Consider the following 138,332-nt stretch of genomic DNA (forward strand, 5'->3'; position numbering starts at 1 on the left):
AAATGGTTGTGCAACTGTAGAGGAGTTTGCAGGCGATGAGCAAGGTGCGGGGCAGCAGATGGCCGGCTGAGCCAGGGAGGGTTGTGCAAGGCAAGATCTCTTGGGCAATGCACCAGAAGGGATGGGGAATGGGGAACTGAGGAATGGAGAATGGGGCTCTTCCCTTGCCCTCTCTGTCCGTGCCGCTGGCTGCCGTCCTGGCCCACGGTGGGGGTACGGCTGGCAGCCCCGGCCTCTGCTCCACCCCACAATTAGCCTGTATTTGCTTATTAGGGAAGCTACAAGCCTGTGCAAACACTTCCATTTGCTTTCGATAAAGTGAAGGCAGGAAAAAATCATGCCCATGAGGTGTGGCCTGTCCCAGCAGGCTGCTCCTGTGGGTCTGGGTCGTGCTGGGTCCGGGCTCCCGAGGGCCATCTGCCAAGGACTGAGAGTCCCTCCCTGCCCCGAGCACCCAGCCCATTCCGTGTCACCCGGCCGTGCCTGTAGCTGTCCCCAGCCCAGCTGCTCTCCAGACAACCATGGCGTTTGTCCCAAACTTGGCCCGGTGTCGCTAACGGCAACTGCTAATTGTTCTCTCGTTCTGTACTATATTTAATTCCCCACTATTATTTTTTCCCCTTTTAATCATAAAAAGCCTAAATTTCCCTCGGGGAAGGTTATTGGCTCAAGTGTGGAAATATACCTGCAACTTGCACGGAGCTGAGCCACCGGGGCATTGGCTGTATTTTTAAATCCAAGTACAAAGTGTCTTCGATGCGAGCATCGCTTAACCCTTCTCGGGGAGGGAGGGGGGGGGGGGGTGGGAGCAGGAGGGTCCTTCCCCTCTTCTCAGCTCCTGCTGCTCACCCTGCCCATCCTTGGCGTGGGATGCACCCACCCGCGGGCTGGCACATGTGGACAGGAGGGTGGGCAAGGAGCAGGACTGGAAGTATCGCTGTATTTTGCCCTATTTTCCTATGGCATCCTGCTCTCTGTCTCGCCGGGGTGAGACCAGTGTGTGGGCACCCTCTTGTGCACCGTGTGGGTCAGTCCAAGCAGGACCACATATGCGTCGGCATCTCCTCCTTCCCAGGCCGTCTCCTGCCACCCTTGCAGGGATGGAGGTTCGGGTTCTCCGAGGTAACCCGGAGCCTCAACACCTTTGAGGATGTGGGCCAAAGTCATCCAGTCTGCGAGCTATTTTGGGGGAGCGTGGCTGTTCCCGCGAGACCCTTCGCACAGCCACAGTCGGAGACAGCCGGGCGCCAGCGGAGGCACAGATGGGACAGGCGGGAGGGAACAGGCCCTCGTCTCCGCCAGTTAATGAAGTCACCCGAGGGGGTTTCAGCCCTGTCCTGGCAGACCTTGGGTCACCTTTCAAATGGCTGCTGGTGCTGGGGGGGTTTGGGGTTTGCAGCTCGAGCAAAGCAGATTTGGGGTCTAAGCCTCATCGCTGCAGATGCCCGTAGCATCTTCTGCACCAAAGGAGTGATTTTTTTTCAGTGGTAGTTTCTCTGGGCTCTGAAATCCTCATCCTGAAGGAGAAAACAAGGTTGAAACAACCCCTTTTTTTTGATAGCTGTAGCCTGGAGTCGATTCTGGCCCAACTCTGCCACTCTCTGCAGAGTGGCTGGGTGGGAGGGTGGTGCAGCAGCATGAAAGGCACCATACAGAGCCCGGCTGGTCTTTGCATTGCATCCGTGGGCAGCAGCGGGGTCAGGGCACACCCGGAGCCAGTGAGCTGAGGGGCCAAACTCGCCTCCTGGCCAAAGAATCCCCCTCTTATGCGTGTCCGTTGGCAGAGCCTTCCTGCTCTCTGCTCTGCTTGCGCACAAGGGACCGAGTGTCTCCCTTTCTCCTCCTCGAACAAAGGAGGCTACAGTTATTTTTCACTTTCTTCTTCCGAGTGGCTTCACCCTTGAGTTCCCAGCCTTGATTTGGGATGCCTGAGGAGACCCATGCAAAAGCCAGACAGGGACCCGGCAGGGTACTGGGATGCTGCTTGGGTACCACTGACCCATCTGCCTCCCCAGCCAGCATCTCTGCTTGCCATCCTCTCCATCAACAATATATTTGCTCCCAAAGCATCTGGACAAACTTAAGTTGGGCTCCTGTCCAGCCCTGGGGGGCTACGGACCTGGCTGACCTTTCGGAGGGTTGTGGCATGGTTGGGAAGCCAACACCATCCCACGTCGGGGAGCGTTCGCTGCCGAGGGCCATTGTGGGAAGGGAATGTAGGTGGAGGGGACCCTTTGCCAAAGGAGCGTCCTGTGGAAGAGCTGGGGGACCTGGAGAGAGGGGTGGCCCTGCAGTTTGAGCACTTGCTTGCAAAGGAGCAATTTCAGCACGTGAGAGGAATGTGGCTTCCATCCTGCTAGAGATGGAGGCTATGCCGTAGGGATGGGGATGACTGCTGCCAGACTGACTCACCGGCTGCCTCTCCACAGCCGCTTCCTCTCCGGGAGGCAGAAACTCCCAGTTTTTATTTATCATGTGGCTTAAAGTAGGGGGTAAGGAAGGAAACGCTCATATTTTTAACTCCTCTATCTCCCCGGGGCCTGGGGGAGTGAGCGCTGGTGGCCATCCCGCTGCCCATGAGCATCCCCACGGCCAGGGTTGCTCACTCACCTGCAGCCTGTTTGCAGCTCCCTGCAGCATTTTGGGGTCTGAGCCTGTGCACCAAATATCCCCGAGGGCTGGGAGCAGCCCAGAGACCCTGTGCAGAGTGGGGACATGCAGGGTGGGCAGCGTGATGGCTCAGTGTGGTCATAGCTACGTTGAGGGCAGCTGAGAGTGACTGAGCCACAGGAGAAATACACATTTTTTTCCTCCTAGAAGCCACCTGTCTGTGCTGCTGACTGTGTGCTGGCAAACCCTGGGTGGCAGGTGATGGGGGTCCCTGTTTGTGCCCACCACAGGGACAGAGCTGTGGTGGCCAGGGAGCTGAAGCCGCATGATGCCCTGCCAGGGCTGGAGGATGAGGAGGGTTTCATCCATCTCAGCTCCGTTCAGGGAGGATTTGGAGACCTGGGAACAGAGTGCCACTATACCCAGGGTGCAGAGTGGGCAGGGGTGCACCCCTGAAACATTTTGGGTTCCCCATCCTCGACTGAGCTCAGCTGGGACATTTAGCCCTGAGCATGGGCTGGCTGCAGTGTCCACCACCCTGGCGTGGGGAGCGGGCTGCCTCCTGCCGTGGGATGGGAAGGAGACTTCAAGAAGCTTTGTCTTGCTGCTCCCCGTTCTCCTGGGTGGGAGGAACCAGGCCAGGCGCCTGCTTGTTTAGTGCGACGGGCTTTTTTGCACTTCCAAATGATTTTTACAGCTCGGTGCTCTGCAAACATGAGCAGTCCCTGGGGCGGAGGGAGGACGGGTGCAAGGGGAGCGGTTTGGGCCACGCTGGGAGAGGTGGTGTCTGGCCTGGCCATGCCCAGCGAGGCTGGTGGGACTGGCGTGGGCACCACCATGGTCACACCATGGTACCGCTCTGCTGAGATGCTGCTTGTGCGTTAGATCAAAGCAGCTGATTTGTGCACAAAGTTTTGGTCTTTGATTCCTCGGGGGCTTTTTTTGAGCTCCTGTTGTGAAACCTTCATTTGCTTTTAACAGCAGCAACTTTTTTTTCTTATGATCTTCTCTTTCCCCCTCTGTTGCCCTGAGATAAAGGCTTCTAAATTTGTCCTGTACTGAAAACGCAGCTAATCCTGATGGACCTGAATTCACATCTCCCCCAGAGGAATTGCACTAATTTTTTTCCCTTTGTTCTGCCAGGGGACCTGTCCGTTTCCTAGTGGAAAAAAAAAATTCACTATTTAGGGCAAGTTTTATATTCCTAAAACCTGTGTGTTTGTTTGTGAGAAAAGAGGACAGGAGGGAAATAAATGAGAAAAGCATCACACTTTTTTTTTTCCTCCCTTCTGATATTGTTTTTACAGCAGGCAAGTTTTAATTAAAGTGAGGAACTAGGGCACTTGTGCTGTCCAGAAGATGCTCTGAGGATGCAGTCCTTTTCCACTAGTGTTATATTTTTGGGAGCCCGGAGCTGCTTGCCCAGTCCCACGCTGTTGGCTTGCCTGTGGAAAGGCTCCTTGTGGGCTGCAGGGACTGGGTGGGCTTCAGCAGGTGGGGAGGATTCCCTCCTGTTCACAGCTCTGGGTGGTGATGGATGGGTTGGGTGCAGCTGGGTGAACCCTGTGGTATCATCAGGTTGGACAGGGCTGGGGAGTCTCCCTGATTTGGGGGTGCAGGGGGAAAGCTCGTGCATTGAACAGAGGGATGGTTTGGGTGATGGTGTGGGGACAGAGGTGAAGTGGGTGTGAACCGGACCAGTTTGGGAGCAGCATGTTGGCAGGAGGCAGCTGGGATTCAGGAAGCCGCAAGTGCTTGCCTGGGGCAGAAAAATCCAGCGAGAGCTGCCTTGTCCTCACCTGGGGCTTTCCCTGCTCTGGGTGGCGCAGGATCCCTGTGCCTGCCGCGGGCTGGGGGAAGCACCGGCCGCAGGGCAGCTCTTGGGGTGTCGGAGTGGGGCAGGGATGGGGAGCTGCTGCTCCTGGTGTCTGGTCCTGCCGCAAAGTGGGGAGGGGGCTGAAGCCAATGGTGAGAGCAGGACCTGGGCTGTGGGGGTCCTGGGTTGGCAGGAGCGCGGCTGGGTGGGACAGGGGCTGGTTGCAGGAGCTGGGGGTCTCAGTTTCCCTTTGGCACGTGCAGAAGGTGCAGGGTGTTGGGGGAACGGGCACATCCCAGCTGCACCGGCCACTTGTTTTCGCCGACGGCGGCCGAGCACGGCTGTGCGGCCCCCGGCTGCCGGCTCGGTGTGCGGGAAAACACCCCTGCGACCCCCATCGCCCCGGTGCCTGTCCGGGCGAGGAGGGCGAGAGACCCCAGCCCCCCCGGCTGTGTGCTGGGGCGCGGGGTGGCCGTGGGGGGGTGACACAGGGGGACCGCGCAGACGGCTCCGGCGTCCAGGGCAGTGGGGTGCGCGCCCCCCTCCGCTCCCCCAAGGCAGGGGGCGGGGAGCGGAGGGTGGGGCCTCTTTTGGGGCATCCCCCCCCCCCTCCCCTCCCCTCCCCTCCCCAGGCGGCTCCGGTTCTCCTCCCAGGCCAAAAATATTTGCATGCTTCTTGGAGCAGGACTTCCTGCTCGCCCTCCATTGGCTGCAGGTAGAGCGCTGGGCACAGACGGAGGCACGGGCAGCCGGACAGATCTCATGCAAACCTCGACTTGAGCTTCATCCCCCCCCTCCTCCTTCACCCTCCTCGCCGCTGCCTCGGCTCCCTTCCTGCACGCCACATGTAGAAGTTGTGCGTGGGGCTCTCGCTGCCGTCTCGCTCCCCTTTGCTGCTCGCAGGGAGCCAGCGAGAGCCGGGCTGGGATAACCGCCCCCCCGCCCCAACCTTCCCGGGAACAGGGGTTCCCCCCGGCCCCGTAAAGCTCCGCTCGCCCCATGGTGGATTTCGGCACGGGAAGGTGATTTCGGGAAGAAACGGCTGCGCCGGGGCGAGGGCAACCATGAATGAGATGTCAAGTTTCCTGCACATCGGGGACATCGTGTCCCTGTACGCCGAGGGCTCCGTCAATGGCTTCATCAGCACTTTGGGGTGAGTAGGACCCTCCCGTGGCTGCCGGCCGGTGAGCCCGGTCCCGGGGGGCGGGCGGCCAGGGACGGGACGGGAAGGGAAAGTGGTGCCGAGCTCGGGGCTGGTGGGAAGAGAGGCTGGAAAAGTGCGGGTGCTGCAGCAAGGATGGGTGCAGGTGCTGGGAGGGCAGGAGCTGAACCTCCGGGCTCTCCTCCAGCTCCGGTCGCTGCTGGGGGGAGGATGTGGCCCTGGAGGGTCCCTGCAGCCCACCCACCCTCTCCGGCAGCCGTGGCCAGAAACTGTTTACCCCCCATTAGGGACTGGGGGAGACAAAATGGACTTGGGCAGCAACAGCGGTTGATGGGATTGGGAAGGGGTTGTGTGCGTGTGGTTGAGCGGGATGGCCCGGGCGGCTGGGATTCCTCCTGGGGTACGGATTGATTAAGTGTTTCCAGCCCTGTCTGGTGTGGCTGGAGGCTGCTGTCCCCTGGGACAGGCAGCCATGGCTCTTGCTGTCCCCCCTCGGGGTCCCACACACTCGGTGGTCAGTGGGAATCACCACAGGGTCACCAAAATATGGATGCCCATGGCCACCAAGTGCTGCTCAGGGCTGGGAGGACCAGGGGACTGCCAGGTCCAGGCTGAGCCGTCTCTTTGCAGCCCCCTGGCCATGGCGGGGGGAACTGGGCAGCCCGACCTCAGGGGACAAACGGAGAGCTCGGGGCCTGTCCCTTGTCTCCACTGTTTCCATGCAAGCCAATGGCCACCTGGGCAGAGCCAGGCCAAGGCCTTTAGAGATGCCATTCTCCATCCGCTGGCTGCTCGATCCCACTGGGAGTATTTGCCCCGCGATGTGTCCTGTGTCCCCGCTGTGGTGAGGGCTCTCCTGAGGCTGTTGGATGCCCCTGGGCATGGGTGGTTTTTTTTTCCTTATCCCAAAGCTGGGACCCAAACCTTGCCTGCAGCCCCAAGCGGGTGGACGTGGGTCTGTGCCAGCGCTCCTGCCCCACGCTGCGTGTAGGAGAGGCTGAGCTCAGCCAGGAATGCTGACTTGGATGGGATTCCTGGGGCAGGAGCTGCCCGGCTCTATAATCTGTGATGAATGCACTTGCTCCCACATGCCTGTGTATAACCGGAGACGTACATACCTTCGCCTACACGTGTTCGTGCACCCACCGCTGGGCACGCGCAGCCGCTGGGTTAATGCCCACCGAAGCCTTGCTCCAACAGGCTGTGGGATGCTGCCCAGAAATGGGCTGCTGGATGCAGACCTGGGCACAAAATCCCTGTGCGTGCAACCATACGGCGTTGGGCAGAAGGTCCTGCACGTGCAGGATGCAGCACGTCTGTACCCAGCCCTCCCTGGCTGGGTGAGAGGACATCCCAATGGTCAGTTTTGGAGACATCTCCTTGTAGGGGTCCCCTCTCCCAGTGCCAGAGCTGTGCCAAGGCAGGGGCTGCAGCCTCGGCAGCTCAGCGCTGAGCCCTGCTCCAGCCTGTCTGTGAAACGGGGTCTGGAGGAGGCTCTGCTGGGACCCAACACTGCTTCTTAGCCCACGCAGCACATCCCAGTAGCCCATTGGGAGCTGAATTATGAGGTACTCAGACTCTTTGGAGCTCTGACGCCTTTGCAGCTCTGGCCTCCAGGTCTCCTTTTTTGCCAGGTGCTTCTCTAGACTTACAAGCATCCAAAAAGCGAGGCTTGCTTGGAGATCCTCTTGTCTCAGGCCCCAGCGTGGCTTTTGCTGGGTGGCCCCACTTTCCCGGGGTTTGGCTTTCTCCGAGTTGTTTCCCGCCTTCTGAAATTGTTTTCCCTTGTGTCCCAAGACGGAGACACGAGACCGAGACACTGGGAGACCCAACCACACCTTAAATCACTCCTTCGATAAGGGACTGGTGACTCACCCAGAATGCTTCTCCCTAGCTGTCCCGCCACAGCTTGGGACCTTATTTAGCTCATTTGCAAGGTAAATAGCTCTGCCAGCCTCACCCTGGGTGCCCGCTGCCCCGGCGGAGCACCCTGCCGGAAGCGCTCCCTCCATCCATCCATCCATCCATCCATCCTTGTGGAAGGCAGGTTTTGGCTGTGGGATCGCTGAGGGTCTGCAGTGGGATCCTCTGTTTATATGGGATGATACGGAGTGTCTCCAGGTGCTGGTCACAAGTGTCGTGTTAAGGGATGTACTCCAATGTCCCGGTGCTGTGACATCCCTGTACCAGCGTCCTGGCAGGGCAGTGAGCTCCTCCCGGGAGCGCTGCTGGGGTCTCTGGGGTGTCCTGGCTGATGCGGGTGGGAAAGTGACCCAAATACTGATCGGGTGGTGCTTCCAGGTGGTGCTGAGGGATGCACGGAGCTCTGTCTGTGCTGGGGATGCACCGCTGGCCCGGGGCACAGAGTTTGGCGCTGCTTGCACCGAGCTCCTTCAGCAACCGCGTTTGCAAAATGCGTTTGCAGGAGCTCGCCAGGCTCCTGGCAGCTCTGCCATGGAAGCAGCAGCGTTCCCTTGAGCCCATGGGGGTACCTGGGGGCTGGACCGGCCACTTGCACAGCACCGGACTTCCCTCATCAGACAGGTGTCTGACGGTCGGTGGGATGCCTTGAAAAGAGTCAAGGAAGCAGAATCATGCCCCTTATTAACACTAAGTTATTTTATTTTATTTTATTTATTTTATTTTATTTTATTTTATTTTATTTTATTTTATTTTATTTTTTAAAGTGCTTTCCTCCTTTTGCACAGAGAACTTGCTGAGGATGACGGAGCGGGTTGGTGGCGGAGGTGGGGGGAGCCCTGCAGCCCCCAGCTGAGCCTTCTCCACACCCAGTCCCCCAAAGGCCCCCAAAGCCTTCCTCCCCTGGGCACAAACTCTTCCTCCTGCACACCCTCTCTGCAGTGGGTGTTTGCTCTTAAGAAGGAAAAACATCCCGCCGAAGGGTGGGGAGCGCTCCTGTGCGCTCCAGTGCTGGGCTCACTGGGGGAACACTGAGCCAAAAATCCCCAAACTAGCTAAAATGCTGAAGACAGCCCAAAAGGAAGAGGTTCCCTAAGAAGCCCCCTGGGAAGACAGGGCGAGAGCTGATGGCTGCGGAGCCCCGGGGGGGAAGCAGGCTGGGGGCAGCCGCGCTGCTCAGCGCCCTGGGATCAGCGTGGTTCCTGGGGGGGACGGGATGGGTGTATTGGAGTTGTTGGAAGTGGTTTTGGGGACATGGGAAGGTGCCCAGGAGGAGTTTGTGAGTTGCAGAGACCCAAGGGTGGGCTGGTCGTCACTCTTGGCTCGACTCGAGGCTATTCCCGGCCGGGAGGTGGGGAAGGGCTCTGCGGGGCTCCCCGATTTTGCTGCTGTAGCTTCACTGCTGCAAATTAGAGATGTCCGAGGAAATAGCAGCTTGAAATAGTTTGGGACAAAAGCAGCCGCGTGGGTCAGGGGTTGGAGTTGGTGCTGAGCAGCAGCTTCACTGGGGCATGGCACCGTGTTGCGGGGAGCTTGTACGTGCAGCTGCTTTGGGACTGTCGCTGGTAACTGCTGGGAGATCTGTGCTTGGGAGAGGGAACTTTTGGGAATGGGATGGAGGAACAGCTGGCGACGCGGGGTGCCCGGTGGGGATCGTGCAGGCAAAGCAAACTAGTGGCCAAGCAGGGAAGGGAGACCTTGATTTGGTTCCTGCTCCAGCGTGATGGACGGGGCGATGGTGAGCCCTGGGAGATGCTGCTGGTATGAGCGTCCCCATCTTGTCTTGTGTCCCTGATGAGCCAGAGATGAGAAGAAATGCAGTGCAGGTGCCTGTGCTTGCCGGGGGGATGTGCTGCCCCATCCTTGGGGGGGTCCCAGGACCTGCCGGGGGCTCGGGGACCACCGCTGCGGGCTAGCAGAGAGGAAGGGCCAGTGGCAAACCCCCCTGAAGGGCAGTTGGCTGTTTAAGGTGAAACAGCAGCCTGGATAGCTGTAATTGTGATCGCAGGTGGATTTGCAGGGTGGAGCAGCTCGGGGAAACGCAGCTGGTTAAAGGGTAACTCCGGCTCCGCCGGGTCAGGACGAACTCGTCTCTGCGGGGAGAGAAGCACACGAGGCCAAGAGCGGCTTCCTCCTCCCGGCGCTGGGGCAGCGGGGGGAAAAGCTGCGTTTTTTTGGCTGCCCTGCGTTTGCTCGCTTTATTTTTACTCCTCCCTGTGGGCTCTGTGCCCATCCTGCACCCCGAGCCAGAGGGGCTCACCTGGTCCCATGCCCAACAGCCAGCTCTCCTCTTCCTCCTCTTCCTCACCGCCGGGGGTTGATGGGCTTTGTAGTGGGGTGCTCCATCCTGCCTTGAGGCTCTCCTTCTCCCAGAGCACCCCTTTCCCGTGCACCCCCGGACCACGGTGTACCAGAGCTCCCCCCGACACTGGGTGCACCATGTCTGGGGAAGACTCTCTGCTCTTCCCCAGCCCAGGTTTGTGGGGCAGGAGCAGCACCTCCACGTCAGCCCCAGCTGGCTGCCGTCCCTGGGGAGGCTCGGGGTGTCCGACCGCTGCGGATTGCAGCGCTGGACGAGCTGCTTTTCCCCTGACCTCCGGCAAAGGCTCTGCCTCGCGCGAGGCCAAGCGCGCTGGCCCCGGGCCAGGGAATCACTTTGCGCTCAAATATTTTAAAATATGCAGAAAGCCCCACTGGAACCACTGCGATGACTTGCAGGGCTTAAAGCTAACCAGCTGCTCGCCCGCGCTTTGCTGGGCTGCGGGCAGGATGCGGCCCCTCGTGCTCCCTGGGGGTAATTTGAAAAGGCAAAGCGTGAAGTTTTCATTCAGTGCATCCAGCCTGCGGCTTCCCCTGGGGTCTTCCTCCAGGTGCTCGGACACCAACGGCCCATTTTCTCATTAACACCTGAGGAATAACGCAAGCTGCCCTCCGCGTGCCCAGCGAGTGCCCGCGTGTCCCTGCTGCTCTAATAGCAGAGGGAGCTCCGCTCGCCCCGTCCCGCTGTGCTAATGCGGGTTATTAGTGGAAGCTCATCCTGGCCCCAGCAGTCGCCCAGGTGACTCATGTCCATCCTGTCAGAATCCTTTTATTTTCAGCAATTTTTAACCGAAGAATGTCAGTCTGGAGTATCAGTTTAATACAAATAACACTTTGCATTCCTGCAGAGCGTGTAATCCTGGGATTAAAGATGCTGAAACTGCCTTGAGATCATTAACTAATTAAGACTTCCAGCCTGGCAGGTCACTATCTCTAATCCTGCGTGGTGGAGCGGTGATGCTGGGCACGGGGAAGCGGCAGGCGAGTTGCTGTAGGCAGAGCTGCTGCGGGTGGGAGGCTCCTGCGCTGTTTACTTGGGCACTGAAAATGGGCCACGCGGGTCAGGCGCTTCCTCGGAGACCCCTCGCCATGATGATGGAGGGTTTGTAATTTTGCAAGTGCCCAGATGAATTAGGCCCTCTGCTTTTGTAGGTGCTGGTGGGAGCTGGGCACGTGCCGACGGTTGGTGCTTTGCTCCGTGAGCCTGGCCAGTGGCAGCCCTCGGTGATCTTCACTCCCAGACACATCAAAAGTGCTTGTTCTTCCCTGTGCCCCATCAAAATTATAGTAATAGAGACCAAAACCACCTACAAGTGCCATCAGGGCTGGGCTGAGGCTTTGCACATGCCCTCAGCCACTCCTGCTCTGCTCTGGTTTTTCTCCTCTTTACCTCTTTCCCTGCCCTCCCGAGGCTCCGTGTCCCACAGGAGTTTGGGAACATGACCAACTCCTTCCCTGCTGTCATGGCCCGTGGAAAAAGCCTTATTTTTGGGCACCCCCTGGTCAGGAGCCCCGAACCCCCTGTGCTGCTGACCGTGAGTGTTTGCAGAGCCGAGGCAGCCCTGTCCAGCAAACAACTCACCGTGCACTTGGGTTTGTTTTTTTACAGTCTTCTAGATCTTGCTAATTGTTTTTAAGCTTCTGCTGCCACTAAAAGTGTTAGAGAAATTGCTTTTCTCTCTTTATTTGAAATCTAATGAGGAGCTTTAAAGAGAGCAAAGCTGGGTGCTCAGAGCACCCTGCCAGCCCACGCCTCCCGGCCAAGGACACAGCAGCGCCGGGGTCCCCGGGGTCCCAATCCATCAGCGTGGAGGCCAAATTCCTCTCTGCCGAGATATTGAAAGGAATTTTCCCCTCCTCTGGAGAGTGTTCGGGCTGAGGGAAGGAGGCTGGATCTGCAAACGGGATATCTGGCTCTTTGGCCAACCCTTTGCAGCGCAGCGTGTCCATCTCCAGCCACGTTTTGGCTGTTTGGGTCATTGAGGGGGTCGAGGGACCCTCGGGGAGTGGAGGGGGCAGCACGGGCCCCGCTGTGCCCCTCGCTGCCGTGCCACCTACGTGTGCCCTGTTTCTCCAGGCTTCTTCCCTCCTGTCCCAGGGACAGAGCTGTCCCCGCCACGGATGCTCCCGCCCTGGGATGGCGGCGTGGGTGCATTCCTGCATCCGCTGGCACGCTCAGCGGCTGCCTGAATCCAGCCTCCACAGGTGGGGACACGCTTCTCACTTCCTCGCCCGAGGCAGGAGCGTGATTTCTCTGGCTGCATCGCTTCCCAGGGACTGGGAGAAAGCAGGCGAGCGGGTGCAGCCTGTCTCGCTGGAGCACCCGGTTGCCTTGAAAGCCTCGCGGGGCCGGTGCAGACGCGCTCCGGGTGGCTGCGGCGCCGTGAGCCCCTCGGGCCATGCTCGTCCTGCCGCGCTTTGGGGGCTGAGCAGAATCTCATGCTGGGTTATACGTCACTGTTCTCGATAACTTTGAAAAGTAACAGCCTGTCTATCCCAAAATCCCCGTCTATCCCAAAATCCATCCTCGGCACCCGAGGCTAAGCCCGCAGGGCTTTCCCAATGTTGGGAAAACAAGGAGGTGGGTAGGGAGGAGACACAAAGCCCTTTGCATCTGATGGGCAGAGCCAGCACCTCTGATCAGATAATAATTAATAACTGGTTTTGGGGGGCCCCTGCCACCTCCGACCATGGCAGCTACACCCTCCATGTCCTGGCAGGGTGAGCTCCCAGCTGGAGAAGGGAAACCATTGAATGAAAGTTGAACTCATTACGGTTTTTTGCTGGATTAATAGTGAAATAACACCACAGGCAGTGCACCGTGCTGGGGAATGGATCCGGCTCAGGTGGGAGCTGGGCAAGGCAGGATTTGCTCCAGCAGGACACGGGCGTCAGAGCCTCCCACACGGGTCACGGAGCAAAGGCCCCGGGAGCGCGGCTGGCACGAAGCATCGAAGCATCATGTTTTGCTGCTGATTTCTATCTGATGCTGTTTGCCCTGAGGAACTGGGATGAAAAACACACGGGAAAGAAATGGCGAGCGGTGGTGAACGCGGGGCGACGAGTTTGGAGCAAGCGCCCGAGAGCAGCTGCTCGCTCCGGGAGCCAAATGTTGTCGTGCTAATTATTTGTAGAGCGCAAACGGGTGGGAAACAGGAGTCGCAGCTTCCGATGTTGTCGCTTTGGGGCAGGTGACGGTGGTGCAGCGCTGTGGTTTGTGGCGAAGCTGCTCCGCTCGCTCGGGCCCCGCTGTCGTCTCGTTGTTGCTGACACCCTCCTCCTGCTTTTTGTCCCCGCGCAGGCTGGTGGATGATCGGTGCGTGGTGGAACCGGCCGCCGGTGACCTGGACAACCCACCCAAGAAATTTCGAGGTGAGACTGGGGCCGGGCTGAGCAGCTCCAGCATTGCCATGAGCAGCCTCGGGGACGATGCTGGAATCAGGGTGCCAGGCATCCCAGCTCGCCTGGGCTCGGATGTGCTGCTTGTCCTTTGCAGAGGAGCCAGGAGGGTTCTTGGGACAGCCTCCGTAGCCTTGTTGCTGTGGCTTGGCCAGACCACCTGCCCTCCTCTGTTTGCCTCCAAGGGCGTTTATGCATTTATTGGAATTGCCTCCATGGTGAGATGGCCCTTGGGACCCCTTAGCCCAGCCCTAAGGAGCAGGGGTGGCTGGGAACCATCCTCTGCAAAAGGCTGACCATCCCAAAACGCATCCCTAGGGATGCTGGCAGCCGGGTGTCTACCCACCAGGAGCCAGGGCCAGGAGGGGACAGACAGAGGGGCAGTTGCAAACTATTTCCAGGTGAACCCATTAGCACTTGGCACTAATTACATCTGCTGTGCTTGGCTGCACCTCAGAGCAAACTGGGGGATTAAGCCGCCCATTTACGAGGCAGGCAGGGCTGAGAGGGAGATGGTAAGTCCTGATCTGTCCTTGGCTGTCGTGTTTTGGACCATATTGTCTCCTCTGTTACTCGGGGCCACCCTCGTTATTTCCCATTTGGGAGAGGGGCAGCCCTGGGCAGGAGCAGGCAACCACTGCCAGGTGCAGGTGGAAAAGGGGCTGAGTCAGTGGAAGCCGAGGCAGCTACTGGCCTGGGGAAATGGTCTGGAGAAGCCAAGACAGCACGCTGGGAAAGGCAGCTCGTGCCTCCTACCCTGGGGCTGCCCAGTGAGGTGCCCTCAACCTTTGGGCTCTCTGGGGAGCAAACGGGGCATCATGTCTCTGCCCCACGCTGCACATTCCTGGGAAACGCTGGTGGTGTGCCTGGCTGCCCCGTGTGCTCGGCACGCTGCAGGGGAAGGGCTGTATCCCAAAGAGCATCCCGGTTGGGTTTGAGTGCCCGGAGCACGGAGCATATAGCTGGGGAGTGTACACAGAGCTGTGGAATTCCCCAAAACCAGTGCTTGTGGTGTTGGATTTGGGGATTGGTTTAGGGCAGCTGTTCCTTTCATCGCAGCTACTGTCATTTCAGGCCTCCTCTTAAAAAAAATCTTTTCCAGTATTGGTTCCCCCACTTCGCTTTGTGCCTCCACCTCTTTCTCAGGGTGGCTGTAACATCCCCCAGCAGAGCACCATGCGCGCACCCTTCCCCATTTGGTTCCCACTGGAGCAGTGACCTGTGTCTCCACAGCAGTCATTGCCACTAATTTGTACCTGGGACTAATTAACGAGCCATCCAACATCTCCCCAGGGTCCCGCAGCCCTGGGAGCCATCCCGCTCCCAGACATCGGTGAACTTTCACCTGGGGCTGGATGAGAAGAGCTGGAAGCAGCTGTGGGGCAGCTGGTGTGAGCCTTGTCCCAGCAGCCACACCATCTCCCTGCCCGGACACGGGCGGGCGTTGAATCTCTTTTCCAGGCGAAGGTCTGGGCTGGACTCAACCCTGCTCCATGCAAACCCTATCAGGATATCCAGGAGCTTGTTTTAATGGCCGGAAAAGTTGTGCTCTGCCTTCTCGATAGCTATCACCGCGAGGGAGGTACAAACAACGGGCTGCTGCTGTTTCCCTGCTGCTGTTTCCCTGCTTAAGAGGATTTTCATGTGCTGAAATCCCGTATCCTGTGGCCGGACCCGGCCCCATCCTGCGCTGCGGTGAGGCTCGCGCCGAGACCCGGCTCCGTTTCCCGGTGGGGAAACAAGACCCTTCTCCCGGAGTCAGGTCGAAATGGTTTTTTGGAGATGCCAAACCCTAGCCAGGAGCCTGTCCCTGCGGCGAGGGATGCCCGGCTCGGCCGCCTGCGTCGCACCGGGGCTCGGCGCTGCGGGAGACGCCTGGCACCGCACGGTTATTTGCTTTTTTTGGTGGTTTCTTCCCCCCTCGAGGCTTTTCCCAGCCCTGTGTTCAGGCACGTCAGGAAAAAAGCAGCAGAAGTGCTTCAATCCTGCGCTGAGCAGGCGCCACGGTGGCTGCCAGGCGAGTGGGCAGCCAGACCCCAGCCGTGCCGCTGCCCAAAACGCTGCGTGTCCCCCGCTGTGGGTTTGCTGGAGGTTTTTGCCTCCGTGGCCGTGCTGGGTCGTGGCAGCTCGGCTGAGCATCGCTCTGCTGGGTTGTTCTCGCCGGGCAGTGCTGACCTGGGAACTTTCCTCGACTTCTCTCTTTTCCACCCACCATCCGTCTTGCAAAGGATTATCGGTGCTTAGTCCTGGGTGCCAAAATCTCCCTCTTCCAACCCAAGCCTTTCTGTGCACAAACGACTCCGTGCCTCAGTTTCCCTCCTTGCAAAACAAGGCTTAGTATTGAGATGGGGATGTTGGGCAGCCCCTCCGGGCAGGGCGTGCTTGGAGCCAGGGGTTTGATTTGCACCTCTCTCTTAATAGCTACCTTGGGTTTTTTAACTCCCCCTCCCCAGTTTCTACTTTCTCCCAGGTCCTTTTGCAGCCCAATTAGCAATTTAATGAAAACGAGTCGAGGTGCTGCAGGTGGCCCAGGTGTTTCTGTAGCCCTGCTCAGAGGCAGTGGGAGAAGGCAGCCAGGCATTGCAGCAGCTACGCTCCGGCCGGGATGAAAAGCCCGGCGTCACGGCCTCCTTGGCATGGGATGTGCCATTGGCAAACAGACCTGTAAAACGAAATGTGAAACTTGGCCTCTCCCCAGCAGCCCGAGCCGGTGAGAACTGTGCTCTGCGCTTGTTTGTTCGTCACTCCCAGGTAAATAAATACGTGCTTGCCAGCGACTCGGGACTGGGGCCAGAGATGGAAGTGATTTTTTTTTTTTTTTTTCCTTTTTGTGTCTGAAATTCCTGGGCTGCTATTTCAGGGGTAATTAGGGTGATCTGGGCTGCAGAGCCCTTCCTGCCCTCGCCCCGTGTGGCTTCCAGCCCTGAGCGAGGCTCTGGGAGATGTAAGTGCCTCCTCATCGGCAGACATCTGCTCTGTGCTTCGCTTCCCAAAGCCTGGACCTGGGTGTCTGCACTTTCCACCTCCCCATCCCGGAAACCAGGCAAATTGGGGCAATCTGCAGAGGACAGATACGCTGCACATGTTTGGAGGAGCTGGGATGCAAACCTGTGCCCTTCAGGTCCCCAAAATGTTGCTTTTAGGACTTGAAGTGCAGCTGTTGACATATTTTAGGAGCGGTGGCTCGTAGGTTCCAGCACTGGTGATTGAGGTTCCCTGCGTGCCGTGACGGGAGAACAGCAGTGTCTGTGCAGAACTGGGGTGCCGCGATGGCGCGGCAGCACCCGGCGGTGCCGCTGGCTCCGGCCGTCCCATGGGCAGAGTAACACGGGAGATGGGGAGATGTCCGCTCGTGTCCTGCCAGCCTCCCTCCCTCCCGGCAGGATCCTCTCCTCCTTTGGTACAGCTGGCCTCCGTCAGTACATTTTCTCCCCCTGAAGTTTTCCTTCCCGAATCGCACGGCCGTTTCCAACAGGAACACTTCGATCGTGATCCAAGAAGTGGAGTCACTCCCGGACTCCATTTTTATTTTTTCACCCTGATTTGAAACTAATCCACCAGCTAATACAAGGTGACGTGACCCTCCGCCAGTCCCAGCTACGTCTCCCTTGGACCCCCAGCAGCGGATGGGGTTGTTGTGGGTTAGGAGGACCTTCTCCCAGTGACATCGGCCCCACTGAGGACACTGGTGGCCACGTGGCGGCTGCAGCCTCATGCTCACCTTCCTCTCCTCCCAGATTGCCTCTTCAAAGTGTGTCCCATGAACCGCTACTCTGCCCAGAAGCAGTACTGGAAGGCCAAGCAAACCAAGCAGGACAAGGAGAAGATCGCGGACGTGGTGCTGCTGCAGAAACTCCAGGTGAGTGGGGTTCCCTGGGGCAGGGAGGGGACACAAGGGACCGTCCTCCCAATTGGACAGTCCCTGTGGGTTGGTTGAGTGATGACACCCAAACCTCTCACCATGCAAATCCTGTTACATTTTGCTTCCCGGAAAACAGCCTGCATGGGAGGCCAGGACGTGCCCTGGGTTTTGCTGTCCTCAGGGTGTCCCTCTGCTCAGCTCTGTTGTCTCCTGTCCCACCGCCCTCCCTTCACCAGGGACCATTAGCCACAAGCCATCTTCTCTAGAGGAGCGGCTCCTGTAGCTGTCAGCTCTTAATTAATCACAGCATACGGTGTCTAATAAAGGGGTTCAGGCAGGAGCTCTGTAGGGTCCTTTATGTGGGCACCTGCAGGACAAGGTGGCAGTTCCTGGAGGGACTGGCCCCAGGGATGTGTGCTACGCCCTGGTTTCCCCAGTTTCTTACGAGACGCTCTTACCTGGCCTCGGATGTGAGAGGCAATTGAACCTTGGATCCTGCCCCAGGCTCCTGACGGCGCCTTCGTGGCTGCACGTGTGGCTTCGGCACAGCGGGGAGCCCCGGGCAACGCAGCGCGGCCAGGCACGGTCCCTGCTGTGACAGTGCAGGGTAAATACTGCAGCGACCAAGGAGCCACGAGTGATCTCCCAGCGCAAGGGAGATGTCCCAGGGAGCACCTGCAGAGAAGGATCCAGGGGACTCAGGTGGTGGGGAGGGGAGGCACTGCCCTGGGGATGAGAGGTGATGTCCGATTGCCCTTCCACCCTCACCACCATGCCCAGCCTTTGCTGTCTCAGCCCTTCTGATGCTCCTTGTGCAGAGGAGCACAGAGCAGAGCAGGGAGAGGTGCTCTGCGAGCACAGCCCCGTACCCCACACAGCACCCAGGGGTGCCTGGCATGGAGGAGGGAGCCGCCATGGCCCAGACCTGCTCCAAAGGGCTGTGGAAGAGAAAGGCTCCTGTTGACTTCCACGAGGTTTGGAAAAGGCCCATGTCAAACATTGCATAATCGGCTCAGACAGTTGGCAGGGCCCCGAGGATGATTCATAAAACCGAAGCTCAGGAGAGATTCATTAAATCATCTCATCAGGCTTCAAGCCCAGCCCCAGCCCCAGCCCCACAGGTCCCCCCGGTTTTGCCTTTGGGGAGTGAGGTCCGATGCAGTGTCCAGACGGGGAGTCCTGGCTTGATTGGGAGATGCTGGGACAAGGTCGGTGCCTCCTGCTGTGTCCAGTCGTACCCGGTCACTGTGTAAAGAAACACTATTTTCCAGCTCCAGTTAGACGATAACTTAGGATGTCGACAGCTGTACTGGCCACGGCTGGACAGAGGGGCTCATTTCTGAGCCTGATTGATTGCACCTTGGTTAAGATTTGTCTTAAAGAGATTCTGTCATTTCCTTGCTCCTTTCCGCTGCTCCCGGTGTTGCCCTTTTGGCAAACGCTCCGGCGCATCCGGAGCTGAGCGCTGGGGACGGCCAGGGAGGGAGGGAGGGAGCTCCGCACGGCGCTGCCCGTGCTGCCGCAAAGCCCCTGGCCGTCCCAGCGGGGTGCTGGACTCCAGGCTGGGATTTGTCGGCATCTCCCACAGTGAAGACATGCTGTGGAGGTTTTCCTCCCACTCTGTTCTGCTGCTGTTTCTCCATCCTCCCTGCACCCTCGGGGGCTGCTCACCCCAGTGCGCATCCCTGATACCCCATCCCACCGTGGTTTGGGGACAGACCCCGTCCCATCCAAGGGACAGACTGGGAACACTGGCCTCTGTGGATTTGCATGCTCGGGGCAGATGGTTCCTCCTCCCAGCTCTGCTGGCTTTTGGCAAGGGAGGAGCTCAGATCTGGACACAGATTTAGGACACGCCGCGGTGCTGGATCTCTCGCCGGCGCCGTGTTGCTCCATGGGGTTGTTGTTAAACTCCCAGCTCTGCATCAGCGCAGGATTTTTTGGCAGCAGGCTTGTTTTCCCCATGGCAGCAGCCACCACCACGGGGCTCACGGCCCCCAGTGGCACCTGGGGCTGCGTGGGGACGGAGGGCTTGCTGAAGTGGTGGCAACTTCCAAAAGAGCGAAGGGTTTGGCGCAGTCAAAGCCCCGGTGTCGCCTGCTCAGGCACTCTAGAACCACCTGCCCCCGTCCTGGTGCGGAGCTGCGATTCCAGCTGTGTTTCCCAACTCTTTCTGCCCTTAAGTGAAAGGGGGCGAAAGCAGGATCAGGAAGGGAGGATGCTCTCCTGGCTCCATCCCTTGCTGCCATTTCCCAGTTGCGGGGGAGCGCTGGGCTGGCACTGCCCAGGCTGTGCCCGTGCTGGCACCGGGGCCGGTGACGCACCCTCACCATTCCCAGACGGATCCACTGTGGGAACAAGTTCCTGCCTTGCTCCGCATACGTTGACATCACTCCAACTGCCAGAGCCACTGCACGGAAAATGTCTGTGGTTTTGGAGCGAGGGGCTGTGAGCGGTGCTGAGCAATCTGCTCTTGGGGCATCTTGGCCGGCGGGAGCCTATCCTGCCACATCCGCTGCGGCGGGTCCGGACCTGCAGCCGTGTCCGGGCACGGCACCGCTGGCACAGTGCCTTTTGCTCTTCAGCCTCAGTGCTCTGGGAGCCCCCGACCCTGCAGCTCTGCTGCAGCGGAGCTGAGCTGGGTGCACTGCCCCAGCCCCCGGCCCGTGTGCAGTCCCCTTTTGGTGCTGCCCCGCACGACCTGCTGCGTTTTGGGGGAATTTCAGTGCCGTTTTGTCCCTGTCCTAATTTCGAAGTCCTTGGTTTAAAGCTCCTGTGGACTCCATATGGCTGCTCAGGGCTGCTCTGTGGTCTTGGGCTGAGCTCTTGGGTGCTGAGGACCATGTTGGAGGTCTCTCCCCTCTGGGGTCAGAAGGATGCTGCTGCTGCATCCCAGTCTGTCCTGTCCTCCCCATAGCGGAGGGTGCAGGTGGCCTGAGGGGGTGAGGGGGGGTTGCTACCACACTCAGCTCTTCTTCTTTTGGTGTTCAGCATGCGGCCCAGATGGAGCAGAAGCAGAACGAGACGGAGAACAAGAAAGTTCATGGAGATGTGGTGAAATACGGTAGCGTCATACAGGTACGGGCGCTCGGCCGATGGGTTTGGGGGCAGATGTGCAGATGCAGCACAAGGGGGTCAGGCAGCCACTGGGAAGGGGCTCATGAAATCACGCCTGGGTACCACCAGCCTGAGGACCTCGGTGGACTGGACCCAGCTCACCCCACCATCTGCTTTTCCAGCTTCTCCACATGAAGAGCAACAAGTACTTGACGGTGAACAAGCGGCTGCCGGCCCTGCTTGAGAAGAACGCCATGCGGGTGACGCTGGATGCCACCGGCAACGAGGGGTCCTGGCTCTTCATCCAGCCCTTCTGGAAGCTGAGGAGCAATGGCGATAATGTGAGCATGGGGCCAAGAAGTCCCCAGATGAAGATGTGCAGAAAGCGCCGTGCATGCCCCTAGCCAGGGCTCCCATCCCTGCTGGGCCCCCGTGCTCATCCTCGCTCCCCCGTTTCCCATTTTGCTCCCCAGGTAGTCGTGGGAGACAAAGTCATCCTGAACCCCGTCAACGCCGGGCAGCCGCTGCACGCCAGCAACTACGAGCTTGCCGACAACGCTGGCTGCAAGGAGGTACGGGGAGGTGGGCTGGGGCCAGGCTGCCCCTCGGGGGTCTGACTTTTGGGGCTTGTCTGGTTTTCTTTTTTTTTTTTTCCTTTTTTCTTCCTTTTTTTTTTTTCCCCTTTTTCTTTTTCTTTTTTTTTTTTCCCCTTTGTCCCAGGGATCATGACCTTGCTTTCTTGCTCCTTAGGTGAACTCGGTCAATTGTAACACCAGCTGGAAAATCAACCTTTTCATGCAGTTCTGTGACCACATGGAGGAAGTGCTGAAAGGGGTAAGGAAGGAGGTTTGGCTGCCGCCAGCCACCCGGGACACAGTGGGCTCTGAGGACCTGGCCCTGGTCCCCTGCGAGGGCAGGACGTGTGAGCAGCCGTTTGGCTGTGTGACAAGGGCAGCGGAAGGAGATCCTGCCTTGAGGACCTTAATTTCTGGAATTCATCACTTGGAGAATTTAACAGCGAGCTAGAGTTGGATATTTTAGTATCGCCTGGCAGCAGGTACCCAGGGGTGCCACGAAATTACCCTCTGCCTTATTGTATTGAATTGGCTCTCGAGGACAATACGAGGCACACGTGGTGCCAGCAGTGGCTTCTGGCTGCGAGCACAATTTTCAGCTGTTTAGCCATGCAGCAGGGCTGGCTGTTGCCTGGGAAAGGAACTTTCCCTGCAGAGCTATTGTTCGGGGCCGAGGTCCTCCAGGAAGCAGCTGGCTGGATATTGATCGTTAGGATCTTACAGACCCCCGTCCCCAGGCACCGTGCCTGTGCCCGGCTTCCCGCATCCCCTGCATCCTCCTCCCCAGGGCCTTAATGCCTTAAACATGTTGGTGAGCAGAGCCTCTGCCCACTCCGGGAGCGGGTTTGCACCCGTTTTACAGCCTGGGGAGTGGAAGCAGGGAGAGGTGGCTTGCATGAGCAAACAGAGCGATGGCATTGTGGAGTGCAGGGTGCCCAGTGCCCATGCAACGTGCCCTGCCCTGGCTTCAGAGGAGCATTTGTGCTGCTAGAAGCAGGTTTTAGCACAGCTCAGGTAGGTTGGACTGGAAGAGCTGGTGGTGCCCTGTGATGCCCGGGCTCCCACGGTCCTGCCATGCCGTGGCTGGGAGCTGTGCTCCACTCTGGACCATGTAGGAGAGGAATCCCATCGCCGTTGCAGGGTGGGGGGGGTCACAGGAGGAGCTATGTTGGCTGTAGGAAAGCCACATCCCTGGGTCACACCACCATGTCCTGATCCAGGGGGATGTGGTGAGGCTCTTCCACGCTGAGCAGGAGAAATTCCTCACCTGCGATGAGTACAAAGGCAAACTGCACGTCTTCCTCCGCACCACCCTGAGGCAGTCAGCCACCTCGGCCACCAGTTCCAACGCCCTGTGGGAGGTGGAGGTGAGTGGGGAGGGGACGGGACGCATGTCTGGGGGCTTTTGGGGTACCTCCGGGGGTTGCTGTGTGATTGCTGGCAGGGAGGTTTGCTAGAAGCAATGGTTATTTCTAGACATTTCCACCTCTGGCAGCCTGAATTGAGCTTGAGCTCCATGAGAGCGCTGGGAACCATGGCTGCTGATGGATGGGTGCTGGTGCTGGTGTCCGTCCAAGCTCTGCACCCCGACTCTGTTGTCTCATGGCCACTTTTGAGATCAGACAGGGCTCTCGCCACTGGCGTGTTTGCCCGGGGTCAGCAGAAGCTGGGTGGCAGGAATGGTGTCCCTGTTCCCCGCAGCCCCATGTGCCACCAGCTGAGCTCTCCTCTGCTTCTCCCAGGTGGTCCACCACGACCCATGCCGAGGGGGAGCCGGGCACTGGAATGGCTTGTACCGCTTCAAGCACCTTGCCACCGGCAACTACCTGGCAGCGGAGGTAAGGGGGCGAGCAGAGGGGTGCAGAGACCTGCTCTGCCCTTGACAGGTACCATCCCTTGCAAAGGCAGCACCCACCTGCCCTTGGACAGAGTGGCGATGCCCAGGTTGCCCCTGGCCCCACTCCAGTTTGCTTCTGGAGCGATCCTGCCCTGAGCCTCCGTGCTCGCAGGAGCCGTTGGCACCGGGGCTCTGAGCAGCGTTGTCGTTTGCCTGGTTGCAGGGCTAGGTTTTCCTCCTGAAATCCCCCACCCCGTGGTGCAGGGGTTTACTTGCCAAAATTGCTGTTCCTGGCTCCCTCCTCTTCTGGCCTGGGGGGCAGGAGGGGGTGGCCGGGGTTTTCCTCTAGTTACTCGCTCCGTGCCAAGTGACTGTACCAGCCAAGTGTCTGTACAGCACAACCTCCTGGTGCGATGGAAGTGGGAGATAAATGCAGCAGGATGAATTAACTCCTCTCGATCAAGTTTTGCCCCTCCTCATCCTCTGGTCCACAGCAGTGTCCAGGGCTGGCCTTGCCTGGGGAGGGTGTGGGCAAAATCTGAGCCTGGAAACACTATCTGCCAAATATTTTTGCTCCCATTGAAGGACAGCTCAAGGCCTCCTGATAGAGGCACAAAGAGGTTTCTGCACTTGGCTAATGCAGTTTATGTGACACTAATGAGCTGCCAGGACCAAGGGAAAAACAGTGTTAACCCTACTGCTGGGGAGCAGGGAGGTACCGAGGGGAGAGGGGTGTTTTGGTGCATCTGTGTGCCAAAGCTGCTCCCTAGCTGGAGAAGACAACCAAAAGCAACCCCCAGGTCCTTTTCCACCACTGCACGGTGGAAACCAGCAAATACTGGGGCTCTGAAATGGCTGCTTTAAACCCGAAGACACTCAGGTGACATCTTCTGCAGAGGAAAGAAGATCAGAGATCAATCCCCATCCCGGGCTGCTGCTGCCCAGCTTGTGTTGAGACCTCAGCCTGGGGCCTCGAGGGGTTTACAGCAACTTGCAGCTGTAAATTACAACATACAACCCCTCGAGGGGTTTACAGCGCGGAGCCCCGGGGCCGCTTGCCGGGGCTCGTCCCATCCTGCTCCTTGGGACCGGAGCGCTGTGCACTGGGTATGGGTCCCCTCCTCCAGCCCCATCTGGGCAGGTTCCCTCTCTTCTGCCGGGTGATCGAGGAAGGCAGGAATATAGAGATCCCACCCCGTGCTCAGGGTTTCGGAGGGACCGAGTGGGAGGACTGATAGCTGTCTTTCATCTCCCTCTTTAACTTTTCAGGAAAACCCAAGTTATAAAGGAGACGTGGCTGAGCCCAAAGCAGCGCCCACGGTGAGCTGTGTGCAGCCTCGCTAGCAGAAACGCTGCCGCCGCTGCCCCGAATCACGCCGTCTCTTACCCTCTGCCTGAAAGCAGGGAAACGCCCTGAGACAGAGCCCACCACTGGGACGGTGCCCACGCTGTGCCGCTGGGTCCCGCTTGGTGCCAAAGCCGCCCGCTGCCCAGCCGAGCATCCCCGCGCCATAGCGTAGCATCCCGCTTGCGAGCGGACCCCGCTGAAATCTGTTGGAGGGGTCCCAGTGCATGTTGGATCCCCAGGCCATGGGGAAGTGCTGGCAGATGATGGATTTGGACTTCCAGGGGGTTTTTCTTTTTGCCGTTGGTGAGGTTCGGAGAAGGGGTGGCCTCGTAGCTCAGGGGCATCACGCCACGCTTGTGCTCTCGCAGCCCCTCGTGCGTCTCGGCGCTGAGAGGCTCAGCCCGGCGTCCGAGCGAAAGCTTCTGCTCCGAGCAAAGCCGCTGCGGGTCTCCTCCGATGCCGTGGGCGCCGGGAGGCTGGGCTCGGCGGGGGGCCGCTCCGCGCCGGCCTCAAAGCCGCTTTTCCCGGTGCAGGGGGGCAGCGGCCGCGCCAGCCGCAGGAACACGGGGGAGAAGATCAAGTACCGGCTGGTGGCCGTGCCCCACGGCAACGACATCGCCTCCCTCTTTGAGCTGGACCCTACCACGCTGCAGAAGACGGACTCCTTCGTCCCGCGGTACGCGAGCGCGTTGCCATGGAGGGATTGGGATGGAGAAGGGAGGCTGAGTTGCGCGGTGGCTGTTCTTGGGGGGGCTTTGCCGAGTGTCGGGGGAAGCGGTGGGTGCTGGTGGGTCCGTGCAGGGGTCACTCACCAGGACACTGTGCCGTTTGCAGGAACTCCTATGTGAGGCTGCGCCACCTCTGCACCAACACCTGGATCCAGAGCACCAACGTGCCCATTGACATCGATGAGGAGAGGCCCATTCGCCTCATGGTATGGCCCCACTACCTCCTCCCATACATGGATGTGTCCCCTGTGCCCTGATAGCTCTTAGCATGCTCCTTCCCACCCAGCGCCCGGGCTTTACCCAGGGGCTAAAAGACCCTGATGAACCAAGAGGATGGCTGGACGCCAGCCTAGAGCCCACCCCGCTGACCTAGAGCCCACCCTGCTGACCTAGAGCCCACCCCTCTGACCTAGAGCCCACCCTGGCCCTTCTGATGGGGATGAACTGGGTCACAGACTTCACCTGGACTGGTGGGGACATGCTTGGCGTTGCCCTGTCTGTGTGATGCTGCTCCCCTGTTGCTTCCCAGCTGGGCACATGCCCCACCAAAGAAGACAAAGAAGCCTTCGCCATTGTCTCTGTGCCCGTGTCTGAGATCCGGGACCTGGACTTCGCTAACGATGCCAGCTCAATGCTGGCCAACGTGGTGGAGAAGATGAACGAAGGTTTCCTCAGCCAGAATGACCGGAGGTAAAAAGTCATTTCCCCTGGGAGATGGGGCTGTGCTGGGCTCCTCCAAGGGCTCTCCAGCATCGCTGCAGGATGGGGCCCCTGCCTGGGTCTTGGTGCCAGCTCTGTCTTGCTTTCCTGCCCACAACCCAAATCCACGCCTGCTTCTCCCAGGAGTCTGGCAAGGAAACCAGATAACACCGCAGCCCCACTCCGGCCCCTCCTTTGCCGCTAGAAAAATATCCGAGGGGCTGAGAGATGGCCCCACGATAGGGGTGGCCGAGTTAGTCACGGTATTATTTTTAGGTGGGTGGGTTCTTGGTGCTTCCTGAGCAAACACAGATGCCCCGTGGGACAGAGCGAGCTGCTTCCGCCCTGCCAGCCCGCAAAGGTGACTAAGGGGGCAGAGAATTAAATGCAAAATCCCTGGCGTGAATCGTAAGCAAAGGCCCCTGGCATTTGCCCTGGCACATACAGGAACCATAGGGGCTGTAAAACTCCTTGCTTCAGGGCAGCCATTAAGCTCTGGCAGGGAGAGGAGGATGGGCCAGCAGCTTCCCTGGCAGCCTTTTGAGCCCTGAACATGGGCTCTTTGGTCCTCCCAAAACGCGCCGGCGTGTTTGCAGGGATCCGAGTCTGGGTGGGCTGTGTGGGGTGGGTGAGCAGTCCCCCCCCAGCCCACTTGTACCATGCCCCTTTGCAGGTTCGTGATCCAGCTGCTGGAGGACTTGGTGTTTTTCGTCAGCGATGTCCCCAACAATGGCCAGAATGTGCTGGACATCGTGGTGACCAAGCCCAACCGGGAGCGGCAGAAGCTGATGCGGGAGCAGAACATCCTGAAGCAGGTGAGTGGCCCCGGAGCCCTGCATCCGAGCAAGGCTGAGGTCCTGCGGAGATGTCAGGGCCATGCTGGAGTCCAGGGATCTGGAAACCCCCACACAGGAGGTGTAGCTGGTCTCCAGCTCATGCCCCAGCGGTTCATCAGGCCCTCCTGGCAAACATGGCCGGTGTCCAGCCATGCATGGGGGTGATGATGTGGAAGGGCACACAGCACTTATCATCTCTGCTTTTGGGCAGATCTTTGGGATCCTGAAAGCCCCCTTCAAGGACAAGGGTGGGGAAGGGCCCTTGGTGCGGCTGGAAGAGCTGTCGGACCAGAAGAACGCTCCCTACCAGTACATGTTTCGGCTGTGCTACCGTGTGCTCCGACACTCCCAGGAGGACTATCGCAAGAACCAGGTGCATGGAGGGTGACGGGTGGACCCCCCATCCCACCACATGTCCACATGTTGCAAAGCCCTGGCGGGCATTGCCAGACTCCAACCCCCAGCCCCACATGCTCAGCACCTCTCTACCCGCTCCAGGAGCACATTGCCAAGCAGTTTGGCATGATGCAGTCCCAGATTGGCTACGACATCCTGGCCGAGGACACCATCACGGCCCTGCTGCACAACAACCGCAAGTTGCTGGAGAAGCACATCACGAAGACGGAGGTGGAGACCTTCGTCAGCCTGGTGCGCAAGAACCGCGAGCCACGGTGCGTGTCCGGAAAGGCCCCATCCCAAAGGGCTTTGTGCTGCCTGGTGGGTGGGATGTGCCTTGACCAGAGGTGGAGAGACCCCCTGTGGACCCTCCTTTCACAGCGAGCTGTCTCTGCTCTGTAGGTTTTTGGACTACCTCTCAGACCTGTGCGTGTCCAACCACATTGCCATCCCCGTCACGCAGGAGCTGATCTGCAAGTGCGTGCTGGACCCAAAGAACAGCGACATCCTCATCAAAACGGAGTGAGTGGGCAAGGGGAGAGGTTTCCCATGAGCAGGGTTTGGTGCCTGGCCCTGCCTGCCACCAACTCCTGTGGTGGCCTGGTAAAACCCCTGTCACCCCTCGAGGTGCAGCTGCTCCTTGTCCACGGGAGCATCTCCAGTTTTACCCCTTTTCTGTCCTAGGCTGAGGCCGGTGAAGGAGATGTCCCAGACCCATGAGTACCTGAGCATTGAGTACTCAGAGGAGGAGGTCTGGCTCACCTGGACGGACAAGAACAATGACCACCATGAGAAAAGCATCCGGCAGTTGGCGCAGGAGGCTCGGGCTGGCAATGCCCACGATGAGAACGTCCTCAGCTACTACAGGTGATGATCCCACGGCATCTTCTCCCCCTGTGAGGACATAAGAGTTGCACGTACTCACTCCCTCTCCCCCTTGTCCCTGGGCAGGTACCAGCTGAAGCTCTTTGCCCGCATGTGCCTGGATCGCCAGTACTTGGCCATCAAGGAGATCTCCCAACAGCTGGGTGTGGACCTGATCTTCCTCTGCATGGCAGATGAAATGCTGCCCTTCGATCTCCGGGCATCCTTCTGCCACCTCATGTTGCACGTGCACGTGGACAGGGACCCCCAGGAGCTGGTGATGCCTGTGAAGTTTGCACGGCTCTGGACCGAGATCCCCACGGCCATCACGATCAAAGAGTGAGACACGCTGGGGCTCGCAGCGGCTTTGAGGGACAGGCAGGAGGTGGATGGCAGATGCTGTCCTGTGTAGGGACTGGCCTGGCTCTAGCAAGGACTGGGAGGGGGGCATTTGTGGAATGAATTTGACAGGTCCCAGCCTTTAAATGGAAGTGGGCTCCATGATAGTCCTGAGCATCCCTTCTGACCATGATGGCCCAGACAGCTGCCTGGACAGTGCTCCTTCCAGGCTAGGTGCGAGGAGACTCGCTGCCACTCAGCTCACCCCACCACCTCCCCTCACAGCTATGACTCCAACCTCAACGCCTCGCGCGACGACAAGAAGAACAAGTTTGCCAGCACCATGGAGTTCGTGGAGGACTATCTCAACAACGTGGTGAGCGAGGCGGTGCCCTTCGCCAACGAGGAGAAGAACAAGCTCACCTTCGAGGTGCGAGTCCTGCCGGTGTCACTCCCACGTGGCAGGACGCAACACGGTTTGGCTGCAACTGCCTCTGCAACTGGGATGACCGCGCTGGCATCCCTCTCCCCCATGTTTGTTTCTCCTGCTCAGCCCCGAGCATGGCGAGGTCTGGAGTTGCCTTGTCCTTCCCCAGGTCGTCAGCCTTGCCCACAACCTCATCTACTTCGGCTTCTACAGCTTCAGCGAGCTGCTGCGCCTGACGCGGACGCTGCTGGGCATCATCGACTGTGTCCAAAACCCCCAGCTGATGATGCAGGCAGTCTATAATGACGAGGTGACGGGTGAGTCCCTGCTCCGTAACCAGGCATGGTCCTGCAGGAGGGTGTTTTCTATGGTCTGCACAGTGCTTTCCAGTTTTGACTTCAAGAGAATGAGCCACTAGTTTGCTGACATGGAAGCTTTGGCTAGGTCTGCACTGGGACACAGGAGGTGTTGAGCCCTTGGCCATGCCAGAGAAATGGCCAGTTCCTCCTACTTGTTCTCTGATTAGTATCTACAGCATTTTCCAGTCTAAGTGGGTCCTTCCATTGGTCCTGTGCCACCTCCCTTTCCGTCTGCATTAACTCTGCCCACTGTGGCTGCTTCTGTAGGGAAGAACGTGCGGAGGTCAATCCAGGGCGTTGGGCAGATGATGTCCACCATGGTGCTGAGCAGGAAACAGTCCATCTTCAGCCCCCCGACCCTCAGTGCTGGGTCTGCCCCGGAACAAGTGGACAGAGGGAGGAGCGTTGAGAATGAGAACATTGTGGTGATGGAGACCAAGCTGAAGATCCTGGAGATCCTGCAGGTTGGAGCGGCTGGGGAGGGAGAAGCATTGTGGAGCTGCGGGAGGGACCTATGGGATGGGGTGATGTGGGGAAGACATGGTTTTCTGATGCAGAGAGGCAGCTGGCATGAAGAGGGCACTCAGTTTTGCTTTCTTCTTTGCTGCTGCCAGTTCATCCTGAACGTGCGGCTGGACTACAGGATTTCCTACCTGCTTTCTGTCTTCAAGAAGGAGTTTGTGGAAGTCTACCCCATGCAGGACAGTGCAGCCGACGGGACGGCTCCAGCCTTTGACTCCACAAGTAACTCTTCCACTTTGCTCCTGGTAGACCTTCAGCTCAGCAAACCCCACAGGCTGGGGACACGCAGGCAGTGGAGGTGACAGCTCCAGCAGCTCTGCACCCACTGCTGCTGCTGGTGGGGAGCGTGGGGGTGGACTGGAGTTTGTACAAATGGGATGAGGTGCCCTGTGTCCGTCGTGGATGCTCGGAGCAGGGGCCAGGGAGCTGGGTTGGTTTCTGCCAATGCACAGGGATCATGTTGGCCTCTTCCATCATCTCCCTTTCCTCTCCCTTCAGCCGCAGCCATGAACCTGGACCGGATCGGCGAGCACGCAGAAGCCATGTTCGGTGTGGGGTGAGTCCCTGCCCCCTCCGCTGCATAGTTAGCCTGACCGTAGGGCTCTTCCTCTCCTGTCCATACTGCCGAGGCTGAAAGCTGCAGGTGATGAGGAAGATGAGGCTCTAAAGGCTAACGCGGCTGTCCCCGGCACCCTGAGGGGTGGCCGAGTGCGCCCACGTTCCCACGTGCTGCTGACACCGAGCGCTTTGGTCTCGGCTTCAGGAAGACGAGCAGCATGTTAGAGGTGGATGACGAGGGAGGGAGGATGTTTCTGCGGGTGCTGATCCACTTGACGATGCACGACTACCCACCGCTCATCTCCGGCTCCCTGCAGCTCCTCTTCAAGCACTTCAGCCAGAGGCAGGAGGTCTTGCACACCTTCAAACAGGTAATCCTGGTGGGACGCTGCTCTGGAGCACCTCCGAGCCCACACTGGGCTGTGATTGCAGGACATGGGATGGGTCCCAACCCCTTTCCTTGGGAGAGAGGTCTGGGAGAGGAGAGGACTGGGGTTTGTGCCCCAAACTGGAAACCCCTGGGAACTGCCGTTGCAGGTTCAGCTCCTGATCTCAGCCCAGGATGTCGAGAACTACAAGGTGATCAAGTCAGAGCTGGACAAACTCCGCACCATGGTGGAGAAATCGGAGCTCTGGGTGGACAAGAAGGGCAGCAGCAAAGGGGAGAGCACGGTGGAGGGGAACAAGAAGGAGAAGAAAGAGGTGAGGGCCCTCAGCAAGCCCCTGGGAACTGGGGTGGGAGAGGAGCGGGAGGCAGAGGTGCAGCTCGCTTCGATCCAACACCAGCACCTCTTGATGGGCCGTGCACCCCTCTCCCTGGAATTAGGGGGGTCAGGAGGGATCCTGAGGGGTCTAGTTATGCCCCAGGCTTCAGATAGGTTCAGTGGGAACGTTTCTGTCCCCTTGCAGCATGCTGCCGACGAAGAGGTCATTGCTCCGGGAGAGAAGAGCAGCGAGAACTATCAGATAGTCAAGGGGGTAAGTGAGAGCGAACCCTGTCCCCAGGGTTCTTGCACCAGCAAGAAGGGAAAGGGTGAAATCATGGGGGGGAGTTCCAAGCTCTCCTGGGGTTCAGTAGAAATGAATCCAAGCCAAGGGCTCGTTCCTGCCAGCTCAGTGCAAGGAGGAGCCCTGCTACCTCCCCAGGGCTGGCTCGGAGGGGACAGGGTTGGTGATGGGTATGAAGGTTGCCTGGATGGCACTGCCAGGTGCCAAAATTTGCGAGCGATGCAGGGAGCACCTGGGTTTCTGGAGGACACATCTGGATTGCAAGCAAGCCCCCAGTGCTAATGGCCATCCCGATGGGCTCCCAGGCTTAATTCCCCTCTGCCGTGGTCCTTCTCTCACCAGATCCTGGAGCGGCTGAATAAGATGTGCGGGGTCGGAGAGCAAGTGCGCAAGAAGCAGCAGCGCCTTCTGAAGAACATGGATGCGCACAAAGTGATGCTGGATCTCCTGCAGATCCCTTATGAGAAGGTGGGTGGGCAGAAGCTGCCTGGTCCTGAAGTGTCCACAGCAAGGGGTGGGGGATGCTGGGCAGGAGGGGCAGCATCCTGCTGCTCTTCTCCACCCCTCCCCAGCTCTGAGTATTTCTCTTCCCTGTCCTTCCTCAGGGTGATGCCAAGATGATGGAGATCCTGAAGTTCACCCACCAGTTCCTGCAGAAGTTTTGTGCTGGCAATCAGGAAAACCAGGCGCTGCTGCACAAACACCTCAACCTGTTCCTGACCCCGGGGGTAAGGAGAAGGGACAGAGGGGTGGTCGCAGGTGACAGCACAGGGGAAGACTTCGGTACCGCTCCTGGGGCTGAGGGCAAGAGATACAGAATCCAGGAGGAGACCCTGGGAGAGGAGGGGGCAGGGCTGGAGGGGAGGCTGTTCCTCGCAGCCCCCCGGCCTCACTCTGCTCCCCCGGTCCTGCAGCTCCTGGAAGCTGAGACGATGCAGCACATCTTCCTCAACAACTACCAGCTCTGCTCGGAGATCAACGAGACGGTGCCACAGCACTTCATCCACTGCGTGGCCACCCACGGCCGCCACGTGCAGTACCTCGACTTCCTGCACACCATCATCAAGGCTGAGGGCAAGTACGTCAAGAAGTGCCAGGACATGATCATGACGGAGGTGAGCACCTCTTCTTCCCCCAGCCTGCGGGATGTGAGCGTGGGGTGTAGCAGGACATGGCTCCTGGGAGGTGCACGGTTGGCTTCTTCCTTGAGGAAGAGCCTTCCCGGCCATACTGGCTTCTCCCTGGAGTAGGAAATATCTCCGGGAGCTTAATGCAAGGTCCAAGAGTCAATAACGATTTTGGAGTCCCACAAGCTGTGATTTTTTTGATTGCACTGCAATTGCCTGCTTTTCCCTAGAAATGCACCGGCCCTTTCACCCTTCACCGGGTGCTCCCTCTTGTCGCCCCGGAGCAGAGGCCACCGTTTTCTGCCTTGCAAGGTTTCTGATCCTCCTTCTCCAGAGTGGTGACCACTGACCCTTCCCTGCAGCTCACCAATGCTGGCGATGACGTGGTGGTTTTCTACAACGACAAGGCTTCACTGTCCACCCTCCTGGAGATGATGACAGCGGCCAGGGATGGGGTGGAGGAGAACAGCCCGCTGATGTACCACATCTCACTGGTGGACCTGCTGGCTGCCTGTGCCGAGGGCAAGAACGTCTACACGGAGATCAAGTGCACATCCCTGCTGCCCTTGGAGGACGTGGTGCGGGTGGTGACACACGAGGATTGCATCACGGAGGTACGGGGTGCCCACAAGAAGGGTGCTGGTGGCTTTGCTCTGATTGCCTTCTCCTGATGGTGCCTGTACTTCCCTCATTCCCCGGCAGGTGAAGATGGCCTATGTGAACTTTGTCAACCACTGCTACGTGGACACGGAGGTGGAGATGAAGGAGATCTACACCAGCAACCACATCTGGACACTCTTTGAGAACTTCACCCTGGACATGGCCCGGGTGCGTGGAGAAGGCTGGGTGGGAGGGACACAACAGCAATGGCTGCTGTATCAGATGAGGACAGATTGGTGTCATTGAGAGTCTCTTGAAGCCTGGGGAACCAGACAGGGGCATGGGCACTGTGGGCACTTGTGCAGCTGCCACACTAGAGGCTGAAGAGCTGCCAGGGCTCTCTGGTGTAGACCCAGGAGCTGTGTCACTGGCCACATCCCTCACCTCAGCAAGGTCCCAGCAGCAGTGCATGCCAGCAGCACTCAGCCAGGATGCGTGCTTACCTCACTCTGGTGCCATCAGCATCCTCCCTTCTCCTCCCAGATGTGCAAGAAGCGAGAGAAGCGCCTGCCGGATCCCACTCTGGAGAAGTACGTGCTGACGGTAGTGCTGGACACCATCAACGCATTCTTCAGCTCGCCTTTCTCGGAGAACAGCACCTCGCTGCAGGTAACGAGGTGCTGCATGGCCAAGCTGTAGCTGGAGTAGGAAAAAGGTTCATTGAGCCCCTCAAAACAAGGTCTGGACGCACCTCGCACTGATACATACCTGCCTGCTCTCTCTTGCAGACCCACCAGACCATTGTGGTGCAGCTTCTCCAGTCCACCATGAGGCTGCTGGAGTGTCCCTGGCTGCAGCAGCAGCACAAGAGCTCGGTGGAAGCCTGCATCCGCACGCTGGCCATGGTCGGTAAGGAGCCGTGCTGGAGCGATGCTCTGTCCCCCTCCGACCACTCCAGCAGCAAGCAAGAGCCATCTTCTCTACTGCGGGTCATAGAATCATAGAACAGTTTGGGTTGGAAGGAACCTTCAAGATCATCTAGTTCCAACCCCCTGCCCTGGGCAGGGACACCTTCCACTACACCAGGTTGCTCAACCAGGTTGCTCAACCTCATCCAACCTGGCCTTGAACACTTCCAGGGATGGGGGTCTTGGCAGGACACCCCGGCGAGAGGCTGCCGGCCGGGAATGAGGACGTTTGGCTCCGGGATGTGCTTTTTTTGAGCTACATCTCCAGGCATTACCAGGGTGACGTGGGGATAACCGAAGCCTGGGCTTGGTTGGGAGATCCCTGGTGTGTCCCAGCTGGTGAAGGGCCTGAAAGCAAAGCCAGCATTTATGGTGGTTTTCCCTCGCCAGGACTTTGCCCTCAGCATGCCTGTGGCTGCCTGGCAGGGGACAAGGGTTGTTAGCACTGAGTCACCGTGGAAAGGATTGCTCGGTGCCTAGACACTGGGTGGGGATTTCCCCTTGTAATTTGAGGCAGGGCTTACAACATCTCCGTGCTGGGCTTTCCCAACTGAAAACTGGCGCTGGTGCCTCCTTCCATCCTACCTTGGGCTGGGGAGGCTGTAGTCCATGTTGTGCTGCAGTGGGGAGGGATAGATGGAAATACTCCACCCCTCACTAGACTGGAGGACTCTATTCTTGTATTTAACCCAGATCTTCTCTGCTGCAAGTGAAGGACCCAGCTGATGGCGTGGTCTGGGTCATGACTGTCACCAACTCTGGCTCCTTCTCCTGCAGCCAAGAGCCGCTCCATCGCGCTGCCCATGGACCTGGACGCCCACGTCAGCTCCCTGCTCAACAGCAGCTCCACCAGCACTGTGCAGAGGAACACGTCCAGCTACAAGACGGCCACGCGGACCTTCCCCCGCGTCTCCACCACCCCCAACCAGTGGGACTACAAGAACATCATAGAGAAGCTGCAGGTACGGGGCAGGGAGGTGGCAGTGGCATGGATCGGTGCTTGACAGCGAGAAGGTGCTGGCATTGCAGGGGTCCCTCTCCCGTGCTCGTGTCTCCTAGGCACGCATTGGCCCTAAAGGTGTGTGCTGTGACTTGTAGGACATCATCAACGCACTGGAGGATCGCTTGAAACCACTGGTGGAGGCTGAGCTGTCTGTCCTGGTGGACGTCCTCCACCGGCCAGAGCTGCTTTTCATGGAAGGGACGGAGGCATTTCAGCGATGCGAGAGTGGAGGTTTCCTGTCCAAGTGAGGATGCTTTGAGATTGCTCGGGGCATGCTGGGGTTGCTGGGAAGGGCTGGTGACATCCATCCTTTGTGTGTTGTGCGTCCTGGTGTGTGCCTGCAGCCTGGAGGGATGGTGGGGACGGTTCCCTCAGGGACCCCATTGTCCCTCTCGGCTGTGTGACGGTGGCTTTGCTGTGCCAGGCTGGTGCAGCACACCAAGGACCTCATGGAGACAGAGGAGAAGCTGTGCATCAAGGTGCTGAGGACACTGCAGCAGATGCTGGTGAAGAGGAACAAGTATGGCGAGAGGGTGAGCATGGTGGTCTCGTGGCGTGTCCTCAGCCCCGCTCCACTTCCCAGGCTGGCAGCGCCCTCCCTGCTGCAGTCCACGGGTGCTCCACCTCGTTCCGCTCTAGCGCTGTCCCTGGCCTTGGGAGACTCATGACGTTTATTTGTCTTGGCAGGGCAACCTGCTGCGGAAAATGCTCCTGAACAATTACCTGCAGAACAAGAAGTCCAGTTCCAAAGGAGAAATCGTGGATGCTGCTGGGGCAGGTGAGTGCCCATCTGCTGCGCCTTCCCTGTCTCTCTGCATGGCTCAGGCAGACCTCGAATGCCCAGCTCCTGAGCCGTGATGGGATCAGGTCTGTAGCTGCTCTCCATGCTCCACCTCGGTGGGAGTAAAGGATTTGGGGAGATGAAGGGATGGGCCTGAGATGCCCTTAGGCTCGTTCTCCTGCACCACTGCAGCGTCACGTACGTCCGTGTCCTCTCATGCAGGCCAAGACCAGGACTGGTCTGCTATCGCTGCCGTCCAGTGCCGCCTGGACCGAGAAGGGGCCACCAAGTTGGTAGCTGACCTCATCATGAACACTAAGAACGAGAAGATCTTCCAAGAGAGCATCCTGCTTGCCATCCGGCTGCTGGACGGAGGCAACACCGAGATCCAGGTGCTGAACCCCGGCTGTGCGGCGGGTGCTGGCCCCAGGTGGGATCGGACCACCATGGTGTGCGGTGTAAAATGGTCCCAGCACTTGGAAGACATGGGCGCAGGGCAGTCCTCAGGCCTGGGTTGGCCCCAGGGCAGCAGGCTTGGCCAAAACACCGTTAGGTTGCATGTGTTTGCTGGAGGAACCGCAGAAATCTGTCTGGTTTGGAGTTTTCCAGCTCAGTGGCTGGGTTGAGCGCGAGGGCTGGATGCTGCGAACGGGGCAGGTTGTTTCTGGAGTCATGCTGGTGCTCTCTGTATTGCTAAAATGGCTCAGGGCTGCAGCTCTTGGGGGATGACTCGTGGCTTATCTGGAACCCTTTATCACAGGGAAGCTGAAAAATTGTACGTGTGCAAAACTGTAGGGTTCCAGGCGTGGAGCTGCTGGAATCGCAGCTTGTCCCTAACCCTGCTTAGGGTAAAGGAGAGCACAGCGGCAGGGGACAATCCAGCCCTGTAAATCCAAGAGGGCTGTGATGTCCGGGGTGTTGCATGGGAATAAACCTGCTCGTCAGGTCATCTCAGACAAGGTCTTGAATGCTGGAGGCTACCAAATCTGAGGGACAGGCAGGGAGAGTTTGGACCTCAGGGTGGAGACTTGAACGACTGTCCTCCTTCCTCCCAGAAATCCTTTTACAACCTCATGACGAGTGACAAGAAATCTGAGAAGTTCTTCAAAGTTTTGCACGACCGGATGAAGAAGGCGCAGCAGGAGACCAAGTCTACGGTGTCCGTGAACATGAGTGACATCGGGAACAAGCCTCGTGAGGACAAAGATGAGCCTGACCCCGGCACCAAAGGTATGGGTCAGGCTGTGTCCCCGTGGTAGAGCCAGTGTGTCCCCATGGTAGAGCCAACGTCTGTCTCATTGGATTGCCCGGTGCTAACGAGGTTGGATTGCTCTCTAGGACGAGGAGACACCTTCCTGATGCCCGGCACCCCCTCCCGATACCCGATGGCCGTAGGGTTTCGGAAGGGCCATGACACTGGGGAGCAGGGCCAGAACAACGAAATGGGGGTGACAGTCCTGATCATGGAGCCCATCCTGCGATTCCTGCAACTGCTCTGTGAGAACCACAACCGGGACCTGCAGGTTGGTCACGGGGGCTGTTAGGGGTCGGGGCAGAGGCCACAGGATGGGGGTGTGGGAAGGTTGGGATCTGCTTCAGTTTGGTCCAAAATGCCATTGCACCGGCCACTCCGTGCCTCAGTTTCCCCATCTGCAATTGCACCATATGGATAACTTTTGGTGTTGTGGAAGGAGCTGTTCATGGCATGACTGTGTCCATGGGACTGGGTGCTGCTCTCAGAGGTCTGCACATTGCAGGGGTGGCCCCAGCCCAATTCTGCACCAAACCGCAGCTGGAGGGGGTGTCGGGAGGGGGATCAGGACTTTTTCCTCTATCAGAGTGGTGCTGCTCAGCCCCGTAACCGCAGGCTTTGCTCGGCAGAACTTCCTCCGGTGCCAGAACAACAAGACCAACTACAACCTGGTGTGCGAGACGCTGCAGTTCCTCGACATCATGTGCGGCAGCACCACGGGGGGGCTGGGGCTGCTTGGCCTCTACATCAATGAGTACAACGTGGCCCTCATCACCCAGACCCTGGAGACCCTGACTGAGTACTGCCAGGGGCCCTGCCACGAGAACCAGGTCCGTGGGTATCGCCGCAGGTCTGGGTCCTTTCTGGTGTGTTCGGAACGTTTCACCGCTTATCGGGGACCCCCAGGGGAAGATTTGGGGGGGACGCGTGGGAAGGCAGCAGGGACGGGGCCAGCTCTTGGTTTCAGGGTGTGAAGGGGAGCAGAACGTGGGTGGCAGGGGATGCCAGGGTGCACAGGGATGCTGCGCAGGCACGAGCTACTGCTTGGCTAGAGAATACGGTGATGCAAACGGGGGTTAAATAATATAGGGGTGTAAACAGTGCCTTTTCAAGGGGGACGAGGGGTTTGGGGCTCCAGGGATGATCAGGCAGGGTTGGCACTGAAGGCTGGGCACCGTTTCGGACCTGGGCTGTGTTGGAGGGTGAAGCTGGGCACATGGGCAGCATCGGTGGGATAACACATTGCGTTGCTCCCCTAGAGCTGCATCGTGACCCATGAGTCCAATGGGATTGACATCATCACAGCCCTCATCCTCAACGACATCAGCCCTCTCTGCAAGTATCGGATGGACCTGGTCCTGCAGCTGAAGGTGGGCAGAGCCTTGGGCTAGGGTGGTGGGCACACATGTGGGCTTGCTGGCACAGCCGTGGGGTGAGGTGGATGCTGTAGTGTGGACCATGAGTGTGTCAGGTCTTCAAGTGTGGGAGCATGTGGGCTTGGTGGGACAGGGCTGGTGCATCTCCACTGTATGAGGCTCAGATTCCTCCAGCACAGGGGAGTGCAGCTGACTGGGATGCAGGGGGATTTGTGCCCACCCTGGGCAAAGGCAGGGCACAACTCTCTTCAGCAAGGGCTTCTCCTCACCAGGACAATGCCTCCAAGCTCCTCTTGGCCCTCATGGAGAGCAGACATGACAGCGAAAATGCAGAGCGGATCCTCATCAGCCTCCGCCCGCAGGAGCTGGTAAGGGCTGACGGTGCAGCACCCCCAGCCTTGCCCTGCTGAGCCCCCAGCCTCCTCCCAGCCCATTCCTGGACCTCTTAAACCCAAGGGTCCTGGTGCCATTTCTGGTTTGACAACCCAAGAACCATCTCATCTGCCGTACCGCTGGTCACCGCCTTTGGCACAAGTGTCCCTGCCCGATGGCTTTCCCAGAGCTGTTCGTGGCCAGAGGGGGGAAATGAGGCAAGGAGGTGGGGAGAAGCTCACTGTGCCTCTGCTGCCTTCCAGGTCGACGTGATTAAGAAGGCCTATCTGCAGGAGGAGGAGTGTGAAAACGCCGAGGTTTCCCCCCGGGAAGTCGGTCACAACATTTATATACTGGCGCTGCAGGTACGGAGCTGTGAGAGCAGGATCCGTGCCGGGCTGGGCTCCCCGTGCCGGGCTGGGCTCCCACTCACTAATTTGCTTGTTTTTCCCTATATTTATTTGCATTTCCTCCAGCCAGGCTGGCTTCCGTGGGGAGGCATGGCTTTTGGCTCCCGTGAGCAGCCAGCCCCCGGGCTTGCCGGCCGTCCCGCGCCCCTCTGCCCACGGGTCCCGTCCCGTGGTCACCAGTGGCTGCTCGCCAGCCTGTGCTCACCTGCTATCGCTGTCCCTCTTCCAGCTGTCCCGACACAACAAGTCTCTGCAGCAGCTCCTGAAGCCGGTGAAGCGAATCCAGGAGGAGGAGGAGGAGGGCATCTCATCCATGGTACGGAGAGGCCTCGGGAACGGAAGCAGAGCCCCCCACAAGCCCCCCCGACCCTGACCAGAGACTGGAAAGAGCTGCTCCCCCACCCTTGCTGAGCCACCCTGGGTTTTGTTGTTTGAGATTTGATGGGTTTTGGTATTCCCCAGGGGAACTAAAGAAAGAAAGGCTTAGCAGTGCCCTCGGAGCCAAAGCTACAAGTCCAAAAGCATGAGACTGAGCTGTGGAGAGCCGTGTTTGTGGGGGTCTGCCGGGCTCCCCAGGGAAGGCTCAGCTGGAGGGTGACATCCAGCTCATCACAGGGACAGGCTGGTGGCCCTGATGGCGTCCTGCTGGTACCCACTTTCTCCCCTTCCCTTCAGGAAAGGAAGGGCTGAATCCTTTGCCGTCATTTCTTGCCTACGTACCTCAGATCCCGAACGAGATGCAGCAGTGATGTGATTTCCCTGGGGTTTTACGGGCATTGATTTGTAATTTGTGGATTAGCAGAGTTTGGATGTAATTATTGCAGGGAATCGAATGTCTGTCACCTCAGGGAGGACTCATACTCCTTTAGGAAGCTTTAATTCATTTGCTTATCCCTGAAACCTCATTAACTTTGGTAGACTTTGAGGAACACAGTTGTCAGTGCAGAGTCAGACCTGGCTCCCCCGGCTGAGACCACTCTCATCCTCTCCCCCTCTCCCCCCATCCCAGCTCAGCCTAAACAACAAGCAGCTGACACAGATGCTGAAGTCGACGGCTCCGGTCCAGGAGGAAGAGGAGGATCCACTGGCGTATTACGAGAAACACACCTCCCAGATTGAGGCAAGACCTGTTAGCTCTTGGGTTGCTCGTATGCACATGGTCGGTGAACCCCACGTGTGCTCCAGCTGCCTTGCACCCGGTGATTTTGCACCAGGAGCCTTCCCAGCCCTGTGCCAGCAAAAAGCAGACAGGTTCTTGGCTCTGCAGAGAGCTGGAGGTGTTAGCAGAGTCCACGGGGGGGAATGAGCTGCCCCCCCACCCTGGACCCTTCCTTCCCCTCCCCACAGCAGCTGGGATGCAGCCGACTTGGCAGCCCTGTCCCTGCTTGCCAGCGTGGATCTGCTTGTGATGGGCCAGCAAAGGTTGACGTGTTTTCCTCCAGTGCTGCCTTTGCTGGGTCGGTTCGCAGCGTTAGACAAGTGGCCAGTGATGTTTGGGCCCCGGCGGGGTGGAAGGGAGGAGGGGAAGGCACGGCTGGGTCTAGGACAGAGGACACCGATGCCTGGCAGGGGCAGGATTTGATGGCACCTTCTCCATCCTCCTGCAGATTGTGCGCCTGGACCGAAGCATGGAGCAAATAATCTTCCCGGTGCCTGGCATCTGCGAGTTCCTCACCAAGGAGACCAAGTACCGGCTCTTCACCACCACGGAGCAGGACGAGCAAGGCAGCAAAGTCAGTGATTTCTTCGACCAGTCATCCTTCCTCCACAACGAGATGGAATGGCAGAAGAAACTGCGCAGTAAGAGCAAGCCAGACCTTCCTGTTGGCTCCCCCAGCCAGCACGGGCACTTCCAACAGCCCCAGCTGCGAAGCTGGGACACAGCCCTGCTTTCAAAGGGTTGTGGACCCTGGCAGCAGCCTGGAGATGCCATCTCCGAGCTCCTTGTGCCCCTTGTGCTCTGTAGGACGCAGCACTCGGCGGTTTGCAGGGAGTGGAGGTTAATCCATACCCCAGAAATGTGTTTATTTCCTCCGTGCCTGTTAGTCCAGTTCCTCCGTAGCCTGAACCGCATCTTGCAGTGCATTCCCTGGGATTACACCTGCAGGTGTTTTCCCCTGGAAAACCCTCTCTCCATTTATTTTTGGTTGCCTTCTCCTAAGCCAGGATCTAACAGCTACATGTGGGAAATAAAACTTGTTTCTCTGCACCCTGCAGACCTGCTTAGGTGCCTTCAGGGCTGCATCAGGACGGAAATCCTGGCTTAAAATAACAGGAGCTCAGTAGAGTCACACTACAGATACGGCGATGCAGCTAAGGGGTAGTGTAGCAGCTCTGAAAACACTTGCAGATCCAGTCAAAACTATCTCAGGAATTCAGCAGGAAACAAGTTTCCAGTATGGATAGGAAGCTGCTGGCTGGGTCTCCTCTGGGAGCAGACCGAGCGCTGCAAACACAAAGACGCTGTTGTTTTGAAGGACATGAGAGGCTGTAGAAGGTGGGAGATGGGGAGGAGGAGGAGGATGGAGCTGATCTGATTCCAAGGTGCCAGAGCAGGTCCAAGGGCCGAGAAGCCCAGCAACGTGAGCAGTAAGGTTTTGAACTTGCACTCCTATTTCTGCAGATGAGGAGGGAGCTGTTATTAATGTTTTGAAGGAAGTGAGAGGCAAAGGTCCCTCCAGCCCCACTAGCCCGAGCTCTTCGGATGTCTGGGAGGACAAAACCTTCCATGGTTGGCACAAGGTTGGCTGAGATGTGTGTGTCTGCCTCCTCTCCCTCCAGGCATGCCGCTGATGTACTGGTTCTCCCGCAGAATGACTCTCTGGGGGAGCATTTCCTTCAACCTGGCTGTCTTCATCAACATAATCATTGCTTTCTTCTACCCCTACGTTGAAGCCACTTCCATGGGTAAGTGCCCCAGCATCTGCTGCTCCTTGAGGTGGAAGAAAATGGGGACCCTCATATGCAGGAAAACTGGTCCCCTTACCATTACTCCTCCCCACTCAGTCTCCATTTGACTCCTCAAGCCCCAAGTCCTTTTTCTCTGGGCAAAGCAAGGGGCTAAGTCAAGATTTCAGTTGCCAGCCCTGCCACTGCTTCGTTCTTGGGGAAGAAGTCTCTTCTCCCTGGGCTGCGCTTTCCCTGTTTGTAAACTGGGGAAGCAATGACGAATACGGACCTGCTGGCAGGCAAAGCTGCCATCATTTACAGCAGTTTTGAGATCTTGGATAAAAGATGTTGGAAAAACGTATCGGTAAGAGCCATCTTAGTAAATACTAGTCTTTGCAGTCAAGCATGATGTCTCTCTTTCTTCGCTCTGATAATCAGCACATTTTTCTGGACAGCAGCACAGTGTCCGATTGGCAGCACGGGTTTAGTCTCGTGCCGTTTAATTGCTGTGGGTCTTCCCTTCCCAGGAGTGCTGGATTCCCCACTGATCTCGCTGCTCTTCTGGATTCTGATCTGCTTCTCCATCATGGCCTTGTTCACTAAGCGCTACGGTGTCAGGCCGCTCCTCGTGGCACTGATCTTGCGTTCGATTTATTACCTGGGGATTGGACTCACTCTGAACATCCTGGGAGCTCTCAATGTAAGTCCTCCACGTGCTGGAAAAATAGCGTGGCAGCCCATGACACAGGAGGCTGCTCTGCATTCATAAGGCGCAGCAAACCCCACTCCCTCCTGTTTCTGGTTGTTCCCCAGCTGACCAACAAGATTGTGTTTGTGGTGAGCTTCGTGGGCAATCGTGGGACCTTCATCCGAGGCTACAAGGCCATGATCATGGATGTGGAGTTTCTCTACCACGTTGGCTACATCGTGACGAGCGTCCTGGGACTCTTCGTGCATGAACTCTTCTACAGCATCCTGGTACAATACCTGCAGGTGTTTGAGGCACAGAGGTAGCCAGTCTGCCCCGTTAGAAGCTAAAAGGTTCCTGTGACACCTTCCAGGGGCTGATTGATAACAGCAGTGAGAACAATTCACTGTGCTCTAATCTTTGCGTAGGCTGATCTTTCTGCCTTCCGACAGCATCTATTACTGTCTCTCTCCTGGTCTTTTGCTATCTCTCTCTTTCTAATCTCTGCTGTGTGCTTTATCTGGGTCAGCTGGGAGACAACGTGAGCCGGTGAGGGCAGAGGCAGGGTGCATGTGTCCTATTCTTGGCTCTCCTGCTGTGCATAAGTCACTTCATTCTTCTCTGCCTCCCTGCAGTAAGCTGGGAAACTTCGATGCTTTATGAGAAAGTTAGCCAAGGTCTGCTAAGTGATCCAAGATCTCAGGATAAAAGGGGATGTAGGTAGGCCAGGCGTTATCAAGAAAAGCATCCCACGTCATTTCTTTGCTCCTGGGTCCTTTCAGCTGTTTGACTTGATCTACCGTGAGGAGACCTTGTTCAATGTCATCAAAAGCGTGACTCGGAACGGGCGCTCCATCCTGCTGACAGCCCTCCTGGCGCTCATCCTCGTCTACCTCTTCTCCATCGTGGGCTTCCTCTTCCTGAAGGATGACTTCATCCTGGAGGTGGACCGGCTGCCGGACAGCAAAGCCAAAGGTTGTTCAGCCTGTGCCCTTGTTGGCTGCGGCGCTTGGGCTAGAGAGGGGCTGGGCAGAGCAGGGGTCCCCTTCTGCAGCTGGACCATTGCACAAGACCCTGCTCCCTCCCCGCTGCAAAACCACACACGTGTCTGTGTGTCTGCGTGGCCATGGGGTTTGTAGCCTTGGCACAAACTCCTGGTGGCACTGGTTTTGGGGTTGGTGGAGAAGACAGCTGCCTGTGCCGACTTGGGGACCTCGTGCTGCAGAGCACATGGTTTTGGGGCCAGGAGCGAGTGCAGAGAAGGGGGTGGACAGCTACAGCTGAACTTTTAGCTCTGTAGGGGTCTTACTGAAACTCGAGCAAAAGATTCGAAGCCTAGAGAAGGCTAGGAGGATGAAAAGCAACTTTTTTTTTCAAGAAGCTTGAAAGCTACAAGAAGAGGCAGTTGAAAAGCACCCGTGACAGCAGGGAAGAGCTTTACTAAGGCGAGCTGGTGCTCTGACAAGGCTGCGGGCTCTTTTCCTTGCAGATGACCCCTTGGGGATGCAAAGGAACATGGAGACCTTCATGGAGTCGTGCAGCGGTGACAAAATTAGCTGCTCTGCTGTGCCCACTGCCTTGGAAGGTAAGTGAAGCTCATTAGAGAGGTTGGCTCTGTTAGTGGCAGAGTAGGTTGGCTGCCTGGTTTGTCAGGGAGCTCAGAAAAATACCAGCTTTTCAAAGAGGGAAACAAACAACCCATTTTCTGGCACGTACTAGGCAAGAGGCCTGCAAATTTTGCACTGACCTTGGCATAAAAAATGTCGAAGTAGATTCAGTTTAGTCATAAAGAAAGTGGGAGCTTTGGGAGTGCTCAGCCAGACACCTCCCCAGCACGGAACAAGCTGGAGGAGCTGCTGGGAAGATGCTGGTTGGAAGATCCACAACGAGCACCTGCTCCCAGGAGATTTGCCACTGCAGCAAGTCATCCTCAGAGCTCTGGGTTCTTTGGAATGATCTGGTACTCCTGCCCTGTCTATGCTCTGGGTTTTTGCTTTCATTTCCCCCTCTGGTACTCCAGAAGCAGAGGCTGAGCAGTGGGAACGCGCCTGCGACACGCTGCTCATGTGCATCGTCACCGTCCTGAACCACGGCCTGAGGAACGGAGGGGGCGTGGGCGACATTCTGCGGAAGCCGTCGAAGGACGTGAGTTTGGGCAACACGCGGGACCCCTTTCTTCTGCCACGTCCTGCTGCGTTTCCCGCTGTGCAGCTGCCCTCCCTCCCAGGGAGCTGTGACACTTCCAGCTCTATCCCCCACACTGCCCTCCTGTGTTCTCCTCCTCTCTTCCACTATCACACCTTTTATTCCTCCTACCTGGCACCCCAGCCCATGGCCCGTGTGACGAGGCAGCTCGGTTGCAGAGGCGAGAGAAGGGGTGCAGGAGACACACGTTTATCCCTTTCATCCATTACAGGAGTCCCTGTTTCCTGCTCGGTTGTCTACGACCTCCTCTTCTTCTTCATTGTCATTATCATCGTCCTTAACCTCATCTTTGGGGTCATTATTGACACTTTTGCTGATCTGAGGAGCGAGAAGCAAAAGAAGGAAGAAATACTGAAGACCACCTGTTTCATATGCGGTGAGCGCTGGGACCTCGGTGTCCAGGAATTGCCCCGAAGCTCTTCCTCTCTTCTAAGGTTGAGGGGAAGGAAGGAGTTTCAGCTGGTTTCTGGTTTTCATTTGGTTCACAGCAAAACTTAAATCTGTTCAGGGATGAGTCACTGCAGTGTGAGGAGGCTTAAACAAGGACACAAAGGGAGAGGGGAAATGATCTCTGTTGTTCCTCACCTTCTGTTAATGAGGTGCTAAAGCAAACCGCTGCGCGCTGCGTGGTGGAGCTCGCGTGGCTGTGCCTCTCACTCCTGAGACCATCACTTAGCCAGTGAAAAAAGCACGATATTACTAAGGAAATAAAATACACGAAAATGTTCTGGAATGCTTTCAGTCATAGGAAGGCATCAAAAAAAAAAAAAGGGAAAAACCCAATGTCTAGCTCTTTTTTCCTTAAGATATCTGCTGGGTGCATTTTATGCTTTTAGACACACAGGCAGGAAGCACAACTTAGTAGTATTTGAGATAGATGCCTTCCTAATAGACAACTGGGGTATTTTGCCCGTTTTGGATGCTTGGTGTGTGCTAAATGCCAACTATTTATTAAAAGCACATCTTGAAAGTCACAGCTGGCAGAGGATGCACTCATCTGTACTTCTTTTCGCATTTCTTTGCTTGCTCCCATCTTACCTTCTCCTCCCCTCTCTCCACCTTCTCCGTTCTTGACTGCCTTCCCCAGGACTCGAAAGGGACAAGTTTGACAACAAGACGGTGTCCTTCGAGGAGCACATTAAATACGAGCACAACATGTGGAACTACTTGTACTTCATCGTGCTGGTGCGAGTGAAGAACAAGACAGACTACACAGGGCCGGAGAGTTACGTGGCGCAGATGATAAAGGTACGTGTCCTCGCAGGGCAGCTCTCGCTATCGCAGCCTGCCTGCCCCGAGGAAATGGTTGAGAACAATGGGCTTGCCAAAGAAAAACAGTTTTGAGAAGGAGCTTTTGGAAAATATTTAATAACGTTGTTGCGCCTTAGTTCGTTCTTGGCTGGTTATTTGCGCTTTGCAATCTCAGCCAACAGCACGTTGTCTGTTTGATGTTTTGTACTGTGTGTTTAAGGGTTGAACCAAGGGCAGAACCAAGCAGTAGAGAGTGTGACTTCAAGGTGATTTCAAGGCAAGAAGAGAGGGAAAGGAAATTTAGAAAATAAAAAACTTCTGAACTTGAGCCCAGAAAGCGCTAAGAAAAAAGCTAGAAATGAAAATTGATGGAAAATTTGCAAAGATACAGACAAGACGAGCCTTTTGAGAATCTCTTCAATCCCTAAGCAGAGGCAGGCTTCCTGTTAAATCCTACTAGGTCTCTTCCCTCCTCCTCACCCCTTCTCCCACTCCCATTCTCTACGGTCACCTTTCCAGAACAAGAACCTTGACTGGTTCCCCCGGATGCGAGCCATGTCGCTGGTCAGCAATGAAGGGGAAGGGGAACAGAATGAGATCCGAAATCTTCAAGACAAACTCAACACCACGATGAAGCTGGTGTCCCATCTCACCTCCCAGCTGAACGAGCTAAAGGAACAGGTACTAAACGCTTTTAAATTAAAACAGGAACACTTGAGGAACACCTGAGTGTAGAAACCCGCTGCCCTTACCAAAATAGACACTGATTGCGAGGAACAGGAGCCAGAACCAGTCCAAGCCAGTACAACTTCAGATAAAAGGCAAAGGGCTCCTGCAGCTCTTTTTTGGGGGGGGGTCAGGGATGCTCAGGACATGTACTGTTTGATACTTGACATCCTCATCAGCTGGAGTCCAACTCACAGGGTTTTCTGGCAGATGCTTAAAGCAGCCTTGTCCGTCACCCGCTGGAGGAGCACGTTACGGATGGAAAGGCAGCCTGGTTTCCTACCTCACTTGTGTCCCTGTTTGAACTCTAGATGACGGAGCAACGGAAGCGCAGGCAAAGGATGGGCTTTGTGGACGTCCAGAATACCATGAACCACTAAGACACAGAAGAAGCATCAGCCTCACCCACCGAAGGTCGACACAGACCTACCAGCTAGCGAGGCTGCTTGTTCCTGGGTTCCACGCGTGGACGTCGCTGTTGGAGAAAGATGGACCATGCGGAAGGGCTTCCCAGTCCATGTTCTCTTTAGATGCTTGTAAGCAATTCCAGAACCGGGGACTGGCCAGGATTCCTCACCATACCTGGACCCACACGTTACTCTAATGCCCTTGTAGGAAGATAAATTAGACCGGACTTGTATTCCTCATTGCAATAACTCTTTATTTTGCAAATGTGGAGGGTTGTATCTTTATCTCCATGTGCTACATCCTGATGGCCTCCACCTCAGGTGTAGTGTAACTAGCTGTAGGGCTGCAATATTTAACTTATTCCAAGAGTGGCACTAGTACACGTGGATCTTTGCAAACCAGCCCTCGTATTTGCTGTACCTGCTCCATGCTGATCCCTCTCCATTTAAAGAATTCTGTTCATCACTGTGGTGCAGTAAAGAGGAGCTCAACTCCAGGAGATGGATTTGTTAAATTAACTCGCCAGATGAGGATGAGTAGCCAAGCTTGTACTAGTGTGAACTAGTCTTTTGCCTTCTGTGGACCACGAATATCTGGGCAGTAGTAGTAGGAGACTGCAGGTTTACAGGAGTTCACTGTGAAGGGGTGTCCTGTGTTTTAGTTTCATCTCTGGTGTAATGTTTTACTTTGTTTTGTTTTGTTATTGTTGTTACTTAAAAACTGAAGTGTAAATTGCCTTAACTAAATTAAATACAAAATCCTGTTATAATAAAAACTTAAACAGGGTAAAGAAAGCGCCCTTCCTGTGCACTCTGGTACGTAATGAGGCTGTTATAAATAGAAATACAGAACAATCCAAGGACCTGAAGCCAAACCAGGCCTGTATTACCCAACGTGCTCCACAACCCCATGCTCTCAGCTCCAGATGTTAAACTTTAAAATGTAGTATGATGTTCCAGTCAGAAGATGAAGAACACCACTACCACGAAGAACTACCTTGAACACCAGCCTTGTTTTCTGAAGCTTTGGATTAGAGCCTGCTGCAAAGTTTCAAATTCTTTCACTACTTGCCAGGAAAACACTATTCAAATACATAAAAAGGAGCAGCTGTTGGTGCTGCCTCGAGCCAAGCTGAGTCCTGGCATAGCTGTGTTCTAGACACTTATCTTCCCCAAGCCAAGCAGTGCTGTAGCCACCCCAACTCCAGTCCTGTGCCTCTGCCTCCCAAGAATAGACACTGATGCAAGCACTAAAGCTTTAAAAAGGAATTAAAAATAGGCCACAGCAATGGACTAATCACACTTGAAATTTGTTTATGGCCCTATATACCAACATGTCATTAAAACCTATCTTTATCCCTCAGATCTGCAGTGACACATACAGAGCCTTCTCCCTTCTCACCGAGGGAAATCTGCACAGATCTAGCTCGACCAGCAACACACCACTGCACCATTTGCCTGAAATCTCAAACTCTTACACTGCTCCACCGTGGTAAACGGTCACCCTCAGTCCTCTCCTGTGTCTTCTCAAAAGGAAAACAAATGCCACGAGTGAAGTTATCCCTCCCTCAATTTCACTGTTACCAGAAACACAAGCACAGCTGCATTTTCATCACTAATGTTATCTTCACAACCAAATTTAAAGCTAACATTGTTGCACCTACTTGCTCTGTGCATCTCCTGCTCCGTTTTTCATAATACAAAGGATCTGGTCTAACACCACAAAGTCTTTTCCCCTACAGTACATTGCTCCAATACAGTTTCAGCACAGATGTGTTAAGGCATGTCCTAATTTCCAGGAAAAAAAAAAGAGGGGGCACTATATATGAAGAGTGTAAGGTGCAGGTCTGAACAAAAATGCTGTTGCTAAGAGGAATAAATGGTTTTATTCATCATGGCAACACAGAGTGCTTTAGGAATATATACAGTAGAGAATTTGGGAGTTAGCCTATCACTTCGAGTCCTCTTCAGGTTTCTTGGCATAAAACTTTTCTCGCAATTTTTTCCATGTCCCTTTTTTCATGTCTTCCATCTGTTTCAGAATGTCTGCAAAAGGAGAAGAGAGAGAGATGAGGAAAGGGGAAGAAAAGCAAAGGAATGAAAGCCATCTTGTAACAGCTTTGCCTTACATATATTTTCCTTTTTTTTGACTTTTCATCTTAATGAATTTCTATTTCAGGGCCTGAGGCAAGTTTGTTTTCCCTTCCAATCAATTGTGAAGGGAGTCCCTTATCTCTTAACAACTAATATTCAGTTTCCACGCACTGCAATCAAAGTTAGGAACTGGAGCAGAACAAAACTGTGCTAGCTTCCTACATTGCACTTAATAAACGATCTGGCTGAGAGTATTTCTGCATCGAGGTACCCTGTTTTCTCTCAAAGTCTAATACAAAAGAAGAAATACTGCAGGGAATTTGAGCATTGTGAAACAGCTACATTTTGGAATGACGTAGCAAACGTGCCTTTCTTTCACATAGTTCCTGCTATCCGATCATAGAATCGTTAGGGCTGGAAGGGACCTTCAAAGGTCATCTAGTCCAACCCCCCTGCAAGGAACAGGGATATCTCCACCTAGATCAGGTTGCTCAGGGCCTCATCCAACCTGGCCTTGAACGTCTCCAGGGATGGAGCATCCACCACCTCTCTGGGCAACCTGTTCCAGTGTTCTACAACTCTCATGGTAAAAAATTTTTTCCTAATATCCAACCTGAATCTACCTCCCTCTATTTTAAAACCATTACCCCTTGTCCTATCACAACTGGCCCTCCTGAACAGCCTCTCCCCATCTTTCTTGTAGGCCCCCTTGAGGTACTGGAAGACCGCTATAAGATCCAAAAGGGCCCTTGCAAACCCTTGGCTGTTCCTGCCCGCTGCAAAATACAATCAACTTTTTGCCCTGATAGATTACTGAAGATGTCCTCAATTATTCCTGAACTTACTCCTAGTCAAATATCCTATTATACTTGCACAGCAGTCCCGTTCTGTCCTTTAGTCACAGGTGTTTAGTCAAAGCGATGCAGTGAACACCACAAAGACTAGAATGTACTTTATCTCCTGCACTGGCTTATTCTCAAATCAAGCACAGTATTAGTACCTGTTGCTAGAATCATCTTGCAGTCTTCTACTGTCACTCCAGTGAAGCTTGTGTCTTTCAGGCGCGGATACTTCACAAGCGAGCAAGTAGGTGAGAGAAGGAGAGAGAGAAACAGATGTTACTTGTAGTGCATTAAAAAAGGTAAAAAATGTCACCATACAGTAGAGTTCAAGCTCATTTTCAGTCAAGCTCTAAGAACTCTATTCATCCATACCAAGAACTATCGTCTGCACTGCTCACACATGTCACAGAGGCCAAGGTCCAGCCTTCCCGGAGCGACCAAAGGCACCAGATAGTGCTGCATCCACCTGGATGCAGACACTGGATGCAGACAGACCACTCATTTGTCTGTTAGACATTCCCAGAAACCCTGCTGGGACGAGGCAGCCCACTGCAGTACGAAGTGACTCACCTCCCAAAAGAGGGATGATGGCTAATGCCAAAGCTCACCTTGTTTTTGTAGTAGTTGGTGTGGATTCTGACTAAGCTCTCGTACATTTGGTCACAGGCCTCCGGGTCAGCAATCTGGAAAGGGATAAAAGTATCACAGAGATCCTAATTTAAACCTCCACAGCAAAAGCCACCTTGTTTCAAGGCTTGTGAAAAGGCAAGTCAAGGAGCAACTGAGCTGACTTAGTGCAATGTAGGATGCTGGTGACCCCTATTACGCTGCTCAAGAACGCAGGTAATTTTCTCTCCCTTCCACTTCTCACCAGCTTGGCCTACAAGAATGAGGCTTGTGATTTCCGGAACGGACCTTAAACTGCTCAAAAAGATCTGACAGATCAACTGTGAACACACAGTTAACAAGAGCACTGCTGGACAATTCTCAAGTTTATTGGCAGCTGTTGCGAAATCTTGAGACTCCCTGCTCAAAGGCCAGTTTTGCTGCCTGATTTATTCTGAAGCATCAAACAGGATAACGTACTAGGATGCAAGTTGGAAAACCCTGATGCAGATTAAAAATAGTTTGTAACTGATTAGGGAAAAGCAGCATGAAAGACACTGAAGAGCTTGTGAAGGGTAAATGGATTTCTGTTTTGGTCTAGTAAGTTGGAAAGATTTTGCTAACACCTAAACCTCTGCTAGGTGCCTCGGACGGGTGCACCTGCCTTGCAGAGCCGTCTATTTAGCAGCGAGGACAGCACTTCATCTTGGTTTTCTGTTTGACAATGGGAGCCAACCCAACCAGAACGCTGCATCGCTGCCCAGTGACATCAAACATAAAAGATTCAAATGGATACATGATACATTTCAGCTCTGCAGTCCCCAACACAAGAAGGACAAGGAGCTGCTGGAGCGGGTCCAGAGGAGGCCACGAAGATGATCCGAGGGCTGGAGCACCTCTGCTATGGAGACAGGCTGAGAGTTGGGGCTGTTCGGCCTGGAGAAGAGAAGGCTCTGGGGTGATCTTATTGCACCTTCCAGTACTTAAAGGGGGCCTACAGGAAAGCTGGAGAGGGGCTTTGGACAAGGGCGTGTAGTGATAGGACAAGGGGCAATGGATTTAAACTGAAAGAGGGGAGATTTAGATCAGATATAAGGAAGAAATTGTTCCTTCTGAGGGTGGTGAGGCACTGGAACAGGTTGCCCAGAGAAGCTGTGGCTGCCCCATCCCTGGAAGTGTTCAAGGCCAGGTTAGATGTGGCTTTGGGCAACCTGGTGTAGTGGAAGATGTCCCAGCCCATGGCAGGGGGGTTGGAACTGGATGATCTTTGAGGTCCCTTCCAACCCAAACCATTCTATGATTCTATTCTATGAATAAGAACAGTGCCCACAGAAACATGTCAGGATAAAACGACAGGGCTCATCTGCCCTGGGGACACTGGCACGGGCTCAGCACAGGGCAGGTAATGCCTCCTCTGTGCAAACGAGGAAAACGAAGGAAAGGTTCTCCTTATGCAGCAGGTAATGGCTGCTGCAGGAGAGAGGAAATAGGGACAGACAGACTTCAAAACCACCACCACACTGCAGGTGATCTTCAGCTTAATTTATCTTGCATTCACATTTCAAATGACCCTGCTGATGGCAGAAATAGCTATTAAATGGGTAGCAGAGACAGTCAAACCAGCAAACCTTATTCCAGGTGAATAAAAACAGACACTAGACTGACCAAGTGTTCTTTATGGCTCCAGTTCTTTTCTCCTGCATTCCTCCTGCTGTCTGCCAGTACATTTCCCTTTGCTGTACTAAGCCTTTCCACATATAAACGGACATCAGTGCTGCAGGCATCCATTTCCAAGATGAGTGGCAGCTTTGGGATCGTGCAGCCAATCGGAGCAGCACGTCCAGCTGTCCTGAGCGTTTGAAAAAGCAATAAGCAGTTTCCGAAATGCCTGCTGCAGCCTGTTCCGGTGACCAGTACAGTATTAGGTGCCCGTAATGGCCCCTTGAAGCAGAAAACACATATCTGGAACAATGTTTTTATGCTAAGAAAGGGCACATTTACATTCCACAGCCACACCTCCACGCCTGTAAAAGTCTGCAGCCCAAGAGGAGCGTCAGCTTCTCTAATTTATTTCAGCACCAAAGCCTGAACTGCAACACAATTACAGCCATAGAATCCCGTTTTACAACCGCTGCAGCCTGACACCGTCAGGCAACACTGCGTTGCACTATCACCACCTGAAGCAAAACACACTAATTAACTCGATTCCAGCACGGTGCTGACATTCACAATGCTTTGTATCCCACTGCCACAACCACGGGAACAGGCTTCTCCGAAGCACGTAGTGTGAATGGTGGAAGAATCTGGCACACGCCGCAGCTTGTCCTACGTGAGGAGCACCCTACGTGGCTGCTGGGGCCCGTGTTTTGAAGGCCTGACGTGGGCCCTGAGGTGACCAGAGGGGAGCTCTGAGGGGCTCTGCGGACACCCAGGGAGGCTCGTTTGGAGCAGAGCCCCACAGGCACAATGTGCTCCTCAACTGTAACCCTGAGAGCTCCGCAGCGGGGGCACTGGGGGAAGAAACGCCCGTGTCAGCACCAAACTCACAGAATGGTTTGGGTTGGGAGGGACCTCAAAGATCATCTAGTTCCAACCCCCCTGCCATGGGCAGGGACACCCTCCACTACACCAGGTTGCCCAAAGCCTCATCCAGCCTGGCCTTGAACACTTCCAGGGATGGGGCAGCCACAACTTCTCTGGGCAACCTCGTTCAGCACCTCACCACCCTCAGAAGGAACAATTTTGTCCTTATATCTGATCTAAATCTCCCCTCTTTCAGTTTAAATCCATTGCCCCGTGTCCTATCACTACATGCCCTTGTAAAAAGCCCCTCTCCAGCTTTCCTGTAGGCTCCTTTAAGTACTGGAAGGGAGTACTCCTGAGGTTTGTGCCCCAAAACCACCACAGCCGCCTCAGACCGTTAAACCGACCCCCCGGTCCCCCCCCGGAGGCCGAACGGGCAGAGGCGCCTGCGCGGCCCAGCCCCGCGCAGCGGGGTGCCGCCTCCGCCCGCCCTCACCTGCGTGTTCTCCCCCTCGCGGAAGGCCTGAGCCACCCGCTGCCGCAGGAAGACGCCCAAGTCCCGCTGCCGTTTCGTCTCCTCCACCGGCCACTCCTCGCAGAGCTTCAGGAACCGCCGGTACCTGGTGGCCGCCATCGCTGCCGGCGGCGCCGGCCATGGAGGGAACCACGTGACCTACGGCAGGCGAGAGGGGTCGCGCTGCGCATGCGCAGTACGCGCCGGGCGCTGCCGGGCGGGAGGGCGGGCAGTGGCGGGGGGTGGAGCTGCGCTGCCTGTCAGCGCAGCCCCCGGCGGGCAGCACCGAGCAGGAGCTGCGCCCCCGGGCCCCTGCTGTGCCCCCAGGGCCCCTGCTGTGCCCTCAGGGCCCCGGAGGGGGCGGGGGTCGCGGCCCGGTGGGCAGCGCCGCCGCTCTTGGGCAGCGCTCCGAGGAGCACCCCCGGGGGGCTGCCCGGTGCTTTCGCGAGGCGGCTGATGAGCAGCCTGGCTTCGCCCGTCAGTTTGCTCAACTGCCGCCAAGCTCCCGCTTTGTGCGGCTGGCAGAAGGGTCTCGCTCCTGCCGCGCTGCACAGACGCGGGCCAGGCATGCAATGGCTGCTGGCCGCTTGAAAACCGGGAAATCCTGCCTGTTCTTCCTCTTCTCCACGTGCAGCACGTCGGGCACGCTGGCTCAGAGCTCCTCGTGGCTGGCGAGTGGTTAAATGCTCGGTAATTACGTGCTCGTATGTAAGAGGTGAGAAGGGAGGGAGCGCGATGCCCTGCATCGCCGTTCGAGCACGCTGCTGTTTTCTCTCCGGGAGCAGTGGCAGGTGAGGCGTGCGGCCCAGGCGGGTGTTCTGCTCTGCTGACGAGGGGGTCTGGCAGCTTGTGTCACCTTTAGACCCTTCTTCACCCTTTCGCGGTCCAGCAAGAAGCTCAGCAGTGATGCAGGTGCTGAGGTGGGTCTGTATAAAGCCCATCAGCAAAGCTGTTAGGAGCCACAGTCATAGAATCACAGAATGGTTTGGGTTGGGAGGGACCTCAAAGATCACCTAGTTCCAAGCCCCCTGCCATGGGCAGGGACACCCTCCACTACACCAGGTTGCCCAAAGCCTCATCCAACCTGGCTTTGAACACTTCCAGGGATGGGGGAGCCACAGCTTCTCTGGGCAACCTGTGCCAGTGCCTTAACACCCTTAGAGTAAAAATTTTCTTTCTTATATCTGATCTAAATCTCCCCTTTTTCACTTTAAAGCCATTGCCCCTTGTCCTATCACTACACGTCCTTGGGAAAAAGCCCCTCTCCAGCTTTCCTGTAGCCCCTTTAGGTACCAGAAGGCTGCAATAAGATCACTCTGGAGCCTTCTCTTCTCCAGGCTGAACAGCCCCAACTCTCTCAGCCTGGCTCCAGAGCAGAGGTGCTCCAGCCCTCGCATCATCTCCGTGGCCTCCTCTGGCCCTGCTCCAGCAGCTCTATGTCCTTGTGCTGGGGACTCCAGAGCTGAACGCAGTATTCCAGGTGGGGTCTCACAGAGCAGAGCAGAGGGGCAGAATCCCTTCCCTCGACCTGCTGCCCACGCTGCTCTGGATGCAGCCCAGGATATGGTTGGCTCTCTGGGCTGCCCATAGCACTGGTCACAGGACCACATCCACCACAATGGATGACTCGGTCCTTTCACTACTTGAAGCAGTTTGTGGCTTTTTTTTTATAGTCAGATACCTGAGTTTGTGGGCAAGAAATATGCAACACTGCAAACAATACCCAGTAAATACCGAGGTTTTCCCAGATGGACTTCAGGCCAAGTAAAATAATGCAACTGGGCCAGATGACTTAAATTTTCCAGCTATAAATTGTAGCAATTCACCAGCTGTATGCAGTAAATTACAAATGAAGGGGTCTCCCTTGAGATCTGGTGTTTAAACCTGTGAAAGTAACGGCTCTCTTCAAAACATACAGCCCTAAACAAAAGATAATGTTAACTTAAGGATGCTGTGGAAGTGAAAAGGAGATGGACAACAGGTCAGAGTTACTTAGACAATTTTATTTATATCCCCACTCCCCAGTAATGGGGTTCTGTAGCTCTGTTCCTTGTGTAAGGACTTCTCTTTCAGGTTTCCCACATGCAGGAAGGAATTATGTTTGTTCCATAATAATAAATCTGTCCGCAAAAGCTGTAAACATTATTTGAGTATTTTGTTATTGTCTCTTCCAAACACACACATGATAATTTGTATCAAAGAATTTCTAGGTGACCTTCAATGTCTAGTCCCTGACTCAATCTCACACCTTTTTTTTAAGCAAAAATACCTTGATGTGAATGTTTTTTGTGTCTGATACCTGACAGAATCATCGCATTCCCATACTTCCAGCCCCTGCGGAGCCCCTTGCTTAGAAAATTTCTGAAACATGCCCTGTTACAATCCCGCAGGGATATTAAACCTCTGCGAGGTCCAGTTCTTGGTCTGAGGTTCCCCTGCTTTTACTCTTTAAGCAGCGCAGAACCTCTGCAGCATCTCACACGTCTGTGTTTCGACACCCGCAGAGAACACCCCAGCGTCTCGCAGCGCTGGGCGTGCGGAGCGTGAATGTCAGGGCGCACGTTTTTCTCTCCCCTCTGTGGCTTCGCCTTCAGCCCGTGGAGTTGAGCATGAGTTGAAAGCAATGCTGCAATCTGTTCAGCTCTGCCAGCTCGTTTTAATAGTCTCACTCAAATGCACAATATCTCCTTAGCCCGCTTGGCTTCGTGAGTGTAGAGGTGAGCAGGTCCTATTTTATCATTAAGACTCTTTCAAGTAATGCTTTCTTTTGGCTCACAAATAAATCAAGGACAGCAGTAAAACAAGAAGGGAAAATAAATCTTCTGATTGATTGCAGACAGGACGGATTCTTTCAGCTCTTTGCTTTTTACGCTTGAGTTCAGTAATGGCACGTAGCGTGTTTTGCGCTTTCCTAGCAAGCTGTCCGTGCTCTCATTCCAAACCGTGCACGTCACATCCAGCAGCTGGGAGGGCCCCATACAGCTGACCCAAGGCGGTACTTTTCAGGGCTATCGGTCACTAGTAAATCCAGGTTATTTCACAGAATTGTCATTTTCCTTCTGAGATATTCTGAAGGATTTTGATGAGATTCTCCAGGCCGAAAATATAGCCGTGGTCTGGCCCGTCGTAAGTGGTGTGATTGCATTTAGAGCCTTTAAAAGTGGTGTGGGCAAAGTCTATCATCCGGACGTCCACTCTGGAGTGATTAGTGCCGGGTGACGTGGTGCAGTTTGTTTTTTGGAAGTGAAGGTGATTATCCAAGGGTGCCGTGTTCTCCTTGTGCTCCTGCCCATCATAAATGATGAGGAGTGAGCTGGAGTAGAACCTGTACGAGCTTTGCTTCCTAATGACAGAAAGCAGAGCTTTCAGCCGCAGGATGATGGGCTCCAGGAGATCCGTTCGGAGGTGGTTACCGTTGCACAGGAACTGGCGCAAGGTTTGCCTGAATCCCTCCGGTGAGAGTTTCCTGCCGTAATACTTATCTTTGCAGAGAAAATGGCCAGTGTCTGCTTGGTAAACCTTGAGGAAAGAGAGCAACAATCCAGATTCAGTTGTTCCGTTTTCCCAAAGCTCTGGATTTCACCCTTATCTACAAAGTTCAGACCCAAGCTGAGGAATGGGACGCACATCCTCTGCAGTCTAGCAAGATCTAGCAATGCTGGCAATGTACTGCAGGCTGCTCGCTGAATCCCACCTCCTGTCTTTTCTGGAGATTTAAACTGTTCAATTTAAACCACTAGTGCTGATTTTGTTGTACTGCTATAAATTACCCCTTTGTGAAACCCAAATAGCTGTAAGTCATAGCTGTGTCACCAGTGATTTACAGCATTTTCCCTCTGGCTCTGCTAGGAGTTTGCAGAAGTGCAGGAACACCCCAGCTTTGTACCTTCGCGCAGCGCGTGCTGCACGACAATCCTGCCTTCTTAAACACAGAGAGAGCAGATACAGACAGAAATTTGTATGTGAGGCACTGGTAACACTGAGTAAGAAATGAGAGAGTGAATTCAGAATTAGCTCACATGCCACTTGTCATTTAAAGAGGAATCTGCTCAACGGAAGGATGTCAGAGACCAGAAAGGGACACAGGTTTTGGCACCGAGTGTTTACACTGCTATAGATGTGCTTTATAATCATCATTCTCGTAATTATCCTTCAGGCACAGCAGAACAACATTTTGAAAGCTGCTGGAGAAATGAGGGCAACAAACGCGTGGTTTCAGTTTCTAGGGAGAAGGGGCAGCGATTCTGAGCAAGAGGAACCATAATATTTAGCACAAAATAAACCCCTGACCCCTGAGGCAACAGGATGAGCCAGCTCTGCGAAGGCAGGAGCGGGGCAAGGGATGCTTTTTTGTTTCTCTTGGTTTTTTGTGCAGCAGCCAAGAGCTGAGCGTGAGAGAGGAATCTGTGCTTGTGTACAGGCAGATTCTCAGCTGGGGTGAACCTGATTCCAGCTGCTCATACTGGTGGCAGTGGTGCAGAGTGGTGTTTAGGCAGCCACCGCTTGTGAAAAGCAGCCAAATCTCAGAAGTCAAAGAGGTTATGGGGAAAGGGTTACCCTATAGGTGCCATGTTCTATACTCTTCCTAAGCATCCTCTCCTGTTTGAGGACAAGACAGGCAGTCAAGAGGCCAGTTCTTACAGTGTTTGGTGGGAGACGAGAATGAAAGTGCTTTGATTTACACCACCAAGATTTCCAGCTTGGTTTCAAGCTGTGTGTTGGGCAAACACCAAAAGGACCCAGGCTGCGTCTTACCTGCATCCCACAGATGCGAACGCCCAGAGACGCAGAGGTGCTTTGTTCACACTTCTTGATGTGCCGGGCTTTCTTCTCCTCCGAGGCATCATCGCCGTGCTGCCGCGTTCCCATCTTTAAGTCCAGGATACAGGGATAGTTGTATTTCGATACCACGTTTTCAAGCAATAGAAACTCTGAACACGAGTTAAGGGAAACCCAATACTTTCAAATTCTAACTGAAAGAGCTCTTAAATCACAGCGACTGCTGACGCTCTCCATAATAGCTCACAACTGCAATGAGACTTTCTGAGCCAATTTTACCAACATGTCATTGCTACAGGCCCCTTGCTGCCAATTTCAGTTAATTTACTGTAGTACAGTCCTACCAATTAAAGCACCAACAGCTCCGTTCTCTAGTGACACGATAGCCCTGGGCTGTCGATCCGACGCTTCGCCTCGGTGCTGCCCTCGCTGCAGTGGGTGTGGGGGAAGTTGTTAAACTGTATTACTCACATGACTGGTGGGTAATGAAGTGTAATAGGAAAATAAAAGGCGAGGCAGCTGCTAATTCCTATATAGTTGTGGTTTTAAATGTATGCCAAGGGGATCCTTGACTTATGCGGAATACCCTGTATGGGAAGTGGGTGAGGGTTTTTCGTTTTATTTTTTTAAGAACAGAACAAAATGGAATGGAATGGAATGGAATGGAATGGAATAGAAAATAGAATAGAAAATGGAATAGAATAGAATAGAATAGAAAACAGAATAGAAAACAAAATAGAATAGGGAAGGGAAGGGAAGGGAAGGGAAGGGAAGGGAAGGGAAGGGAAGGGAAGGGAAGGGAAGGGAAGGGAAGGGAAGGGAAGGGAAGGGAAGGGAAGGGAAGGGAAGGGAAGGGAAGGGAAGGGAAGGGAAGGGAAGGGAAGGGAAGGGAAGGGAAGGGAAGGGAAGGGAAGGGAAGGGAAGGGAAGGGAAGGGAAGGGAAGGGAAGGGAAGGGAAGGGAAGGGAAGGGAAGGGAAGGGAAGGGAAGGGAAGGGAAGGGAAGGGAAGGGAAGGGAAGGGAAGGGAAGGGAAGGGAAGGGAAGGGAAGGGAAGGGAAGGGAAGGGAAGGGAAGGGAAGGGAAGGGAAGGGACCTACAATGATCATCTCCCAACTGAACAGTGGGAGAAGGTGACAGAGCAACTATATTCTGTCTATTCTGTCTTTTCCCAGGGACTGGCAGAGGAGGGATGCATACCCCCTGCGATAAAACATACATGATTATGAGCTGTTATTTGTAGCCAAGACTATGCTGGAGGGGAGAGAGGAAAAAGGATACGATGAAGTTTGTTCTCATTATGCTTGGAGGACATGCGGTTCAGGTGCTGCCTGTGACAGTGCAGTCCCCAGGGGTTGTAGCTGTTTCTTTCTGGCTGGTTTCCGTTTGCATCTTCCAAAAGTGAATCTGTGCGGTACTGAAGGTCTGTCCTCAGCAGCATCTTCCCCGGGCAGCTACACAAACCACACAAAAGAACACGTTTGATTTATAAGCTCCAGAAGAGACTATTCCCTCCTCTCTTCTTTTGTTGAGCCTCACACTTGATGAGGTAAATTTTCAGGGACTCTCAAAGGAAACATAGTCATCATGTCCAACCTGTGGAAATCTTTTGTTACTTCGTAAAAGTAATTTCCAGAAAGCCAGCTATTGCTGGGTGCCAATATTTTCTTTATTACAATTTCAAAGTGTGCTTGGCTCCTGTGAAAAGTGCTGTTCATAGCACCAGTGACCAGGGATCTCTATTTATCTCCCTAACAGGCACAACACAGGCAAATTGTCCGGCAGGACTGATTCCACGTATAGAGGTGCTGGCTTCGAGGAGGGGAGGGAGGGAGCAAAGAGGAGATTTGTTCTCCTTGGGAGGGTCATTCCTTGGTCTCACTCATCCAAAACCCGTAACTCCCTTCGCGCCGAGGGCAGCGGTTTCAGGGTAGCGATGTTGCACCCTTCAGTCACAGCTGACCTCGGTCTTTTCTGAACCAGTTTGAGATGAAAGATGTCTCACAGAAAGCCTCTGCAAGCCCTAAGGTCGCGCTGTGCTCGCAAGCACCGCAATGCCTTTCCAAGACAGCTGTCCTCTGGGACGAGGACAGGATCAACCCACCCTCGAGGCTGCTACTTCTGGCTGGTTACCAGCAGAAAGGTGTTGGGTGCTGGGTGCTAGGTGGCTGTTCTGGGGCCTCTCCTCCTTTTGGAGCGTGCTGTGCTGCGAGGAAACAGGTTTAAAGCAGAGTCTGAGGCACAAATTTGAGCACCAGCATCTCAGCGATAGCCAGATCTGCCCGCTCCATCCACAAGCCGGGGAGGAGACGAACCACGAAGCCACCAAGCTGGGCTTTGCTTTTCTTCACTTTGGCTGGGCATTGCTTTTGCTCACTTTGCCTTAAACCAGGAGTTGTTCCACCCAAACCAGCCCAGTACCAGTACTGTTAGGCACTGGAACAGGTTGCCCAGAGAAGCTGTGGCTGCCCCATCCCTGGCAGTGTTCAAGGCCAGGTTGGATGAGGCTTTGGGCAACCTGGTGTAGTGGGGGGTGTCCCTGCCCATGGCAGGGGGGTTGGAACTGGATGATCTTTGAGGTCCTTTCCAACCCAAACCATTCCATGATTCTATGATTCTATACCCAAGGTGAGGACAAGGAGGAGGTTTGCAGGAGCAGCAGACCCTTACCTGTCTTTGAAGGTCTTGGTGAGCTGGGTGTGACTCCACTTGACGAGCGTGTGCTCGCTGCCGGTGCCGGTGCTGGTAGCCCACTTGCACTTGTGCCATATGGTCACCGAGGAGTCGCCGATGGCGTTGTCCAGCCGGCCGCAGCTCTCCGGCTGCAGGCTGGGGCCGGCGATCAGCGTCAGGTTGCCGAGGTTGTCTTTTTTGAGGTGCACGGAAACGATGCCTGGGCAAAAAAGGGGAAAAATCAAACCACAATGAAATTAACCCATGTGTTACCATACGGGCTTGGCCACCATCTGCACCAGCCCGAGGTGGTCCAGCCTTCCTGAGAGGGCTGGTGCTCAGCAGGGCAGCTGCCGCCCCATGTTTTAGTGGCCTCTCACGCTGGTCCCAGTCTGATTTGAAGCCCAGTAAACACCATCAGTCTGAGACCCTGGGAAACAGCCACAGGCTTTTCTAGTGACCCCTCCTCTCAAGGCTCAGCTTGAAACCTGCTGCCTCTGAGCATCACGTTCCTTCATCCTCCATCCCTCCAGGCTCTGTTATGCTGCAAGTGACCCGGCAAAGACCCCCACGTTGGATCCGGACCTCCAGGCTTATTTATGACAAGGGGTTTAGGTCTCACTTTTTAGGACAACGGTGAGGTTGGAAATGCTTTTTGTTGGCAGGAAGTGAAGAGAGAGTTGGGGACCAGGAATTTTCCAAAGACAAGCAGCGTGCCAACTCCTTCCTTTAATAGGAGCGAGGGCAGAGGCATGCACGCGGGCTGGCAGCACTGCCTGCGTACGTGACACCTCTACATTGTCATGGTCATGTCCTTCCCCAGGCACCGAGGACCAGCCCCCCAATGGCCAACGGGGCAGACCCTCACGTGCCCGGTGTTCGCACGCGAGGAGGAGCATGACCTCGAACAGGGGTTATTACTTTCCACCCTAAGTGCTTAAAACACCATTGTGTATTTTAGCATTGCACTTTCCCAACTCTAACAGGAAGGGCAGCGCTCAAATGCCATCCAGCCCATCGCATATTTAGCCCAGTCTCAGCCCATCCCTGGCATGGGGACGGCCGCCTCCGCATCTCAAATGACAGAGCAGGAATGGCCATGGCTCGCATACAAGATGGCTCTGACCTTTCTGGGAAAGGCTGATAATGGTGGTCCTGCACCCACAGCCCTCGGCCAGGGCTGTCTCAGCCTCTGGAGGCAGCAGAAGCGTTTTTGGAGCATTACCCTTCGGTGCTCCGAGGGGATGCCGGCCGTGTGAGCAGTGCCCTGCTGCTGGCACGGCGAGCTGCAGGAAGGCAGATCCAAAAAACGGCCAGTCAAGGCTGTTGGACCAGCAAAACTCATCACTGGAAAGACCCCCCCCGCCCCGTTAGCAACACGTGGAGCTGGGTTTTATCCAACTGTCCCCAGTGTCCGCACTGTGGGGAGATGCGTTTCGGCAGCTCAGCAAACAAGGGAGCTCTGTTCTCCCAAGGGAATTTGCCAGAGCAAATAACCATGCAAACTCCCTCCTCTCCGTTTCAAGTGAGGTTAGAGCGAGAAAACGCAGACGCAAGGATGTGCGGGCTCAGCGTGTGCTGCGTCCTGCCTGCTGCGCGCCGCTGACCGAGGGAGGATTTTGGAGGAGCCCCCAGTGTCTGCACCCACCAGCCACCTCCGTCAGACTCGGGGTGCCCACCCCACCCCTCTGGCACCCCATAACCCTGCAGCTTCAGCTGTATTCGGATGCACTTCCCTCCTGCCCCCCTACACCCCTTCTGCTCCGAGACCACAACCATTCCTGTTCCCTGTAAAATCAACGTTAATCCAACCAGCTCGGTTAAATCAGCTAATTTTGCACTGAAATGGGGGAGGAATATGCACAGGCTGCTCTGCCAAGGGAGCTGGGGGGCTGGAAACCTTCATTAGGGGGTAAGTAGCAGTTTTAGCTCTCAGTCCTTTGCTGATGGTGATGGTGAGCACAGGGAGCTCTGCCTTCCTCCACCTGATCTTTCGCTGAGTCCCATTCGGAAAAAATTCCGTATTACAGATAACTGAGAGCAAGCAAAATTCCTGTTGGTTTGCATGCCTGCTTTGAATTTTCAGGGGAGGTGGGCAGGAAAAAAAGCCAGCTTGCCTTTTGCCTATATCAAAGTCTTTTTTTTTAAATAAAAAAAGTCACTGCAAGGCGAACAGAGTCCTCGATTCCAAATCTAGCGCTCTGCCTCAGTTACAGCACTACGGCAGCCTGTAACCTTAAAAACTGCCCCAATTACAGATCTGCAAGTCAATGGAGCTGTGCTGATTTGCATAGTGCTGACAATCTGGCCCTAAAAACATTATATATAGCGTGAAACTAAGAGTTCTTAAGTATCTTACATTAATATGAAAATTAATGGGGAGATTTTCAAAGGCAAGAATGAGCAGTCAAATTGCCAGGGAACGTGATCCTCTCAACTCCTTCCAGCTGAAAATTCTGCCTTCAAAAACCTACGTCTCAGCCTGAAAAATACTTTTGTTTCCTGGTATCCTTCTTTACGGGTTTTGCATACGTCCTGCAAGTGACCTACCTGGGCGAAACAAATCTGTAACAGATGGCTACCGACCTTCTCTTTTATTGCAACAAGAAAACATCTATCTAGGAGCAAACATGAATTTAGGTACTTGTCTTTGCTGGCCTTTCAGTGTCCCCAAAACCACAATCCCCCTCCCGTCCCGAGCCGGCGAGGCAGCCAGCGGGTATTTATGGGTGCTGTCACCATGCTAGTGGCATCCCGGTGACCCTCAGGAGTGCTCTGCTATGTAGCTCTACCCTCATGGATTTATTTTTAAATTTACAAGTGCATTTATTTGCTGTTGCCTGCAATAGGAATCTGAGCAGAGCTGGGCTGGAAAATAAGTCTGGTGTCCCCTTGGAAGCTCAGCTCGGGGCAGGCAGAGGTTTGCAAGGGGATGGTGGGGGGCAAAGCTGGTCCCAAGGTCACCAACCTGCCTGCAATGGTTAAGCGAGCGGTGGGAATTTTTTTAAGCATCCGACTCGGTGTTAGATTTGAATGATGACATTCGATCAACGTTGCACATAATGTCACCATTACATAATGGTCCCCGAGCTGTCGTCCGTCCGTCCCCCCCCCAGCCTAAAAATAGCGATGAGGAACACAGACACGTATGAACGGGCGATGAAGACCTCAGGATTATTCCCCCTGATGCTCACCCTCCTCCCATCACCCTCATGGGAAAATGTTCCACCTCTTTAACTCGCCTGGCATTCAGGGCTGGGACAGTTACAAGCAGGAAAAAAAAAAAAAATGTGCTCCCAGTGCCAAATTGGAGAAAAATTGCTATTTAATTACCCCTCGTCGCAAAACTCACTGGGACTTGCAATAAAAGAGAAAAAGAAGACAAAAAAAGTATTAATAACTGGGCCACCCCTGAACTGATAAGCTTCGACTGCTTAATATCTTTATTAGAGAGACAGAGCAGGGCCCAGATCTCCAGCACCGAACCCTGGCCCTGGCTAAAGAAAATTGCTGAGAGGAAGACTTGTTTTCTTTCTTAAGCATCTTTTTAATATTGTCCCGTAAATCTGTGAAGGCCCCTGACTTTCTGGGAAAGGGAGAGATTGGATTGGAAGCGCATCGAAACCATGGCTGACACTTTGAGTTCTCTTCTGTAACGCTGAAGGACCAAAAGATATTTTTAAGTTTTTATGCGACAGCTGAGATTCTCTCCTCTCGCAAAACTCCAGGGTCAGGAGCTTTATGAGCAGCACAAGTCTGGCAGTAAAAGCAGAAATATTGAGGGAACAAGAGAAGGAGGAAGGATGGCTTTAAAAAAAATGCTGGGACCCCCCGCCAGACACCAAGTGCTGATTTTTGAGAGCTGAGCTGAGAAATTCAGCTGGGAAGGTGGTTCAGGGCACGGAGAGTTAGGGACAGGGAGACTGAAAGGGGGGACTGGGCAGTGATGGGGTCCCCACAGGGAGGGGCAGGTGGGAGGCTCTGCCCCAGCCTGGGAAGGTCTGGCTTGCGGTGCAACGGCTGCCTGGATGGGATTTTTAAGAAGTCCAGGGGTCTGTGCCTCTGCTTTTCCAGGGACCAGAGCGCAGGGGGGAGCAGGGCTTGGCGAAGGCGAAGCACCCAGCAAAGGTGATGCTCGATCCATCCCTGGGCTGTTTTTTCAGGCTCAGTATTTCACACTGGCCCCAAGGACCATGTCTCCCCCAGCTTGTGCTAGTGCCAACCCTGACCCTTTCCTTGCCTTCGCTGACCCCTCTGCCTCCAACACAAACCTTCTCCTCCTCTAAAACCAAGGCCTGGAGCACTGGGGCCGTGCACGTGGGGGCAAAGGCACCCTGAGCTCTGCTCCTGGTACAGAAAACCTTTCTTAGCAGGGGCTGCTAGTGCAAAGCTCGCCTGAACAGAGCACATAATGCATCAGAGCTTGGGAATCCTGTTTTGAACAAGACCCTCCTAGTCCCTGCTTTCCTGCACCTATTCAGTGCCACCATTCACACACCATCAGACCAACATCTCTGGGGCCATGACCCTCAAAATCCTCAAAGCAAACCTTGTTGGGAAGCCCCATCCTATACCTGCCCCTTCTTCTGTGTTTTTTTCTGTGTTTACCCTCTCTGTCCCACTCTGACACTGCCCACGCTCCCGGCTCCCCCGGAGGACACTGTGTTCACACTCCCAGCCTCCATCTCCTCATGCCTGTCCCCCCAAGAACAGACCAATTTCAGCTCTGTTTGACACAACGAGAGTCCCTGTGTCACCGACCACGGCAGCAAGGGGATGGGCAGAGGGGAGGATCTCCTGGTGCCATCAGCCAGCACTCAACCCTTATTAGCCACCACAGATTCCCCCCAGGGAACCCTCCCAGTCCCCCAGACCTGCTCCTGTGGACACCCTCACCCGGGAAGCATCCTCGTTCAGCAAAACCTGCCCAAGTGATGGAGCTCCACAGCTCAGAGCCAGCCCAGACCGAGCCAGCTGGTACCTCCCACTGCCGCCCCACCAGCACTTATCCCAACCTCAGGACCAATCCCAGTGACAACGCTGTCCCTCAGCTCCTTCCCCAGCCTCTCTCCTTACCTTTGTACTGGGGCGTGAACTGCCTCATGGCCAAGGGCAGCGACTCGTAGAAGCTCAGCTCCTGCGAGACCAGGGGCTTGCAGACCGTGTGCTCGTCGTACTTCATCATGCTCATGTGGCCGCCCACCTGATGGACGAAGGGCTCCAGGAGGACGGCGGTCCTGCTCTCACCAGGGTCCAGCGGGCTCTGCCCCACCATGGTGCTGGGCGAAGGGGTCTGGCTCCCCGTTAGTAGCGGCGAAGGGGGATTTGATGCGGGGTTTGAGACATGCTGTGCTGGACCGGGTAACCCTCACTCTGTGTTTTCACCGACGGAGTCTGCAAAATAGAGGGTGTTGGGGAGCGTGAGAAAGGGGGACGGACAAGCCACCGCAAAGCCACCATCTGTGCCAGCATCCTGTGCCACAGCCGGGGCCGGGCATCGGGGGCACAGCCGGGTGGGCGAGATCTTTAGGTGCTCAGGGGCTGGCAGGGAGCCCCAGCCTGAAATGCAGAGTCCAGAAAAGACGCAATTTAGACTTGGGGGCGAAAGAAACAGAGGGGAATGATCGAGAAGGGCTATCAAGTTAACGTGGCAGCCTCGTCAAACCAACTGGATCAGGGCATTCCTTGGCCAGGTTATTAATACACTGTATTAATGACACCCCTCGCTGTGAAACAGCCCCAGTTTGCCTGACGAGACAGTGTTAACGATGGTCTTAGTCCTTCCCAAGCTAGGACATTCCTCGCAAAGGAGGTTTATTAATAAAGCCTCTGCAAGCTCACCGCGCCGGGCAGCCTCTTCACCCTGCTGATGGGGTTAGCGAGGTTTTCTGCACCTTTCTAAAGAAACCTCAGTTTGGGACATTCCCTGTCGTTTAACACCGGAGCATTAATAGGGGCGTTTCCTCCACCGCGCTAACGCGTGGCACGAGGACGTGCCAAACCACCACCGAGACGGTTCGCACCCAGGCGCCGGCTCCCCCGAGCTCTCCAGCCCTGTCCTCTGCCACTTCCCAATGGAGCATCCAGCAACAGATCCATCCCTGGTTCTAGCCCCCAAGAGAAATTCCTCCTTAATTTTGACAGCAACAAGTCGTGGCTCTAGAACAGTCAGGTAGGAAAAGCACAGATACAAAGGCCATCTGTGCCATACTGCCTCGGTTCCTCTTGCACGCACCCGGCAACATCCACCCCTTCACTTCATTCTTCACCAGAAGCCCGAGGATGGCTCTGCTCTGGTGGACATGGGGCAGGGGAATCCCAAAGCCATTGAGAAGACGAAAAGGCAGCAGAGCTAATGAAAACTGGAGACACAGTCTGGCTTCACACCATCAGGGCAGCAAAATTAGAGGAAGGCACTCCAGATCTCAAACTAAAAGGGATGGGGGATAAAAATAACAAAATCATCCTTTTCAGGACTGGTCCATGTTCCTGCAGCTGCCAAAAAGGGGTGTGCAGAGCCCTGGTTTGCCTGCCCCTGTTACATGAGTGACTTTCTCCTTGTTCCTCCAGCTTCAGCCTAGCTTGGGCAGTCTGCCATCCTATTTTTACTGGAAGAAACCCAGCGCCGTTGACAATAACGTCTTTGGAAGAGCCGCTTCTCTCTAGCAAGGCCTCCAGGATGTGTTGCTCTGCCAACCCCAAACCTTGCTGGGGCTGGGGCAGCACCGTCACCCCCTCCTTGACCAGGAGACACCAAGTCCCCGAGGGACGGTGCTGCCTCCCTGCTCGCACCAGGAATAAACCCGGCGATTCCTGTCGCGGGCAGCCGCTGCCAGGCTGCCTCCGGGTCTCTGCGAGGAGGGCAGGCTCAGCCTTTCCTCCGGTGCCAGCCTTGCCAGCCCGACCTGGGAGCTTTAACCACTAAAACGCAGCGTATTCCTCATTCTCCAACAAAGAGCCAAAGTTCTGCTGCTTGAATTTCCCCTTTGCCCTCCTCCTGCTGCAATTAACCCACCCAGCAAACAAGGACTCAGCGCAGGTGCCCACGTTGGTTTTTTGCCCGCAGGAGTGGGATGAGGTGGGTTGAAGGCAGAGAAGAACCACTCCTACCTCCAAAACACATGGAGCAGCTCCTTTACCTTCCCCCAAGGTGTTGGGGTTTTTTTTCCCCCTTCTGTTTTTCTATTCTTTCGTCACGGCACACTTCGGAGAGGAATTTCTACTCTGCAATTACCAGCCTGTGCTGGCACGGAGGGAACAAAGCCGGGCCGCTCCGATGAGTGCTTTTCAACTGGGAAGGAAAGCAGCTCTTCAGAGCCTTTCTAGTAGTTAATAAAAGCATTTAGCGTTTTGTTAAGTTGCAGCAACTTTTAAAGAGGATTTCTCCCTTGAAAGCTGTAGGTTGGGGTTGCTAGTTTGTTTTTTTTCTTTTTTTTTTTTTTTTTTGCCTTTCCTTAAAAAACAAAAGAGAAAAGCAAAAAAGCAAGTGGATTTGTCATAACACCTCTCTGGAGCAGAGAGCGCAACAGGACTTCAATCCAATATTTATTGCTTCAGGGACAGTCCAAGGCTGAACCTCGGCTGACACAACACACTTCCAATTCTGGCAACCTTGGCTTCGCGATGAGAGTCGGGGGTTTCACCCCCCACAGTTGGAGAAGGCTTTTGTTGTTTTCTCTTCAGCAAAACTCGGAGCAAGATTTGCCATCAGAGAAAGGGGCTCTTCTCATTTCGGTTTTGTTCTGAAGCAGCTCATCCACTCGGAGCCGATAAATGTTACGGCAAACACTTACCGAGCTGCTCTGAGCTCCTCTGAAACAAGACACTCTTGAAATGAATCGCTTCTGCTGGCTCAAGTCATCGCCAGCGCCAAAAGATATTTACGTCACTAAAAATAGGCGGAATTACAGATAAATCTGTGTCCTCAAAAACAAAACCAGAAACCTTGACTATTTTTCCTCTAGCTGGAAAAAAAAAAAAAAAAAAAAAAAAAAAAAAGGCAGCAAAAAGAAGCGACCCGGGCACTGCAGATGAAGATGAGTCAGAAAATATTGGGGAAGGAAAATACTTCTCTGTGTAGTGAACTGCCCTCTCTAGAATGGGGTGTCAGCCTGGCTGTGCCCCCCAGTGACCACCAGAACACAGCACCTTCCCCTCCAGTGCATCACCGCCCTGAAGCAGATGTGCTTTTCTAACAACCACAGATGTGTAACGAGGAGCTGCCAGGCTGATGGGCACCGATGGCCAGAGCACGGCTCTGCCGGCGGCACGAGCCAGGGCTGTCGGTGGCACCGATGGCCGGGTACTGTCACCCCCTACCCCGCGCTCATTTAGAGCCAAAATATCAAGAGTCTGAGCTAAACAGGTTCTTTACTCCCAACTGTAGACACAGGCAAAAGAAATCCAGCAGATGAAGTTCTCTAATCTTTAATTAGTGCCTGCCCCATCCCATCCCATGGGAACCGCCGTGGCTCTGAGCCTGGCACGCCGGGGGCAGAGCGCAGATAGCCCGGCCCAAGGAAGAAGCTCATGGCCCACCAAGAGCTGGGGTCCTCTTAGCAGAAATACTTTGGAATATTAAAAAGCAAAATCACTATAAAAACAAGTGCTCTGTCAGCACGGGACCATGTTCTTACTCTTCTCCATCATGGTCAGCAGCTTCACCTCTGGAGGACCCAGCACCCTGGAGCACCCCGCTGCAGCGTCGGGTTTCGAGCACTGCCGGGGGCTGCTAATTTTATTTTTTTTTTCTCTATTAAAAGGCAGGAAAATAATGTAGCTGATAATTTGAAGAGATCTGCATGTCCTTAGCTCTTGGTCATGGAGCTGACCTGGATTCAGCTCCTGCACCGAGCACCAGCCCAGCCCCAGGGCGAGATGCGGGTGCGCTTTGCAAAGCCCAGTTGCCCCATTTCCCGTCAGAAATTGGCCTCGTGCCTGCGAACTCCGCGACATCGTGGCCATAAGGAAAATCCTACCGGTTCCAGCTCTGCACCCGTCGCGGCAGGGCTCGGAGCAGACTCGGGCTCTTCGCGTGGGCAGGCAAACGGCTGCAACACTCAACGAACCCTCAAATTTCCCTTTCCTGCTCTTCTCTCAACCGCAGCCAAAGTCAGAAAGAGTTGCAGGGCAGCATCACGCCGGGAGCGAGAAGCTCAGCTCTCGGCAAGAAACCCGGCTACAACCGTCCTGCCACAAATCGTTCTGTGCAGAAACCCTCAGCTCTTTCATCTTACGTTTCCTTTCCTGAACAAAAATGATGTTCGGAACGCCGAACATCTCGCGGACGAGATGCAAAGATTCGGTTCGCTGCGCCGAAGGATTTATTTGGCGGCTCGGTGGGAAGCAGCAGGATGGATGGGGAGGGATGGCAGTCGCGTTCTCTGGGCTGCTGACAGCCCTCTGCCCACCCCGGGGCTGGCAGGGGCATCGGCAGATGGTGCAGGGTGGCAGCAGTGCTGGGCTGGGCTGCCCGGTGGGACACAGGAACGTGCCTTTGGACGCGGTAGCGAGTTTGGGGGTGCCAGCAGTGCTGCAGGCTGGGGAGGACACGGTGCCACTGTGTCCTACAAGAAAGGGCACAGCTCCCCTCACCCCCCTGCCCAATTTCTGCCTTTCACACCACCAAATCACATCTGCCCCTCTGCCGACCAGCCCCATGCTTTCCAGCGATGCCACGAACATGACAGAAAACCGAAAGCCACCGGGTTTATTTTCTGCAGACCCTGGGTTGCTCCAGAGGTTGGCACCCCCCTGCCCCAGGTGCCAGCTGTCCCCCTCGCTCCCATTCCTTCCCGCAAGCCCTGGCTGTGCTCGGAGCCTTCCTAATAATATCCCACCCGCTCTCCAAAATCGAGTGCTTGTTCATCCTGCCCTTGCTCATCCTGCCCTGGAAGGTGGCCAAAGCTGATGCTGGTGCAGAAGCCACCCTGGACCTCACCTGCGGGTTGTACGTGGCCGGTCCGGGCTCGGCGGCGAGCGTGGGCACAGAGCGCTGCCTGGGCTGGGTTTCTTGCTGCTTCTCAGTACGGTTCAAGTATGAGAAATGAGGGAGCGGGGGGAGCCCGCGGAGATTTGGGCCACCACCTGACCGCTGCCGCCGGTGCTGGCAAGCGCCTGGTATGTCCAGCTGACAGCTGAGCTTTAAAGAGGGGAGAGGCACCCTTGGGTGTTAAAGGGAAACAAAGCCACATGGGCGAGCGGGTTAGGGATGGAGGGAGAAGGGGCCGGCCGTGTGCGAGGTTTGCCAGAAAGCGTGGCCACGCTCCGGCTCCCTTGTGCAATCGTCTCTCCAGGAAAACAGCCGTTGCTTTGCTCCAGTCTGTTTCCCACCATCCCGCTCGCAAAAGCCCCCCCAGTGTTGAACACCTCCCTGCGGGAGCGGGCTGGGAGCCCAGCTGCGTCCCAGTGGGCAGAGGGCTGGCGGTAGGAGCGGGGCGGACACTGGCTTCCCACAGCTCCCAGCAAAGAAACCCACTGGCGACGGGCAAAGGAGCTGCGGCTGCTGCAGGGAGGTGGTGAGAGGGGCTGGGATGCTGCGGGACAGAGCGAGTCAGCCGTCTTTTTGGCAAAGAAAAGGTATTTTTGGCGAGGGGAGTGAGGCACGGGGCAAGAGCGGGGTTTGCCCGAGGCCGGGCAGCAGGTGAGCGGATGAGGGAGCGGAGCCCGCAGCCACCCAGCCCCGACCCTGCCAACAGCCTCGTGCAGGGAAAAATGACACCCCGGCGCTTTGGGATGCGTGAGGGAATGGAAAAGTCCCCGGGAGTTTCCTGCCAGGGCTGGATTGTCCCCTCCAGTGAGTCAAGGACAGCGCGTGCCCCCCTCCAGACCCCCGCCACCCGGTGTCCTCTCCAGCACGTGCCGAGGGCAGGCATGTCCGGCCATGCCATGCCAGCCCCACACATCCCAAGAAGACAGGACCCATACATTATTTAGGGGATCCAAGCATCCCACAGGACAAGCAGGGGGTGGTGCCCGCTCTCATCCTCCCCCATCCCAGGAGACCCAGATCAGTGCCCAACAATAACTCGAGGACACAAATCGGTGCCCACGACTGCGGCCCCAGGGGGCTGCGATGGGGAAGGCACTGGAAGGGCTTTGCAGCAAAACGGCAGGAGGTTGGGAAGAAAACCTCGCTGCTGAGATCACGATCGATGGATGTGGTAATTCGCACTAACCGGAGGGGAGAAAACAGGCTCACGAAGACCAAAGGGATCGAACTGATGGTTGGGGGCAGAGGCCGAGATTAAAGACAAGGATGAAACAAAGACCCTGATTCCCAAGCCCTGACTTCACTCACATACTGGTATTTAAGTCAGGAAAGTGTTTTTTTGGTGGGTTGTTTTTTTTTTTAAAGCTTGGTTTCTGAAGGAGAAAAAGCTGAGCTGGGCGCTCTGCAAGCCAGCCATGGTGCCTCCCCCACCAACTTCTGAACCCTTTGGCCAATCTCAGCAAAATGCAAGAGGCATGAAAATTCAAGATGTAACTTCCCCTGAGGCACCTCTGCTTTCCAGGGATGGGGGGAAACATCCCCCAGCCATGACTCGGCTCTGCTCGGCATCACCTGCACCACAACGGCCCCAGAACAGCCGGAGAGGAGAGGAGAGGTCGGGAGAAAAACATGTGGAGCTGGGGGAGACGGAGCGACCTTTCCAGCCAGGGTGCCCTGCTCAGCCCTGGGGAACACGACCCCGTCCTCCCCTTCCCCCTCACCACAACATCATCCCCACTCGCATCCCCACGGCTGAGCTATAGGCTATCCTTCCACGTCACTGCCGTGGGGTTGTGGTTCCTCAGCACCCAAACACCCTGCTCTGCTGAGACAGAGGGCAGGGGACACAGCCCAGAGCTGTCCCAGGGCTGAAGCACCTCTCACCCTTCCACAACGCAGTGGTGATGGCTGCAGGCACCAGCTGCCTCCCGTGCAGCTGGAAAGGGCTCAGCATCACAGCACGGGGTCCCCACGTGCCACCGCTCAGCATCACCAACCATTCCACCAGCAGGAACATGCGGGTTCCCAGCATCTGTTTCTTCCTTCTCCCAAGTCAGGCTGGTCTTGGCATTTCCCCCTCCTTTTCCGGGACAGACAGGGCAGAGCAGGTCTCCCAGCCAGCTCCCCCTCTCCACACCTGCCACGAGGATGGCACAGACAAGCAGCAAGTCCCGACATCCCTTATTCTCCCCTTCACGCGCTACAGCACACAGCTCCAAAAGCCCCTCCAAAAGAGAAGCCAAGCCAGTATGCAATCCCCAGACATGTCAGGCTTTAAATCTAGTCGTTACTGAGCTGGTAGAACGGGGCTGGGACAGTCCCTTGGGCTCAGCGAGAGGCAGGACCGAGCACCCAGGTTTGTGCCGCAGCCCCAGGGAGCCTGGCATGGGTGTCACGTCACGGCCACACGCCGTCCTCCTCTGCAGCAGCCCGTGCTGCTGGATATCATCTGGATGTTTCATGCAGGCGTTAATTGAAGCGATCTCATTGTTATGTTGGGCGTACTGCCGGGCGGCAGACATGTCCTTTGCAGTTATGGCTCCATTAAAACACGTGCACGGAGGATGCCGGAGCCCGTGAGCGGCTGCGGGTCCCAGCACAGGCAGCCGGGCTGATTGCCACCATGGAATGGCCACAGAGGCAATTACTCAGCCTCTTGTAAAAAGCAGAGCACTCTAAGGGGAGAGCAACCCTGTCTCATATTAAAACTATGCTAATTAGGAACTAATTACGGGCACAAAGATATTATTACCCTTGGCTAGCCTGCAGGCTGCAGCCTCAGTCCTGACTCCAAACCTCTCCCAGCCCGGCACGGGCTCGGGGCAGGGTGGCCACGCTGTCGTTAACAGAAGTGGAGGCCAAGCCTCAAGTGAGCCAGGGCCACTTGGCCCCCAGCTCCCAGGTAACCTCAGCACCACTGGGACTCATCCTGACATGACCTGTGCAGGGCCCTTCTCATATTAAAGGACTAAATTTATATCTGTGGGAGAGCTGGAATAAAACTGTGTGACTGAGATTGCCTTGGACATTAAAGAAAACCATCAAAAACCACCGAGGACATGCAGGGAGCTGACACCGACCCTGTCATGCTGCATCCATCCTTTCCCCTCCTGCACAGACATCAACAGGGCAGGTTTTTCCCCTTTCTACCTCCAAAGGCTTTGGACCATCCTTAAGTCTTTGCTATTGTTTTATTCTCCACCCTCCCCCCGGACAGACAGCGGTGTCAGACGGGAGCCACAGCCGTGGCACGGTGATGCCAGGCAGCCCCCCCAGGCCAGGCAGCCAGGCTGGGTCATTCCCCCACCCTGAGCCAGTCCTGGGAGTTGGAAATGCCCTTCGTGCTGCTGGTGGGTGCTGGAGCCTCACCCACTGCCTGACAAATGCACATCAACCCCTTGTCCAGGTGTCCTTGCTGCTGGTGGCACCTTTGGGACCCTGGCTGGGAGAAAAACAGGAGCTGCTCTCCCGGAGAGGGCACAGGGACACCCCTGGGACCCATTTCTGAGCTGTTTCACATGGAAGTGGCTCAGCTGCACCCCACGAGCCCAGCCCTGCTCCCAGCTCCTGGCCAGCAGCTCCTGGCCACCCTGGGGTGTTTTCCTCTGCTGTTGCTGTTTGGATGCCGGAGCTGTTTTGGGGCCGTGGTGTAAACACCAAGTCTGGCCCTACAGCAGGTCACTGCGAAGTGGCACAGGGCAGGCGGTCTGCTCCGTCAGACGGGACATCAGCAGAGGCTCCAGTGTCCTCCTGCCACCTGAGAGCACCTCCCTGGGGAGCTGCTGCTCTGCCAGGAGCCTGGGAAGAGGGAGCACGGCATGCTCCTTGGTGCAGAATCCACAACTCTGCTCCTGGGCAAGATGAGCTCGAAGCCAAGCAAGGCTTCCACAGCCCAAGGAAGGTCTCTTCATCTTGGAGAGCCAATTCAAAGACACCCATGGGCTTTGCACCAGACCTGACCAGCAGCACCACTACAAAACTAGCGTGCTACTTCGAGGTCAGCGCAGAGGTCTGGTCCCCACGTCAGAGTCTGCTCCGCGGCTGCCAGCAGCCCCCGGAGGGGTCGGGAGGTGGGACAGGACTCCCACCTCGCTCTCTGCCGTAGCCAGGGTCTGTTCATTCATGTGTACAAAAAACCTTTTGCAACACCTACCTGGAGGCCGTTCTTGAAAGGTTGAATGAAGTCACGGCAGAAATCCCGGGGGAGGCGCTGGGGAGTGATTGCTTTGGACAGGGGCCGTGCCGGAGGGAGGCACCTTCGGGCAGGACTCGCTGGCCGTGCTTTTTCTTCTCCGGTTCACGTTGATCTTTCCAGGAGAACTGGCACAGCGCCCTGACTCTGCACCCCATAAATAAGGCACAGCATCAGCTGTCATGTCAGCAGGAGACAAAACATTTAATGTGAAAGGCTTTACATGGAAGCAGGAAATGAAAAGATAAAGGGCAAATTTTATTTTAGATTCCTTGTTGGTACATATTTTCCTTTCTGACAGTCAGGGGATGCGATGGCTTTATCAGCCCACCGTTGGAGAATTTATTTATAGAAACTTAATACTTTGCAAGAAAGTGGGAAGGGGATGTTGGCAACCGTGGCTGAGCATATGCAAGTTGTGAGAACAGGGCAGGGGGATGAAGAACACAGCTATTCCCTCTTCTTTGAGCGGGCCTGGGGTTCTGGGAAAACTGCTGGAACCACAGAAATGATCAATAGGGTTTGTGCAGCGAGTGCGGCATGAAACCGGTCTGCTCTGCTCTCGAGACAGCAAATGAAAGAAGGGACACGGGGGGAAGGCTATCACAGAAACCATCATGGCAGCGTGGCTGAAAGCAAACATCCTCCGGCACATGTAATTACACCAAACTGAAGACTATTTCCTAACCTTGAATATATTTCAGCTGTAACTTAGCAACCTAAACTGGGTAAAAGCATCTGAACAGGAATGCAGGTTTGGAGGAGAGATTAAGCTTTGCATTCCCTTTTGTTCCCATACTTTAGCAACAACTCAACGGCAGAGGAGGCAGCCAGCTCCCACCGACTCCCGTGGCCACCACGGAGCCAACCTCCCTCTGCACCAGTGGAAGCCTCCCCCTTTGCCATCCAGACCTACATTATGAGATTAATTAAACTTTTCTCTAACCAAACACGAGTGAGTCAACCACGTCCACAGAAGTTACACAATGATGATTCATGGACTACTCGTGCCCTTCACGCTACTCCAGAAACAAGGTGCAACTCGTGGTAGCACATGTTCTGAGTCACTGACACCAGGTGAGAGAGGAACCGAAAACACTCAGGGAAATGGACCCTAAAGACTACTCCCTTGCCAGCACGACACACTTATGTGTCTTCTACTCACCAGGCAACCTTGGAAACCTCGGGGATCTGGTAAATAGTCTAAGATTTGACTTTTTGCCTTTTTCCTTGACATAAACATCCCCCCCCTTTTACAGTGCTTTGTAGTAGCCTTGCTTAAAGCATACTGACCCGTTACACAAGGAGGGAGGCGATACATCCAGCGACCAGCAACAGCCTGGGAGCAAGGGCAGGCAGGGACATCCATCCCACTCCAGTGCTGTATCCAACACTTCCCTCACCACTCCCCAGTCCTCCTATACAATCACCTGGCACTTCACACCACGTCCCAAAAAACAGGCGAGCTAACCACGGCCTGAGGTTGCCACAACACACAGGATCAGCAGCTCAGACCAGACTCAAGATCTTCTGCAGCAGCTGTTGACTTCAGACACGCAACGTGCAGGGATCTGCCTTCCAGAGAACAAGTGGAAAACACATGAAGCTTGAGGCACCCTCACTCAATTCCACAGACTTATTGCACCATCCCATTCCTTGCTTTAAATAACTGTTTTATTACAGGCCACAGGAACACCCATCAACCTGCTAAACTAATAGTTACAGTTTCACAACCCTCCAAGCTGTCAATCTCTACAAAACGCAGCCAAACAAGCCAACTGCTTTTCATACACCCCTCTGCTTAATGCCAGCTATTCCCAAAACACACATTTAATTTACACCCAAACACTTGAGAGTGCTGGCTATTGCGCCGAGACCACCGACCGTCACAAGGATCCACGTTGTCTCATTAGGCTGTCATACAATCCCCGTGCCATCTTCAGTCTTATTCTTGGAAACCACAAGCTCCCCGGAGCAGGATCTATTTGATCTGCCTGAGCACAAGCACTTGGAACAATCTGTGACTCCTCAATAAAAATAAAGGTAACAAATTATTTGTAATAAATTTATTTTATATATTGATTTACATAGGCTAAATTCAGCATTAAACAGCACCAAGCTAGTGAAAATTATTCTACAAAAACAAGTTAAATACAAAAAGATGACTGCAATGCGTGACTCCTCACTTCTGGATTTGGACGGTTAAAAAAGGCTAACCCAAACCCCACAAATATTTTAAAAAGACTTAAGAACGTAGGCACCAGTGTTTGCAAAAATTCCTACGGCAGCAGTGATGATCTTGCTGCAACATTTTAGAAGAACTAAGGCTGCTTTCATTTTATCTCCTGCTTTATTAACAGTGGAAGAAGCTGGTCATTGTCTTGAAGAGAGCTGTTGAGTCTCCTCTTCTGTTCAAACACCTTACCTTGGCAACCAGAACAAAAATACAGGTTTAGAATCAACTCTACACAGGATATTTCCCATTTAATGGGAAGGACCTCCCTGTGTTTTGTTCCTGGAGAAACCTGCTCCCTCCGCTGGTTTTGGTTGACCACCAGCCAGAGGTACGTAAGTCTCCGCAGTCCTTCTGCAGCAGCCTGCAGGGTGCACAGGTGGAACCCCACCAAAGCCAGCAGTGGGGCAGAGAAGTGCAGACTCCATGCTGGGAGGTGAGCAGGGACTGGCACAAGGAGCCCACCTTGCAGGTGGCATCACCAGCCTGCAAAGCGGGGAGCAGGGCTTCGGCAGCTGTCCTAAGCCAACCCAGAGCCTGGAGAGGAAGCTCTCCGTGCATCCAGCGGCAGAGATGAACGCAAGCATCCACACTCTACCCGTGACGCTAAGGAGAACATCTACTGGTTACACAGGTTCAAATCCACACCGGCTTCTCGCTGCAGGTTTTACCAGCTTATGCCAGAAATTAATTTGGCCCCTGCTGTCTTAGTGGTGAGCTGGGCAGCTGTTTTAAAACATTGGGAAGAGCAGATTAGCAATATCTCTGCTTAGCCTAAACTGCCACACACTGGTGCTATTTTCTTTGAAACAAACACACGTTTGCTGGACATAAAAGGAAAATAAAGTAACCAAACAATGAGAGACACAACATATGATGCCTGCAGTGCCAACAGAGGATTGATCCCTGCTCCTTGTAGCTGTCGTGAGGCTGCGGGAACACTGACTTGGCAATCCCTGTGCTGACACTCCACGCATGGTACATCTCGCTCTGACACACGGCACACACATTGCAGCTGCCCAGGATAAACATGTACATTCAGCCCCAAAAGCCTTTCCAAAGCTGCTCTTTAATAGCCCACGAAGCAGTCCCTTTGGCTGCAGCCACAAGAAAGCGCTTTCAAAGCTTCTAGATCCTTTATTTTCCACCCAAATTCCCCCCCACCCCCCAGAAATCATGAAGCACACAGACTGCAGACTTAAAAAGTGTAACAGGGTCATAACCACTCTTCCATCCCACCCAACCCAGCCCAGACCACCAAGGCACGTCAGACTGCCCTCCCTCTAGGGCTACTTTCATCTGTCTTTCCCTCTTTTCCCCATTTTTAAAGGGTGAAGCCGACACAAACATTTTCCTCGTTAGGAAGCAGCAAGTGCTTTCATCACTGTCTTTGTGCTGATAAAAACAAATTCTAACAAAATGCATCTTAACTGCCACCCTAATGTTTCCATGGGAAATGTTAATCTTCTTTAAACACATTCCCTGATGGACATTGCCACCAGTTGGCCCTTTGCAGAATTGAGGTCAAATCTTAAAATACCTAACCTTTCTCAGAGAGATCCTAAGTCCCTCAATATTAGATAGGCATTTTTCTTTTTAAAGAGTTGTTCCAGGTTTGCTTGCCTACGGAAGCCAGATACCTGCTGGAAGGCTAACTTTGGTGCAATTCTAGCTTCCCACCAGCTCAAGACCATCTTCTTTCCAAGCCAACATTATTGCCCTGAATTTTTGTGTGTGAAGATTTCAGAAAGAAGAGCAAACAGATACATGCAATCCCCAACCTTAGGAGATTAGGACCGTGACCTGCTCTTTCCCACCATCAGAGAAGGGACTGTCCCCTTGCAGAGGTCCATATCAACAGCTGCTCAACTTCTGCTCCTCTTCAGTGCTCTGAATCCGAGACGTAAGAAGGCTGAGTCCATCTCCACACAAGCATATCTTCTCCTGCTACTCTGTGCGACTCTGTCTGAATCCGTGACTCATTTGAAGCCAGAAAGTCCACAGCTCTCTCCCAGACCCGCTTCATTTTTTTTCTTCAAGGAACGGCAACAAAAAGAAAATAAATTAGAATCATACCCTCACTGTGCTTTCCTGCTTACAGCAATTGTGGCTGCTGATCAAGCTACTGCTAGCTGCCTCCTGTTCCCTGTGCAGACAGTAAAGGAGATTAAACCAGAATTCTGGTTTAGAGGCAATTTCAGACCAGGATGTAACACCACAGGTCCTGCCTAGGGGAGAAGACGAGACCCTCTGTCAGGATCAGTAATTGATGACTGCCCTGAATTTCAAGCTCAATTTGTATTGCGAAGGGACTCGATTAACAAACTGCCCTCATCCTTCCTGCATGCAGACATCTCAGACCAGGGAGGACAAACTGGAGTTCACCCCAGGTTTGAATCCATGTCTAGTAATTCTGGGTACCACACAGAGATCAGTTCAAAACAAATGAAATCACCACAAGTAGGAAGAAAGAGTTTGTGCCTGATACAGTGAGGATATTTAAGACTTTGCAGCACACGCAGCATTCTGCGCCGTCAGGAGAACAAAGTAGCTTCATTTAATCAAAACACAAAAAACAGTCTTGCAGAGGTAGAGCAAGTGGCACATAAACCAGTAAGAACCAGGCTGCAGCTCCCTGGCCCCACCACCCACAGAGCAACTCTCTCGACCACGCTTGCTTTTCTAAAAAGCACCAAAACCAGCCATTTCCCTACATCTCCCTTTCAAAGCTGCCCAACTCCAACTGGTAAATTCCCAGGCAGCAACATACACAACCACTTCAGAAGAGCCTCCCAACATCCTGTTCAACTGATGGGAAGGTTTGTTCGGAAAAGCACAGCACCTGTCTGGAGAATAAGGCACGACGGCTGAGAAAGCAGAGAGCGTTCTACACACATTAGATGAAAGAGAGAAAATCAGCTGCTCCATGCCTAAGCAAAACAAAATCCAATTATGGTTTGACAGAACAATGACAATACACCTGTGTGACTGCACGAAATATCAGCCCCAGGACTGCCACATTAATCTGCAGCAGGTTAAGACATAGCCTGAGTGATGTCAAAATCCTTTAGAAACTGAAAGGCCAGACAGACTCCTCTTGCAGTCCAGCTTCCCATCAATTCTCTGCTCATGCTCCGTCGCCCCGTAACGGAGGTTTTCAGCTGAGCTGGATAACGTGCTGCTGACAGCCCTCCTTAATGAATAAAATCCAGCTCACCTGCTCTGAGGAGGGATGAGGCTGTCCCGAACGTGGAAAATGCCGACGTAGGGGTAACGTTCCAAGTTCCGTTCCCATTCCTTATAGTGGTCCTGGACAACAGCTGGAGGGCAGGAGGACAGAATGGTGAGAGACCTCGACATTGCAGAGAGAAGAACAGGGCTGCTTGCACTTACACAGCTACTGGATTATACCTATGATTTTCTTCACCATTTCATACATGGCTTGCTCCTCTTCCTCCATCTTCCGCCAGCGATACCTAAGGAAGATCAGGATCCCCCAAAGAGTTATCAGACCTAGAAGAATAAAAACAAACAGAATTCAATAACCGACAGACACGTACTTGCTGGATGCTAGCAGTTTTATTTCTGACACTGCCTTACCCTAGAGGCAGCTTTCACTCCCTGCTACCCAGGCCTGCTTGGAACTGAATCCAAGCAATTCATTTTGCTCCCCAGCGCAGCTGTGCCCTGCAAAACCCTTGGTACTGACAACACCAGCAGCAGAAGAGCACGCGTGGATGTGGGAAGAGGTGGTCAGAAGGCCTCATCACAGAGGTTTTTTTCCCTCTCACACCAGAAACCTCAGCACAACCACAGGGCTTCAATTCTCCAAGTCCCAGAGCTATCTCTTTGCTAGAGGCCTCCCCCTCAACAATCACTTAGGAGGACTGTCAAGCTCCACTGCTCCGAAGATAGCTGCTTGATAAGGAAATAAAGCCTGGGGCTCCAGCGCCAGCCCAAAATTCAGGAGATCTATATTGAAGGTTTAGCATTGACAAATGCCCCCGTTACGACATGAGCTAACTTTAGTATCTCAGTCTCTACAATAAACATAACTATCCCCTTTCACCCCCCACCTTGTCTGGCTAGATTATAAACTCTTCTAGTCAGCACACATCTCTCGTTATCACCTCGCTCAGTAAGACCTCTGTCTCAGCTGGGGCATGACAGACTATTCCAATAAAACCTCTAACACCCAAAATGCTACAAGTCATTATTAAGGAGGCTAGAAGACTTTGCAGCTTAGTGCAAGAAAAGAAAGGAAAAAAACCGAATCTTTTAGGTAGGTTAACATACTTATTTTGCAGACCAAAGTAATGGGTACTTGAGGAATACCCGGAGAGCTAATCAGCTTGCTGATTTAAAGTGTTAAGCACTCACAGCACAAGAGCAGGTCTGCAGGTCTCCCTCTGCTGCCAGAACAAAGGTTAATTAGAAATTAACTCATCAGCAGATTTATTTCACCTCTGTTAGTAATTTCATATGGCTGGGAGAATGTGTGTGCATACACAAGTTCTTCTCTACAGCTGGCAAGGGGAGAAGCTGACTGCTAACACCAATGACTTACTCCAGAAAAACAGGAAAAGGTTCATAATGGCAGTGACCACTGCCCGACGGAAACGGCAGCCGAGCCCCATCTGTGGATGGGCCGATTCGAGACAGAACACTTCCTCCACTTTGGTAACTGGTTCCGAAAGGTCTCTGCCTTTCAACCTGATGGAAAGAGGCAGAAAATCTTCACTGAAGAGAGCAGACACTCCAATTGCAGTCTTTAATCAAGACAGGGAGAACAAACAGACTGCAGATGCAGTAAGCGTTCCGTACATCACATAGAATATACACCAAAATCCTTGCAGCTCCTCTTTCCAGAACATTTTGGGACTGGCTGCTTAGCAAGGAATGGATATGGCTTTAGAAAAGGCAGCAGGGCTGGAACTCCCACTGGTAAACTGAAGTCTCCCTCTGCAGACTCTTTGACAGCACCTCTCAGCGTGCAGAAGATTAAACTTTAAATTGGATTCCCACCTCCCAGCACAGAGAAATGGAAATGTTTACTGAGTCGCTCGTCAGCAATTGCAGAGAGAGCAGGGACTGCGAGTGTCCGTGGAGGTTGTGCTGCTCTCCTCGGTACAGATGAGCATCAACAGTTTGGCCAGAAAAGTGACAGCGCATCAACTGCATCTGCAGCGAGACACGGGCACACCCTCACGGCAAAATCCATAACGCATCCTGCAAAATCCCTCCTGCACACCCGCTGTGCTAACTCACTTCCTTGTGCACGGATCCACACGGACACCGTTTCCTCGTTCCATCCTCTCAGCCAACAGGCACCACGCAATCCAAGTGAGCCATCACATTCAGAGGAGTTGGACTAACGGGGTTTTTATTTTTTTTTAAGCTACTAACTCATTCTAGGTTTGCGATGAATAACCTATTAGACAAAGACATTTTCTCAATTTACTAGTACACAGCTCTCAAACTGCTGACAGCTTGTATTTGGTTACTGGATTCTACAGTAGCTGGAGACACACAGTTGTTTCCCACCCCCTTGTCTTATTTACAATCCAAATTCCATGAAAATATTTAAAATATGCAGCAGAATCACCCAGTGCAGAGCTCATTTTCAGTTCTGCCTCTCAGACTAGCACCTAGAAGAATAATCTCACGCAGTGTTTGCTAAAGATGCCACCCGCAGGTTTTTAAGCGTGCTGAACGCTCATTCTGCACACGAGGCAGACTTTGTGGAAGTGGATCCGTTCGGAGAACCTCTGGCAGAGTTGCTAATTATGAAAATAAAAAAATGGGAGTATATTGTATCACATGGCTCCTGACATGAGCAGTACTCCTGCATAAAAATATACAAATTTGAGAACTCTGGATCCCAGCCCACCTACAAATCCAAACCTGCCACTAAGGAAACTATGTCCTGTCCTGGGAATTTGCCACACACCAATAATCAAAGCAGCAGACACTGATGCTTAGATCACAGCAGCAGCTGCAGAAATTTTTTACAGAAAAATGGAGCAGTGGGAATTCATGCAGGCTATGCCCACCAACTCCAGTGTTACTACTGTTCCAATTTATTTAATCAGAGATACATTTAGCAATGTTAAAATGCAAACAAACGTTAAGACTTCAGAGTTAACACTGACTGGAGGCAGCCCACACTTCCCAGAGGAAGATAACGATGTCTGTGGACTCTGGATAACAGTCTTTCATTAGCTTGTGGTTGTGTTGTATTTTTTTTACCCCAAAAAACTAGTATTTCTGTTATTTCTCATGTACTGAAGAGACTGCTAGCTGAGAAACCCAAGAGAAAAAAGCCCCACCGATGACTGACCAACATCCTACCGAGTCCATTTTAACACGTGCCGTGCGTTCTGCCAGAAACACAACTGACACTAAAGAAAAGATACCACTCAACAATTCATTTTCCTCTCCTCCTCATCGGGACTTGCTCCAAAGGATCCCAAAGCTGGGTGGTGAAGAGAGTGCTTTGCTGTCCAATAAACCCTTTGGTCAAAGGATGTGGTTCCACACAATACCAAAGCTCTGTCTCCAGTAACAGTAACGAAGAGACGTTATCTTGGGAAAAGTGACTGTATGGGCAAGCTTAAGAAACGTGCTGTAGTCACAGGACCGCAGGCAGGGCACCAGGACCACCACTCCTAAACCTTGCAGGAAGCACAACACAACCGTTGACAGCCCTGACCTCAGACTTACGCCTCATCTGCAAGACAGCGCGTTCATGAACGCAATGTCCCCCAGGGCAAAGGCTGAGAAACAGACTCCCAAGGAATGAGCTCAGTTGCCAATTTTTGCTGCGGGGCTGCACTTTTCATTTGGAAGCTTGCCTAGCAAGCACTGACAAAGCCAATTCCAGATTATCTTCTGAAATGTAATGAGGTACGGGAGCTTTTAGGGCACACCACAGAGGATGTCAAATTATCTATCAGCCAACACCAAGAAACATAACTTTGACAAGAGTGGGCTTCCACTTACCATATTCCTAAGTCCTTGTTACTGTTTAGTATCCAGTGCAGGGCAGCTTCAAACTTCTGTGGAGAACTACCCGTTATATTCTGTTCAGAAGAATCCATAAGATGATTAGTTCTCCATTCATTTAAAATAATCAGTAACATTATTTCACTACAGTAGAGGGAGAATTCATTTTGTACGGTCTGTCCCTGGGTTAATTCTAATCATAATTCTGCAAGCTGGAGGAAGGAGAACTAAATCTGAAGGTCTGTCTGGACTCAAGTCTTCCGACTACAGGAGCTGATGCATGAAGCACTCTGTAAAATAACACTATCCCAGACTGTTAAGACTAACCACTAAATACAACATAATCTTACTGACAGTTTACCATGAAAGAAATGGAACGCTAGATCAAAGCAGTCTGTCTTCTGACACTTTGGGGTATAGAAAAATCCTTCTTCTGCCCAGCCCTCAATCCAGGGAAATTTCTGGTTTCAGAAGACTGATGACTATGGTGAAACAACAAACCATTAAGTTAGATTTACAGGGGCTGAATCAGAGATGTAGGAGAAGATTATTTTCAAAAGAACTGCTGAGAACAGAACTGGCCAAAGGGGAAGCTAGAGATATGGGAAAGAATCAAAACAGGATGAGGAAGTAAAACAGATGGCGAATCGCTTTAGTATCTATTATTTATTGCCTTGTAAGAGACTAAGCACTACGTTACAACAATAGCTGTTCACAGCCTACTCACCACCACGTGATCCTTCGCCTCACTAACCCAAACGCATTTGCTTTTTAGATTCTCAGGGTTTCCGCATTCGAAATTACCTGGTAAAAAAAAGTAAAGTAGAAATAAGGTGCTGAAAAAAAAAGCCCTCTAACAGTTCAGAAATACACTGAACCATCTGCAAAGGCTATCCTTCAAAATCAGCTACAGCTCTGGGCAAAATGATTACAAGGTAAGATTTATCCAGCAGGCAGATAAGATTATGACTATTAATAAAATGCTCAGCCACTGCACATAGGTTGGATAAGGGCAATCAAACCTCACGCTTCAGCGTACGAGCCACTCAACGAAGAATGAAGGGTGGCAAAAAATACTGTTTCTCCCCCCTGCAGAGTACATCACCACCTCTCTGACCTAATGCCTTGCAGAGGAGCTCCTTCCGCCCGGTATCAAAGACTGCAGTGCTGGAGTTAAGGCTCAGCGTTCAAAATGCTTCTAAGGAGCCTAAATCACAGCTCTGCCTTCTACCCAGGCAAGGAAATACTGGTGAGGAGCTAAATCTTCTAAATCTAGCTTCACAAAGTTGACTAAACTAAGAGACTATGTGAAACTGGTGGAAATTTCACAGGTGTTGAAGTTTAATTCGAAAAGATTTAGAATTTCTGCACAGCTTAAGTATCTAAAGGATTCAGCCTTATTGAGGTCTAAAATCTAGAATCTGGAACTTAAGTGCTTTTATTGGTTATTATACACCTTGCTGAACAAGTTTTTACTCATCCACTGAATTTCTAGCAGCCTTCTCCATCACAAAGTACTAGTTATAGACCGGATTTCCTCATATATAGTAGGGGCTGGCAGAACTACGGTGCTCAGTTAGCTCTTCAGCTAAGAGAGCCTGTCTTACCTCGCACCGAGAAAAAAAAAAAAAAAAAAAAAAGAGGCACTCACATAATCAGCTGTCACATTTCAGCAAAGAGCTGCAATTTCTTAAGTCGCTTTAAGTTTATTTGTAAGAACACATCAGCTTATGTTTACTGGCTCTGAGTGTCTTGAAGACAATTTCAAGATGCTGGTAGAAAAGAACCATAAAGCTGAATATTTCTACCTCAAATTCCCAATATATCAAGTGCAAATAAGGACCACTCCACAAGAGCACAGTGATATGAGTGCATCAGCTAAGCACTATTCAGAATAAAAATAAACACATCTTTTTCTATTTTGCTATTACCTGACTTTCTCAGAGCTCTTCAAGTGGAACTGACTGTTCCATAAACCCCTCTCTTCAAACTGAGGTTAAAAATGTCCAGACAGCTGGGAGAGGCAGTTTGCTGAATGCTCATAAGTGCTTTATAATGACAATTGGAACTTACCAGCTTGTACGGACAAGTAGTTATACAACTCGTGCAGCACGTTCATTATTACGTCCTTCTGTTTAGCTTGACAGAACTGAAAGTCAAAAACAGGTATCGAACATGAATACACCAGCAGCAACAGAACAGTGGTCAGACCAGCTAAAAATATCAAAATGAAATACCACCAGTGGGGTTTGGCTCCGTCATGCACCACTAGCTCAAATTAAACACACTTGCAGCAAAGATCTACAGTTTCTGAGTCAAAACTGAGCTAGGACATCCTCTGAACGTGCCACCAACTCTCCCAGCCCAGACTGCACCCGCAGACATCCCACCTGACTGACCACAGATGGATTCTTTGTCTCCAGAACATCACAGGAGACTAACCGTTACTCTGAATCCAACACGAAATTTCCTCTCTCCTCATAATACATTAGGATAAAAGAAACAGGGCTGTACAAACACTTTATGATGGAGTTCAGAGAATTAACTGGATTAAATCTTGCATTGTTAGAGCTGAACACAGCTTTATTGCAAACCAATACCACTTCTGTTACAACTATTACAGAAATTGATTCACATCACTGGGAATTTAAATTTTTATCTTTCAGAGTCTCATATACAGTTCTAATTTAATCTGGCCCATTAATTCCAACCCATCGAGTCACAATTTTCCCGTAGAACAACAGAACTGATAATTTTACAGTGATGCTGATATTGCTGGAAGTTACCTAGAATAATTACCCTTCTGTGAGAATCCCCTATCCACAATACTTGAAGATAAATAAATATATGCTTACATCATCCGTTCTTTTGTCACAATCCATAGGCAGGAGATTAACTATGAGAGAGAAGAGTAGGGCGAGTTAGCTGGCTGCAAAACAAGAGCTTTGATCAAGAAAGTAATTATCTTTTTAAAAGAAAGCTCTACTTTTAAAGCCTATTCTTAATCTCACTCTGCACGGTACCTTGCTATGCCAATAGTGCATTCAAAGCACACTGCTTTGGCACTGAAAGTGAAACAAATAAACCTGGTGCAAATCAGGAACCCCGTTCAGCTGGAAAGAAAGAACTGGGGTCTGAATGTTTTAACAGCTCTTGTTTAGGTAGTTGCTTCAGGCTCCTTTACTATCCGTGCTTCACGCTGATATTTTACAATCTAGCAATGCCGTTTGCTGCACACCACGGTCACCTGGAATATCAAGGTGATAACAGGGATTTAAATCAAGCCTCCTCAAGGCAAAAGCAGAGGATTTATTTTAGTTGCAGCTGTTAGCTCTGCAGCTTATGGCCGCTGGTTTAGCATCTCTCTCCCGCCCTGACAACTGGATATACACCGGTCCACCATGCAGTACTTTCTAGCAATCTTAACTACCCAGAATTTAAAGTATTTGCAGCAGCGCTGCAAGATTTCTTGCCTCAAAATACCATTAGTTTGAAATATCTAAAAAAGTTGTAAAGGGTGCCTCAGGAATTCAATGACACTGGAGAGTTTTATTCTGACTTTGGGGAAGCAGGAAACAGCTTTCCCAGCCCATGCAAAGCACACACACCCCTACAGGCACAACGTGCCGAGTTTCAGGACTCGCACCTTCCCAACCACACCCCAACCCCCTTCTTCTTTCAGTTCAAAGCCATCAAGTGACAGTATTTCCATCTGCTCTGGCTGGGAAACTCTGCTTCAAAATCCAGGTGACGGGGAAGCCCCTTTTCATTTCTCATTGAAGCTCTGCCACACTTGAAGTGCCAAAGTGCCAATTCGACTTCTCACGTGGCCAGGATGAGGCCACGAAGAGCTGAGCTTTGCAGTGGCCAACATTAAAAACGCACAACGGGCAATCATGCAGGCACTATGTTACACAGCAGACAATCATAAAACACATCCTTGCCCTAGCAGGAACGTCACTCTCCATAAAGCCCACGGTTCTGAAGAACCAAAGACCAAACTCATTTAAAAAAAAGCACACACTTGACTTACTTTCCATGATTAACAGGGTTTCCCATGAGCAAGGGGAGATGGAAATAGGGACAGAAGCAGGGATGTCAAGTTACAGCAATGAGAATGTTACACGTGATGGAAGTCAATAAAGGGAAAGCAGAAAAGAAAGGTGAGGAATAAAGTTTAAAAACAGGGTGAAACCAGTGCACGTACAATTCTCCTCTCTCCTGTCAAGCCAGCCTGACCCAATCATCTTCACCACCAGGATGCCCAGAAAAACCAGGAGCAGCACAAAGCTGGCAAGGCAAAGGAACTGGGAGAGGTAGTATTCGACGCCTTTGCTCTTTCCTCCTGCCTGCTGCTTTGGGGCTGACCGCAACAAGTGAGGGCGGGATGTTACTCCCTGTCCCGCTCCGGACGCTTCCCACCAGTTCCCCGAGGCCGACCCTGCATCGCTCGCAGCCCTCCACGGGAATCGCCGGATCAATCCCCGTCCCCAGCTGCTGGGGTTCAGCTCCCTGTCCGCCTCCTTCTGAACACTGGAAGCCAAGTCCTCTTTCCCTCTCCCAAAGTGGTGACTCCAACCCCCAGGTCCTGCCGAGGTGCCCCAGTGAGTCACCTCTCTTTCCCGCCTCCATGGGCTGCTGGAGAGCCCCTTCCTTTCCCCTGCTGTCTCCCAATGAGCTCGGGAGCTCTGCCCCCCAATCCCTCCTTCCGAGATACCCCAATGGCTCCTGGACTTCAGATCCCTGCTCTCATCACTGGAAAGGGGTTTGGAGCTGAGCCCCCTGCTCCAGCCCGTGGAGGTACCCCAGGAGGACGTGGAGCTCAGCCCCCCAACCCCATCCAGGGATGCCCCCGACCCAGCCCTGGCGCCGAGCCCCCCGCTTCTCTCTGCAGAGGGGCTCCAGTGGTACGTGGAGTTCGACTCCTGAAACCTGTCCAGGGACGCCCCCAGCCCCGCGCTGAGCCCCCCACTCCTCTCTGCGCCCCACTGCCATGAGGAGCCCGAGTCCCGGGACCCATCCAGGGGTGGCTCCTCGCTTCTCCCGGGAAACGCGCTCCATTGGGACGCGGTGCCTGTCCCCCGAAACGCGCCTGGGGACGCCCCCAGCCCAGCGCTCAGCCCCCCGCTTCTCTCCGGAGACGTGTCCCAGCGGGACGCGGGGCTCAGCCCCCCGGACCTGCCCAGGGCTGGCTCCGGCCCGGCCCCGAGCCCCCCGCTCCTCTCCGCAGCCGCGTCCCACTGCGAGGGGGAGCTCAGCCCCGCCGCGCTGCCCCGGGCCGGGCCGCCCTCAGCCCGGGAGCGCCCTCCGCCCCTGCCCGGCGGGGACCCCCGCGAGCCCCCCCAGGAGAGCCCGCTGCCCTTCCCAGACGTCAGCCAGCGCGACGCGAGCGGCTGCCGCCCTTCCTCCTCATCATCATCCTCCTCCTCCTCATCCTCCTCCTCACTGTCGCGCTCGGCCCCGGCGGCGGCGTTGAAGCCGAAGCGCTGCCGCAAGGGCGAGGCCTGCTGCGGGCTGGCGGGGGTGCGGGCCGGGCTCGGTGCGGCGCCGCGCCCCCTCCGCCCGGCCGCCGCCGCCTCGGCCCGCAGGCAGCCCAGCTTCTTCACGTAGACCTTGCGGGTGGTGGCGGTGATGGGCCCCGGCCGGTAGCCGAGCGCCACCAGCTCCTTCCGGAGCTCCGCGTCTGTCAGCTCCGCCATGGCCGCGGCGCCGACACCAGGCCCGACCGGAAGCGCTCTGCGAGCAGGGAAGCGCGGGAGCCATCTTGGGAGGGGCGCGCCGCGGCCCCTGGGGCGGCCATCTTGGGAAGGGCGAACGCGGGGCCAGAGCCATCGGGGGGGGGGGGGGGGGGGGGGGGGGGGAATACGCCATGTTGAGAAGGTCGAGGGGAAGCGCCGCTTGAAGGCGGGTCACTAGTTCCGCCATGTTGGGGAGGTCAGGGCCCCTTGCAGGGAGGGGATGGCGCCCGTGGGGAGCTGCTGCTCCTCTGAGGAGAGGGGAAAGGGCAAAGAAATGGAGACAGCGAAGGGCAAAAGCTGCCTCCATGTGTGGGGCCGGCCGGTGTCACTGCCCCATCGCTCTGAGGGACTCTGCTCAGGAGCAAGCAGGGGGTGCAGCACCTCTCATCATGCTCCTGCCAAGCTGCACTGGTGTTTCGATACTTTTAGGGACACTTATGAGGAGAAAGAAGTGTTTTTCCCAGCCACCTGCCACCTCCTGCATGCGTTTTCCTCATCCCTCTCATCGCTGCCAGGTTACAGCCATTTAACTGGTACCTGTAATGTGGGCTGGAGCTTTGCCACCGCTTCCAGCAGGATCAGGATCTGGGTCTGCGGGATATTTGCCGGGGAAGGAGGTTCCTCGCACACTTCGCAGCCTAGAAAGGCAAAACCAGGCGTTGACTTGAAAATTTATTTTGGCAGGGCAGTGATGTACAGTAATTGCTTTTTCCTGCTGCCGCCTATAAAGAAAGTAATGAAAGTGGCTGAAATACGGTGGCATAATATCGAAATTTAATTAAAGATAATGAAAAAGCAGTGATGAATGCGTGCGGGCTGTCTGTGCATCGCCATTTTTATGATCAACGCATGGTACCGGAGCAGCGGAACTTCACAGTCCCTCTGGAGCGGGACCCGCAGCAGCAGGGAGCTGGTGGGGCTCTGGGAGAGCTCAGCCTGGACCCCTCCACCTGCTACCACGGTGCTGAGGATGCTCAGCTGTGCCTTCACCACTTAAAAACTTCTTTGGAGATACCCCTCCTTCCATGCACGCTTTGCTGCTGTGCAGTTCTTGCTTAAGGCATCAGCCAAACCTCGCCTCCCTCTTCCTGATTTACGCGAGGAAGCAACAACAAGATGCTAAGATTTGTTCAGCTGGTTGGCAACAACAAATATACACTTAGTAGAGACCAGGGCGCCCATTAAAAGAGCATACTTAGTTCCGATGGGGAGTGTGAACGTGCTAAGCTGAGCCTCCCCTGCTCACTAACTGGAAAGCACAGTTGACAGCTAATAATTTGGAGCGGTGTCTAATGTAAATACAGAATTAGAATGTGCTCTTACTACACAGTTTCTGTAAGCTCATGGCTTTCAGTTTGGAGAAGCTCTGCCTAGACATGCAGATGCATGCTGGCATCTAAGCCTGAGCTGATACGAGCCCGTGAATTAAGTGAACTCACTCCGCTTGCTTTGGAGAAAAAGAATAACAGCAAAAAAACCCCACCTGACCCATCCTTTCAGCTTCTTGTGTTTCTGGAGGTCAGGGAAGTTACACCAGGACAGAGCTTGGCTCAGCAGCCTCATTGTATGGCCTTCAGAGTGGAGAACATGGGAGTGGTGTTGGAGAACTGGAGGGCTGGGGAAAAGCTGTGATTCCTTCGCAGAAGGGAGTTTGGCAGCACTGATGCTCAGCAGGAACAGATGCCTCTTCTTTGTGCAGAGAAATCCATGACCTCTCTCCTTTCCTCCCTAAGAAGACAACCCTTGGGAGCATCCTTGGAAGGTACCTGGACACCACGGAGAAAGCAGCAGCAGAAGACAGCCCTCTGTCCCTCAGACGTGGCAGAGCCTGCGTCCCCACGGACAAGCACCTATTTGTTCCCATCACCCTGCCCACAGTGCCGATGATGAGGCCGTCAGTGGATTTTCTGGGTTTTTTTTGCAGCCCTTTCATCATACCCGCAGCTCTGGGCAGCAGCGAAGGCTGCCAGGGCGAGCATAGACCTGTGGATGTTGCAGATGGGCTGTGATGCTCAGAGATGCTCGGCTGTGAAAAGCCGGTTCCCAGCCCACGGTGCAGCTCTCGAATATCTTGGCTGTAAATATCCTGAGATGGATGTGGGAAGATGGGACAGCAAGGAAAGGACAGCCTCCACCTTCCCTGCTAGCCCAGAAGCTGCCTCAGTCCTGCTGGCAGTGACTCAGCTGTGGAATGGGAAGAGCAGGCGTGCCATGCCGTCTGCTTCTCCTCTTGAAGGAGAAGCCAGGACCGGTAGAAATAGATCTGCACCATCTCCGCAAGACGCCTGAAGAGGCGAGCGTGCTGCACCTCGAAAAGCATGGGCAGCAGATGAACCCTTCCAACCCCTGAAGAAAACCTGCCATCCCACCCCCTCCTCTTAGCCCATGGCATTTGGACGACAGTTCTGCATATGCCACCAGGGGAAGCGTCAAATCTTACTTGGGAGCCGATGGTGCCAATTTAACACCCTGTCACTCACAGCCGCAGCACAGGTGTGACCCAAGAACACCACTTCTCATCCTCCCGATCGTATGTCATGTCCTCAGCCTGCCGAGCTGCGTATTAGGGTAGAAAGTCAGTGCTGATTTCACTCTTTTCTCTTCTCCTTTCCCTGCCTCTTTTTCCCCCAACTGTTCGGCTGCTCATCCTGCCACAAAACTCTTGTTAGGTTTCTGGAGGGGCAAGATCTTCCTACCTGCTTGCAGGCATGGACTTGGGTGCTGCTGGCTGCCAAAGCAGTCCTCCAGGGTACTACGGATACAGATCTGTCCTGCAGCTTGGGGACCATTTTGCTTCTTAACAAGAGATATAGCCCTGAGAGTGGGAGTCACACCTGGGAGGATGTTTGGGGTCCATCCATCTTCTTCTAGTGGAAGAGTATCTGCTTCTTACCCACTACTCAAGCCCCTGAGGCTGGAAGGAACTTAATTCCAAAAGTTGAAGGCCCCCTTGCACTTTGGTGCCTATTTGGACAGCACAGTTGTTGCTGCAGGACAAGACAGGGGGTTCATACAGTTACTGTCACAACCAGCCATACATCCCCGAACTCATTTATAGCTGGGGTCAACTGGGAAGAGCCATTGGCACAACTGAAGGCCGGGGTAAAAAGCAGACCTTTGCTGCTGCAGCTTGTCTGAGTCCAAATGTAAGAGCAGAGAGAGAGATCCCAGCAAAGTCACATCAGTGAATCTCCTTATGGAACTCTCTGCAGCATCAGCCCCACCGTCACTGTGGTGGGAAATGGTCCAGGAAGCAAATCCAAGAGGCTCATGTTCACTTTCTTTCTTGCTGTCACTTGGCAACGTTCCTTCCTAGATGGCATAGGGGAGCTGTCAGCCTGGAAAACCACTTAAGTGAGAGAGCTGGGCAAGAGGGAATGCTATAGAAACAGCTCTGACCTGCAGTGGAGCTTATGTAGGGTTTTTAGGAGCAGTTTTCCCCTCCAGGGAAAAACTCTCCTTGTTTTCCCATGGCAGGGCAGATTTATACCTCTAGTAAAGGTTTGGGTCTTTCAGAAGGAATGAGTCAACAGTGCCTCCTTTGAAGCACAGAGCCCTGTCTCTGATCTTCCTGAACGCTGTTGTAAATGTGGTACAGCTCCTCCAGTGATTTCCCTGCCAGATCTCCCATGGATATCACTCCACTGCAGACTGATTTGCACTGACTGAACTTCTAGGCCAGCAGTACATGCAGTTGCTTTCACTTTCAGCCTACTGGAATGTATTATTTTATGGAATAAAATAATTATGTCTTAATTATTTATTATTATTATTTATTATTTTGTTTATTATTTTTATTATTATTTATTATTTTATTTTATTAATTATGTCTTAATTATTTATTAAGCAGCATTTATTAATTATGTCTTCCAACTGCTCAGACTCATTTATAGTGATTTCATACCTCAACCTGCCTCAGCAATAATCCCTGCAAACTTTGAGTTACACGGAGCAGATCAGTCCACGGACTCGGAGTGTGCCTTTGAATCAAATGTTAAAGCTGGAATCCACTCCATGCTGGATGTTGCATTATACATTGGGAGATTTCTTTTCTCCTAAGGGATGGCTCGCGGCAGAGAGCATTCCGAGGAGTGTTGTTCTAGCACAAACACAGCTATTTAAATGAGCCACAGTGAGAACAGAATTTGTGTTAGGTTGGGAGGATAAAATTGGATTGAAATTGGATATATTCACATACACACCATTGATCTCATCTGTCCTTACTTAACATATGTTGGATTTCCTGCTGCCAATATAGAGGAGCAGCTCTAAAATAAGCCAAAGGTATGTAAATGGGGAGCAATATGTTCAGGCAGAATTACGATTTCACCTCTAGACTTCTTTGAGAGGCGGAAATAAGGCCGGAGCTCTGCCTTGTTTCACACACCCTGTGCCTGTTGGCATCATAGTTATGGGAGAGGTGCTCCTCACAATGTTATTTAGATTTATATCGCCTGGTGAGTAAGAGGGGGTTAAGAGCACAGGTTGGAACTGCGAATCAGGGTTCCTGCTTTCTCCCAGCAGTGTGGAAGAGAGTGCCCTCCCGTGTCCAGAGCAGGGAGCCCAGTTAGGGACACCCAGGTCCCCCACGCAGCACTCCTCATGCTACACTTGTGTCACCAGTTTGGCTGGGAGATCCGGTAAATATTTGCCTTAGTTTCCCTCATTGTCAGAAGGGAGGGTTAAAACTTATTAATCCACAAAGATTAATTACTCAGGTTTCAGAACACGCTTTGCACTTCTCAGAAGGACAGTGATGTTCTCTAGAGCTGGAAGCCCTCCCTCTTTTCTTTCCCACATTTGCTGCTTGCCATCTGGCTGAGAGGCATGCAGAAAAGAAGACACAGATCCTCCATTTAATTACGCTGCGCATTTTATTACCTCACCTCAGATTTTGTTGTTAATCTCTTTTACAGATATCACATACATAAGTGGAGTCTTTTAGCTTCAGCAAGCTACATCACTTTCTGATTCTGAAGATATCAGTCAGCTAAAAAGAAAAGAGAGGAAAGAACAAGTGTCCTTAAATTTGTCATTCAGTCTTTTCCTAGGCTTTGTATATTGTTTCCTCCTCCTCAGCTATCCAACTAAAAAGCCAGAAGGTAAAGTGAAATCAGCACAGTCAAAGCGGATTAACAGCTCCCACAGGGAGAGAGGGGACCCTCTTGTTTGGGACATTTAAGCCCAAATAAGACAAATGTCCATAGATAACACCAGTGAGACCCATTCCACCACCCTCCAAGTCTGCAGGCAGGAACAGCTGCATCACATACTGCCCCTGGATATTCCCTTTTGCAATTCCAACATGCCAAGAGCACAGCCCAGGGCTGGATTCGTTAGCACTCGACACCTCGAATCGCAGCTAATTCTGGCTGTAATTGTCAGTGTTAAGCCCCTGTGCGAGGAGCAAGGTGTTCAGGTCTGACCGCGGGTGCTGAGCTGCCCCGCAGGTGTAGCTGGTGATATAAGCTCTATTGGAAATTGCACCCTGAAGAATGAAGGCTTTTGGGGAGGAGGAGGAGGAGGGAATTGGGAAGCAGCACCAAGGGGAGCTGCTGGGAAGTCAATGCCAACAGTCAGTATCAGCTCTAGGGCACAGACAGCACCCTAAGGGAGTGAATGACCTTCCCAGAAGAAGAGTGTGTACATGAGAGCGGGTGGGGTGTCCGAGGACTCTGCAAAGTGAGCAAACATGACACAAAAGCTCTTCTGAAGAATATAAATATCTCCATGATGATGAGCTGGTGAGAGGAGGGAAAGGCAGAATTCCCAAGGCAGAAATCAACCTTCTGACAGTACCGTCTGGGGTGTCCTGCAACATCTCCGCTAGCAGTTTCTCCAGGACATCTTGGTATTTTTCCAGCTGCCTTGGGGTGAGCCACATCCTGGCTTTGAGAGGAACGGCTAGCTGTGGAGGAAGAAAAAGCTGAAGGGAGTAGAGGGAGGCAGGCTGGGGTGCTTTGACTCCAGTTTGCTCAAGTCTATAGAGGGTCTGTGGCTGATTTGAAGGGAAGAGGATGATTCTCATATAAGCAAAAGGAACATTTTTAAGTCAGTGAAGTCTTGTGCTGTTCAGAGTGCCAAAGTTTTCAGGCGTTGGATCATCTGTGGGCTGACTCAAACACAGATAAAGGTACCTCCTGGCAACAGAGACTGTAAAGAAGAAAATAACTTCTGAACCTTATAATCCTCCACTATCTCACACCTTGACCCTTCAAGCCATCAGCTTTACTGATGCTGGTGAAGCACCCTACCTTAGCAAAGGCTGGGGATGAGACATCATCCTGCCTCCAGACTGCCTGACCTCGAGCCAGCTGTGCCTCAGATGTACCCAAAGTAAATAGAGTTGTTCCAGTCATGGCTGGAGGCACAGGAGGGCTTGTGGTTGCAGCAGGGAGGGGGTATTAGACGCTGGGATATGCCAGTTATTTAATGCTTTGAACTGTGAATCCTTGCTGTTTAAATCCTGTTATTGATTGTTGGTGCACCACGTTTGCGAGAGCAGTTGCACGTTAACCTGCATCTTGGCCAAATTCCAGCCTAGCTTGTCCTGCTGCCTGTCCCGCTCAGTCTCTCCTGCAGTTTGGGGTGGACCTATGCACCCCTTTTGCTGGCAGAGAGAAGGGCTGAGCTCACCGCAGGGGCAGCTGCAAGGACAGGGCAAAGACTTCCCTGTATTCAAGTGGAAAAGCACAATTTTCAGACTTGGCTAACCAGGTAAGCATGCCTTTGAGGGCTTAGACTGGCACTTAAATCCCTAAAATTGGCAATTTTCTGCTCTGTATACAGACTTCGAGGGGGTGCGGCTGTATGGGCCCAAGTTTATAAATAAGGTCTTGCCAGTGCAGAGGACTGTGAGATCGGAGGTGACACCGGGCAGCTGATCTGGAGCTGGCTGAAAATGTGACAAGTTAAACCCAGACCCGAAGCAGAGCTGCAAATTACTGCCTGGCAGTTGGCTGGTGCTCACTGAATGGCAAAGAAAGACCTCATGCAGTTTCCATCTTCCCCATACTAAGGGAGAAGCCAGGTGGGTCTGAGGGGTGAGCAGGCTGCTGAATGTCCAAGATAACTTATAGTGGGGAGGTAAAACCTTTCTCTGATGCAACCTTGCTCAGTTGCCTGGCAGGAAGCAGGTGCTATTCCTTTATACTGTCTGTGAGCTCCCTGATAACACCCACTGTCTTCTCACACAGTGTCCCCAAACACTCCTCTGTAGCCAGGCCATGGGAGCTGATGCTTGGGCCACCCGTGCCCCTGTGCATCCTCGTGGGCTCCTTAGAGTCGCACGGTTCAATGTACCTGGATGATCTTGACCTTGTTGACATCTGCACCGGATTGCTCAGAGAAGCCTTCCTCTTCCAGCTGCTGCACGGAGGTCAGGGATTTCTTCTGCCCTCCTCTGTTCCTCTCCTTCTCCTGCAACTTCACAGCAGAGAGAAAATGGGACAGTGGTGCTGGGACACAGCATCATCCGGGTACTAAACCCACTCTGCACCGTATCAGCAGCGTGATGCCCAGCAGCCAGGAGCCTGCGGAACTGGGCACAAAGCCAGAGGGACTGGGGGTCTAACTGCTGGCTGGAGCCCATGCAGCATCCTCCCCCAGGGCCACAGCTCACTGGGAAGGGACCCATCAGCTGTGGTGAGCACGGCCTTGGGGACTGCAATTCTGACATGCAGCAGAGGATGTAGTGTTGGGTGTAAGGTCGGGTTACAGGATTGCCCATAAAGATCTGTAGCAAACCTGACACTTGTAGACTCCTTTGATCCGTGCAAGATAACACTGTCAGCAGGATGTGGTAGCCAAGTACGCTGACCTTACAGAGCTATTCCAGAGGCCTCGTCCTGGTTCAGTTCTGTAGCAGTGGCAATGGAATTTAATAAATGCCTGCACAGCCTTATTGCAAAAGGAGAGCTCTGTGGAGAGGTTACATATCACCAGCCTTTCTTTCAGGTCTGTAATGTCAGTCCTTTCCCATTTATGGGGCTAAACTTGGCTTCAGGACCCTCCCTTTCTTCCCAGCCCAAAGAGAAAAGACAAAGTTGTTGTGGGATATGACAGACACGACAGGACATGTGAAACGCAGCGAAGGCTGTGCTCAGTGTCAAACTGACTGCTTGCTGTGTGCTTGCTTTGGTCTGAATGCGTGCTCAGAGGAGGAGAGGCAGCCTTTGGAAGACTGATTTCACCCACGTACATCTAGAAGACCCTCAATCACTAGCAGACACATAGCTACGAGAGTCATGATGTATGAACAATCCATCTGAGGACCGTGCATGGGTCCCCATCATCTTCCTCAACAAGGCTGAAGGATGATTGTGCTCCCCACAAAAAGCAATTGCTATCCAGCGAGTGGATAGGTGTTGGAAATAAGATTTCTCCCAGTATCAATGGGTTGTGTTGTGCGGGGGAAGCTCACTTCGGCTGCGTTTAAGAAGATGCAGTCTCTGAGGCTGCCTGCCTGCCACCTTTCAACAGTATTAGTTTCACATCAAAAGGAAAAACATTCTCTGTGCACAACCCAGAGGTGACAACCATCTGGAGGATGGTTAATTATTTGTTACAACAAAAAGACCCATCAGTATGGTGATGGGAGGCTGCAGGTTCTCTATAAAAATTAAAGCCACTAGGATAGAGGAAAGTTTCTTTCTTGAATGAGAAATTCTCTCTCTAGAATGAGACCCACTAGTTGCAGATGATAACCGACATAGGTCTTGCAGCTCTTATGTAAAGGTGTCCAGGCTCTTCCTTTCTACTCTCATGAGTAGAGACTGTCAATATCACAGTATCTCCCATTTGAACAGAAGGGGCAGGTGATGGGAATGCCAGTGGCACAGTGGGCACTGGCAGAGCTTGGGGGGCGAGGGAGGAAGAAACACCTTTCCTGGTCTGTTCAGGGCTCCAGCCTCTGCAGGTTTTAGGGGTTACCTGCATTTTCCGGAAGTCGCTGTGGGTGAAAAAGGGCACGAAGCCTTTGGTCTGTTCAGCCAACATAGACACCACGTACACCAAGAGCAAACTGGCCACCACCTTCTTTGAAACCATCGCGAGAGCCTGAATCACACAAGAAAGAAGATACCAGGGTGATGGTGGAGAGGGCCATTTGACAAGAAACCCCTTCAGCTCTTGATCAGCTGCAATCTAATTTATCCACCAGCTAACTAGAGGTATATTTACTCTTCCAGTTGCTCCTGAGCTGAGAATAGAAGTGCCTTGACTGACAATTCTCCTCTCAAACCCTTTTCTGTAAACAGGTTTGTTCTTGAGCAGTATCTCCAGAGACTTCAAGCCCAGCCCTTCAATACCGTTAAAGATTCCCTCTGTTCTGCAAGTTTTAGCCCTACAGCTGTACTGGTTTAAGACCTGCACGCATCCAGAGAAAAACGCTCCCATCAATCCCATTGACAGCAAGGGAGACAGAGTGATGCTGTAAGAGAGAAAAACCTTAAGACAGCTGTTTTGTTAAATTTTGTTTTCATATTTCTCATCCCTGAAAACCTGTCTTGATGGACTGAATCCTGTAATAAGCCTCATTGGGTCCAAGAGAGCTGGGAAGTGCGTTTGCTAGCCTAGCTCCATAAAAGCCTAGTATAAAGGACTTCAAAATCTACCTTCTGAAGTGATTTAACAGCAACTTCACGTCAGAAGAGGACTTACGTAAACATTAAATGTTCTCTTTAAATATTAAAATATTCTCTCTGGGTGAATTTAATGAAGTCTGGTCCCACAGCTTAACTACTCTACCTGATTGGAGCCTGGATCCTTAATTAGTTTCAGAAACCTCTTGGTTTGAACGTTATTGAAAAAGACATTGTTAGGTCAAATTTGACCCCTACATTAGATTTCCCATAAATATCAGCTAGTATTGAACCGACAGCCAGTGGAAGTTAATAAATACTCCCTTTCCACAGCCCTTGCCAGTCACATCCCTCCTCTACGTGCCAGGACAGGGAAGGGCTGATGGCAAGCCAAGGTGGCTGGAGCCCCTCTCCTCTCCCTTGGCACTGCTCAGGGTAATGCCGGTGCCATCGTTCGCTGCCCACCCATACTGGGTCATTAAAGCCATCAGCTGCACTGGGACATTGCTCTGGGTGACCCAGCCAGATGTATCACTCGCTGCAGTGATCAAAAGGGATTCCTCAGGCTCTCCCCTTGTAATACAGCATGTTGATATGGATATGTGCTGATAACACCGTGTTATCTCGGTAGCGTCGATCTTTTGAGTCTTTTCATTTATTCTATCACTGCAATGAAATGCTGCCATATACCTTTGTATACAAGAAATACACCCAGTCGCCTCCTTCATCTCTTATTGACTATCCCTTTGTGAATTGATTAGCTCCCTCTTCCCCCGGAGAGACACCTCCACACATTACTCCAGACAAAAAATGTCTTTTTTCCTTAGTTTGTAAGCAGGACATGTCTTTCAGACCTGAGATCTCAAGCTCAATGACTTTCCAGGCAGATATGTACTTTGTTGTTAGCGAATTCACTTCCCAGCTACAAAGAGAGAGCACAAAGCAGGAAGATCCCAAATTCAACATCAGCACAACAAAGTACAGCAGTCACATAGGGCTGGGGGCAGCATTGCCTGGCTCTGCTTATGTCTGTGTAAAATGGGGTGAAATGCCAATACTGGGGGCAGGAGGGGTGAACAGCCACCTGGTACTGGTGTGAGCACAGTGACAAGACAGTACGTTTATCTACTGAGCTGTCTTCCAAAAAAAAAATCAAATCATTCCTGTCGATAGGAACTGTCTGTGACTCATTTTCTGTCTCTTCAAAGCAGCTCCCCGAGTGCAGAGGGCACCCAGGGCTCCCTGCGCCTCTGCAGCACGCTGCGGTGTCTCCTGGGTGCTCGTGACAAGCAGGGAGGCAGGAGCTGGTGGAATCGATGCTCTAAGATGGGGGATGAGGAAAAAGCACCTTTCCCCTCGCTTAAGCATCGATTTTGTTTCCTCTTTCTTACCAGAGCGCTCTCTGCTGAAGCCAACACGTGCTGGTACCACCAGTGCCTACCTGAGCACCCATGAAGTGCCCACCCCGCCGAGCTTGCAAACGGGAGCAGAGACCAAACACCTACCTGGTGAGTGCAGCCACGGGATGCTGGAGGTCAGACCTCTCCTTGCTCCTGCTCACGCCTGGATGCTCCCGCTGCCTTTCCCACCCTTTATATACATGTAGAGGCCCCGGTGCGCAATCGCTTACCTGCGCAGGTGCCCGCACTAGCCGAGCTGATGAACAGCTGCCCGGCGTGCCTGGAAACGGGTTTGTCGAACAGGGAATGTTGTTGTCTGCATTGGATTTTTAGGAGTTTCTCGTTTCCAGGAAGATCCCCTTTCCTCCCTCCCCGGGCTTCTGTCTTTAGGCCAACAGCTGTTCTCGGTGGGTCCCACAGCTGGATAGGGGACTCTGCCTCAGTGTCCCCATCTACAAGACAGAGAAATTCCTCTCTCCTGGCTTGTCTATTTAGCTTATGAGCCCTCCAGGATAAAGCATTTCTGATGCAAGTGTACCAGTGGTGAAATGATGCCTGCATTTTAATTATATTTCTGCAGTAATGTGGACAAATCACAATAATAACAACGCTGCCACAAAATAAGCATAATGCAAAATGAAGTTTGACCCACCAGCATCACAAAAAGCATAGATTTAAGGTAATAAATCCCCTGGCAGGATCTAGAGCTAAATATTAAACTAATAAATAAAACTATACGTGGTAAATCTATCACCAAGAAGCTTTATAAACTGAGCAGACAAGTAAGGAGATATCGAAGCAGTGCAGGGGATTTATCTGTCCATTTGGAGTCTCCATGTGGCCCCTTTTACCATCCTGAGCATCTCACAGGCCTGGACACATCGATCCCCCTCAGGGACACAAAACCATGCACTGACATCTCTCTCCAGACAAATGAGGTGCAGAGAGAGCAGGTGACTTGCGTAAGATCTCATCTTTGGCCTCTCAAGACCGTCAGATGGGCGCTGATGCTGGAGGGTTTGGGATCAGGCCAGAAACGTCCTGGTGCTTCTCACAGACGGGTGACCACGTGTGAGGAAACCTGAGAGCAACCAGGCGAGATGGAAGAGGAAAAAATGAGTTGGGGAAGCAATGAAACCCTCTTGCATCAGATGGCTTTATGGGATGTTATAGCAGCGGTGTGCAGCGGCATTCCTGCCTGGCTGGTTGAAAGCTAAGCCCTGGCACTGTTTGCTGGAAACAAGGGGAAAAGAGCTATTGCCCAAGCCCATAAAATGACTTTTCTCACCTAGCTCCACCACAGCTCGTCAATACGACGTGTACACACTGCACTGCACCCTGGTCGTCACAAGGGACTTGCTGCTGTCACGACAGTCAATAACGCTCAATTTGGGCCCAACCCCTCCCTAAAAAACCGTGGCAGTCACTAAGCTGCTTCCCAGATCCCTGCGCATTTACCGCAGCTTATCACCAGGCAATGAAGTGGTCCTACGGCTATAAAACTTCCAGAGAGGTCAACATAGTTTTTCTCCCTGGGACCATGTGTATGTGTGCTGATGAAAAGGACATTACCCGACAGGTTATTTTTTTTTCCCCCCTCTCTCTTTGCTAAAGAATCTGTGCAAAGCCCATTTGACACCGGTTCTCGTTTTAATTGACTTTTCCAGTACTTTTTGCGTGGTTATGATGGATGCAGCTGACGAGTCAGCAGATGGTGTTGGGAAGCAACAAATTAATTACCAAGAAAGGTCACTTTTTCAAAGCACTAAACTTTCCCATGTCTTGTCCCCTCTTACCTCAAAAATGTGGCTGGCTGGCAAGTTTCCCACCCATCTGCGATGAAGCCTTCTGCATTGGAAAGGACAACCTTTAAAATAAAAAGGGAAGATGAAAATCAATCATATCTGTACTAGCTGGATGCTGTCTGCCAGGTTCACCTCTTAATTATGCAAGAGTATTCAAAAAAGAAAGGAAATGGAGAGCTGAAAATAAGGGACCTGATTCCATGACTTCTTCAGTGGAAGCACCAGAGTGGGTGGGAGCAACAGGCACCGTTTGGCTCTGGGTTTGCCCAGTCCATAAAAGCAGCTTTTGGCGAGTCCCTGTTGCCAATGCAAAATGAGGATAAATGAAAATAAAAATCACAGCTGGAAATCTCACTCCCTAGCATCATAATGCACAAAGTCTGTCCTGCTGCAATCCCTGTAACGATTTGCAACCTGCAGGCCCCCTGAAACTCTCCTTGTTTTATGAAGCAAAATTGCAGCCGAGGTTAGAAGCTTAACAGAAATATGATGTACGAAATGGAGTCGCTTGCAGTTCTGCTCGTACCTAAAGTTAAACGTTCACCGTAATTGGGAGTAATTTTAGCAGGAAACTGGCAGTAGTAGTAAAGTCCATTAAGCCGTGTATCAATTGCAATGTCAAGGAATCAAGGGAAAATGAGCTCCCTGTGCCAGCGACACTGAGCATTTGTCTCCATGTCCTGTACTTTTCCCTCCAAGTCGCTCCGTGCTCGGGGTATTTTGGCAAGCGAGTTGCATAAAAAGCAGGAGATAGAAGCCAACGTGAGTCTGAAGCTGAATTTCAGCCCCAGGCTAACGCAGCGGGCGGAGAGCAGGAAGGACTGAAATCCTGCACTGCTGCTCCGCCTGACTCTTGGTCAGGCATTGGGGTGTCCCCCAGCAGAGCTTGCAATTTGGGGGTGAACGTCAGAGCCGTAGCACCAGCCCTGGCAGCCACTGTGAGCCAGACCACCCTCTCTTCCCTCATATCCAACAATCTCCTTGGATGGGGCTGGCACATACGAGAAGGGACGACATGGCTTTATGCATGTCCAGTTTGCCCTCACAGCCCCACTAGACCCACAGCAGCCATCAGGCTTGGAAAAAAAAAAAATAAAATGTGTCCACCAGCCCCAATTCCCCTTCCCATTGCTCACGGGAATATCTATGTCACCCTGCTGACGTTAATTATTCTTTTCTTGGAGTCAGATGGGTCCCAAACCTGGTGCACGCTCTGCTGGATCGAACATCTGAGGTCGCACAGCTGAAGTCGGCGTGGGTAAGGGGTTCATTTTCGGCTCCCTGCTCTGGAGGTAGGAGCAGAAAGCTCTTTCTCACAGCCCTGGCACCATCCTCCAGCTGCCAGCTCTGCACGGATGCGTTGCAGACCTCGCAGGCGCTGCTGCCTGTGGCTGCCGAGCGCTCCTCCTGAATAAGGCACCAGTGGCAAATTTTAGTGCAGTTTTCACAATATTAACGCTGGATAAATATTTGAAGAATCACAGGCTTAAAACACATGTTAATTTGCAGCATAAATATTTTAAGGGTGCAGACTTCCCCCGCCTGTCCCCACTCTTGCCTGGAGCCCACTTCAGTTTCTCCCCTCTGCTCGGCGGTGTAATTCACAGCTGCACAGCCGGGCTGGGTGAGAATCGATAGCAAGGATTTGACTCCTGCTGACTCCCAAAACCAGTTCACCCTACTGGTTCTTGCAGCAAATAATGATCTCTCAGATTAATGAGGAATTTATCTCGTGTTGTTTCTCTCTCTTCCCACTCTGCCTGGTTCCTACAGCCAACCCAGAGACCGGAGGCTCTTCCTGCTGGTGGCAGTGAGCTGTGGATAAGGTGGAGGTCAGACATGGGGAATCAGAATGGTTTGGGTTGGAAGGGACCTTCAAGATCACCTAGTTCCAACCCCCCTGCCATGGGCAGGGACACCCTCCACTACACCAGGTTGCCCAAAGCCCCATTCAACCTGGCCTTGAACACTTCCAGGGATGGGGCAGCCACAGCTTCTCTGGGTAACCTGGTCCAGTGCCTCACCACCCTCAGAGGGAAGAATTTCTTCCTTAGATCTAATCTAAATTCCCCCTCTTCCAGTTTAAAGCCATCAGCCCTTGTCCTGTTCAAAGCCCCTCTCCAGCTTTCCTGTAGCCCCTTTAGGTACTAGAAGCCTGCTAGAAGGTCTCCCCAGAGCCTTCGCTTCTCCAGACTGAACAGCCCCAACTCTCCCAGCCTGTCTCCATAGCAGAGGTGCTCCAGCCCTCGGATCATCTTCGTGACCTCCTCTGGACCTGCTCCAACAGCTCCATGTCCTCGTGATGTCCTTCTGGGGACCCCAGAGCTGAACGCAGTATTCCAGGTGGGATCTTAGACAGATCTTAGAACCTAGAACAGGTTGCCCAGAGAGGTGGTGGATGCTCCATCCCTGGAGACGTTCAAGGCCAGGTTGGACGAGGCCCTGAGCAACCTGATCTAGTTGGAGATGTCCCTGTTCCTTGCAGGGGGGTTGGACTAGATGACCTTTAAAGGTCCCTTCCAGCCCTAACCATTCTATGATTCTATGATCTCCCAGAGCAGAGCAGAGGGGCAGAATCCCCTTCCTCGCCCTGCTGCCCATGCTGCTTTGGATGCAGCCCAGGACACAGTTGGCTTTCTGGGCTGCCAGTGCACGGTGTCAGCTCATGGGGAGCTTCTCATCAACCAACACCCCAAATCCTTCTCTTCCAGGCTGCTCTCCATCCATTCCCTGCCCAGCCTCTACTTGTGCTTGGCATTACCCAGACCCATGTGCAGCACCTTGCACTTGGCCTCGTTGAACTCCATGAGGTTCACACAGGCCCACCTCTCAAGCCTGCTGAGGCCCCTCTGGATGGCATTCCTTCCCTCCAGTGTGACAACCACTTCACCTGGGAAGGAGGTGAAGGTTTGAATGTGCAGCAGAGGGTAGGGACCATCCCACTACTCACCTTTCAGAGGCAGCAATCTCAGTTTTACCTGCAAAAGCAATGCTCTGTAGCTCTTCAGCACCAACATCTCCAGGAGACCCCAGATGGAGCAGCATCTTTGCAGCAGACCCTTCTCCAGCAGGATTGCGCCGATTTACACCCTCAGCAGCTCACTGAGCTCCTCTGGGTCTGCCACGCACCTACAAGAGCTTCCCACAGGTATTTAAAGCCTGACAAACAAGTGCTGCACCCCATAATGCCAAAGCCTCTCTGGAAACCAGGCCTGGGGTGACCTGGACACCACAAAATTTGGGACACCTGAAAATTCTGCTTGCTGCCTCAGTTTCTCCATGGATGGAAGGACAAAAGAAAGGGGAAAATGTGTTTCTGGATATAGCCTGGATGGACTTAGGTTCTCTACCAGTGGTGGAGGAGGCAAGTAATGCCCAAAGTGTCCTATCCCCTAAGAAGTGTCTTCCATCAGAATTTAATAAAAAATAAAAATTGAAATATTCCTTTTTCATATATTTCTGTGCTTATAAAAACTTTCTAGTCTCTTAAACAAGGCAAAAAATAAACAAGAGAAAAATGTTTCCTTGCTTTGTTTTTTTCTGCATTTTTGGTCACTCCTTTGCCATTCTCTCCCTGATCTGGAACAAGTATAGAGAGAAAGGAGAGGAGGTGAGAAAACAAGACGGGATGCATCTCATCTGTTTCCATTTTGGTTTTCAAATCCAAACCACCAGGTTTTCACTTGAAGGCTCAGGAGTATTTTTAGGAATGGCAGAAAAACACAGTTCCATGCGCAGGGAGGGGCCACGGCTGGCTCGTCCCTCGTCGGTGGCTGCTCTCCCTCCGCGCCCGGCTGCCCCGGCCTCCCGGGATGCTCCAGGACTTGGCTGGCCGTGACCCAGGGGCAGGGGATGTACCACAGCTGGCGATGGGAGACCCTGCCTGCCTCTGAAAATCCAAGTCCTGGGCTGAGGCTCCGAGGCAGGGAAATCACTTAGCATTTCAGAAACGGAGCTCCCTGCCCCACTCGCAGAGAGTATTTATTAGATTTGATGAAAGAGCAATTTAGCCTTTACACACACCAGGCACCCACTGACCTTTTATTTTCTTATTACCTCCTTTTACCCCCCCAACTGCTCCCGTATCAAACCACAATATATCAGGTTAAGCACAGCACGGCGGAACGCCGAGAAGTGCATTACATGGCTGCTTTGCAGGGCCGCTCGATGATGTACGATATCCTCGCTCGCACACGGGAGGCAAAATTCAGTCCCGCCGGCACCTGCAGGTGAAGTTTGCAGGTGAACGAGCCCTGTTGGGCAGCAGAAGGCAGCGGCTGCTTTGCTGGGAAGGGGAGGTAAGAGTGATCAGGATCCGACCTCCAGCCTTTGCACTTGTTGTCCATGGATATTATCTGTCCATGGGAGAACTGTAGCATGAAAAGGTATTGCCGTGCTCAGTGCTGCCAGCTCCCAAGAGATTTCCTGATACAGTGGATTGGATTATACTGGATGCCCAGGATTTATCAGCGCTTTCAACGGAGAGTCGCCCTTCTCATTCCAGAAACCCTCAGCAGTTAATAGCAGTTTATCTGCGACAGGGGAGAAGAGTTTGCTGCTGCTTTATCTCCTTTCAGACTTTCAAGGCACCAATTCATTCAGCAAGGCAACAAGGAAACAGGGTCAGATGCCTTCAGGGCAAAAAAGAGACAGCGCACGTGGCAAGTCGATGCGCTCACTGGTGAGTGTTTCTCACGGGAGAAACTTGGTGATGAGTTATGGGATATGGGGCCAGGAAAACCAAATGGAAAACTCAGACAACAGCAGAAAGATCTGTGGAGACATTTGGGCCTGCCCAGGCAAATCTGATTCTAGCACAGGGCTCCAGTTTGATAAAATGCCTGTTTAATCCATGGATATTTCACTCAGGTGATGAATAGCAACCTCAGTGAAAGCTTCTCAGCCACAAAGGCTTTAGAGAGCTGAACAGTAAAGATTGGGAATTAAGGAGAATAAATATTAATGAAAAGAGTTGGAAAATCAATCGTTTTTCCAGACAATCCTGCCATTGCTTTGCTCATCTGTGCGGGGCTGTTACATTTGCCTCTTCTCTCGTGCCGTAGGACCACGTGCTCAGGGGTCTGTGCAGAGATGCAACCGCTGCGCGAGCGATGCGGGGGCCGGAGAGAGCACATGCTGCACGTGGAAGGGAAAAAGGCAGCAAAAGGGAAGGGAGCAGGAACTGCAAAAGAAAAGGGTCGTTGTACCAATGTGGGATTCAACGTGCAACAGGAATTGGTGCAAACCCCTCCACTGGTTTCAGTGACTGCAGGTCAAGTCCTGAGTGGCACAGCCCAAAGCCAGCACCGTTATGTAAAGGGATGGGGAAAAGCCCGGGGTGGGCTTGATGGAAGAAATAAATCCAATTACAGGATGAAGGGCAAAGGGAGAGAAAGGACACATTTGGTCTGGAGGAAATCCCTAGAAGGCTTTAAAGCAGGGACAGCAAGAAGAGGACAAAAATGAATTTCAGTGCAGGACACCCAGCTGCCAAGAAGAACAGGAGCCTCAAAATGGGGCAAAAGGCAGAGGATGGGGCTCTTCAGCTGGTTGAGAGTGCAGGCAGGGCAGTGACGTGAGAGATTCTCCTAAAGAATCGCCAGGACATGGCTTTTATGAGAGCTGGAGCAGCAGGTTGACTGTTCGTGGTCCTACAGGGACATTGGAGCCAGCCCAGCCAGGCACCAGGGAACAGCCCTGCTGGAGAGCAGAAAACAAGCAAGAAAACCCCCAATTTCCTCAAAAGATTATAACCCAGCTGGCCATGTCACAGCAGTCTCCAGGCTTCCAGAGAGAAAACCAAGGGCTCTGAACTAGAAAAGAAAAAAAAATAAATTGACCCAGTTATGACAAAACAAAACAGCACGTATAAAGCATCGCTGCAGAGGGCTACGAACATCCACGATAAGGCCCTGAGGAATAACAGGGTTCAACTTCAAATGAGATTTACAAATTAAAACTAAAAGAGCTGGATTATTTCTATTTACCTAAACCCCCTTTTCTGACTGCTCAGTTGTTCTCAAAGCCAGGCCACAGCAGAACGAAGGAGGTGTTGCTGTGCTCTTGCATCCCTCTGGAATTACAGGAAAGCCTTTCTTTTGCCTCTCTGACTTTGCACTTAAGCGCCTGCCACTAGTTGGGCAAAGCAGAGCTTGGAGAGAACAGCTGGACATAGATCCCCGACTCCCATCTCTCCCTGTTAACCCCTCCTGAACACCTACTTGGCTCGAATAGCCCATAAACCAGAACAAAACCCAGCAAGGGATTGACTGCAGTTGGCAAGATGGGAAGATCTCACAGGAGCAGACAGCATCTTCTCCCTTGCGTTGGCCATCGCGCTCGTCGGAGGATGGCTTGCTCCCTTGCACAGCTGCTAACAGACAGAAATGTGCTTGTGCTGCTTGGATTTGCTGGGCTGTGCTGGCTGCTCGCCCCGTGGTGCTGCGTGGCCAGTGAGACCGTCTTGCAAACCTGCCTACTCTGCTGCAGCCTCGGTTTATCACTTAGTTAAAAGTGTTGACAGCACCACGCGGAGCGGTGCAGGTTCACAGCTGAGCCGGGATTGCTCAGCTCCTTGGCAAGAAAATGACAGGTCCCAAAGACTTTCTGTCTCTCCAAGGAAATCCTATGGTGCTTGTAGGGATGTTACCTGGATCAGCAGCAGGAGGAAAAGGCTGGGAGGTAACAGGAGCCTTCTTGCTTGAGAATACCATGCACATGAGATGAGGTTGGCAGCGGTGAAGCTCTCCCCACTTCCCAGCTGCCTTCTGGCTCTGGTGCATCCACCCCCTGCGAGGCTGCACTGGTGGGGAGAGCCTGGAGAAGGAGCTGTGACAGGGAAACCTGGATGGAAAACAGGAGCTGGGGTTCCTCCTGCCCAAACCTTGGGGGTGCAGCCCTTTGGAGGCTGAGAGCAAGGCAGGAGACAGGCTTCGGTGCATCCTTATTTTTTGGAAAAGAAGCAAGGGCATGGCACAGAGAACCTCCTTCTGCACCACCAGATCTTTGTTCTGGATGGATGCAACTGTGCACACCTGGAGGAGAGGCAGGCAGCCGGCCCCGGCATGTCACAGGTGCCGGCAGAGGGCACGGTCACCTCCTCGGAGCCACCGGCCACGTAAATCCCTGCTGGACAAGGAACAGCCCACCGAACCAAATTGTAAATACATCTGTGTCCTCCTTCTCCCTGCCACACATTTAAATCTGTTTGATCCACCCTAATGGATTGATCTACAAGTTTGTGCACACACATCCTGCTTTGGACGGGGCGGCTGGCAGCGCCTCGCCCATCACAACCTGTCAGCTCCGCTCAGCCTCACCTCCGCCGGGAACGAATCCAATTACAGGATAAAGGGTTTTCTTCCCCTCCATATGGTCTCTATAACGCTCTGGCTTTATCTTTCTTTAACCCCTTTCCTGGCGAGGGAGCTCACAAGCCCGGCGTAAGCGGCTCAGCGCAGCGGCCGCACACGGCTGCTATCTGATACGGGGGAACCAGGTCTTCCCAGGGCAGCCGAGGGTACCGGGAGGCACCACAATATTTGCACCTTCCTCCCTCTTCTCCTGCTCCCCAGGGAGGAACGAGCCCCTCCAGAAGGGAGATCCAACACGTTGCAAAACCAGCCAGAAGCACAAAAGCGAGCTCAGCACCGCTTTGCACCCAGCGTTGGTGCCCGTGGTTAAGGTTTGCGGTCCTGTGCGTTAGTCCGTCACCAGAACTTAAGCACAGATGTTTGCTTCACGACTGATTTCTTTTGCTTTCACGTTTCTCTACACCTTCCTCTGCAAGGCATCCCCTGTGATCCCCAGGGCTGGTCGCTCCTGTGCCTTTGCCCGAGCAGCAAGGATGGGGGGAGGCACCACGAAGGGCTCCCAGCTGCCACCGCTCCGGGAAACCCACCTGCCCTGGCACATCCGCCTGCTTTGCTCTGCCTGTTGCTCGAGCCTGGTGAACCAACCGTATGAGCTCAGTGCAAGGCAGTTATTTGATTATAATTATCATTTCTTGCTTTACACAGGACATGCAAGCCCAGAGCGGCTCAGGGCTCCGTCACGCAATGTGCTGACAAACAATGAATAAGAGACAATCTCATCTCAAAGAGCTTAGCAAAGCAGAAAAAAAAATGCAAGAAGGAAGCAAAGTCTTCCTTTTCTTAAGCACTAACACAAAGAAAACAAGCGTCTCCTCTCGCGTTAAACGGGGCCTGAATTTTGCTCTTGCCTTCTTTGTCGTGGAGTCAGCACGGGAAACAATTGAGAGCTCTCTGGGAGACAGCCCATAAAGTTCCCCTGCTAAGAGACACCAAATTAAAGCCATCACTTTCCATTTCTGCGACAGAGACACAGAGGGAACCGAGGTTGCATTCAGGACACGTCCTGGAGGAACCAGCTATCCTCTCCGGTGTCATTTCCCTACGCCGAGTTTACGCGAGGCCTTCGGCATTGCTCCGGGTGTCGCTGACCTGCCGAGAGCGCTAAATCCATCAGCCCCCTGTTAGCACGACAGAGGAGATTCCAGCTTACCTGCTCGGTGTTCTGCTCCCAAAAAGGGGAAAAAGTCCTGGTCCAGGTCTAGCTGAAGGTCAAGTGAAAGTCCTCTCGGTCTAGTTGTTGGCAATCCTCTGTGTGAAAGGTTTCTGGGCACCATCCATGAGGCCCAAGTTGCACCACAGCTTAGCTGAAAGAAAGAGTGGAAAGGGTTTGCACTGATCAAGGGAAAAATAAAAAAATCTCTGTGAAAAAAAATACTGCTGGTGCTTTCCCCCACCACCCAAACCAGACTGTCATTTCACCTCTTCTCCCCATAGCTGTGCTTCATTTGTACAACTCTTTACTTTTTAGGAGAAGACGGGACACCACAAAGGTGTGGCAGAAAATCTCACAGAGCTGGGAGGTGAAAATTACTTTCTGGAAGTTGAAAATTAACTTTCCCATGAGAGAACCGTGTACATATACAAAGCCTTGGAGAAGTACCAGAGCTTTCAGATGCTGCTGGCACCGCAGCAAGGTCCAAGTCTTTTGGAGGTGGACCATCATAGTGAAATCTTTTAGCTGAAAAGAGTTGCTTTCTACTCTTGGAAGTTGGGAGGGACAGACTGGAATTGAGATGAACATCTGTACACATCTGTTTATGTGTATTAGCTTTTCTGGTTTCTCCTCTAATACTCAACTAATTCTGCAAAAACTTGCCCAAGTTCTGTATGTCCAGAAGCCTGACTTTGGTCAGGAAAGGCATGAAATACCTCCAGGGAAAGCTCCAGGGAAAAGCCTCCAGTGAGAAGTAAGGCTAAGGGACTTAAAAAACTCTTCCCCTCAAGGAAGAGCTTGCGGACAGCCTAGGAAAGACCTAGACTGGGAACTTCATGACTGGAGGTTTCACAGGACATGCAGTGAGATATTCTGAGAGGCACAGATATCCCATGGGGAGTCCTTGTCCCAGGGCGTCTGAGGCTGATGTGACCCACTTACTCTTGCCATGTCCTAGTTCTGCTCCTCTTGGACCTGTGCAGACGGATCAGCGGGTCAGCGATTAAGACATCATTCATCTCACCCACACCCCTTAGCCTTCCGCTCCTGCTCCCTGGCTCTGAGACACTCCATTCTTGGAGAAGACCTCATTCATCCAGCAAGGCAGCATTGACTTTTTCCATCCACCTTGTCTTGGCGGAGGGCAGCTGTGGGAAAGAGGCTAACAGCTTACGGCATTAACAGATCAGGGCCATTAACGCCACCAGATGTCAGAGATTAATGGCAGAGCTTCGCTAAGGCGCCTTAGGCAGGTCTCCTGGAGAAGGAACACCCATGACCCAGAAGGAAAAAATGGGGAAAGAGCTTGGGATGGAGCATTGGTGCTCTAAGCTGGCACTGACCCTGCTGAAGAGGATTTCAGAGTCTTGTGTGTGCTGAGATGGGGATCCCACATCCCCAACTGAGTGTTAAGAGACCATGAGACGCTTCTTTCCATCCCGCTTGCTCTCCCAGAGTGGCTACCAACTAGTGCTGGTGTCTCTGGGGGGAATTCAGGACATCAGCATCACTGAGGCTTTCTCTTGCCTCCCCCGGCACTCAGGCACTGCTTCTCCAGCAAGCAGCAGCACTTTGTCAGGCTGGTTTCAGAGCTGTGGCTGAGGACCCTCCCTAAACCCCACTGATCCTTGCAAAGCTGCAACCTGGATTGGTGTCCCACTTGCTGAGACGGGGAGGAGGCTCGGGTGGGAAACGCTCACCAGCAGCTCCCTGGGAGAGAGGGACTCGCGGGGCTGACCATGTCACGTCCATCCATCCATCCCGGTTGGATGGTGTACTCCCTCCTGTCCTGCCAGAGATCCTTGGAGGATCAGCTGCATAACGTAGATCCTTCAGCCCAGAGAGGAGGAAATTCACAGCCTAACTCTAATATAACCAGGGAGCATGATCCAAGAGACCTGCCCCCAAGATGTTTACCAAGATTGTAGCCTTTGGGAGGGGAAGTGGCTCAGACCCACAAAGCTCAGTCCAGTCTTCCCCTAGAGACCTCCCCAAAGTCAATGGGGCAGAGCTGGGCACTACCCAGTCCCCAAACTCTCCCATGGAGTCCTGCAGCACCCAGGGACACCCCAAAGGCTGTGACCCACCACGGACCCATTTCCCCATCAATCACCCAAAGCAGCCGCTCCCCAACTCACCCCCGCTCCGCCTGCCTTTGCCCCTCTTCCAAAGGGCTCCCCACCCCATCCCTTCCTCCCCCCAACTCCTTAAACAATATTAAACCCTTAATGGCAATTAATACGCTTTAATGCAGGTTTTGGGGCCAATTGGCTGCTTAGAGGGTGCTTAAACCATCAACCCCTCTCAATCCCGTTGCCCTTGTCATATAAAGTTAGCCGAGCCCCTAATCCAGCCTCCCCCCGCGCTCCCTCGAGGAGGCCGAAGGGTATAAAACCTCCCCTGGCACGCGGGCACCGCCAGCCCTCGACGCGGAGCAGGGGCAGCGCACCACCTCCCGTCCCCTCGGGATTTACTGTTGTTCTTATTAATTAATTAATTGTTTTGAGGGGGGAGGCTCTTTTAGTTGGGTATTTTTCCCATATTGGGGGGGGTGCGGCTTCTTTTTTTTTTTTTTGAATCGAGGTTGAAGCAAAATTAATTACAAAACCAGAGCATTTGATTTAAAAAAAAAAAAAAAAAAACAGCAAACAACCTTAAAAGCCAAGCAGCTACCATAACGTTGGCAGGATGAACGGGACGGAAGGTATCAATTTTTACGTGCCTATGTCCAACAAGACAGGGGTGGTGCGAAGCCCCTTCGAGTACCCCCAGTACTACCTAGCCGAGCCCTGGAAATACCGCATCGTGTGTTGCTACATCTTCTTCCTCATCTCCACCGGTTTGCCCATCAACCTCCTCACCCTCCTGGTCACCTTCAAACACAAGAAGCTCCGGCAGCCGCTCAACTACATCTTAGTCAACTTGGCGGTGGCTGACCTCTTCATGGCCTGCTTTGGCTTCACCGTCACCTTCTACACTGCCTGGAACGGCTACTTTGTCTTTGGACCCATCGGCTGTGCCGTGGAAGGCTTCTTCGCCACGCTGGGAGGTAAGGGCCATGGGGTGGGAGCTTGGGTCTTGCTTCTTGAGGGCTTTAGGAGCCCAGTTCCACCCCTTCATCATGCTATTGGGGGGGCTGCAATGCATGCAGCATCTCTCCCGTGCAGAAAACCATCTCGCGTGCCGCTGCGGCGTCGCAGCTCGTTGCATGGGGCAGAGCTCGCCATGCAAAGTGCTCCTTCCCTGAGGCTTAGAGACGGGGATGAAGAGAGAGATTTTGATCTTGGTGCCAAGGAGCACCCAACGCACAGCTAGAAGGGATCCTTGTTTGCAGGATCCAGCGTGGGGTCATCCAGCCGCACTGCCTGGTGCGCATTCCCCCCTGAATGTCACACTGAGGTTGTGCAGCTGGCAGAGACCTGCTGGGGAGGACCACATCACGTCCTTGAATCAACATCGAGCATCTTTGCCAAAGGGCTTCCATTTTTGGGAAAAGGTGAAGCACTGGGGAGGGTTCAGGGGGGAAGAGACATCCCTTGGGAGAGAGACCCTGCAGAAGTGTGTATGGACCTGGAGAGGAGGAGACAAGGAGAGGGGTCACAGCTTATCTAGGGGTAAAAGGAAGATGTGGCAGGTCTTAACCAGAAAAGAAGAGCAGCAGCATGGAGAGGAAGGAGGGTTCAGGTTTGCACAGAGCCAGGCAAGCCAGGCCTGAGCTCTGCAGCAACTGCTCAGCTCTCGTCCCAGTTGCACCCAATTTGGGCGCCCTTGGAAGCTTCCTTATTTCATTTCTCAGGGACATGGGAGCCTCTAACACTTCGCCCTGCAGAAAGCCCCCGTGCAAAAGAGGGATAATTCATTTTGCACCCCGTGCCCACGCAGCCAGCCGGGCCCACACAACACCTCGTGATGGATCTGACAACCGCTAATCCTTGCTGCAGAGATCCACAGCCACTGCAAGGACTTCCTTTTTTTATTTTTTTTTCCCCCCTAAATGGGGCCATTTCCTGCAACGATGCTGATCTGGGGAGAAAAAAAAAAAAAAGAAAAAAAAAAAAGAGATGGATATTTGGATATTCTGCCAGGCAAAAGCAAAATGAAACATTCTGATCCAAGCCAAGGACCGGGGAAGGGCTTGGTCTTGGGGTCAGAAGATCATATGGGTCTGCACCATTTCTGACCAAGTGAGCCTGTGAGCTTTCAGGCAACATTTCTCACCCTTCCCGTGTTTGTGTCTAGTAAAGAACAAGGAGGCTCCTAAGGAAGCAGGTTTGATGGGAAGCAGTGACTGTGCGAGCAGCAGGTCTCCAGCGAATCCCAGCACAGGGTGTAGTTATCAGCAGATTATCACAGCTGGGGGCATTAGCAGGCTTACAGCACCGACTAAACGCTCCCAATCCCCTGAAGTTTAATTATCCCTTATAAATACATGTGCACGCATGCCCACCCACACAGCCTCCCCCACACACCTCCCCTGATCCAGCGCTGGCGAAAGACTCACGAAATACACATTTAAAGGCATCAACAGGTTCGGATGCATCTGGCATCTTTGCCGGAAATTGTGCTTCCTCGCACCCAGGTGGAATTCACCCTCTTGATTTTTAAATTTGTAATCACAAACCCCCACGGATGGTCCCCTCCTCCATCACCAGCATCCCGCTGCGGCGCAGACGCTCCCCTTGGCTCCCAGACCCTTTGCACGTTACAGCCGGGAGGTTCTCAGTTATTCCATAGGATGCTGGTTATCCCTGGCCGATCCCCAACTCCTCGGTTCCCTCTGCTCTTCACTGCGACCACGAGACCATGAAGGGAAGATCAAGCCCAGAGAAGCTCTTACCACCACCGTTCGCTCTCTCTTTCTCTCCCTGACGCAGGCCAGGTCGCCCTGTGGTCCCTGGTCGTCTTGGCCATCGAGCGCTACATCGTCGTCTGCAAACCCATGGGGAACTTCCGCTTCTCCGCAAGTCACGCCATGATGGGCATCGCTTTTACCTGGATAATGGCCTTTTCCTGTGCTGCTCCACCCCTCTTCGGCTGGTCCAGGTGGGTCGAAGGATGCTCAGCAGCAGCCCCAGCCACTGTGCAAACACCCCGGTGGGATAAGACACGAAACTCCCTGGGGCTCCAGTTGAGATGAGAAACGGGGCGAGTCGGAGCAGAAACGAGGCCTCAGCTGTCAGTCTGATGATGGCTCAGTATCCCCTAACCAAAGGCAGTCACAGGCTCAGCATCTCCACCTCCAGTAGCCCTCCGTGCTCCCTTTATGCTCTGCAGAGAAACTGGAGCTCTCGTAGGCACGGCTCGTCCAGCCACGCCGAGAGGGGCACATTTTTCTCTGCAGACAGTAAAGAACATTGAATGACCAGACCAGCAGGCACAGCAGCTCTAGGGGGGCAAACCTGGCCTTGCTGACCTGCTGCTACCCCAGCATTGCTCCCGGGAGCCCCGCAGCACGTTTCCCATCACCCCTGCCCCGCTCTTCCCCACCAGCCCCTCCATCCTGCTCCTGGTGCCGCAGCACGTTTCAGCCCCCAGCCAGCAAACATCCCCCAACAAAACCAGAGGCAACGTTGGCTGCTCACCAGGCTACAGCGAGCGTGGCCTCCGGGCAGCTGAAGCCCGTTGTCTGGCTCTCGCATGCACCCGCGTCCCTGCCCAGGAGTCGATGCAGCAGCCAAAGGCCACCCGGAGCAGAAGGGAGGAGCTGTGGAGATGGAGGTGATTTCTCTAACACTGCAGCTCCAGCACCTCCTGACACCCCACTGCAGGGCTGCCCTGGGGGGTCACAGCAAGCCCCTACCAGCCCTTTGAGCATGCACGAGAGGTGGATTTGGGGCAGCAAAGTCCCTTTACCATCCACCTGCGATGAGGCGCAGCCAGATAGTCCCACTCCAGCCTTGAATTGGGATCCCTGCCCAGGCAGCTGGTCCTTGGCTCCCGAGCAGACCTGAGCTGCATCCCTTTGAGCCAGGGCCCCTCCAGACCCCGCCTGTGGGACCCTCCACCCCCTGCAGCAGCAGGGACAGAGCCCTCAAGAGCTTGGGCCCACCGAGTTGGCGGCTCTCGTCCCCGCTTGGCGTCCCTCCGTCTGCAGAGGGAGAGCAGGTGGCTCCCGGCAGGCAAGTGCTCAGCCACATGGGAAGGAAATAAATAGCCTGTTCCCTGTGGGAGGGAGCAAGTGTCACAATGAACCGATGCTACATGCGTCCGTGCAACATGCCAGCACGGCTCACTGTCGGCCCCCGAGGAGCCAGCGAGGCCAGGGGCACAGGGCACGGAGGAGGAGAAGGGGAGCTCACCCAAAACATGCATGCCATGGAGCATCCCCCATCCTTGGGGAATTCAGTCCCTGGGCTGAGCCCCTCCTGTTGTCCTCAGGGAGGGTCCTGGTGAAAACCCTAACCTTTCTCACTGGCAGATACATGCCGGAGGGGATGCAGTGTTCCTGCGGCCCTGACTACTACACCCACAACCCCGACTACCACAACGAGTCCTACGTCCTCTACATGTTCGTCATCCACTTCATCATCCCAGTCATAGTCATTTTCTTCTCCTATGGGCGCCTCATCTGCAAAGTCCGAGAGGTACCGTGGGGAGAGGGTGAACAGGGACAGGGTGGGCAGCTCGGGCAGGAGAGGGGAGGTGGTCCGGAGGTGTCCCTCACCACTCTCCCTGCCCGCAGGCAGCTGCCCAGCAGCAGGAGTCAGCCACAACCCAGAAGGCTGAGAAGGAGGTGACGCGGATGGTGATCCTCATGGTGCTGGGGTTCATGCTGGCCTGGACGCCCTACGCCGTGGTGGCGTTCTGGATCTTCACCAACAAGGGAGCAGACTTCACTGCCACACTCATGTCAGTGCCTGCCTTCTTCTCCAAGAGCTCCTCCCTTTACAACCCGATCATCTACGTCCTCATGAACAAGCAGGTGAGATGCCCCATGTCGTGCAGGCTGAGCCCCTGCCCTTGGTTTACCGGCACATCTGGTGTCACCGCAGGCATCTTGCTCTTCCCCATAAGCGATTGCATCTCAGCCCGGCGGGAGCAGCGAGCTCAGGGGCTGGCAGGGTCTCTCAGTAGGGCAGCACATCCCCATTGGTCCCCAATGCCATCGTTCTGTTTTTCTCCCTCCTTCAGTTCCGCAATTGCATGATCACCACAATCTGCTGCGGCAAGAACCCCTTTGGGGATGAAGAAGTCTCCTCCACCGTATCCCAGAGCAAGACCGAGGTCTCCTCCGTCTCCTCCAGCCAAGTATCACCTGCATAGACCATGGACAGTTTGAACTGGGGCGACCTGCCGAGCTTGGGGACCAAGACAGACACCCACGCACCCGCCGTCTCATTTCACACAGTTGCTCCCTTGTCCCCCGACCCCCTCCCCTGCACGGGCAGTTAGCTGTGCACACCCCATGGTGACACCCCCCTCCCCATTCCCACGTGCAGCCCCCCAGCCCCAGGCACGCTCCCTGGGGCACCCCTGCACCCACCGGCACAAACGTGGCACGCTGAGCTCCTCCACGCTGACACAACCCCTTGCAGGGGAGCCCAGGTCCCTTCCCCAGCTCCCAGGAGCTGGCCAGATTTTAGGGACCATCTGTGCGTCAGCAAACCCCTCAACTTTGTTCACATCATGTTAAAACACCAGCGGCCAGTGGGAAACCCCAAACCGCGGTGTTTTCCTCCCTGCCGCTCGGGAACGTGCTCCCTGCTCCCATCCCCTTTCCCTGGCGCTCCAGGGAGCATCACAGAAGCGTTCAGCCCTCATTTACAAAAAACAAAGTACACCGACAAAGCACCATTGCGAAAACCCCAGAAGGAAGCACGAACCCAGGGCCCCGGCTGCCCCTTGCCCGCACCCAAACTGGGGGCTTGCCAGAGCGGCACATCCCGCTGCCGGCACAGCCGATGGAAATCGATACCCGTAGTCTTTATAAATCAATGTAACAAATGGAGCTGGGAGCAGGCTTTGCTTCAAGCTTGACTCCCTGTATCCCCAAGACAGCACTGTAGATATATTTTTTTTGTCTTGGAACCTGTAAATATTTGCTCACGTACTTTGAAGTCTCTATCTTTCTCAGCCCTTTCCTTTCTCCTCCTCCTGACTCCAAGGCAGAGAAACCATCTTTCACCTCCGCTCCTGCCAGCCGGACATCCGGCCAACCTTGGAGGGTGGGACTGGTACCCGAGCGCTTTCCTGTACATATTTTATAAATAACTAATCTCGTGTCAGCACAAGGACTTCTACGGTCGAGAAGTAGGGATTAAAAAATAAGAAATAAACAGAAGCAGCACAGAGAAAAATGCGGATGCTCGGTCCTTGTCCTTTCTCTTGGGCTGCGTTGACACGACGCCGACGTCCAGCCGAGAAAAGGCGATGCCGCTGTTGGAGACGTGAGCCTGGAGCTGTCTCAAAAGCCACGGCAAAGGGGATGGGTGGGTCAGAGCAGCCCAGATCACAGAGGGGAGAGCAGTGACCGTCCCTGCTGAGGTGACAGCCCCATTGCTTGGAGCACCAAAGGGGTTTAGAGGCAAAGAAAGACACAGAGCAGCCAGTGCCACCGCTTGTCCCACAGCCTTCGCTGCCCTACCACCAGCCATTTATTTTTTTTCAGTCTTTAATATTTAAGCATCCCCCACGTAGCCTTAAATAAAGCTTCAGCGGAGAGCTTTTTGCAGAGTTCAAGTTCCCCTCCCCGCGGGGCCCTTTGAGTCAGCGTCGTTAAGGAATTGGCAGAGTCAGGGAAAAATTGTTCTCTGTGTCAGTGAATTTGTTACCGAGCCGGCTAGAGAACGATCCCGAGTGCATTCGCTGCCAGGGCCCTCGCCCTCCGCCACCCTCCCCGACCAGCACACACGTGCCCCCTCTTCGGCGTTTCTCCTCTGTTTTTGGTCCAAAGCGACCAAAAGCAGTGGGAAGCCCAAGGCTCACCTCTGGGATGGGGATGCAGGAATAGAAACCACCTCGTGCTCCAAACCAGCAGCACAGCCATGCCATGGAGAAGGGGGGAAGGATGCAGCCCCCAGCCCCAGCTCTCCGGGCACCCTCCTGCCTCCGCACCCGGCAGGGCTGTGCCTGCATCCATCCAAATTCGGGGGCTCCTGGCTGATGCCCGATGCCGGGGTCACTGCAGGAGGAGGTCTCGGCACTGCTCCAGCACCAACAGCTCTGCTGAATAATTCATGGCCTGCCGGGTCCCGGGAGCCTCCTTTCCATCGCCTACAAAGCAACGAGCCCATTTCCTTTTGTTCTTTGAAGCGAGGGAGCCGCAGAGGCGCCGGCACTTTTTTATAGCGAGTGATTGAACGCGCCGTGCGCGAAGGAGCCCTCCTCGGCGTTGCTTATCTCACCCCCTAGACTACTGAGTGCGACATATTATGGGAACACAACCCTCCATAACCTGCACAGAGCACAGGGCCTCGCTGTGTATCCCACACACACACTTTTTTTTAATTTTTTTTTCTTTAAATGCTGCAGTTACAGGTGAGGGTTGCTCGCCTTTCGCTGCCGTGCAGCGACACTGGAAGAATTCACAACGACACAGTAGACCCTGGAGAGGGATGACAGCAGCCTGTGACCCCCTAACAGGGAGCTCCTGAGATCTGGGGACCACCTCGGGGTGGGCTGAGGCTTTGCAGCCGAATTTCCCAGGGGCACAAGAGGGATGGAGCAGAGTGCCCTGCCTCGCTGGGCAGCTGCAGATGCCGGCAGCGATGCCAGCAGCGATGCCTTCTGGCCACCCCCACCTGCTCTAGGCAGCCAGCTGCCTCACCAGATGTGTCAGCACCCGCAACACCGCGGCGTGCGAGCCAGCACCGTTTGCAAAGCCAGCGGAGGTCCTGAGTACCCTGCAGCCCCAGGGATGCTTTGCAGAGGGGATTATCTCCAGCAGAATAGTTTTACCTCCTTGATGCATCCATCCTGCTGCAAGGAGCCTTCTCAAGGCAAGTATTGCCCAGCCAGGCTGTGCATGTGCAGCATCCTGAGCACAGCTGGCCAGTGGTGCCCCAAGGTACAGCAGCTTGAAGTCATCCTCAATGCAAAGAAAGAGCTGCTTTGCAGATGGGAATTAAAAGGATAAACCTGTTCCAAGTGAACAACCCCTCTGCTCTGCCTCCAGCGCCGCCGTCCGAGGTGGTCCCGCAACAGTGGCTGATGCCGCTGGCCTCTCCTTGAACAAAGCCCTGCAAAAAAATTAAAGCATCCAAGATGCAGCATGGTTTCTCCAAAACTGTGCTGGGCAGGGGGGGGAGTGCAGCACCCAGGTGGTCTGCAACCAAAAGCCCAAACCTTGTCTAGTCCTCTGATTCAACCTTTCAGTAGAATAAAGCATCTCATTGAAGGGATTTTGTTTTTTTTACCCCCTCCTTGTTTTAAACACTAGGTTTTTTTGGAGGTGTGAAGCCATGATTCTCTTGCAACTGCCTGCCAGGCCATGCTCCCCTCATTTTTCAAATCCAGGGACTTTTAAAGATGTTCTTTATCGATCCAACGCTTATTTATATGCGAACAATAGGAGAAGACGGTTAGTTCAGTTATTAAATTTAGAGAGCTGACAAAAGCAATCGTAAGATATATCACTTAACAGGAGATTAAGAGGGAAGCAGCAGGAGCCCAGATTTCTGACCCAGTGTTTCAGATTGTTTTATACATGTACATCTATGTATTTTTACTGCTCAGAGGCAACATAATAAAACGATACAATTGTGCGCTTTGCCCACAGGGTTTTATCACTAATTGATTTTGCAACAACCCATCTAATCTCATTTCCAAAGGCTTTTGTGTGGGCTGTGAAGGGGACTGTCCTGGCCAGGGGCATCTCCTGGCAGAGGGAAAGCCAGGGCTAGGGGGCTGCAGCCAGACCAGGGAGCACAATGGGCATGGGGAAGTGCTCGAGCTCAGTCCCACCATTCTCAGCGAGGCAGAGCCTGGGCACCAGCCACTCGCCAGCCTTGGAGTGAGGAAGCCATGTCTGCACTCATGGATTCAGCCTGTCCTCATCCTGGATGGCCGGTGGCACATGCATCACTCCTCACCCTCTCTGCTGGGACCGTGGCGTGTCATCACTGCTGCTGGCATCAGTAAATCAATATTTCCTGTGATTTGGAAAGGCAGACAAATGGGAACCTGATTTCAAGATTCCTCAACTCATTTTCACACAGCTAGGCTTTAATCCATCTTCATTATGTTTCCTTTTCACTAAAGCTCCTCATATTCCAAGGACAAGACATCCAGTGACAATTACTTTTTCTTTAAAATTTGATGAACTTCGTATGCAGATCAGATCTGGGCACAGCAGACTGGCTTGGCATATCTATGAAATAACCAGTTGGTTAAATATCCTGGGGCAGGATCTTCCCTTTTGGAGCCCTTGGACAACCCTCACCTTTCCCATATGGGAAATCCCCACATGCAGCACCAGCCCCAAGGAACTGGGGGATCCCCAAACCCAGCCCCAAGGTCCTACCCTTGAAAAAAAAGTAATTCAGGAGTTACTTCTTTCCACTTCTCCATAAATACATTGATATTTTCAGGCACTGTGCCCTTGCAGTCCGCAAGGATCATTCCAGCATCACTCACTCGTAGCAGATAATGGCACGGAGCAGGTACCATCACCTTCTCCAGGGCCGTTGGCCTGAGGTTGCTCAGCAGTTCCTGGCTGCTATCACCTAAATTCACATGCAATTGAGGAAAGCAACCAGACTGAGCCAGGAAACCAAGACAGCTGGAAATTCGGGCCCAAAGGGCATTTCAGTGTCTAACTCTTATCCCCGCTGCAGCTGGGATTGCTCCTCCTTACCCGAGTATTGCCGTCATCTGTTTTAGGAAAACTGCAGTAATTGGCTCAATTCATTTTGAATCAGTTATCGTTTGTGCAAGCAGCAGTCAGGGGATAAAAGCAGCTTGTAGTTAATAACATCCCTAATTCGGAGACATCCGCAGGGATGAGGAGGGGGAGCTCGGCGAGGGGCCGTGGGTCGGTCCTCGCCCCGCGGCGGCTGCAGGGCACAGACCGAGGCACCGCACCGGAACGTGGGGACAGGCACGGGGTGTGAAGCTTGAGATGAAGGCTCCTGGCCCAGTGCCACGCCATACAGCACTCATCCTGCCCCGAGGCTGATCCCCTTCAGGCTGAGGCATTGCTTTCTGGGGTTTCTCCTGGGACATATTTATCACCTCCGAGTGCAGAAGCGGGCACCGGGATGCCACAGGGTCTGGCTCTGCCTATTTGTCTCTGCCAAAGGAAAAGCATCTCCTTGTCCGACCATGCCAGCAGCTCTGGAAATAAGATAAGATGAAAAAACCTTTACCCCTTCTTCCCTCTGTGCCATCACACTCACAGGGCTGGGAGGTCCAAATCCCACCCTAGCTCCTCTCCGGGACACACAGATCCTGGTACCGTGGGGAGAAGCTGCCACTCAGGGGAAAAGCTGTTGGGGTCAGAGCTTGGGAGAGGCTGAGATTTCCCCCTGCCAGTGCCAGGGGCACATCACACAGCCCCGACAGCTGAACCCAGGGAGACCCAGGCAGTGTTTGCACCCCCCGGGAGGGTGCACAAGCACCTTTGTTTGTGCCACTTCCCAGCACGGGCATCCCCAGCCTGTGCAAAGGCTTCTCAAACCCATCGCTGCTGCCTGTGTCACGTTAGCAGCAATAAAAAGGATTCAAACAGCAATTCCTTACTTTTATGAACAAATGGCCCTGGATGGATGATTCAGGCAGCATTCAATTCCCAGCAAGAAAGTGTCAGCAAAAACCCAGCCGCTTGCGTGTAGGTGGATAACTGCAAATAAAAGTGGGGAATTATTAACACTTAATACTTGGTGGGTTTTTTACTCCCTGGTAGATTCCAAGTGCTTTGGATAACCTAACAGGGAGGGGGCCCTTGCTAAAGGGAGGTGCAGGGATTGTGGTGACAGCTCCAGGCACCAAGACCATCTCCATCCCGCTGCCAGGGCTCTCCCCCAGCCTGTCCCCTCCAGATGCCCTTTACTCCTTCCCACAGCCCCTTCTCCCGTCTCCCCCCCACCCCATCCATCCCCTCCCCACGTTCCTGTTCACAACTCGCTGCCACCAACACGGGAGCCTTGGGTTCCCCCAGCCCCAACCCCAGGGGGGTCCGGGGTGGCTTCTCCGTGACTCTGGGGTGCTCGTGGCCGCGCGCAGCCACGGAGAGACGGGCGCCAGCCTCCTCCAGACTCTCTATTTCTCCTTCATCAAAACCACCTCTATTTTTCTTGTTCATCAGACTGACAAATGGGCAGAAAACAGACTTCTGGCTATTTCCTGCCTAAGCTGCCCACTCCTCCTCTCCCCTTGGCGATGACTGAGAGCTGAAGAAGCAGGAATAGCATATAAATTTCCTCCCTCCTTTAATAAATACCTCTATTACCTAGCGCTTTCTCCCAGCTCTCTGCGGCTGGCTGCTGCAGGCTCCTTCTCGCTCACTTGGTGGCTTGCTGCCCGCCAGGCAGACGTGATGATAAACTGAAATTCTCATTTCTATGGGGAATAAACAGCGGGAGCGAGGCAGGCAGGTTGCAAAGGGCTGGGGGCAGCACGGGAGGGGAGAATCTTCCTCTCTGGGGTCTGTGTGCAGCTTTGCATCGTCACGCAGGGAGGCAAATGAATTAATTTTTTAGGGAAGGTGGGGTTGGGGCTTGTCCAACTGCATGGCAGCAACTCGTGTTCTCAATTTGGGCACCTTGCACTGGTCCTGAGCAGGAGGAGGGGTCAGTGGTGCTTGTCCCAGGCTCTACCATGCACCGTGGGGTGGGCCTGAGATTTAACGCAGGAAGGGAATAAGAACAAACCATGCTTAAATCTCAGTGCAAGGGGAGCAGGAATGTTTGCTGGCCGAGGGAAAGCCATCACAGAAGGGCTTTCCGGTCAGCAGCAGAAGCATCTCCCAAGGCAGCTTCTTTCTACTTGGGAGCAGAAGTGATACAGGTGTCTTTGCTGGAAAAACACTGATGGAGAGAAAGTCATGGATTCTCAGGAAAGGCGAAACGCCCGTCTGCTCCCCCTGCAGAAGGCTTCCAGCACAGGGACCCAAAGGAAAAGACATTGTTGAGGTAGGGGATAAAAATGGAGACCCCACACCCACACTGGAAGAGCCACGTCCAGCTCAGGGCATCCGGAGAGCCCAGGCTGGCATGGCTGCAGTGGCAGGGGATGGCATCTTGGTAGCACTGCAGCCAAACAGCCTCCTCCTGCAAACCTGGGGTGCCTCGAGCTCCCAGGGCCATGTATCTCCCTTCTGCTGCGGGCACAAGGCAGGAGGGGAGAGGTGCCCCCCAGCCCCAATGCAATCAGCAGCATTTAGGCATTATAAAGCACACAAAAAAGCCATAAAATACGGAAGCCATATGAAGAAGCAAGCTGCAGACCTCAGGGCACAGGGCAATCTGTAGGATTTTCAGGAAGATGGGAATGTCCATGCAAGGGAGATCCCCACAGGTGTCACTTGGCATCAGTGCAGCTCTGCAGGCACCGCTGCGTCTCTGCTGCCCGGAGCTCCTGCCCAGCACATGGCAGCTCCATGCAATGGCTTGTTCAGTGAGAGACCCTGCCCAGAGGTGACTCCCAAACACATTTTGCTCCATCCAATGCTGCAAAGAGACATCAGAGAGCCAGGACTTGCCCTGTTCCTTGCCTTACTGAACAGTTTTGCCATGCCTGAGCAGGGCTGTGCTGCAGCACACGTCCGAAAACATCCTGTGCAAAGCCCAACGCGCCACGCTGCCGAGACTGCCGGAATTCCCATCCTCAGCAAAGCTCTGGTGCATAAGTGAAGAGGAGCCACGGGGCTGGCAGCCCGATCCCTTGTTGGGTTTCTCCTCCCTGAACCTCCTTTTACTCCTAACCCCTTTTCCTGCAGCTGCCAGGGACAGCCAGGACCAGGTTCACTTTGCCAAACGAAGAAAGTGCTGCTGCATGTTGCCCACTGGACCCCTTGGAAGCACAGGCAGCCCCTTCCCAAGTGGCTCAAGTATCACAGCAGGATGGCAGAGACCTTGCTCCATCCCTGCAAGACGACAGGTAAAAGCAATCAGCTTTTCACATGCCCAGCATCACTGACAGCCCCCCAGGGTACCAGGCTACCCACTCCCCGTGGTGGGCACATCCCCTGCGCTTTCTGCAAGTGGAGCTGCTGCAGACCCATCTCCCACTCACAAAGCAGACAGCAGTGTCCCTGTTCCCTACGGCACAGCACCCACGAGCCACTTTCACCCTCGCAACAGGATCGATGGCAGTGCTCTGCAAAGCCTGAAAAAAACCCACCTTGAAAAGGAGTATTAGGGGGTGGCAGCCACCCAATTTCCCCCATAGCCAGCACTTGGTGTGTCTCATCCGTTTCCCGGAGTCTATTTAACTTCTAAATTTAACAAGCTCCTAAACAAGTAATAGCAGCAAGTGGCAGCGCCCGGCTCCCAACCTGCGAGTGGCATTTCAGGGGCCAGGCCGCCATCAGCACCAGGAATGGGAAATTTCTCAAATGTCTCTTTGATTTATGGCTCTAGTTAATTCTCCAGGAGGCCTGCAAGCTGCCCCGAGTGCACGGAACCTCAGAGGGATAAATAATTTACCAGGTGGTTAAATATTCTTTAAGGTCTAGAGAACATCAGCAGGAGCACAGATTTTTGGGGGGATAACACACAAAACTACGAATTGAGAACAAAAAGGGGAGGATGGCCCGAACTAGGCACTGCTGTCGGCTTAGTGTTGAAGATGCAGCAGCAGAACCAATGCCATGGAAGAGGAAGGACCAGAACATCCCATTGTTACTGAATCTCCATCCAGCGGGATGGGATACAGTGGGGAGCAGGCTTGTAGGGGAATATTCCACCCAGATGTGCAGTGCAGATGTGCAGCATGGGCTGCCCTGCCTGTGCTCCCAAAAAAATATGTATTAAATGGGGAGCAGGGAGGGAAACAAGGGGAGGTGAGTGCCCAGGGCTTCAGACAATGCTGATGCTCACTGCAAAGCAGCTCTGAAACGTGCCTGGCACAGGCTGGTGCCCTTGGAGGCCACGATGTTTTGGCAGCAGATGTTTGATGAAATGGGATGTCAAGGGGATGTTTCCCACCTCCCCTTGCTCTCCCCACTCCATGAAACCCTCCCAAGGCACAGAGATCAGGGAGGCACTTGCATCCCACACCAGAGGGGACCAAGCAACCTTTGGGCTGACAGCAGAGGAAGACCATGGTGCAAGAGCCACCAGTGCCCAAAGCCAAGGGATGAAGGGGAGAAACCAAAGCGCTGCCCCTGCAAGCCTCCCAGCACCATTTCAGCCTCAGGTCAGGATGGTTTGGGACTGCCAAGAGCCCAGGGCAGCCCGCAGCCCCCACAGCGCATGGCAGCAGCCCATGGCACACACAATCCGCCCACGGCACCGGCTGCCGGGGAGCCCGGGAGAGGTAGATGGCAGCAAAGCCTATTTCTTGCGGCAACCGGGATGCGACAGCCCTATCCCTGCTCAGGCACCATCCAGCTATAGGTGCCACCACACTGGGTGGGTGTTTACAGACCATCCAGTCCTTCTCTTTCCCCATCGCCCCCATTTTCCACCACAGTTCGTTTTCCCCCAGGTTTCTTTCCTTAAGCACGATTCCGCGTTCACGATGGATCTTAATTTTTCCCCAGTTAGGATGCTGCAAATTAGCCAGCCAGGTGTCTATAAATGCCTGTTCCTGGTGCTTGGCTCCTTGCCTGCCTCTCCTCCCCTCCCTGGAGTGGGGCATCCTTGGGCGCTCGCACAGCCAAGCTGCCACCTTGGATTCAAGTTTGAGGAGGGACAGTGCTTGTCCTTTCAAGGAATACACAACATTTCACTGTGGACAACCTGCCCTGCTCTCCCCTTGCAGGGAGATGACCAACCTCACTCTGTCCATATGTGTCCAACCCCCCTTCCCCAGCCATTCGCTGAGTTTTCCAGGTGCCTACTGTGGCTCAGTGCACAATTGAGCCAATTGAGCAAGGCTTTAAGGAACAGGTTCCCCCAAAATCCCTCCCCGGAGGAGCCCCATAGGGTCCCTGCCCCTGTGGGTCCCACAGAAATGGAGAAGATGAGCGGGTCTGTGTCTGCTGAGGGCTGGGAAGGGGATTCCACGCTCAGCCCCTGTCCCAGAGGGTTTATTGTAGCTGCCCCTGATAAATGGATAATGAATAATTCACTGTTGGCTTTTGCTTTATGAAGTATTCATTGCATTCGAGCTTCCCAAGGTAATTAACTATCTTACAAGCCCCGTGTAACAGAAGCCAGCCGCAATCCATCTTCAACACTTCCTTAGCAGGTCGCCCCACCACTTCAATAAATTAAAGTGGAACAAATACACAAAAAAAACCCTTTTTCCCCTCCTGGGCCCTCCAGCTCCCAGGAGACTCAGCCATCACACTGCTGGAGGAGGGCACTTCCACAATGGGAACACGTGGGTGGGTGCCAGGGTTGGACCTGGTGCTGAGGACAAGCCACATTTCCCCGAGACAACAAGAAACTTTTTGCGACTGGCTCAAGACATCTGATTTCCCCAAGGCACTGGGCAGCCCCAATCCTGACCCACTAAGGACTTATCACCCTCAAAATTGAGCCGTGCAGGTGACCTCCTGCAGAGACACCCCCTCACAGGCCAAAGCTTTCCCCTCTTTTTACAGAAATAATGCAAAATTTACCTCCTTCTCCCAGTCAGCTGCAACACCCCACCACTGAGTTACCCACTCCAGCTTCCCAGCTCATCCACGCTCATGGCCCCAGCACACCAGGCTGTCATCGCCGCTCCAGACCCATCCCACCCCACATCCAAAAGGCACAGCGTGGGCTGACACCTGTTGCAGAGCTGGATCCATATATTGAGTTTTTGCTCTCCTCTGGGCAGCCCCAAAGAGGCACAAGTCACTCCTGTGGCTGCCATCACCGTGCTCAGCCCAAGGTGAGCCCACCGCACGGCGACGCAGCGGCGATAAGCGCAGACAGGAGCGGCGCTCGCTGCTTTGACAGATGTGTAAAAACTTCCTCCAGCCGCCGTTGCTGAGTCAGCTGTTCTGCCTTCAGTAATTTACAGCAATAAACAGCGAGATAAGAGCAGGCGCGCGTGGGCCGCAGCTAAGCCGGGCGAGATGAGCGATGGCTCTGCCGACAGCCCTGCTCGCGGGGACGGTGCCGTCGTTAAAGCCCGTTTCTGGAGCCAAGCTCAGCCCTGAGCTTCCGCACCAAAACACTCAACCCCAGTCCCCAGCTCAGCAAAAAAGGGCAAGTGCCAAACCCCAGCTCTGAGCTCACCTGCACAGGTCTCCACCAAAGCCTGAAGGAGCACCCTGACCAGCCCTAAGGTCTCACCATGGCTTCACCAGCTCCTCTCCCTAGAAAACCTCCCCATAGGGCAACCAGCCCTTTATCAAGGGCAGAGCCCCGGGTGTGCCCTGCCTGCTGCTAATCCCCAAATCGCCCCAGCTGGGGCTCATCCCCCTTGTCACACTCCTCCGGGGCTCCAGCCCGCTCCCTCGCCCCGCTCCCTGCCTTCCTTGTGCCCTCCCTGACAGCTTCATGCCAGCTTTTCCTTGGTTTGTATTTGGAGGCAAGCAGAGCTGCCAGGCTTGTCATCTCCGCTACTGCTTACTGCTGCTAAAGATGCATATTCCCAGGATCCAGGTCTTGCCCTCTCCCGTCACGCTGGTTCTGCCTCTCCCAGCGCGTCCCTGGTGCAGCCGCGACCCGGCTCGTTTTTCCTCGCCTCGTCGGGTGCTTAATTGATTTGCTCCCCCGATCCCGCCAGCTTCGCCGTGCAAAGCTGGGCTGGAATCTCCATTCTCCATGTACTTCTGCACTGCGTGGGGCTGCCAGCGCACGTGGGCATCCCGATGATCCCAAAGCTCACGTCTCACCTGGCATCAGCCCAGGATGGGGTGGACAGTGAGATGTGACACCCCAAACACAGGGACAAAGCACGTGCTGGTGTCCCCTCCATAGGAGCTGAGTTACAAGTGACGGTGAAAGAAACCAATAACCCTGAGCTGGAAAACTGATGGGGTTTTAGCTAAAAGTAACACAGCAGCTGGAGGGAGGGCACCCTCCGAGGCAGGAGGAACAGCTGATGCAGCTCGGCCCCTCTCCGTCGCTGGAGGAGATGGGATGTCCCCAGGGAGCCACTTCCACAGCAGCTCAAGCAAATACTGCCCGAATGGGGAGAGCACATGTGCTAAATCTGGAGCTGTGTATCCTGACCCCAGGCTAGACCATAATATACCTTCCTAGTCCAGGTACATGTGTCCTATCTTGTTATAAGCCATGTTAAGGAAAAATTTAATAAAACTACTATATTGCAAAGAAAAAGCGGCAGCGCTTGATGGAGATGTGTGCCCAGGCAGCGCAGCCTCGGGCGGACAGGCTGGGCTGCGCGTCCCGGCGGGGATGTGGGATGGAACCAGGCACGGGGCTATCCCGGGCATGGAGCTGGGATGGAGGCAACGGCCCCTCGGACAACCGGCGCCTGCGGCCGAGCGGGGCTGGGGGCGGTGGGAGCCACGGGTCGGGGTTTCTGGGTGCCCTGTCCCATGGCCACCAGTCCTGCTGGGTGCCACGATCAGCTGCAGTGCCTGGTTGAGGAGCCATGCAGGGTGCAACCTGCAGATGTTGGTGTTGGCGTTAAGGTGCTGTGTTTGCCAGGCAGCGCCGAGGCACGCAGTTTTCATTATACGATCTCAACATTTAGCTCTAGCGTTGGCAACGTCAACCCTAATTATTTTCGAGAAGTCTTGAGGGCTGCGGGGATAAATCAATACAAATAACATGTTCATAAACTCTGAATCGTGTTCCTAACGGCATTATGACTTTAATTTGAATCTCCAAAAGAAGGAGTTTGGGTCAGGTGTCCCCCTCCCTTTTTCTTTCACTTATTAATCTCCACCATCCATTTGTCCTCATCCCCCACATCCCACGAAGGAGGATGCTGCAGCAGGGGAGACAGAAGGAGAGGAGCTTGACCCTGGGATGGCTCCATGCTTTTCAGCAGCAAAAAGGAGAGGGTGACCTGCCGATGCCATCCCAGGCGGGCACACGCTCCGGACCGATGGACAGCCACCAGCTCCTGGAACCGCAATGCTCTTCTCCCAGCTCTTGGGCAACCTCCTCCTGGGAGGGCTGAAGCCCCGGGGCTGCCTCGCGCCCCCCACCCCCCGCCTGCTGCGCAGATGGCCCAGCATATGGGCAGCCTCCCTTCCGCTGGCACCTCGTAAGCAGATTCTGTCAGGTTTAAAGAGGAAAAGCTTAATTAAGCAGTTGTGTGTGTACAATTACGCCCTTAATTATCTCCACGCGTTTCACTTCTTTGTTGATTCGTGTTCACGAGAAGTTTGGTAACAATCAGAGGCGACGGCTCCCCGAAGCAGGAGCTTTTCTTTCTCTCGTTTTCTCTTTCTCTCTCCCTCCTGCCTCATTTCAGGGATGTTTTTCTGGACTGAAGTGAGCGGCAGAAAGAGCCTCCGGCCAGGCAAGACCTCGTGAGCCCCGAGCCCTCCGTGCTGGGTTTCATCGTCCTCGACTCCCGCGTCGGTGCTCAAACCAGAAGCAGGTTTCCAGAACTGCAGCAGACACAAAGTGCAAATCTACCTGCTAAAAAAGCTGGGTTTGCCAATTTTTGTTATTTCACATGTTTGCACTACAGCAGCACCAACTCCCAGCCCAGCCCTCGCTCCAAACACCCTTGAGAATAAACAGACCCTGCGAGAGCATTGAGCATCCTCAGGGGTGATCCTTAATTGCACCCACACCCAGGGACTTGTATCCAAGGGACAGCTCTGCCTAATTAATTCCTGCAATTACTCCATTCCACCCCGTTTCCCAGCTTGGACCACCTCTCCATCCTGCAGGGAGCTGAGGACCATCCCCAGGGACATCCCAGTGTCCCCTCGCTGCCTCCTCGCTCCCGGGCAGGGTTTGGAGCTGCTGCAGAGACCAGGGATGAGAGGTAGCAAAAGCAAATGGCTTAATTTGTGGTTGTGCTTTTATTTTATGTGAGGAGCACTAAACAGTCATAAACATCCTGAGTTAGATATTGGAGCTGGGGGGATTTTTATTGTTTGTAAGTCCTCGAAATTTTGCCATGTTTATGAAGCTTTTATTAAAAATAACCCCGAACTCTCACTTCTCTAATTGAGTGTATTTCAAAAAACACACGCTCGCTTTTAATATGAGGGTATATTTATATCACCATCAGTTAATTTTTATTTACCTTGTAGTGAAACTCATCTTCATCCTTAATTCCCAAGCCCATGTTTGCTTTGAAATCAGAATTGGACCTAACAATCAGCCGTATATTTAATGTCCCATTAAATTTTCAGTTCTGCTTTCATGGCTTTCAAACCAGTCGACTTAAAATACAGCAGCGATCCCCGTTTTTCCCGGCGTACCGGCAGGCCAGGCAGCGAAAATGAATCTTCCCACGGCTGAAAGATGTCAAGTGCTGGGAACGAGCCCAGAGAGAGCAACGGAAATAACTGGGGAGGGGGCTGCGAGGGGAGACCTGCGGCCAGGGATGGAGAACGCCGAGGTTGAGAGGTTCGAAGAAGAGAGAGGGGAGACACGATCAGGATTTTTGAAGGTGTGAGAGTGCTGTGGGAGGGGAAAGGTACGGTCTGTCCCCTGGGTGCACAGAAAGGAATAATGGGTGTCGGAGACAGAGAGATTTAGGGTGGTAGGGGGGAGGAGAAGCTCTGCGGAGAGTTAAGCACCGAAGAAAGAGGGAGACAGGGAAGTCTCAGGTCTTCGGGAAGAGGCAGGACGAGCGAGCGGGAGTGTGGAGCAAAGCTCAACCTGATCATGTCTGATCAAGCAGGCCCTGAGCAACCTGATCTAGTTGGAGATATCCCTGTTCCTTGCAGGGGGCTTGGACTAGATGACCTTTGAAGGTCCCTTCCAGCCCTAACCATTCTATGATTCTATGATTCTACGTCCCCGCGACCGCCGCGCTCTCCCCCAGCCCTGAGAAAGGGCTGCGTCCACGTTTGGAGCTGCAAACGGGGTGGGGAACTCAGCCATTGCTGCCACCAGCCTGGGCGAAAGCAGAAGAGACTGGGGATGACCTGCTTCTCCCTATTGCCAAGTTTCCATAAAACTGCTTTGCAGGGCAGCACGGAGTCCGCTACTCCTTCGGAGCAGGGCGGGACATCAGCCTGTGCCCCCCGTCCGCCTGCCCACTGCTCTGCTGACCACCCCCAAACGGTGCTCGGGGCAGCTCCGCTCCCCCCGGCCCCGCTTTGCTCCCCCCGGCCCCGCTCTGCTCCCTGGCCCCGCGGGAGGAACGGCAGCGACGGAGGCCCAGATCCTGCGAGCGCTGCCGAGCGGGGCCGGGGGCCGCGGGTGAGCGGTGCCTTGATGTTGGTGAAGAGAAGATGAGGAGACAAGCGGATCACAGCCTGTAATTAAACACCCAGGGAGGAGGTCTGTGATGCCGGAGAAGCCTTTCATCCGGCAGTCAAAGCGCATCTTCCCAAGGGATGCGGCGAAGGCACCGGCGCTCGGAGGCTTTCGCCGATGTCTCACCCCCAGCCTGGCTCCGGTTATGGGATGCAGTGGGGACACCCACTTTGCACAACACAGCAAAGCATCCGCTGCACCTACCCAGCCCTCGGCGTCCCTGCGCAAGGGCAGCTCGAGATGTGGGAGACACAGCTGGAGCACAGGGTGGAGAAACGTATCTGTGCCCCAAAACCCCATCCCTGAGGATGCCAAGGAGCTGAATCCAGGGACAGCAGGGCTCGTGTGACCCCGCAGCCTCGTCCTCCCTCCCACGCTTGCTGCCACCCTGCCCTGGCGTCCGTGAGCTCTTTGGCCAAGCACGCTGCAGAAACGAAACCGGGCAGCGCCGACAGCGAAAAGCAAACCCAATATTTTAAAGCTCTTCCCAGCGTAACGATCTCGGGTACTATTAATAACACTTGTAAGGAGTTGCTCTGGAACAGATATGATTTTTATCTTGACGGCGTCGCTTTAAATCATTTTCATCCCCACGAAGTTTGCAAGAAGCGTATTTTCTGTGCGCCGTTTGTCTTGCCAAATGTCCACCACCCCGGTTTATTATTCACTCCCCCTGTTACTGGTGGGACGGGTCCCCACCCTCCACCTCAGCGCTGCTTCCCAGCTCACGATGCTTCTCTTCCCTCCCTCCCTCCGCCCCACAATTCCCCTTCGACATCTCTTTTATCGGTGGCAGCGAAACAAAATCAAGTGCTCAAATCCTTGTGGCTGAGAAGCCATCGGGAGGTGGGAAGGGGGGTGCACCCAGCTGCCAAACATCCTTAGTGCCTTTGCTGCTCTCATTTCTTCAGTTAAGATTCAAATTAACAAAAATGCAGAAAATTCTCCGTTTTTCCCTGCAGAAAAGTGGCTGTGGCCCCTTTGCTGCTGCAAGGAGCTCTTGCCAAAACCGGCTGGTGCATCACAACATCCTCTCCCGGTCACCCCCCTCGGCTGCTCCGCACCTTCGCCATCGATTTGAGAAGCTCCAGCCACTGGGAAGGGACCCCCAGAGTTCCAACAAGCTGCGGGAATGGGTGGGTTTGGGCAATTTCTTAATAATTTCTGTGCAAAAGTGGCCTCGTGGCTCTTCAATCAGCCCCCAAGGGCTGTGCCCCACAGGGATACGGCCCTGGGAGCGGAGAAGGGGGGTGCAGGGTCCTCACCAGGGCTCCTTCAGCAGTGGCTGCGTGGAAACATCATGCTCTGTGCAGCAGGAGCCAGCGGAGCCGGGAGCAAAGCTCAGACGTCGATGGATCAATCGGCACGTCCGCACCCACAGAAGCGAAGCGGAAAGGTGGCAGAGCCAGGGAGCAGCGGTGCCACCTCCACGCAGGCTGCAGGGGAAGTGGCACAGGGACATCATCCAGCCCCTTGGCACAGCTGGAGCAGAGCAGATAGCAGCCACGGCTCCTTGGGGATGGCTCCCAGCTAGTGGGAGATGGTGAGTACAGCCAGTATCATTTGGCACAGCCCGGACAGGCAGTGCAGCCTCAAATGCAGGGCTCAAAGGACAGTTTGGCTCCACCACCTCCTTGCAGGGGCATGAACTGCCCCAAATCCACCCTCCTGTCCGAGCCACCCTCTCCCCTCTTCACTTGCTGCTCATAAATCTTTCCCCCATGGCACAGATACTTCGGTAATTGCCAGGACGAGCAGCCGGAGCTGGCACAGCATCTCAGTCCCTCGTGCTTGGTGGGCTGCGGTCCTTGGGGAAGGTCCGTGAAGATGGTGAGGGTTTGATCAACAGCTGAGTTCGCAGCCACAGCAGCGTCACTGGCTGTGCCCAACAGCGTCCTCGGTGCAAACAGATGGACAAAGGCACGTGGAAACCTTGGGGCAGGGAAGGCAGAGCTGGGCAGCAGGAGGGGGGCAGGCAGTGGGGGGCACTCCTGCTGTCACATCCATCACTTGCTTGGAAATAAAGACTTTTTTAGAGGAGAATTGCAGAGAAAGGAGCAGATTCTCCGATACAACTTAGAAAACACCAATTCTGCTTTCAGACAGCCCATGCTACTCCCTCAGTGGGGCTGAACTCACCCCAGTGCTCAGGCTGGCACAGGAAGCCCAAAGATGGGTGAAGGCATCCATCAGAGCAGGGCTTGGAGTGCAGGAGATGCAGGCACAGCATCGGGACCCTCCTGGTTTTAAATGCCTAAGTGAAGAGCATCCCCAGGGGGCACCAGGGCCTGGAGGGTACAACACAGCCCCTTTCTCTGCCCAGCAGCCCCGGGCACACGCCGAGATGGAGGGGATGGAGGGGACGGCAGAGCAGAAGGTGGAGCAGCCCCGGGCGAAGGCGAAGGGGTTGCAGCACATAATTGAATTGGAGCGAGAAGGGAGGAGGGGAGGAGGAGTGCCGCGCCGAACAAAAAGCAGATGAGAGCCGGGAGTAATAAAATATTCCAAAACTAGATTAAGAAATTACAAGCGGGGAAGGCAGCGCGCAGGCTGGGCACGCGGTCCCGCCGCAGCTGGGACCGGAGCACGCACCTCCCCGCGGTACCGTGTGTTTTTATCGGATGAGGCAGCTTGCCATCCCGCTGTGAAAATGAATCTGCTTTTGGTGTATGATTAAAGCCAAGCACTCCCGCTCCCCTTGTTTCTGAAGGCTTCGGAGGCCTTTTTAAAGGAACACCTGTTACCAGGACCTGGTTAATGACTCATTTGGGGAATACTCGAGGCTCTTCTATGCTTAATAGGTTTTGCATGAGCAGAGGAGAGGATCCAGGAGAGATCGGGGCGCCTGGAAGCAGGGGGGTTTATCGGTCCCCACGAGGATTTGCGGCTCGAAGTGATCGTCTTCGCTCCCAGCCCCACTCTGCCCTGCAGGGACGGGGACCACGCCACGTGGCAAGGCTTTACTGGGAGCACTGGGGAGGTGTTCCCAGCCTGCCAGCAGTGGAAGGGCTGGCGGCATTCCTGATGGGCCTGGGAAAGGCTGGAAATTTCCAGGTGCCGACAAAGCCCAGCCGCGCTGCCAGCCCGAGCGGCCGGATCGGCTGGATCGGCCGGCTGGCAGCTGACGGCTCCTGACCTTTGCAGCGCTCAGCTGGAGCGATAAAAATGAGATTCGTTATCTCCTTCCTCACACGACTTTTTGGTGCAAGACGGGAGCCCCCCGAGCGGTTGCGCTGCCAGGCACAAGCAAGCTGCCGCTCCCAGCCGGAGTGTTTGGGGTGATGCGGTTGCAGGGTGCAGGCTCCATCTCATCCCGCTTGTCCTGCCGAAATCCCACCCATGGGGATGCCCAGCTGGTAGCAGGGGGCATTGCCACGCACCAGCCTGCGAGTGCCACGCAGCGGCGTTGTGCCGGGGCGGACAGCACCAGCGGGGAGAGGTGCAGGGTCCATCACTGCCCAGAGGGCAGCGGTACTGGTGGACTCGGTGTGGCTTTGCAGGACAGTGCCATGAAACCCCACCATAAAGAGCCACCTGCAGCCAGGGAGCTCACTGAGCCGGTGCCCCTGCCATGCCAGGAGCTCGCACAAGCTGCTCTGCTGCAGCCACATCCTTTAGGAAGGACAAGAAAATGCTCAAGAGATGGAAGAGAGTGAGCAGAGGGAAACCACCTCCCCGGAATGCGCGTCCCGGAGGTGCAGGGCCAGGCAGGGGCTCAGCCCACCGGCTCCGGAGCAGCCGGCGGAGGAGCAGCCGCTTCAGCACATGAAACGGGAATGGCTCCTTCTGTAGGAAGTTTTTCCTTTCCCGAAGTGTGGGCAGAAGGCATCTCCCTGCTGTCAGCAGCGCTGCCGGTTCCTGGCAGTGGGTAATTAAAGCCTTTTATTCAGTGCCTGGAGGCACGGAGGCATCGAGGGCTCTTATCAAAGAAGAAACCCAGTGGGCTGGTTTGTGCAGAGGGAAGGGAAGAGATGCCAAGGCTGCCTGTGCCCGTTTCAAGAAAGTTTTGGCTTCGTTCTCCTCTCCTGACTCTTTAAAACCACCGTGATAACAATTAATCCCCATTTGTACGTCACTCCGCAGCGTTCAGCTGGGTAGAGGCCAACTCCCCCTGCCGCAGCCCGGGCCAGCGTGAGGGGTCACCCCTGGCACGTGGCCGAGCGTCTCTGTGCCCCAGCAGTGGTCCTTGCCCTCCTCTCGCTCTGGAGCCAGGTCTGGGTTCAAAGGCAGGGAATCTCTCTCCCTCACCCCAACCGTGCGCCCTGCATGGGATGGTGACCCAGGGGTTCCTCTGATCGGCTCTGCTGCAGCATCTGGAGACACTCGGACACCATCGCGCCATGCAAAGGACAACAGCAGCCACGCGAGGTGGGCAGGAGGATCTGCACCTGGAGAGGGGAGGGATCAACAGCCCCCCAAAAGCACTGGCAGAAGTCCCAGCTGCAGCCCTGTAACGTGCAGACGCTGAGGCCACACACAACTCGGTGCATTGTGTGGGCAGACGCCTGCTCTGCTGCGGCACCCCGTGCCCACTGCCCCGAGGCTGGTGTGCCCAGCCCAGGCCTGGGGAAACCGCGTCTTCCCTGCAGGGTGGCTGTGCCAGGTCCAGGCTCAGCGACCCGCGTCACCCGGGGAGCAGGAGGAGCACGGAGGGGCCGTGGGCAGAGCCCCGCAGTGGAGTGAATTTTCCAGCTCTCAGATATAAGGAAGAATCATAATGTCATTTATCAT

At 53.9% G+C, this 138,332-nt stretch overlaps 6 protein-coding genes across 9 annotated transcripts; 2 read left to right on the top strand and 4 right to left on the bottom strand.

Annotated features, from left to right (window-relative positions):
* The first annotated feature begins 5,490 nt into the window (after nt 1-5,490).
* Nucleotides 5,491-46,697, top strand: ITPR3 (inositol 1,4,5-trisphosphate receptor type 3). Its single transcript, XM_086627406.1, is given in 59 exon segments — nt 5,491-5,579; nt 13,129-13,199; nt 16,964-17,085; nt 20,080-20,166; nt 20,328-20,486; nt 20,619-20,717; nt 20,896-20,979; nt 21,941-22,087; nt 22,463-22,558; nt 23,827-23,877; nt 24,439-24,581; nt 24,740-24,839; nt 25,163-25,323; nt 26,006-26,147; nt 26,380-26,541; nt 26,667-26,839; nt 26,967-27,086; nt 27,249-27,431; nt 27,516-27,767; nt 28,053-28,197; nt 28,364-28,511; nt 28,821-29,017; nt 29,168-29,297; nt 29,574-29,631; nt 29,839-30,004; nt 30,171-30,335; nt 30,543-30,611; nt 30,984-31,109; nt 31,247-31,369; nt 31,556-31,756; nt 32,131-32,382; nt 32,471-32,596; nt 32,912-33,037; nt 33,157-33,277; nt 34,114-34,298; nt 34,435-34,583; nt 34,764-34,872; nt 35,027-35,117; nt 35,343-35,512; nt 36,176-36,350; nt 36,459-36,643; nt 37,002-37,202; nt 37,632-37,742; nt 38,021-38,116; nt 38,384-38,485; nt 38,760-38,846; nt 39,540-39,650; nt 40,138-40,330; nt 41,312-41,437; nt 41,947-42,119; nt 42,233-42,397; nt 42,890-43,082; nt 43,597-43,692; nt 44,128-44,252; nt 44,524-44,542; nt 44,545-44,688; nt 45,400-45,560; nt 46,083-46,244; nt 46,601-46,697. Coding segments are annotated over 59 exon segments (7,992 nt in total). The 3' UTR covers nt 46,670-46,697.
* A 1,866-nt stretch (nt 46,698-48,563) lies between these two features.
* UQCC2 (ubiquinol-cytochrome c reductase complex assembly factor 2) lies at nt 48,564-53,416 on the bottom strand. The gene is made up of 4 exons (XM_086627384.1): nt 53,258-53,416; nt 50,241-50,315; nt 49,791-49,860; nt 48,564-48,742 (listed from the first exon to the last, which is right to left on the bottom strand). Exons 1-4 carry the CDS (start codon nt 53,393-53,395, stop codon nt 48,648-48,650), a joined length of 378 nt encoding a protein of 125 aa, XP_086483510.1. The 5' UTR covers nt 53,396-53,416; the 3' UTR covers nt 48,564-48,647.
* A 2,283-nt stretch (nt 53,417-55,699) lies between these two features.
* IP6K3 (inositol hexakisphosphate kinase 3) lies at nt 55,700-66,011 on the bottom strand. The gene is made up of 5 exons (XM_009985022.2): nt 65,801-66,011; nt 60,722-60,944; nt 59,333-59,505; nt 58,031-58,206; nt 55,700-56,794 (listed from the first exon to the last, which is right to left on the bottom strand). The coding sequence occupies exons 1-5, from the start codon at nt 65,997-65,999 to the stop codon at nt 56,324-56,326; spliced, it is 1,242 nt and encodes a 413-aa protein (XP_009983324.1). The 5' UTR covers nt 66,000-66,011; the 3' UTR covers nt 55,700-56,323.
* A 9,436-nt stretch (nt 66,012-75,447) lies between these two features.
* Nucleotides 75,448-89,880, bottom strand: LEMD2 (LEM domain nuclear envelope protein 2). 4 transcript variants are annotated; one of them, XR_015222892.1, is made up of 10 exons: nt 88,353-89,844; nt 87,001-87,041; nt 86,219-86,294; nt 84,873-84,949; nt 84,143-84,222; nt 81,708-81,853; nt 80,552-80,653; nt 80,358-80,460; nt 76,792-79,173; nt 75,448-76,478 (listed from the first exon to the last, which is right to left on the bottom strand). XR_015222892.1 is itself a non-coding variant. In XM_086627325.1 (10 exons), exons 1-10 carry the CDS (start codon nt 89,842-89,844, stop codon nt 79,023-79,025), a joined length of 1,185 nt encoding a protein of 394 aa, XP_086483451.1. In that variant the 5' UTR covers nt 89,845-89,880; the 3' UTR covers nt 75,448-79,022. The 4 variants fall into 4 exon arrangements, 3 of the variants coding, with proteins under 3 accessions (XP_086483451.1, XP_086483449.1, XP_009985125.2); XM_086627325.1 differs by having other exon boundaries at nt 75,448-79,173; nt 88,353-88,508; nt 89,592-89,880; XM_086627323.1 differs by having other exon boundaries at nt 75,448-79,173; nt 88,353-88,542; nt 88,582-89,844.
* A 519-nt stretch (nt 89,881-90,399) lies between these two features.
* Nucleotides 90,400-98,931, bottom strand: MLN (motilin). The gene is made up of 4 exons (XM_009977733.2): nt 98,815-98,931; nt 97,186-97,302; nt 95,683-95,791; nt 90,400-90,521 (listed from the first exon to the last, which is right to left on the bottom strand). Exons 1-4 carry the CDS (start codon nt 98,929-98,931, stop codon nt 90,400-90,402), a joined length of 465 nt encoding a protein of 154 aa, XP_009976035.2.
* A 14,952-nt stretch (nt 98,932-113,883) lies between these two features.
* LOC104372132 (green-sensitive opsin) lies at nt 113,884-118,458 on the top strand. The gene is made up of 5 exons (XM_009977732.2): nt 113,884-114,244; nt 116,070-116,238; nt 117,614-117,779; nt 117,878-118,117; nt 118,327-118,458. Exons 1-5 carry the CDS (start codon nt 113,884-113,886, stop codon nt 118,456-118,458), a joined length of 1,068 nt encoding a protein of 355 aa, XP_009976034.1.
* The last annotated feature ends 19,874 nt before the right edge of the window (nt 118,459-138,332 follow it).

This window comes from Tauraco erythrolophus, chromosome 27 (genome assembly GCF_009769465.1).
Source record: "Tauraco erythrolophus isolate bTauEry1 chromosome 27, bTauEry1.pri, whole genome shotgun sequence".
Lineage (NCBI taxonomy): Eukaryota > Metazoa > Chordata > Aves > Musophagiformes > Musophagidae > Tauraco > Tauraco erythrolophus.

Bases quoted from the DNA above. Each gene is read 5' to 3' on its own strand.
- UQCC2 (XM_086627384.1), bottom strand. From the start codon at position 53,395: ATGGCGGCCACCAGGTACCGGCGGTTCCTGAAGCTCTGCGAGGAGTGG. The intron at 50,316-53,257 runs GTGAGGGCGGGC...ATCCCTTTCCAG, and splicing joins GCGAGGGGGAGAACACGCAG to ATTGCTGACCCGGAGGCCTG. The intron at 49,861-50,240 runs GTGAGCTTTGGC...TCGCTTGTGAAG, and splicing joins CCAACTACTACAAAAACAAG to TATCCGCGCCTGAAAGACAC.
- IP6K3 (XM_009985022.2), bottom strand. From the start codon at position 65,999: ATGGTGGGGCAGAGCCCGCTGGACCCTGGTGAGAGCAGGACCGCCGTC. The intron at 60,945-65,800 runs GTAAGGAGAGAG...TTTTTTGCCCAG, and splicing joins GTTCACGCCCCAGTACAAAG to GCATCGTTTCCGTGCACCTC. The intron at 59,506-60,721 runs GTAAGGGTCTGC...TGGTTTGTGTAG, and splicing joins ACCAAGACCTTCAAAGACAG to CTGCCCGGGGAAGATGCTGC.
- LEMD2 (XM_009986823.2), bottom strand. From the start codon at position 89,844: ATGGCGGAGCTGACAGACGCGGAGCTCCGGAAGGAGCTGGTGGCGCTC. The intron at 86,295-87,000 runs GTAAGCATATAT...TTTGACTTTCAG, and splicing joins GTGACAAAAGAACGGATGAT to TTCTGTCAAGCTAAACAGAA. The intron at 80,461-80,551 runs GTATAATCCAGT...CCTGCCCTCCAG, and splicing joins AATGGTGAAGAAAATCATAG to CTGTTGTCCAGGACCACTAT.
- MLN (XM_009977733.2), bottom strand. From the start codon at position 98,931: ATGGTTTCAAAGAAGGTGGTGGCCAGTTTGCTCTTGGTGTACGTGGTG. The intron at 95,792-97,185 runs GTACATTGAACC...CTTCCTCCACAG, and splicing joins ACAAGGTCAAGATCATCCAG to CTAGCCGTTCCTCTCAAAGC. The intron at 90,522-95,682 runs GTACTGTCAGAA...TTGCCTTTCTAG, and splicing joins GTTGCAGGACACCCCAGACG to GCTGCGAAGTGTGCGAGGAA.
- LOC104372132 (XM_009977732.2), top strand. From the start codon at position 113,884: ATGAACGGGACGGAAGGTATCAATTTTTACGTGCCTATGTCCAACAAG. The intron at 114,245-116,069 runs GTAAGGGCCATG...TCCCTGACGCAG, and splicing joins CTTCTTCGCCACGCTGGGAG to GCCAGGTCGCCCTGTGGTCC. The intron at 118,118-118,326 runs GTGAGATGCCCC...TCCCTCCTTCAG, and splicing joins ACGTCCTCATGAACAAGCAG to TTCCGCAATTGCATGATCAC.